We start from the raw sequence: 144,179 nt of genomic DNA on the forward strand, positions 1-144,179 counted from the left end.
AAGGGCTATTCTTACTAGTGGTGGTATATTGTACACTTAGTGACCCCTAAGTAAAGGGTTTAGAGAACATGCCTCTGTGCAAAGCCCTAGAGATCCTAATGGATTAGCAAATACAGTCCCCGATTAAAGGGATCAGGGAGCATCCGTATGTATGCAAAGTTCCAGTCAAGTACCTCCTAAATAAAGGAATCAGATTGTGTCCTCCAGTTACAAGGCCTCCAGTTGGGATCCAGTTGAGTAACGAACGATAGCCCCCGAATAAAGGGATCAGGATAAATCCATTTCTATCAAGAGATTCAATTGGATATCTAATGACAGCTCCCTAATAAAGGGTTTATGGGACATCCTTCTATACGAGGCCTCAGAGATCTGGTCGGGTATTAAAAGACAGCTCAGTATAAAGAGATCAGGCAACATACATCTAAAGCCAGAGATCCAATAGGGTATCTAATGGCAGCCCCCGAATAATTGGTCAGGGAACATCCACCTATACCTTGGGGTCAATGGCAGACAGGGAAATTCCATATGTACAAGACCCCAGGGGTGCAATGGGGTATGTAACGGCAGCCCCTGTATAAAGGGATCAGGGGAAGTCCATATGTACAAGACCCCAGGGGTGCACGAGAAATGTAACCGCAGCCCCTTTATAAAACATTGCTGTTTCACTCACAAACAAAGTAAAGTTTGAGCAGATAAGAGAGATGTATTGCAATTAAAATGTAACCTACATTGTACCGCTCTCTCTCTCTCTCCGAGCCTCTCCATATGTTGGATAAAAATATCTCATGAGAAAATAAACCTGTTGTGAAAGGGAAAGATCACGAGATTTATAAAAAAACAGCGGGCCAATCACGCGGCCTGTCATTTTTCTCTTTGTGTTGGAAGAGCAGCTGCTTCTCAGGCTGCATTTGCATCTCATTTGCATAAAAAATTATATAGAACAAAATCTTCATTTACTTTGATCATATCTGGGTGGGGATTTTTATGTTATGGCCAATCTGTGGCCCTCCAGCTGCTCTGCAATGGCTGCTAATCTCTGTCAGTTTGGCGACACCCGCAGAATAGCATGGTGCCTTTTCCTGCACCCCAAATCCCTTCTACACCCACCCGTCCAAACCCCAAGATTTTCCTCCTATAGTGGGGTGTGGAACCAATGAAATAAAATTGCCATCCTCTTTTATGGCAGTGCCTTTACATCTTTGGGTCCATCTCTGCCAAAGGGCTGAGTACAATTTATTACATTTAATTGCCCAGGCAAAAAAAACACCGGAGTTGGTTGCTATGGTCCCACCAACCCCAAACAACCAGGCTAAAGTTTGATAAGGACAAGGGGGCCTGAATAAAAGGAGAAGTAATACATACTGATGAAAACAATAAAAATCTAGTGATGGAGGCAGAGACTCTATGGCACTCTCACAGTGCCTCATTCCAAATACAGTAGAACCCCAATTTTAAGTTTTTCAGGGGACCAGAAAAAAAATGGTGTAAAATTCAGGAAAATGTAAAATCAGGGAAATGTATTACGCATCATATATAGGTGGGACCACAAAACAACATTGTAAAATACGGGAAAACTTAAAATCAGGGGATGTAAAATTGAGGTTCTACTGTATATACTCCTGGTTGCTAGGCATGAATAACCCCGGCAACCAGAAATGATCAGTCTGTATTATATTAAATAACCACACACTTTAAATTCAATGGAGTGCCTGTCATAACGGTTGAAGCTGCAGGTTCCCCACATTTCTTCTCCCCCATTTATCTTTCTGCCTGTTTCATACTCATCCTGTGCGCCCTAAATACTACTTTCCAGTTCAATCCCTGTGTACAAATACACAGGCTTTAAAAAGGCCAGTTAGAATGTGTGGCTATACAGAAGTCAGTGCAGTCTGCAGCATGCACCTATAGAATGATTGAGTAGCCACACACACACACACACACACACACACACACACACACACAGAGCAGGATATAGATTTAGAAGAGTTTAGTTATAAGGAAGTCATTAGTCATCACTAGAAGCACCCTCACATCTCTCATTCCTATTCCTAGCACCTTAAATTCCCTCACATTCCCCCCTGCACGGCAATTGCCCTTCCTCGGCCCCTACATGTTCTCCCCCCGCTGCTGAGAATAGTCGCATCCTTCCATCTCCCTCAGTCTCATCCTTCCACTCTCTCTCCAGCCCTGGTGCAACCCCCTCTCGCGCGCTCTGCGCATGCGCCTCTCAGTTCCCTTTTCATTGAGCTGCGCAGAGAGATGCACAGTTAGGAGCTTCCAGCTGATTTCTCTACTCACAGCCCGGGCTGCTGCCGCTGTTACACACAGTTTGGACTTGATGCCTCTCTAGCTGCACGGACACACACACACACTGCCATTGTGCTGCATTGCTATTGGCTGTACAGGAGCCCCACACGGCGCTAGTTTATATTCAGAGCCTTATCGCTTAGCCCGTGTCACCCAGGAACATGCCCGACCTCATCACAGTCAGCGAGTTCCTCTCGGAGACCCTGGAGGACCACAGCTCCCCCACCACTTCTTCTTTCAACAAGAGAATGGGAAGCTGCAGGAACGCCGTGGCGGGCATCGAGGAGGTACCTGGGCTGTCCCATTTACTTTTGGAGGGGGGGGGAATCATAAAAGAATGTGCTACTGTGGGGCAGTTTCTCCTCTCTATTGTCCCCTCCTCAGGTAGTCGCTTTCTGGCTGCAGTAATGGCAGGATTCGTGTTGACAAACAAGTGTATGATGTGGGGGAGTGTCAGCATGACCTTCTATTAATGGTCAGCAAGGGGTTAAGCATTTGTTTGTCAACAAAAAGGCTGCACTATAGACAGGTGAGGCTTGTGTTGGCAACTAAAGGGTTAGCCTTGGGATGCAGATGTGTGTGGTGCCTGTGCTGACAGCACTAGTGGCACATTTGGGGGGACAGTTTTATAATCGGCTGTTCCAGACTCCTAAGGGCTCTTACACACGGGCGGTTTTACCTGCGCTCCCCCCGTTCAGCCGCAGGAGTAGACGCACTCAGTTATTGTGAAGGGGGCTGTACTCACACAGACGCATGTAAGCGGCAAACGCAGGTGGGACGCAGCATGTTGCATTTCATCTGCATTCGGCGCATACACGCATCTGTGTGAGTACAGCCCCCTTCACAATAATTGAGTGCGTCTACTCCTGCGGCTGAACGGAAGAAAGCGCAACGCAGGGGAGCGCAGGTAAAACCGCCCGTGTGTAAGAGCTGATCCGAGTGGCGGTTATGATGGCTTACACCTCGACTGCAGGCTACGATTAGGGTTGCCAACTGGCCAGTATTTTACCCGTCTGACCTGTGAAAATGATGCCCGACTCCAATGTTATTAATAGGGAAAAAAATCTAAATATACATTATACATAGTATTTTTTTTTCCCAAAAAAGTGGCAACACTAGTTACAATGCAGATGTGCTGTGTGGTAACTTTAGGGGTTAAAGCTGTGCCCACACTGGCAACTAAAGTGTTAACCCATGCAGTGCAAATTGCATCGCCGGCGTGCTGTGATTGTGCTGGCAACTAAGGGGTGCATCCAGAGGGCAGTTTTGCTATGGGCATTCTGGTAACAAATCCCTGCGGTGCATGTGTTGTGTGCTTACTTTGGTATGTAAGGGGTTAACCATGAGGTGCAGGTGGGAGTGCAGAAGATTCTGTGCTGACTTAATCCCTTAGGTGCCAACACCTTGTGCTGCTGGTGTGATGCTCCTCGCTAGGGTTAATCTAATTTCTGGTTTCCGAAGATATTTGCATTGTGAGTGAATTTGGGGCATAAAGACTGGGCAAATGCTTCATGTGCCATTGGGAAGGAGCGTGACAGGGCAGTAGCCATTGCTAAAGTTGTTGCTGGGGCAAGTACATGGCGCTGCGGGGGTTAAAAAGCTGTAGTTTAAGCTGATGGACAGAGGTACCAGCACAGTCCTTACCCGGGGCGTATTCATATATAAAAGAAGAGCCATGTAAGATCCAGCGTATTGGTATGTCTGTGTTTAGGCACAGGGTGTAGAACCCACACTATTCCTTTGCTGCCTGAATTAGCCATGGACTCCAGTGGGTTCCGCCAGACCATAGTGATTAATGTCGCATTACAGGACTGCTAGTGTTTTGTCTCCCCCGGGGAAATTGCATCCACAAAGTGAATGGGAATCACCTCTATGCGCCAGGGTATATGAAGTGCCAACCTCATGACAATGCAGGACCTTCAGGCGTCTGTCACTAGGCAGGACCTGGCGCATAGCACTTAGACTGGGGGGCAATTTCAAGAATTTTATCCCTACAGAGCAAAAAATGCTGGGACACCAAAATGCTTTTATTTGTATATTATTACACTTTTTTTTAATATATATCATTAATCACACCTTGAAAAAGAGATCAATTACCACCCTGGACAGTGGGCCCTGACAGTGACAGGGGGTAATTCCTGTTTTGGGGGGCAGGGGGGCCTGATTGTAAATTTTACTACCAGGCCCGGGCCATGAGTTTTCTATTTTAGCTTCTGAAACCTTCCACTGTAGCCCAGACAATTCCAGCCGCATTGGGGCTAGCCGACATCTCAGGTGATTGAAATGAATTCGCTTTGATATCTGTTATTTAGGGAAGTGAGTGCAGGTGGAGTGACTGACATTTAAAGGGGTTGTTCACCTTTGAGTTACATTTAGTATGATGTAGAGAGCGATATTCTGAGACAATTTGCAATTGGTTTTCATTTTTTTACATTTGTGGTTTTTGCGTCATTTATTCAGCAGCTCTCCACTTTGCAATTTTACCAATCTGGTTGCTAAGGTCCAAAGACACTAGCAAACATGCATTGATTTGAATAAGAGACTGGAATATGAATAGGAGAGGGACTGAATAGAAAGATGAGTAATACAAAGTAGCAATAATAATGCATGTGTAGTTTTATAGAGCATTTGTTTTTTAGATGGGGTCAGTGACCCCCCCATTTGAAGAGTCATAAGAAGAAGGCAAATGATTTAAAAACTATATATACATTTTTTTAAAAAGAAGTTAATGTAGAGGTGAACCACCCCTTTAACCTGTGCATGGCCACTGATACACCTTCCCTTTGCTTGCATTTTGTGCGCTGCAGTAGAATTAGGTTTGCAGGGAATGATGATTGGTTCATGGTGCCCACCAATCAGCAGAGTCGCTGAGACAGAACTGGTGCACAAAGAGGACATATGTAGTGCAAGAGGGCCGTGTAAAAGTGGCTGCCTGTGTTTTGTATGTCATTTAACCCATAACAGACTGGCTTTTGGAACTAGTAGCCCTCAACTGAGGCACTGCACACCATGGCAATATATTTTGTAGCCAAGTTTACAGGTGATCAAGTTTCACCCACCACAACTTCTTACTCTGTTGTGAATGTAATTATTACTTATTTTTATAATTATTATTATTATTATTACTTATACTGCCAGTGAGTGAGTCTGAAGATCTACGGCACATCTCTGCCAGCTACAAAATGCTAGTGGAGAATGTGCCCCATAGGCTTTGGCAATGGAGCAGGCATACTGCTGACAAAATCTTCATTTGCTTTTGCTCTCTTCCCCTTTTTATTAAGCATGGGGATTTCCTTGCTCTGGTGCATGCAGGGTTCCTGTGCACATTACTAATAAAATATGTACAGTGCCACTTGTTTATAGGTACGGGACCTGTTATCCGCAATGCTCGGCACCTGGGGTTTTCCACATAATGGATCCACATAATGGATCTCTTACTTGGATCTTCATACCTTAAAGGGGTTGTTCACCTTTAAATTAACTTTTAGTATGATGTAAAGAGTGCTATTCAGAGACAATTTGCAGTTGGTTTTCATTTTTTATTATTTCTGGTTTATGAGTTATTTAGCTTTTCATTCAACAGCTCTCCAGATTGCAATTTCAGTAACCTGGTTGCTAGGGTCCAAATTAACCTAGCAACCTTGCATTGATTTGAATAAGAGACTAGAATATGAATAGGAGAGGCCGACATAAGTAATAAAAAGTAGCAATAACAATACATCTGTAGCCTTACGGAGCTTTTGTTTTTTATATGGGGTCAGTGACCCCCATTTGAAAGCTTGAAAGAGTTGGAAGAAGAAGACAAACAATTCAAAAACTATACAAATGGGAGAAGGCCTTCCCATAATTTCTGGTTAACGGGGTTCTGGATAACGGATCGCATACCTGTAGACAGTCCTGTACTTCTCCACAATATAATAACCCAAACGTGGCAATAAATATAAATACACACAGCTACAAAGGAGGAGAGAGGCCCCGGGTCAATAGAGTTTACAATCTGAATGAGTGGGTAATGAGGGGGTTTATGGGTTTGGTAATCCCTGTATTTCTATTTATTCAGCTTGCTGTGTATGTGGAGCCTGTTATTGGGGCAAGTAAGGAAAATCCAAAGCAACTAGCTGTGCGAGGAAGTACCTAGGTATTCCCACTGCCTCCCCCTCCCCATTCAGGCCTGAACTATTAATATTCCTATTGATGCGCATCATGTGCAGCCTTTCCTCCAACCATAATAAGAAATAAAAATGCAGCAGAGTGTAACAAACTGGTGTCAGGCATCTCAGGCAATCTCACCATCTCTGGGGGCCGGAGTCGGACTGGGCCGTCGGGGAAAAAATCTGCCCGCTGGGACCCTGGCCACAGGGGACTCTTGTGATAAAAGATTACAGTGGTTCCCATTATGCCCCTAATTCCCAGCCCAAACTGTCCTGTAGCAGTGAGAAAACCTTGATCTTGATTTAATACATGTATTTATCCTGCATTTTGTAGAGTGTAGAACTAAGGTGCACCCACAGCTGCGTGCGTCACATTTTGATCCCTGATTCACGGCATCTGCATACTTACTGCAGCCCCAGCCAGGTAACTAGGGTTGCTCCCATAGACATTGATCCTCTTAAAAAAAAATATCTAAAAGCCCCCCCCCCTAACTATGTGCTCGGAAAGGGAAGCAAATGTTTTCTCTGAAAAAAAAAAACCCTCACATTTATGGCACACGCAGCACTTTGTACATCTGCAGTGCCGCTCTCTTTCCATATTCTCAGTCTTGGGAGTTTATGGGAAATAGCAATCATAATCCCTGTTGAGTGTTAATCACTCTGAGTGACGCTCCATTAAATATGCTGAGGCAGAATAAACAGTCAGGCAGCGGGACAGACATCAGCGTTACTCACATTCAAATGGAAAACTGAGAGCAAACTGAGCCGGTAAATCTCTTTACTCCAATCAGGAATCAGGGCCTCTTTGTACCTGCTCCCACAGTCCCTACTGCACCATCTCTCCCTACTATACCTGCTATCCCACAGTCACACTCCCTTCCCAGAGACTATTATCCCACTGTTACTATAGGCACCATCTCTCCCTACTATACCTGCTATCCCACAGTCCCTTCCCAGAGACTATTATCCCCACTGTTACTATAGGCACCATCTCTCCCTACTATACCTGCTATCCCACAGTCACAGTCCCTTCCCAGAGACTATTATCCCACTGTTACTATAGGCACCATCTCTCCCTACTATACCTGCTATCCCACAGTCACAGTCCCTTCCCAGAGACTATTATCCCACTGTTACTATATGCACCATCTCTCCCTACTAAATCTGCTATCCCACAGCCACAGTCCCTTCCCAGAGACTATTATCCCACTGCTACTATAGGCACCATCTCTCCCTACTATACCTGCTTTCCCACAGTCACAGTCCCTTCCCAGAGACTATTATCCCACTGTTACTATAGGCATCATCTCTCTCTACTATACCTGCTATCCCACAGCCACAGTCCCTTCCCAGAGACTATTATCCCACTGTTACTATAGGCACCATCTCTCCCTACTATACCTGCTATCCCACAGTCACAGTCCCTTCCCAGAGACTATTATCCCACTGTTACTATATGCACCATCTCTCCCTACTAAATCTGCTATCCCACAGCCACAGTCCCTTCCCAGAGACTATTATCCCACTGCTACTATAGGCACCATCTCTCCCTACTATACCTGCTTTCCCACAGTCACAGTCCCTTCCCAGAGACTATTATCCCACTGTTACTATAGGCATCATCTCTCTCTACTATACCTGCTATCCCACAGCCACAGTCCCTTCCCAGAGACTATTATCCCACTGTTACTATAGGCACCATCTCTCCCTACTATACCTGCTATCCCACAGTCACAGTCCCTTCCCAGAGACTATTATCCCACTGTGACTATAGGCACCATCTCTCCCTACTATACCTGCTATCCCACAGTCACAGTCCCTTCCCAGAGACTATTATCCCACTGTGACTATAGGCACCATCTCTCCCTACTATACCTGCTATCCCACAGTCACAGTCCCTTCCCAGAGACTATTATCCCACTGTGACTATAGGCACCATCTCTCCCTACTATACCTGCTATCCCACAGTCACACTCCCTTCCCAGAGACTATTATCCCACTGTTACTATAGGCACCATCTCTCCCTACTATACCTGCTATCCCACAGTCACAGTCCCTTCCCAGAGACTATTATCCCACTGTTACTATATGCACCATCTCTCCCTACTAAATCTGCTATCCCACAGCCACAGTCCCTTCCCAGAGACTATTATCCCACTGCTACTATAGGCACCATCTCTCCCTACTATACCTGCTTTCCCACAGTCACAGTCCCTTCCCAGAGACTATTATCCCACTGTTACTATAGGCATCATCTCTCTCTACTATACCTGCTATCCCACAGCCACAGTCCCTTCCCAGAGACTATTATCCCACTGTTACTATAGGCACCATCTCTCCCTACTATACCTGCTATCCCACAGTCACAGTCCCTTCCCAGAGACTATTATCCCACTGTGACTATAGGCACCATCTCTCCCTACTATACCTGCTATCCCACAGTCACAGTCCCTTCCCAGAGACTATTATCCCACTGTGACTATAGGCACCATCTCTCCCTACTATACCTGCTATCCCACAGTCACAGTCCCTTCCCAGAGACTATTATCCCACTGTGACTATAGGCACCATCTCTCCCTACTATACCTGCTATCCCACAGTCCCTTCCCAGAGACTATTATACCCACAGGAATTTCCTCCTACAACTGCCTCTCTGTGAGGCACAGGGCGTTGCTATTGGTTGGACCCCAGTAAGGGCAGATAATCAGAATGGATTCATTCCCAGGACTGAAGGCACAGTCTGTCCTTTCTGTGTAAAGCAAACACTTAGTCATCTTTCAGTTTTCATGGAGTGTTCCCAGTAGATATGAAATGACATCTTACAGGATATGATATATTGTAACGAGAGATGCACGCATGAGTATTTAATGTGTATAAATGAATGAACCAAGAATGTCTGGATCGCATTGTAAACATCTGCCGAGCTATTCCATCGTTGGACTCCAAACACGTTTTCATGGCCTGCTGTCTTCCAGATGTTGAATTTCAGATCTCAGCACCAACGACAGCTGAAGGATGAGGTTATTGATTATTTTGTTGACAGTTACATTTCTACACTGTATTTGTTGGGATCTGGTATCTTATTTACCAGGTACAGTACAGTATGATCTTTTTAATGCTCAGATCATATAATAGTTACTGCCATATTGTAGATATACAGTATATAGACAGTACAGCAGGTATAGCATATTTTATACACAGAATATCTGTCTCTGTCCTATGTATACATACAGGTTTATTCTCTGTATAAGCACCAATAGACAGCGTGAGTCTGGCCCACCGGTGGGCAGCTGGCGGGAGGTGGTCACTGGCAGTGAGTGTGGTCGGTGGGATCCTGGATGTCAGGTGCTGTGATGGGCCTTTGACTGTGGGGGTTAGGGCACTGTACCTACTACATTTTTACAAGCATTAAAGGTGATGTGGGGGCTACTGATTTATATGGAAAGGATTTGCCTCCAGCAACAGTAAAAATGTATTACTACAAGTGCCCTAGGGATGTAAGCTTTGATCTGAGAACCAAATTAAATTGGCAGTTGCAACAATTGTGACTTCCTCTTTATTAACTGAACAGCACACTGGATTTGCATGGTGTTTGGGATAGAATGCGAGTGGAATTATTCTGCTATAGGGTGATGCTCTGCTGTTAACTCTGCCCATATATGGGGTTTTCATGATAAATAACCTTTGCAATTATATTTTTTTGTTTCTTGTGTAACCCGTTTCCTTATTTCAGCACTTCCCTTTTAAAGTGCCAGCACCAAGGAAGCGTCGTCGGTCAGTGTGAGGAAACCGACGTTGTGACACTTCTCAGCAGTTGTTCGAATTTGCCTGCTAAAAACACATCTCCAGAAAAGAACCCTTTAAGTTAACTTTAAGTGTGCTATAAAATGGCCTGTTCTTGGCATCTTTTCAATTGGTCATCATGTTTTAGAATTAATATTTGGCTTTCGCTACCTCTGTATAGTTTAGAGGTCACTGACCACCGGTAGCCAAAACACTTATTGCTCTGTAAGGCTGTTGTTATTTTGTATGTTTCTGTTCAGGCCCTCTCCTATTCATTTTATAGCCTCTCATGCAAACCACTGTCTGGTTGCTAGCGTTCATTGTACTCTAGCAACCAGAAAGCTGCTAAAAATCTGAACTGAGGAGCTGCTAAATAAGGGTTGTGTTGTTCTGAGCCTTTCCCTATACTTTTAGATTTGGTCTGGGAGATGAGTACAGAGATTTTTTTTTACAGGGACCTTATCATCCCCCAAAACAATTATAAGTTGACCGCTTTTACCAAGTGCTGCACTGCGTTTTCATCTGACAGTTGGATCAATGTAGTTGTTTACGTGCGATTCTCCTTCACTTTCGTTTTCACTTAACCATCCGACACGTCGCATGCATATAGTCTCATTGCGACGTGTCGAGTCAAAACGCATCCTGCCCTGATGCACCACGCTCCAGTGATGTCAGGTAATCGGGGTATTTGTGGGATAAAAATGGTGATTGGGTGGTTATGACACACAAGTGATGTCACCAGAAGGGTCTGGCCATAGGACAAATTAGATTGACGCACAGTTAAGGCCCCCATAGATGCATAGATTTTTCTTTGATGAACGACCGATTTTAGTGCAATTCAACCAATCCGTCAAATTATCGTGAGGTTAGTGGCAATCGAACGATTGTGCATCTAACGATTTTTCGTCTGACATCGGTCAGAAAATTGATCGGGCAGGTTAGAAAATTTTCATCGGTCACAGTGAAATCTATCTATTGTCCAATTTTTTGCAGGACCAACCAGGCAGCTACCCTGAGTTTTTCTGGCTTTAACTAGACAACATCGCTTGAAATGGTCTTTTTAGTTGATCATACATATAAACGATAGTTTCAAGATAACATCTATGGCTAGCTTTTGGGTCAGGGCTCAGGCTCAGATTCGGGGAGATTAGTCGCCAGCTATAAATCTCCTCTTCTTCGGGGTGACTAAAATCCCCGAACTGCCTTCCCGCCGGCTATAATGTAAATCACTGGCAGGATGGCACTCGGAGCTCTTTGTTGTCCGAAGTCGCCCGAAGTTTCCTCGTGAGGCAGCTTCGGGCGACTTCAGAAAACAAGTGCTCCGAGTGCCATCCCGTTGGCGATTTACATTCTAGCTGGCAGGAGGCAGTTCGGGGAGATTAGTTGCCCTGAAGAAGAGGAGATTTGTCTCCGGCGACGAATCTCCCTGAATCTGAGCGTGTGCCCTGACCCTTTGACAGCCCTATACCCTGCAGGTTATGGACTGGCCTGTGCACCTCCGTTTAAAACCCCCTTCCTCAAGATTTAGTGACTTAGGTTAGAACTGATAATTCCTAATTATCTGCTATAAATACATGTGCACAATGTGCAGGCTCTATTTACTTCACCAGTGCTAATCCTGAGTGGCATTTTTGTTTTTTTTTTGTTGTCACCCCACTGAGGCGCTGGGATGCTTATACTCTTCCAAAAATAGCCAACAAACAGACGTTTGATTTCCAGCAATAATGCCACTAGCACCACTAAATTTGGGCTCCATCTGGTCTGTATTTACAGGTTTATCCAGTAGAAAATATGCATGATGCCCTGGTCGGGGATAGTGGTAGGCAGCAGAGGCAAGTGCCTAAAGTGGAGGGGGATGCAATCATTGAGCATGGGACGGGCATCAGGAACGCCATATAGAACAAGTGACGGTATTGTATTGATATTGTGTGCGGCTGCACAGCAGATAGGGTGGGCGGAGTCTTACCGTGCAGAGCAAGTGAGGTTTTTGGGCTGTCAAGTAGTGCACTGAGCCAAGTAGTTTTGCATTGGGATGGCAGTACTACTTGGCCCGGCTCTGCTTGATGCCAGTGTCTTTTAAGGGGTGGTTCACCTTTATTAGTATGTTATAGAATGGCCAATTCTAAGCCAGTTTTCAATTGGTCTTCATTTTTTAATTATTATCGTTTTTGAATTAATTGCCTTCTTCTTCTGACTCTTCTTCTCCAGCTTTCAAATGGGGTTCACCGACCTCATTTAAGCAACAAATAAATTGTTGCTCCCACTTTTTATTCCTCATCTTTTTATTCTGGTTCTTTTCTATTCATATTCCATATTTAAATGAATGCGTGGTTGCTAGGATTTTTTGGATCCTAGCAACCAAACCAATTGCAAATTGTCTCAGAATATCACTCTCTACCTCATACTAAACGTTCATTTAAAGGTGAACAACCCCTTTAATCGGGAAGAACTGAGGAATGATTCTCCAGAAAAGATGGGACTCCTACTGTGTATAAATACACAATGGAAGCCAGTTTGAGTATACAGTATATTTTAATACATTTTCTTTGCCATGGCTTAATGATTCATTCTGGGGATTGGACACCATGGGGTATATTTAACAAAGAGTGAAGAGATCACCACATTCATTTCTATGGGATTTTGAAAGGCATATTTTTCAAAGGATGAACTTTCATTTTCACCCATTAATAAATACTCTTAGAAATCCCATAGAAATGAATGAAGAGAGGCGGAATTTCATTCTGTGGTGATCTCTAACTTCACTCTTTGATAAATATACCCCCAAATTGTTTTCTTCTCTTGCCCACTCCTATACCTCCGCTCCCTGAGTCTGACTTCAGTTAGTATCATTTTAACGTGAAGCACTGCACTCTGGGGCTTATTTAGACACAGGTCAAATAAATTTAGAGGGATAAGGTAAGAAATAACACATTTCAGCATTGTAAATACCAGGGCAACATCACGTTCAGCCATGGGAAGCGACACTGGGAATAGAGCATGTGATACTTTGTTACTAAAAATGCATTGTGTTCATTCCAGAACTAGAGTTGCAAGGATAACCAAACCCACAAGAATACAAAGGATACACTGAAATGATTGTGTTTAGCTTACACTCACATTTATGGCCATTTTCAGGGAGAGGCCCATGTTGGGAGAAATGTGTGCTACATCTTTTTTCCAGTCTTTCTTTTCTCAGCCATAAAGCATGACAGGACTGCTGCTTACAATTGGTATCAAATAGGATCTGTGTCACTGTGACAGAATGCTCTGTTATAAAGATAACTAGAATCTCAGCCATAAAGCAGGACAGGACTGCTGCTTACAATGGGTATCAGATAGGATCTGTGTCACTGTGACAGAATGCTCTGTTATAAAGATAGCATTATATAGATAGGTATGCACACTCAAAAGAAGGCAAGTATGGTATATTTAAAATAAAGTTTTACTTGTTTATGCAAATAATACACACAAAGCCACAATAGTAGGCCTGTATAATACAATACATAAGCTTACATGGTATATACCTAACGTTTAAACATAGCCACAATTACATAACAGTAAACAGTAAGTATTACAATTATACAGCAAGGAGCAGATACACCTACCACCAGTATGAGAATGGCCCCAACGTTTCGGCGTAAGCCTTTGTCAAGGGGATTCAGATGTTTGCACCTCTTGCACTGTTTACCTACAGCATTTGCTGAATTGGTGTGCCCTCCACCCATTACTAAATTTTATAAAGATAGCATCTCAGCCATAAAGCAGGACAGGACTGTTGCTTACAATAGGGATAACATAATATCTGTGATATGGATTTTCCAGAGGAGGGCTGTTCCCCATCTCTTTTGTAGTCAGGGCAGATTTTGGCATGTAATGCAAAATGTGAAATGCATCTGCCTGCACCCTCAGCATCTCGGCATGCGGTTTTCCACAGGTCGAGATCCGCAATCATCTGGCCCTAGCCTTACGATATAGAATCTCAGCCATCAAGCAGGGTGGGACTTCTGCTTACAATGGGCCATTTAATGTTGAAGGGTTTTTAGTAGGCGTAAGGTATTTGGTCCCAAGCACTCCAGATAATAGATTCCCATTCCTGCCTATACATATAAAGCCATGACAGGTAACAGGAGAGTGCACACTGATGCAAGTGAAATAAAAGGCTCCATGTATATTTACAGAACACAGAAAACATCATGTCTCCCTTAACAAGACATCGCTAAAGAGCCACTGGGGATTAACCTGCTGCTGATTCTCAGTACAACAGTGATGTAAATGCTGTGCTGCCAAGGCTGAATCTCCACTCACTGCTGTCATGTGAAGAAGCAGAAAGCATCGGATATTGCAGTTATGTGCCCCAGAGACTGTGCTGTGTCACTACCTTGCCACATGGCAGCGCCGTGACGGGGGTCACATGGTCTGTGTTTAAGAAGAGGGCACATTCTACTTTATATAGACATCCGAGGAATACTGTAGGGACAACTGTATTTGCCACTCTCAGGACACTGGAAAGCAATTATAAGTGCTGGGGTGTTTGATTAGCTGTTTGGGCACATACAGTTATTCTGCTTGTCAGACATTGTAGCAGCAGTGTAGCATTGTAAGCAGATCTTCAATTGCTTCTGAAATTGTCTTCTCACGTATTTACTTCCTTTGCTTCTTGTTTTTTACTTGCCTTCTTTCATCAGTATCCATTAAATCAGCAATACCGTCATTCAATACCATCCCCATCAACACTTTTGTTAACATTGGGGATCTTTCACTTTTCAGAGAGCTGTGGCACCAGATCTAGGTAGAACGGAGCAAGACTCAACAATGGCTCAAGCCTCAACAATGGTGCCTTTAGTTGCAGTGGGATAATAGCCTCTGGGAAGGGATTGTGACTGTGGGATAGCAGGTATAGTAGGGAGAGATGGTGCCTATAGTAACAGTGGGATAATAGTCTCTGGGAAGGGATTGTGACTGTGGGATAGCAGGTATAGTAGGGAGAGATGGTGCCTATAGTAACAGTGGGATAATAGTCTCTGGGAAGGGACTGTGGCTGTGAGATAGCAGGTATAGTAGGGAGAGGTGGTGCCTATAGTAACAGTGGGATAATAGTCTCTGGGAAGGGAGTGTGACTGTGGGATAGCAGGTATAGTAGGGAGAGATGGTGCCTATAGTAACAGTGGGATAATAGTCTCTGGGAAGGGACTGTGGTATAGTAGGGAGAGATGGTGCCTATTTTAACAGTGGGATAATTGTCTCTGGGAAGGGAGTGTGACTGTGGGATATTGGGTATAGTAGGGAGAGATGGTGCCTATAGTAGTAGTAGGTATAATAGCCTATGGGAAGGGAGTGTGACTGTGGGATAGCAGGTATAGTAGGGAGAGATGGTGCCTATAGTTACAGTGGGATAATATTCTCTGGAAAGGGGCTGTGGCATATATGGAATAGTAGGGAGAGATGGTGCCTATAGTAACAGTGGGGATAATAGTCTCTGGAAAGGGACTGTGGCTGTGGGATAGCAGGTATAGTAGGGAGAGATGGTGCCTATAGTAACAGTGGGATAATAGTCTCTGGGAAGGGACTGTGGCTGTGAGATAGCAGGTATAGTAGGGGGAGATGGTGCCTATAGTAACAGTGGGATAATAGTCTCTGGGAAGGGACTGTGACTATGGGATAGCAGGTATAGTAGGGAGAGATGGTGTCTATAGTAACAGTGGGATAATAGTCTCTGGGAAGGGACTGTGACTGTGGGATAGCAGGTATAGTAGGGAGAGATGGTGTCTATAGTAACAGTGGGATAATAGTCTCTGGGAGGGAGTGTGACTGTGGGATAGCAGGTATAGTAGGGAGAGATGGTGCCTTTAGTAACAGTGGGATATTAGTCTCTGGGAAGGGACTGTGACTGTGGGATAGCAGGTATAGTAGGGAGAGATGGTGCCTATAGTAACATTGGGATAATAGTCTCTGGGAAGGGACAGGGCCGGATTTACATAGTGTGCCACTAAGCCCACTGCCATTCGTCGCCCCTGTCCCCTCCCCTTTATTCATGCAAATTTTCATCATCAATGGGGAAATTTAAAAAATTATTGTATTTGCAGCGCATCCCCAATGTTTTTGAACCAATGTGGGTGTGGTTGGTCAGCATGCCCCCCCCTAAAATCCTGCCGCCCTAGGCCCTGGCCTAGGTGGCCTTTCCACAAATCCGGGCCTGGGAAGGGAGTGTGACTGTGGGATAGCAGGTATAGTAGGGAGAGATTGTGCCTATAGTAACAGTGGGATAATAGTCTCTGGGAAGGGAGTGTGACTGTGGGATAGCAGGTATAGTAGGGAGAGATGGTGTCTATAGTAACAGTGGGATAATAGTCTCTGGGAAGGGACTGTGACTGTGGGATAGCAGGTATAGTAGGGAGAGATGGTGCCTATAGTAACAGTGGGATAATAGTCTCTGGGAAGGGACTGTGACTGTGGGATAGCAGGTATAGTAGGGAGAGATGGTGCCTATAGTAACAGTGGGATAATAGTCTCTGGGAAGGGACTGTGACTGTGGGATAGCAGGTATAGTAGGGAGAGATGGTGCCTATAGTAACAGTGGGATAATAGTCTCTGGGAAGGGACTGTGACTGTGGGATAGCAGGTATAGTAGGGAGAGATGGTGCCTATAGTAACAGTGGGATAATAGTCTCTGGGAAGGGAGTGTGACTGTGGGATAGCAGGTATAGTAGGGAGAGATGGTGCCTATAGTAGCAGGGGGGTAATTGATGATTTTGGCTCATATAATGTTCCAGATCCCAGCTGTGTCCTGCTGCTGTCCTATTACGAGTAACTAATACTGCATATTGGGTTTTATTGTATAGTCATACGTAATGTGATGTGTAACCAGGTTGAGATAAAATCTGCTGTAGGAGTACATTCGAGAAATTTCTTTTCTATATGGAGAAGGCAGACAGCTAAAGACAAGGAGGAGGATAAGTTTACTAGTAGTCAAGTCCTTCATAGAGGTGGGTTGGTCTTTATTATTGGGATATGAAGCAAAAGTGGAATGAGAGCTTGCGATCTATGAAAGACATAAAGTTGCGGCTGTGTTATGTGTTAAAAATAATGTCAAATTGAAGAGACACGTGTACACAGCAACAACTATATATTTTTAATGGTCGTCAAACTCTCATTCCACTTAATCCGTGGAACCTATGGGCACATCCATCTTATAAAATATCCACAAAAATGAGTGCCCAATTAAAAAGGTAAACCGAGCTTCATAGGAATGTGTACGTATTACTTTGCAGTTTATCTATATCTTCTGGGTGCAATTTGCAGTTCTTCTCTGTTCATGGCGCATAGGACATAATGGCCTTGATTCAGTTCATGATAAAAACTTATCTCATGGTTTATTTTGTTACAACTTAATAGGAATCTGTGGGGGAATTTGGAATTGAGTTACTAGATAAGTTTTTCTCCTGCTGGTGCTTTGTCAGCTCACAGAGAAATGCTCAAATCTGGCACATGATTTAGTTTTAATGGAAACCAGTGACAGGTGGATTGGCTTAAAGACCTGTCTGTTGTGCTCTGTGGAGCTAGACCATTAATATTCCTCATTTTCCCCCAAACACTTACTCAAAATTAACATCAGATATCAGGTATCATATTTTCTACAGCAATGCATAATATTCAAAAGTTCCTGTATTTTTAATTTCCTGGTGTGACGTGGCTCCTTTATTACATTTCATGTTTAAGAGAAGTGGTGAAAATCAGATCATTATTAAAAACGCTCAGCCTGCAGGTTTGTGCCTTTATATGGTCACATAATGTCTTAGTTACTTCTAAAATCCTTATAATTTAAGTAGGGGGTACAATATGCCTTATAATACATGAGTGATACTAAGAGTTCCCTGTATAACTCAGCCTACAGCCTTGTGCCTTTATATGATCTCATAATTCCTCAGTGACTTCTAATATCCTTATAATTTACAGTAGGGGGTACATTATTCCTTATAATACATGAGTGATACTCAGAGTTCCCTGTATAACTTAGCCTGCAGCCTTGTGCCTTGTTTATATGGTCACAGAATTCCTCAGTGACTTCTAATATCCTTATAATTTACAGTAGGGGGTACATTATCCCTTGTAATACATGAGTGATACTTAGAGTTCCCTGTATAACTCAGCCTGCAGCCTTGTGTCTTTATATGGTCACAGAACTCCTCAGGGACTTCTGATATCCTTAACATTTACAGTAGGGGGTACATTATACCTTGTAATACATGAGTGATACTTGGGGGCACATTTACTAAGGGTCGAATATCGAGGGTTAATTAACCCTCGATATTCGACTGTCAAAGTTAAATCCTTCGACTTTGAATATCGAAGACGAAGGATATAGCGCTATTCGTTCGATCGAACGATCTAAGGAATAATCGTTCGATCGAACGATTAAATCCTTCGAATCGAACGATTCAAAGGATTTTAATCCATCGATCGAGCGATTTTCCTTCAATCACAAATTGGCTAGAAAGCCTATGGGGACCTTCCCCATAGGCTAACATTGAAATTCAGTAGGTTTTAGGTGGAAAAGTAGGGGGTCGAAGTTTTTTTTAAAGAGACAGTACTTCGACTATCGAATGGTCGAATAGTCAAACGATTTTTAGTTCGATTCGTGGTCGAAGCAGCCAATTCGATGGTCGAAGTAGCCAAAAAAACCATTCGAAATTCTAAGTATTTTTTATTCTATTCCTTCACTCAAGCTAAGTAAATGTGCCGCTTGGAGTTCCCTGTATAACTCAGCCTGCAGCCTTGTATGTTTAAATGGTTACAGTACCCCTTAGTACATAATCTGTTTAATAATTAAGCAATATCTCACATCAGAACAGTGAACATAATAATGTAATAGCTGCATTATTAAACTTCTGCTATGACTGTAAACGCGTTTCCATCTTAGAAGGAAAGCTTCTCCTTTAAATCCTTTTTACTGTTCCATAATTACCGGCAATTATAGCAGAAGCAGATGTATGATTTATTCCTAAGCTCAGAGAACACTCCTGTAATCGCTTCTTCTCTCTGAATCATTGATGTCCGTTACAGAAGCCAAAGCCAGAGGAGACAATCCAGCCAAAAACTGAAGCCAATCTTTGTGTAAAATCAAGTGCTGCGCTTTAGCCGAGATATTTTCATTTCAGTCATTTACAGTATTTACCCCCAAACAGGGAGACGGAGCTGTTGCTGAATTGAAATCTGGAGCAAAGGTCGAGTTTTAAGAGCTTACAATCTGTTAATGGACACAATGCATTTTATTGCTGTATCCATGCATCTACAGCAATACAGCAACTACAGTAGTGGTCAATGCTGGGGCAAAAGCTTGTATCCTCCCTTGTTAGATTTTATTTAATGGAAAGAGCAACAGAGCCCTGGCTAATGCAGACAGAGGGGTGACAAGCAGACCCCCTGTCAAAAGGCCATAGACCTCATAGGCATCAGAACTGGGGGGTGTTGGAATTGTGAGACAAGGGACAGGCTGGAGGACACAGTGCCCCCCTCTGCCCAAAACTATCATCCGTAGTGCCTTATAGACATTATAACCCCCAGATAATAGAGTCATTAAGAGTGTAGTGTACCTGTGAGGTCTGCATCTGTCCCTTGCACTGGATGTGCCGTTACTGGTGCAGCTGGAACAAGCCATATCTATCATGCTGATCAACCTCAATTTCTGTCTTTAAAGGATAAGCAAACCTTTAAAATAAGTGAATGCAAAAGTGCTTAGAATAGCATCCTCATCAATTTTGCAATGTACATTCATTATTTATTTTTAATTCCAAGATATTAAAGGATACACTGTTATTATACTATGAATTCGTTTTGTTACAACAGCGCCACCTGCTGGTCATTTTCCTACCAGTCTGACCCCCAAGTAGTCAAGGAAATTGTCAGGAGAAAGAAAAAGGCCTGGTCTGATGTTCTTCTAGTTAGAAAAAAAATTAGAAACCTTTTTCAAATTGTTCCTAAGCAGAAGAACATCAGAGGAGCCTCTTTCTTTCTCCTGACAACTTCTTTGACTACTTGGTGGTCAGAAACTGAAAAGCAGGTGGCGCTGTTGCAAAAGTTCTTAGACTAGCCCCTTCATCAATTTTACATTCACTTATTTTAAAGGTTTACTTATCCTTTAAAGGAGAATGAACCCCTTTAGCAAAAAAACCCGTACCTCCACCCCACGTAGCCCCCCTCCCTCTTTCCCCCAGCCTAACTGCCCCCTGGAGAAATGGCCCTAACTTTTTACTTACCCCTCGGTGCAGATTCAGGGATCGCAGTTCACGGCAGCCATCTTCCGGGTCTTCTTCCGGCACTTCAGCAATTTACGCCCATTTCGGCACATGCGCAGTTGGCACAAACCGGTAAATTGCTCCAACTGCGCATGTGCATGCCGGTCCCCGTCTCAGCTTACCGAAGACCCAGAAGATGGTCGCGTGGAACTCCGATGCCTGAATCTGCACTGAGGGGTAAGTAAAAAGTTACGGGAATTTCCCCGGGTGGCATTTAGGCTGGGGGGAGGAGGGGGGTCTACGTGGGGTGGCAGGTATGGGTTTTTTTGCTAAAGGGTTGAATTCTCCTTTAAGGCTAAGGCACATGGATCGTTGGCTCAGTTGCTCTCAGGCTGGGGTTTTATTTTTGCAGGCTGAGAGAAGCAGATCTACAGCTTCACATTGGCCTTAAAATGCCTGCTTTCTCATTTTTAGGGCCATTCTCCTGTTCCGGGTACCCGCCCTCAAGTGAAAGCTGAACTTTTCAGTGCAGATATGGAAGGGAGTGGATCTGCTTCTCTCAGCCTGCAGAAATAATGCACCCGATCTAATGCTCTGTGTGCTCTCAGCCTTAGGGTGCATACACTGGTCAGGTTCCATGAGACTTCCCAGGGGCTGGTGGGAAATTACAGGAACTGGGAAACTGCTCTCCAATCACTTTTGCTGCAGTAAAACGAGAACTTATCTCAAGGGATTTGAATTGACATCCAAAAGCTAACCCCAGATTTCAAGCTCAAAATCTTGTCATTGACTCAGTATCCCTTATTGACTTTGTTGGCACCCAGGCACTGCACCCTTTAAATCTCTTCACACAAGTGGATAATAGGGCTGCTTTGAGTCCCCACTCAGAGTAATGGGATAGTAGAGGGTATGTAATCTGCTTTGTATTAAGATCTAAAGTAGAGATCCGTTCAGACAGATGAAACGTTTAATTTTGATGGCTATTCTTCCCCTTTCCGCAGCTTAGAGTAATGGGGTGAAAGAGAAGGAGTAACCTATATCATGAGCGAGATCAGCAAGAAGACAAGACTTTATGGGAAGTTCTGTTCAGAAAAAGCAATTTAGCGGATCTTCTGATGGAACATTTCTATCGGCATCAGTCAGTGCTGGCACTAAACGGCATTGATTTAAATCCATCTCTTTGTTTCATGGTGGAATACATTGATTTTAATGCAGCAGAAAAGAGACTGAGTGTTAAACCAGAAGACAAGTGCTTCGAGGGACTTTGATTGGTCATTACCCTGGCCTGTCACATTATCAGATCATCTCGTTGTAATTAGAGGAGCAGACAGTTTATTACAGCCCTGTGGGATAATTGATTTTTATTTTAACCATTGTTTTCAATACTTAGAAGCTTGAAATGATGTCCCTTGTTATCAGCTCCTGTGCTGTTCTCCTCGCATAAGCAACTGCAGTCTGTCCAGATTTTGTTCAACTACAGCTGCAGATGTTGGAGGGTCACATGTTGCAGTGCAAGTGTATTTTAATAAAGGATTTTGTATTAGGAAAGTCACTAAATCAGTGGGGTTTTCACCTCTGAAGGCACAGCAGACAACATGGTGGAGAGTAAATCTAATAAATGGAAAGCAATTCAACAAAAGGAAGTGAGGGGTTAATATCCTTTCCTGGACCACAGAATGGCTCACGCATGGTTAAACCCATTGCAAAGAAATGGGTTACATTGATAACCTTACTATAAGGTGCTTGCAGTTGGATGGTGGGTGTGGGTTTTTTTTAACTTCTTGATTGTGTTTTCCACTTCCTTTTAGCTTTGACAGTGCTTCTGTCATCCTTCTCTTTTCCCTTTATGTTACCTGTTGGTGTATTGGACGTGCAGTATTTCAGACCCACATTCAATTAAATCTTGAGAGTTGGATAAGCATACCTGTACTAAAACTGTCAGGACCCCAACCTGTGCACTTCTAAGCCCCCCAGCAGCATGGTCTGTCGGCTCTGTTTAGCCCCTGAACCCCTTTTTATTTTCTTGTCTCTTACCCTAATGGTGATGGCAAGTGTAGTTGTTATCCTCCCCCATCAGAATAAAAGCATTGGCATGCCACAAGCTGTTGAGTACGGCTGTGCTGCAGGCAATGCCATGTGATTAATTATGCTTTCTATGAATTATATACAAATATGCTTACTATTTGTATGGTATCTTTAAACGGGCCCCCCGAGATTTGCTGTTGCTTCTCCAGCAGCCCCTGGATATTCTCTATTCCCCCACCACAGTTCGGTTGTGCTTAGTTTATTAGATAATTAATGTATGTGATATTATATATATATATATATATATATATATATATATATATATATATATATATATAGCTAATTGCCTGGGTGCCACAATAAAAAAACAATATAACATCATCTAAAACTGCACTCACCGGTCTCGCAAAGTAAAAAAAAAAAAAAGGGTCATTTATTAACCGACATATTGGTTATATATATATATATAACTACTACAAGAAGGTCCACACTCTCAGGACTTATAAAATCATAATATTTATTATAAATGACTAACGTTTCGGCTGGGTCCCTAGCCTTTCTCAAAGGACCCAGCCGAAACGTTATGATATGAAATATTATGATTTTTATAAGTCCTGAGAGTACTTTCTTGTAGTAGTTATGGATAATTTATGGATAACAGGCAAATTTAAGTAACTTTATCGAGAGTGCTGGCAACCCTTGGACTTATATATTATATATATAATGAATGAAAGAGACCGCACTCACAGGACTTTCACAAGAAAACAAGCCCCAAAGGGCTGTGACGTTTATTCCTCAACGTTTCGACTACCAAACTCTAGCCGTCCTCAGGAGGTGATATATATTTATTCACAGGTTCATTTCCAACGTTTCGGTCCTCTCTGGGACCTTTTTCAAGGATAAATGACATGTGCACAGGTGAATGTTTAAATACAGTTCAAAATTGGCGCCAAGTGTGATGTCATGACTTAGAAAAAAACCTTTTCAAGCAGTTAAAAACATTTATACAGATGTGAATGTAATTGAAATACATACTATACTAAATACATATACTACATAGTATGTATTTCAAACGAGTGCGGGTCCATTTACTGGATTGTATTATCAAACTTTGACCAACGCACCACCATCGACAGAAATATATCCGGGAGGAGTGCTTTCACTGTACCGACATAATATATATATATATACACCTTTGAGACCATCAATCATTCTCAAGCCTTGCATGACACTCGCCGCCATATCGGGGCCCCCCTCCCTGGGCGAAATCTCCCCCTTTACAGCAGAGGTCAGGAGCGGAGGAGTTCAGGCTCTGTGTAGCGGGTCTGGGCAAGCGCTGCATCGCGTCACGCCAGGATGACGGGTTCAGGTTATGTGTGAGCTGACGCAGCACAGGCCAGAGTTCACTGTCAGCATCCACTTTCAGGTCCGCTCCGCTCTCAATACAGACTTGTTGGGCAGCCACAGATGTTTCGGGGTGTTGCATTGCTCCTGCAAGCACCACACTTAGCAAGAGTAGAGTGATGCAGGCGGGAGGGCCGATTGGGTGGCGAGTGGGCCCATTGGTACTGAGCAGCTAGGTCCTCTGGCACATAACACTAATCATGCAACTAGAGGGCCTAGGGCCCCCCAGGTTTGCTTCCGGTTCCCCGGCAGGCCAGTCCGGCCCTGGGTGGAAATAGTTATTGATACAATATTTGAAGAGTCAGCTCTAGTTCTTTATCCTTCCAGAGGAAATGACGAGATTTGGCCAGGTCAGAGCTGGCAAGGTCGTAGTGGATGACACAGGGGCAACTTTATTATTGATCGAACTGGGGAATCCAGAAGGATCTATTTTGCTATTTATGGTAACTTTTTATTTTTTTCTAGTAAACTTTTTAATAAATCAACACAATTATCAAAGCTGATACCTGGGTCAGTATATAAAAGTATGGTCACGCCATTTTGCTGTATGAGTTGGCAGAGCCTAATGCTCAGCAGAGACATCCCGGGGCTTATCGCCAGCCCACCAACCATGCAGCAGATTTCTATTATGGTTTCTCGCCAGGGATAGTGTGAAATCGGGACACCAGAATTACAAGCCATTGGGAAGGGGGGGGGTGTGGAAAGGCAATTATCTTTTCATCAGAGTGCTTGCCAAGGATTAATGTGTGGTTTTTTCTGCAATTAGGCTTTCCTGAGAAAGTTCAAGCGAGGTGTCCATTAATAACCAAAAGGTACAATCAATTGTAGGAGAGACACTTCCATGATTTATTGCTTAGTGGAGAGAACATTGCTGTAATCACCGCTCTGCTTTGACTCGGTGATATAGTGTAGCTGACTCAAGCCAAAACCAGAGAGAACTGAGCCAAAGGCAACTCATGGTCACATTTTGGGGCAGAAGTATTATGTGGTGTAAAACAACGGTGGAGTAATTTGCCATACATCGCCAGGCATTGCCGTGTAGAAAACAGCTTAAAAATGGTGTACATTTTATACATGCTTTTTCTTTGAGCAACTTACATGAAAAGCAATATAAAACAGCAGCAAATCTGGCATTCGTATGTTGTAAAGTAACACACGTGAATAAATTTGCCATTTATTTTACATACCTTTTTACACCGTTTTTTCAGCGACTTTTGTTTTACACAGCATAATAAATAGGCTCTTTAGTCTATGACTTATTCTAAGTGTACACAGCAGGTTTAGTTGATGGCTGGGGATTTTGGGAGTTGTTTTCCCAGCGGAAGTGTCAGTGTTTGGTTATTCCCTCCATCACTGAGGCACCATTCTAGGATGGCACATAGCAAACTCATTTAAAATGGTTCACTATTATGCATATATTGTTATGTTCTTCACATACTGTATATCACCATGGATACAGAGGGAATCCCTTGTGCATACCATACATAAAGCGCACTAATGGGGGAATGTAATAAAAGTCAGTAACGGAAAAAATATTTGCAATGCGAAAAGTTATGCGTCTGTGTGAAATTTTATTTCCTTTGCGTGAATTTAATATAGCTTTTGCGAACCCGGAAACTGTATAGAGACCACTTCCGACAGTGGAAGAAGGTTTGCGAATTTTATAGTTTGCGCCAGTGCGCAAGTGACAGTAATAAAGCTTCTTACTGAAAAAGTTGTTACGTTTGCTCCAAAAGACACCTTCAAGCACTTCATAAAAGTGGGCAATGCGCAATTCAAATTCGTAGTGCGAATTCGCAATGTTTAAAGGATTCGCAAAAGTTAAAGGAAGAATATTACATTGCGAAAGGCAAAGTTTTATTCTTATCTGTGCAAATTGTTTTGCTCTTTGCCACTTTTATTACATTCCCCCATAACTGCACTAAGCACAGAGGAGTAATATATTAGAGCAGAACTGAGTTATTGCCCTCCTCATTCTTCTGCCACGCTCCCTTGTAAACAATCACATATCTAAACTGTCAGCACCCCTTATGGTATATCACTTCACCCTCTGAGTGAAAACTCCAACCCCTTCCTCAGTTCTTCTCTCCATGGCTCATATAATGGAAGAGAAACTCCCATCACACATTGTTGGTGCATCTGGAATATTGCTTATATTGGCTTTTGCATCAAATACAATTGTGGAAATGGCACCATGACCACAACTATAAGTATATATATGGTAACCTATAGAAAGCTGGGGCTTTATTTTCATATGGCCATCCATAGAAAGTGTATGTCCTTGTATTACCGGCAACAAACATACTGTGTAGGCCACCCCTACTATTTCCCAGTGGCATAGACACTGGCATTGCCAGCTATGGGACTGAGGAAGTGGCAAAGAGAATGCTACAGTTGGTATTCAGACCCAATGTTGGATGTTGGTTCTGGTTCTGGAAGAGCCAGCTGGTGATGGCGAGAGCAGTGTTTTGCATGAATGCTTGGTGTTGTGATTGGTTCAGGTATGTTTTGTAATTGGCTCAATGTCTAACCATAATTAACAGTGTAGATTAAATACAGGTATGGGACCTGTTGTCCAAAACTCTTGGGACCTGGGGTTTTCCAGATAATGGATCTTTCCGTAATTTGGATCTTCATACCTTGAGTCTACTAGAAAATCATGTAAACGGTAAATAAATCCAATAGGCTGCTTTTGCTTCCAATAAGGATTATTTATATCTCAGTTTGGATCAAGTACAAGGTACTGTTTTATTATTAGAGAGAAAAGGGAAATAATTTTTAAAAATTCGGATTATTTGAATAAAATGGAGTCTATGGGGCAAATTCACTAAGGCGCGAAGTGCCGAACGCTAGCGTTAATTCGCTAGTGTTTGGCATTTTCGCTACTGCGCAAATTCACTAACGAACGCTGGCGTAGTTTCGCTAGTGTTACTTCGCAACCTTACGCCAGGCGAATCGATGAAACGACGCAAATTCACTAACTTGCGCAGTGTAGCGAACGCTACCTTTTACGGTAGACTTCCTTCGCCACCTCAGACCTGGCGAAGCGCAATAGAGTAGATAGGGATTGTTTCAAAAAAAGTCAAAATTTTTTCTAAGTCCCAAAAAACGCTGGCGTGTTTTCTACATGATGGCTGATAGGCTGAAAAAGATCGAAATTTTTTTGGGGCTCCCCTTCCTCCCCCCTACATTTCCTGACTCATGGCAACTTACCTAGACAGGGGGCACATGTGTAGGGCAAAATAAAAATTTTATTTGCAGATTTGAAGGTTTTCTAGGCATTTGTAGTGCAGATACGTGTTCCTCCATTGAAATTTGAATTTCGCGCCGTATGCAAATTAGCCTTCGCTAGCACAACTTCACTTTATACAGTGAAACAACGCTAGCGCAACTCCGCAACCTTACGCTACCCCTGTGCACAACTTCGGATTTTAGTGAATTTGCGGAGCGCTGGCGAAACTACGCCTGGCGAAGTGCGGCGAAGTTGCGCCTGGCGCAACTTTGCATCTTAGTGAATTTGCCCCCATGGGAGATGGCCTTTCAGTAATTTGGAGCTTTCTAGATTATGGGTTTGTGAATAACTGATCCCATTCCTGTAAAGCAGATTCTGTTGATACATAGCCATGTCTAAAGAAAACATTTCAGGCCTTGGAGCCATTTTCTATGTAACCTGTTCTTCATGAGTTCTTACCCCTAGTGTCTCCTACAAGGTTATAGTTCAGCCACAGAAGGGTAGACTGAATTGTTTTAATTAAACTCCACTGGTTACATTCCCCTTATAAAGAATTCACAGGTCTGTATCCTTAAGGTGGCCATAGACGCAAAGATCCTATCGTACAAATTCGTACGATTTTCGGACCGTGTGTGGAGAGTCACAACATTTTTCGTCTGGTCGATCGGACAGGTTTGATTTTGTCACGACCATCCCGCCGGAGCCCATTTCACTCTCATCATCATCCGATCGTTCGGCCATAGTGCCATATTACCCCTGTTATAGCCATGCCCGTTAGTGGCATATCGGGGAAAGCACGGCTCGTTTGGCGATGTCGCCAAACGAGCAGATCTTTGTGTCTATTGCTTTTGGGTGTTTTCCCTTCAGTAATTGCTTTTCATCTTAGCCCCACAGCCACAAAGGCGGACTCCTAGTTTGTCCCTAGGGAGTTTTGGGTGCTATTAGCAGTGTGACTGAGAAGTAGGTGGGAAATTCTGTGAGACAACAGAGGATCGATCCATCAGAAATGGTCAAGAATGCTCAACACAAGATAATTCCACTGCCCATTGCTGAAAATGTTCTGGTAATTACTTCTGTAGCACTCCAGTTCCATTTCAAAACATCAAATTGCTTACAGTAGAAGAAGAAGCAGGAAGGTTATAGTTGCTGAGAACATCATTCCTCTTGTCCGAGGTTTTCTTTGTTCCTTAATAGGTAGTATTCGAAGAAAGGACTTGGGACCTAGTGTCTCCGAATTGACTTTCTGGCTCTTCACTAACCCAAGATGTGTTCTTCTCTTTTTTTGTTCTTGTCATTTGCAGTAGGCATGTTCTGTATTTTTGGGAAGACTCATTGGCGCAACCTAAGGCTACTAGACCCCAAAACATAATATTACCCACTCACTCACCTAAAAATTGTAGAAGATGGCCTGTCTTGCACAGATATTGCGTATCACTCTTGACTGGATTTAAGGAGTTTCCCTGTAGGAAACCTTTTAATTATATACCAATATTTTTTGTTCATTTTTTACTGAAAGTTCATTTTTTTTCCTGTTGGCCACTTTATACAGATAACCACAGTGTTCTGCTTTGTATGTTTTCACACCATTCTGCCTCTAATCTCCAAAATGAAAGCTGCTATTTCATGCAGCGGCGAGTGTTAATCAAGCCGTCTCTCGGGGACACCAACTGTTTGGAATGCAAAGCTCTGAACAATGTTGTGTCATGGGTGAGGCTGGCAGCAGAGCTGGGAATCTTGGAGGTGCCTAAATATCACTTATACATAAAATAAGATGACCCATAGCCATTTTATAATAAGCATTGACGTATCCTTTAATTTCCTGTAAATATTCAGCATATGAGCATTATCATCACACCCCTTATTTGTAGAGGATATTATAGTATCAATGTAACAAGCATGCCATTATTTAGGAGTATAATAAACACCCTGTACCTGGATCTGTTTGCAAAAGGAAGTTATTTCTTAAAGGTAAGCACACCTTTAGCCTCATATATCACATATGGGGCCATATGTCATGTGGCTGGCATTAAAAGTGTAATTCACCTACTTTCAGTATGAGGAATAATGTACATCAATATATTGAGACCATTTGCTATTGGTCTTTATTACTTTTTTTTAATAGATTGTGTTGATTTTGTTCAGCAACTCTCTAGTTTGGGATTTTAGCAGATATCTGGGTCCGATATAATCCAGAAGACTAGCACGGATCTCAGTGGGAGACTGAAAGATGTATTTGGTGAGGTTGCTGAACAAGTAGATCTCTCGCTGAATTGACTGTCCTCACGAAAGGCCAAACTTGGCTGACTTGATTGTTGTTCTTTACCCACAGGATTTCCATAGAATATCTGGATGATTTTCGGCAAGATATTGGTTAGGCAAGTCAGTCTGTGGACCTCATACATGGGCCTTTTAGCTGCTGACTTGAACTGGAGGGTCAAAATTGGATTCCTGATTTGTTTTGATTGTGCTCGGAAGAACAGGAAGTAGAATGTGACTTTCAGATTTTGCCTTGGTTGGTGCAAGAAATATCAAAACAAACATATTTCCTAATTTATTTTTTTTGGATTGATCTTGTATCTAGAATATTTGTATTTCTATTGTATCTGCATACAGATACCAGCCTAGGTGTGATGGTGGGGGAAGGGGTGCAGTGATGACGCATGGACTGGGAATGGGTAGATTGGAGATGGGGAATGGACAGTTCTGCAGAAAATCTAGGAATTGTAGATGGTGGAAACAGGATCTGAAGGCTTAAAAGGCTAGGCCAGAGGGATGCACGGGGACATAGGCAGTTATTTGTCATACTGGTCCTAGCTTGTGATTTACCAGCTTGTTGGCAACCCTATATCCTCAATAATGTGCCTGTCCTTGACAAAGTACTTTTTTTCTAGAAAAGTAAAACACTGGCCAGGTTGCAACCCTTCCGGTGAGATATCAGGTTTTCAATCATCTATAATAACAGGAATGTTTTTAAAAACATAAATGTACCACTGTACTTTGTAATGTCCTAAAACCTATAAAATGCAGAGAGATCCTAACTACAGCAAATCATGGCAGCCTTATATATTTGTGAATCAGGGCTTTATAAGGAACAGTACCAGCATGAAGGTTACTCTAGGTAGCTTGAATTTCTCCACGTGATATGTTCATTTAGGATTGCAGGTAGCAAAATGGAAATCCATTACGATTGTACAAAATGCATGCTTAAATTACAAATTAAAGGAGATTTTTATTCAATGGCTCTTTAATAATTAACAAAGCATAGCCAGGCCTTTCCCTCTTACTATAGCAAGACTTTGTGGAGGCCACAAAACAGTCCTTTGTGGGGAATCAGTGGTGAACAATGCAAATGAATGAAGCAGAAATCTAGAGTGGGAAATCAGTGGTGAACAATGCAAATGAATGAAGCAGAAATCTAGAGTGGGGAATAATTGCTATTTACTTTCCAAGGCTCTCTCGTCATTATTCGGATCTCTGTCTCCTTGGAAACCCCTTCTGCTGGTAGCTGCCGAGTGCTTCTCAAAATGATTGACATTGTGCTTTTATGCAGGTTGGGCGTTTAAGCTGCCGATAAGCCCCGGCATGTGTCAGAGAATGGAGAACATATGCATGTAAGGATTGCGTTAAATACTGTGTGTTAATAGTGCCAGTTTAACCGCATAGCCGAGACTTGCAGGTGTTAAAGAGCCAAGATGCACCATATCTTCTTACCGTGGCTATAGAGGTTCAATCTCTGCCCTGTTCCGTATCCACTGTAGCCATTCCAGGGAAATTTGACTAATGAAATGAAGAACTTGGAAGCTTGGCATCGCCCACGCGTGGCACCGTTTCAGTCACTAAATCTTCCATATTGAGTAATTGAGCCACTCTTCATAATAGACTGATCACCATAAAATTAGAGCATGTACGACCTCAGGTGTGAGCAATGAATAATGTAATAATTTGGTTCTTTTTCTAGTGTAACAGCAGCTGTCAGGTTGGATCTGACAATTGGCAATTGGGTTTGCCAAAAATGATAATTCGCTAAATCAGGGCTGTCCAACTGGAGGCCCTCCGTAATAAAATCTCCATTGACTGGAGGAACACATTACATGGATGCTTTGGGAAAAAATTAATTCATAGCAAAATATAACCTGTCTGTTTTATAAATAGATCAATTTTTCTATTTTAGGATTGCATCAATAGGGTCCTATATAGTAATAATATATGTGTACATTTCAGAAAATTAGTATTTAGGGGCTTTTATAATTGTGCCTTCCTGCAACACTGATATAACAGGTTTTAGGACACGGGGGTACCTAAGATCTCAATTGCCCCAGGAGATATACCTTAGATATGGCCAAATGGACTCTTTATTAGTGTTCTGGAGCTTTCTGTTTGGCACCATTGGCTTCATGTACAGTAGTTTATGGCTCATAAACCCTATAAAACCAGGTTATTCACAGGTTGGCATACCGCATAGCTTTACAGACTCTACTCTTCTTCTCAAAGCAGGTTGTCAGGGAAAAAAAGTTTACAGGAGAAATGTCCTGCACTGTGCTTTATTATAAGTTTATATAGTGGAATAATTGTGTGATATCCCTATATATAGGCTATGAGCAGATATGGGGGCTATTCCTGCTGACTTCGTACAGGCAGGGCTGTATTTAGATAAATTTGCCAAACACAGAAGGCTAGTGTAGCGGGGAAATCCCCTGCACATTTATTTTGTCATATGATGTAACGTTTTGGGGGTGTGCCCCTTCTTCAGACATGCAGAAGCTCTCACAGTTAGTGTATAAAAACCCATAGAGATTTGCATAATTGATACGATCAACCAGTATTTAAGTGAAAAGTACTTAGATTAAACAAATACATACTAAGCAATAAATAGAAAAACTAAATACCCTTATTAAAATCCCTAAAACCATATCAAAGCCTCATAAAAAAAGCTTCATAAAAAATTTGAAAAACTTGAACAGTGCTAGTCCCAATTTCAAAATTTGCTGTGTGAATCCAATTTTGTATGAAGAAAGTTCCATAGTGTGCAAAATATTCCAATGTATGTTAAAAGTTTCTCAATATTAAGTCAGTAAGTTCAAATATATAAGCTCCATAAACCTAGTGGATAAGGAAAAAAAAACAAGTGCAATTGTATATGCCAAAAAGGCTTTTATTTTTTATAATATTAATAAATATATATATTAATAAGGGCTGTATTTAGGACATGTGCTGTCCTTGCCACCGCATCTCGGCCTGCCTCCTACTCCTGGCACTTGTCACAAGCACAGCCAATCGCAGCAAGGGTAAGTGCCCCCCCTCAGCTCTGCCGCCATATTTAGCAGAATGTATCGGATAAGGGTCAACTAGGGGGTCCCTCACTGCAGCAGAAAAGCTTCTGAAAAGATAAAGTTGTGGCGAAAGATATTTAGACTTGGGCAAGACCAAACTCTTGTAGCCTTAGATACCTTCTTCATCAACTAGGATGACCCTCACAGCAGCAGGAGAACTTTTGAGACAGGTTGTTGCCAAAGAGTATGAGAATATAGGGTTTTAGGTGTGACCAAAACTCTAATCGGAGTAAATGATATCATATCTTTATAAAAGGTAGAGAATACAAGGGACGGAAGCAACAGGTTGAAGGTTGTTGCTTACAGGAGACAATTCTTTTTTACATTTAGTCCTGTAGCAGACTGCAGAGTGCTTTAGCTAAACTCCCCATAGGCCTATAAATGTTTTCTGAATTTACAGTTTGTTACTTTTATCGATCACATTAACGTATAGGTTCAGCTCTGGTTGGGATAAAGCAGGGGACACACTGGGGTTTATTTATGAACCAAGCGGTTCCATTTTGCTGTCTGCCATTAGAATATTTATCAGTGATTTCTCTTTGATTCATCTGTGATTATATTCAACTGCAAAAAATGAAGTGTTGAGAAACAAGTGGCAGATGGCTGGCAGCTTGACGGAGCTCAGCTCTCTGTGTAGTGAGGGAGAATGGAATGTGTTCCAGTGACATTTTGCTGTTATTTGTGGAAAGGGGAGAGAGTATCAAAAGGAGCAGCACATTCTATGCATTCAGTGCATTCAGACTTCTGATCTTTGTAGAATTTTACTGTTTTAAAGTAGAACTGAACTCTAAAAACGGATATGCCTAAAAATGCCATATTCTATATATAGTGAATAAAGTACCCCCTTTTGTAAAATATAAGGATATTATAAGTTACCGAGGAGTTTCATGACCATATAAAAACACGAGGCCGAAGGCCGAGTGTTTTTATACAGGTCAGGAAACTCCGAGGTAACTTCTAATATCCTCATATTTTGCAACTGGGGGTACTTTATTTATTATAATACACAAGTTTCGGTGAGTCATGTGACAGAAATGACATCAGAACTCACCGTTTATAACTGATGACATCAGAACTCACCGTTTATAAGGATATAATTTACAGGATATTCATGGCTTTTGTGTATTATACAGAACTTATTGCACCAGCCTAAAGTTTCAGCTTCTCAGTAGCAGCAATGATCCAGGACTTCAAACTTGTCACAGGGGGTCACCATCTTGGAAAGTGTCTGTGACACTCACATGCTCAGTGGGCTCTGAGCAGCTGTTGAGAAGCTAAGCTTAGGGGGTTTCATAAAATATCAAGCAAAAAATGAGGTTGGCCTGTAATATAAGCTGATGCTGCAAGACTATTAAATTCTGATGCTAGTTGCACTGGTTTCTGTGCTGCCATGTAGTAATTATTTGTATTAATTAATAATCAGACTTAAATTGTGACATTTCTATTCTTTATTTACTGTATATTTTGAGTCTGTCCCTAAGCTCATTAAGTGACAGCAGCACGTGCAGTGAATTAGCAGAAAAGAAGATGGGGAGCTACTGGGGCATCTTTGGAGACACAGATCTTTACTTCTAAAGGGCTGTGGTTGCCTTGGGCTGGTACAGAAGCCCAAAACATAATGTACAACATTTCTAGCTTCTTTATTTAGGCTTTAGTTCTTCTTTGAGTCACACAAGTGAAACATTGCCATTGGTCTGGGGGGGCAGATGATTGGATCATGCAGCAACACTTCAATGCTGTCCTCCCTCCACAGAATTTTCAAACCTTGCCAATGCATATCTGACTACAAATAAGATATCTATCATAGACCTTCCCCAGGGCCTCATACATTGACTAATAAACTGTTGATCCAGTCTAGAGGTGCAGGTAGCTACCCTTGCTGTGATTGGTCGCTAGAGGAGATTAATCACGGGACTAATTTCCTAGTCTGTCTTCACCCTAGGTCTCATCACTTAGATATTAGATATTTGCCAAGATGTGCATTTTTTCTTTCCTCTACCCGATTATACAGCAGTAAGCAGTAGAGTCAGAATAATGAAAGAAAGCACCTGATTAGTTGTTTTTGGGAGGATCAATGAGTTGCTGGCAATACCATACACTATGGGTAGTAATTGCTTCAATGCAAATTGCTTGTCCTAATGACGCTGCATTTTGTGTTTCAGGAGCTGGATGCTGACCGAATTGTGCTCACCAAGATGAAAAAGTCATCAAAGTCCCAGCACAGCACAGGAGAAGGTAGGTTACTGATCTCTAAACCGCAGGCGGTTATTTATAAACACTGGGCAAATTTGAAGCTGTGCAGTAACCCATGGCAACCAATCAAATGATTGCTTTCAGTGTTCAACCTACAGCTGGCTGAAAAAAGCTAATCACCGATTGGTTGCTGTGGGTTACTGCCCAGGTGCATATTTGCCCAGTGTTTATAAATGAGGTCCTGTGAGTCCAGTACAGTGCTTTCATTGGGCTTGGATCCTTGAATAATGCAATATATCTCCTGGCTTCAAAAATCATCAATAGTTTGTCAGTTATGAGTATGAATTAATGAGGATGTAAGCTACTTCTCAATAGTACTCTAGCCACTCCTGAATCAGCTCCCCTTTGTGATTTTGCAAGCTGCATTGCCACATTTAAAGGGCATGTTAAGGCAAAAAAATAAAATCCAATTTTTACTTTCTTTAATGAAAAAGAAACCTATCTGCAATATACTTTAATTAAAACATGTGTACCATTTTTATAAGAAACCTGACTGTATGCAGTGAAATTCTCCCTTAATTTACTGCTATGGATAGGAATTGTCAGACGGTCCCCAACTGCTCTGCAGGGAAACAATCATACTTATGAACAGCAGGGGGAGCCCCCGTCTTACTTCCCAGCTGTGCAGAACTCAAGCAGCTTTGTTTGTTTCCCTGTAGAGTCAGCGACTGTGTAGAATTAGTTTCCAACTCCAGCTGCAGGGACAAAGATCACGGAGCCAGATTTAAACAGATAAACTGGGATTCTTTTTGGAGCATTATTTTTCTGCAGCCACTGGTTCTGCAGAATTGTAGAATTTTCTATTAAACAATACAAAAACTATAAAATCCACATTAGAGTAAATGACAACACAGAACCCAGTGCAGTCTGCCTATTCTGATCTGCTGTGTCGGTTTCTGGCAGATATTATTTAACTTGTGCTGTTTTGATAATTTATGACAATCCCTAAGCCACACTGAGCATGTGCACAGTCTTGGTCTTGCAAAGATGTTTAACTAAGTTATAAGATGGTGTGATGGTGTTATGGCCAACTTTGAAAGCATATATCAAAGTTTTATAATATGGTATGATGGTGTTGTGGCCAACTTTGAAAGCATAAATCATGTGTTTAATTACGCTTCTGGTGCAGTAAGTTCATGTTTATGTTTAGTATACAAAATACAGCATTTCTAGCCTTATTCTATTTTAGACTTTACTTCCCCTTTAATTGAATTTAACCCTGTGCTCACACCTGCCCATCATCTATGGATATTTATCATCCACCATTACCCTGTGCCTGCGCAGTAGGAAGAGAGGGCCCACCTTCATCCCTCCAGCAGTTGGTTGGATCCCCTGTTGGTATAGTCATTAGTACTTCATCTTGGGTTAGCCACTGACCAGGAAATTATTATGTTTGGAGCACATGGAGGCAGGTCTGGACTGAGAATCAAAATAGGCCCTGGCATTCTAGGTATACAGAGGCACAAACAGCCCAATAAATAGTGACTAGTGTCTATGACATCTTACAGCAGCCCCTTTGGCATGTACCAAAACCCACAGATTGCCAGTTCCGGCCCTGCATGGAGGAAACACACACAGACACAGTGGGTTTCCTTCATGTGCTCCAATTGTGTCCCAGACTCACATAAAAACAATACAAGCAGGTTTATTGGATCCCAATGAAGCTGAGTCTAGTGCAGGTGCCTGTGATAGGGAAATTCAATTGTAAGCTCAGGTGGGCCAAGGACAAATGTGAATGATTACATATTCTCTGCAAACTGATTCATAGGTTTGCATTACTCAACGATTATAATAATATCTAATAATAAGTGCAGCTCAGACCTGAATAAAAGGTTGTGGCGAGAATTCAAATAATAAGGAATCCCCTCCACCCTCATATTCCCAGTATTTCAATAATTGATTTGCCTAAACCCTTCTGGAATGAAACAAGGACACGGGACAGAAACAGGTGTCATGTCCCTTTATGTGCTGGGAAGGAGTAGCAGCAGACAACCCGTGACAGTCCTGATGTAAAGATTAGAGTCTCAGTTCGCCCCCTGCTGTCACATCAGGACGGCACCACATTCTGCCTGTGCTTACCAAGTGCAAGATCTTGATAAGGTGACATGTATTTATATAATTCGCAGCATGATCCGCAGAAAATTGTGCTGTAAGGTCGGGTTGCTCTAATGCTTTTTTTTGGGTCATTTCAGAGCCAGCAGCTGGGTCCCCTCCTCTGACTGTGCTGAAGGCTTTAATGTCTCTAGGTTACTGTCAAATATAATTACTATGTAGATGTTCTGTGGTGTCCTACATTTGCAGGCTGATAAACAAGTGCGAGACCTCTGTAAAAAGCAGGAAATGGCTTGTCTTTATATGTGTATATTAAGTATACAGAAGGCACCATAGCCTGCTATAGACATTCCTTCCCCAGTTAGTCTGGACGGCTGAGGTATCCAGCTTAAAGGGGACCCGTCACCCAAAAAAAAGATTCATAATCCTATGTTATCACATCAGTCAAGCAAAATGAACTTTAATTACATTACATAAAGTATTTGAATCTTGTTTCCTCCAGTCTAGGAACTCATTATTACAGCAAGCAGGCAGCTTGTTATTAAGACAAGCCTTGCATCATCTCAGAATCTTGTTTGTGCACCAGAATGGGGGACCTGATGTCCATCCCCATGCCCTGGCTACACAATTAAACGGTGAAGAGAACGGGAGAATGTGGGGAGAGTAGCGATTTCTAGGAAGTGCTGAATGGAAACTGAAAGTACTTGTCTGCCCCGTCTTTATGCCCAGGGCATAGAGGAGGGGCAGACAATATTTGATTGACAGCCGAGATGTTTAAATGAGCTTACAGCAGCTATGAACACTTTAATAAAAAATAGAAATTGGATTTCATGTTTAATTTGAAAAGGACTTTTGTTATACAGCTTTTTGTGTCTGGGTGACATGTCCCCTTTAAGCTGGCCATAGATGCAAAGATCCGATCGTTCGAATCCTCGAACGATCGAACTTCCCAGATCAGCCGATGTTCTGCCCCTGACAGCAATTGTATGAAAGTTATGTCCGAGAAAGCTAGTGACATGTCTCCCTCTGAAAATCGTACGGTCGGCAATACATGCAGAGAAATTATCGGCAGCCGACAGAAATCTTTTAACCTGTCCGATCTCGGCCGGACGAAAAATGTTGGGACAAAAAATGTTGGGACAAAAAATGTCACAAAGAATATGTAGAAAAAGCAGGGCAGACCGGCACTCAAACGGATCCACAGGACCAGAATAATTCAATTAAAAAATTATTTGATTTATATAAAGTTAAAAATGTATATCTGCATCTCCATCCACCCTACGCATTTCACACCCATCCAGGGTGCTTAGTCATGGTCTCTGTCAGGGTGAAAAATGTCGTGACTCTCCACACACGGTCCGAGGATTCGTACGATCGGATCTTTGTGTCTATGGCCAGCTTTAGACGACAGGACCTACCTTAACTGGTTTTGTGCAACTCCCAGCCTTGCATCTTCTGTCACTCCCTGGCAGTTAATGTTCAGCTGTGGGGGGACTCATAGGTAGGTAGGAACTCTAGACATGTACCTCGAAAAGCAGAAAATAATTTTCCCACCAGAGCTGCCGGCTAATAAAGTTTACTCTCCAGTTGGGGAAACAATACCATTTTGTGGAAAAAATATACAGCCAGCACCAGGAGGGAACTCCTGGAAGGCCATGTTTAATCTAGGGATGCACCGAATATAGGATTCGGTTGGGGATTTGGGCAGGATTCGGGCGATTTTCAGCAGGATTCGGATTCGCCCGAATCCTTCTCCCCGGCCGAACCGAATCCTAATTTGCATATGCAAATATACAAATTAGGGGCGGGGAGGGAAATTGCATGACTTTTTGTCACAAAACAAGTAAGTAAAAAATGTTTTCCCCTCTCCACCCCTAATTTGCATATGCTAATTCGGATTCAGTATTCGGCCGAATCTTTCGCAAAGGATTCGGGGTTCGGCCGAATCCAAAATAGTGGATTCGGTGCATCCTTAGTTTAATCACAGAAATGCAAATAATGAGCAAGCTGGGTCACATACAAGGTTGGACTGGTGCATTGGGTGCCAACCAGGACTGCGAAACCAAGGGTCCTCTTAGAAGTCCGGTGGGCCACCTCCCAACTTGCAAACTACCGCCCAACCCAGGTGCATGTGCAAATTCCAGTGCCCCATGCGCATGCGTGAACACTGCCCGCACATTTCACCACATAATTTTTTTTCTTTAGGGGGAGGCTGCCGATTGGTGAGCGGGTCTGGGCCAGGACCGACCGGATTCTTTCCCAGTGTCCTGCCAGCCCAGTCCGACCCTGGTCATATAAGCATCATTTGCATACTGGTACCCCAACATGGGCCACAGCACAAATAGTATTTTTTTTTCTTTAAGCCCACACTTCGAATATAGGGAAACAATTCTGTATGAAACAGATGCCCTTTAACCACCTGGGCACTGGAAGGCTGTTGTGATTTCCACTACCTGCATTACATTCCTAGAGGCTAAACCACATCCCTCAGCCTTATTATAACATTTACAATATATACTATAATATATTCAGTCACTGCATGCTCCTATTCTTCCTATTTTTTTTTGTAGAATGATTTGGTTGATCTTCTTCTGGCCAGTGTTCTCTGTTGACATGCACAATAGAGCATAATGCCAGCAAAATGTCATCTTTTTGCTCTTCTGCCTGTGCACACCCAGCCTGGGGCCGTCCATGAAAGGGAAGAACATTGTGATGTGATGCTCCTACAATACAGCCCAGGGTTAGCGTTGTGTTCAGTGAACAGGAGCCCCGACCCAGGGTCTTACTTAATTGGTTATAATCGCCCCCCAGTGATTTTGCCTTTCCTTCCCTTTCCCTTTATATCTTGGTTATTTTCTGATGTCAGGCTCAAGGAGACATTAAATGCCATGAGTTTAAATATACCGAGGATTCAGGTTCATGCTGCTGACTCCTCCACCCTCCCACTCAAGCCGTGTTACTGACATGTTCCCACAGTGACTCATTGTCTCGTGCAGATGGAGGATTAATTGCTTTGAATTAAAGGAAAAGTATATCCTAGTTATAATTATGGTGGATTTTTCATTTAGTCTCTCCATGATCTATGGCACGTGCAGCATTTTTAGCTAGACATAGCTCTCGGTATGGATTCAGGCACCCATACCTGTCTGCAGCCACTTCCCATACGTATAGGTAAGGATGGCTTCTGTGCTGTCAGCGAGGGTTTCTTGAGAGTTCTCGATTGCATTGATTTAACAGTGAAGCTCATCTTTAAGTTAACTTTTAGTATGTTATAGAATGACTAATTCTAAGCACCTTTTCAACTGGCCTTTTATAGTTTTTGAATGATTTGCCTTTTTCTTCTCTTCCAGCTTTCAAATGGGGGTCACTGACCCCGTCTAAAAAGCGAATGCTCTGTAAGGCTACAAGTTTATTGTTATTGCTACTTTTTATTACTCATTTTGTATCCAGGCCTCTCCTATCCATATTCCAGTCTTTTATTTAAATCAATGCATGGTTGCTATTAGGATTGCTGAAATTGCTCAAAAACCGTAAATAATAAACCATGAAAACCAATTGCAAATTATCTCAGAATATCACTCTCTACATCAAAGTGCCATAAGCCACTGAGAAAGTAAAGGAAAAAGAATATTTACATACAGTAAAGCTGATTGTTTGGCCAGAACATTCCTCCTATATACATTTGTACTTATACATATGAGTGGGACATGCTATATTGTATTATATTGTATTATATTGTATTGTATGCTATATTGCATACCTCCCAACATTTTGGAAATAAAGAGGGACAAAAAAGTTGCGCGCATTTTTTTGACCACGCCCAATTTTGTGGCCACACCATGTTCATTTTACAAAATTTCACAGGTTATAATAGTTTCAACATATTTCTGTGTTTTTTTCAGTTATTATACAATTTTGCTAATGAAGGTGAATTGCCCTTTAAGCTGTGAGTTTAACTTTTCCCAAGGGACCTGTTATGTTATATTGTTACAGTTACTTATTTGCTTATCTAGATACATTTGAATTGTTACAAATGTATCTTATTTTCTGTTGTGGCTTTTCTGGGCTCTCTGCCAAAAGCCAATTAAGTTAGAAACTTTTTCTTTTTCTGGCTGTTCAGTACAGAGAAAAATGGGACTTTCTAGTACAAATGAGGGACTGCAGGTTGAGCTGTCAAAAGAGGGGCTGTCTCTCAAAAAACAGGACAGTTGGGAGGTATGATTTTGTTCACTTACATTCCATCAATTTGTATTTATGCATAGCTTGTTTTTTTTTCTATCTTTCTAGAACACATCACACACCTGGAAGTTTACATCACAACGTTGGAGAAGCTGTCGTCAAACTGTAGGGACAATGGCGAGGAAGCCCTAAGCATGGCGTTTAGTGCATTCGCTGAACTATCTAAGGAGCTCTTGACACCAATGAAAAACGTGGTATGTCGCGGCCAGAGTTCAGTGTTATAGAAGCATGAGACAGTGAGTGAGGCCTCAGCCTATCAACTTCAGAACAATCAAAATACCTGGCCATTATTTTAGTATAGTGGGTAATAGAGCTGCCTACAGGGAGACAGACCTGTTGGGGGTATATACAAAGATGTGCAGAGAAGAGGTAAAAATCTACAAAGCAATTTTTTTATCTAGGGGACACAGTGACTGGCATGGCTGCCTTTTGTCTCTGGATTCTGGGTTAAATTCCCAGATAGATAGATGGACCCTAGTTGTGAGTGAAATTAGATTGTGAGCTCCATTGAGGCAGGGACCCTGTAAAATGCTGTGTAATATTTCAGTGCTATCTAATTGCAGAATAATGATTATGTGTCATGTTTAGTCCTATTTACACTCCGACCCCTTGTGTTTGCATGGTAGAACTCCTAAGTGTTTTTATTGATTTTTTTTTTTTTTTACAGTTGCAGAGCTTCAACCACAACATTAATTACTTTCTCAACTCTTTAGTGAAAGGAGACCTGAAGGAAGTCAAAGGGGTGAGTTGCTGACAGGGTGGGATGTATCTGCATGAGTTCCAGAATACCAGTGGGTCGTACAGGTCTGGCACAATACCAGTGGATCTCCAAATGGGCCCCAGTCAAGGCCAATCTTTTGTTTGTACCATACAATAGTTAGCACTAATTAAACCCAATTGTTGTGAGACTGGTGGTTCACAGATTTAAGGATTTTTAATTGGACATTAGGAGGCCCCGTCCATCCCTGGTTACTCAATTGAAGGGAATTTCATCTCTAGACATCACAGTTCATTATCGTTACAGACAGAAGCCATTACATTTTTCTTTTCAAAAGACAGGGTCAGTAACATGTTCTGTGCCTGAATTCATAGCCTTTATTTTAGGCCCGAACTGGCAATCTGTGGCTGAGGGGCTGCTGTAAGATGCCATAGACAGTCACTATTTATTGGGCTGGTGTGGGCATTTTGGGCCTCTGTGTTCTTGAAAAGCTAGGGCCTATTTTGATTCTCAGTCCAGACTTGCTTTATTTCTGCTTATTTGGTAACAAGGATTCCACTTTATTGTGATCTACTTCCTTCCTTTAGGGCACATATACCCCTATATATTGTGAGCATGCTTTGCTGTTTACATAAATTCATTTTTTGATTCTGATATTGTAGTTCTTCACTGTTAAATATCATGGCTGTTCAACGGGACCTCCTACTGCTGTTGTGTCCAGTTGAGAAACTCGCCTCAGGTGACACGCCGGAGAGGTTTCCAGGGCTGGCAAAAAGCCACTCCTGGTACCTTTTAAGAGCTGAATTTCCGTTTTTTAAAGCGGAAAATCGGCTTTACTAATGCGAGAGAGCGCAATTGCCCTCTCCGCATTATTGTTCCTGCCTCCCCTCCTGACAGGTAAGCCGAAGAGAGGGGGCGGCATTGCAGGAGCCGCCTTAGGTGGCACTTTACTTAGAATCGACGCTGCCAGACGGCAGCTTCATTTGCTGGTGCAGTCCCTCGCACATATCTGTTCACTTCACTAAGCAATAGAACTTAAAGGAGAACTAAAGCCTTACTAAACAAGTAGCTAGAAATCGTGTACATTATATATTGGGTTTCTGTACCAGCCCAAGGCAACCACAGCCCTTTGGCAGTAAAGATCTGTGTCTCCAAAGATGCCCCAGTAGCTCCCCATGTTCTTTTCTGCTGATTCACTGCACATGCTCTGGCTGCTGTCACTTACTGAGCTTAGGACCCACTCACATATACAGTACACATTGAATAAAAATGTGTAGCATCAGCTTATATTACAGGCCAAACTCATTTTTTGCTTGATAATTTGCGACGACCCCTAAGCTTAGCTTCTCAACAGCTGCTCAGAGCCCACTGATCATGTGAGTGTCACAGACTCTTTCCAAGATGGTGACTCCCTGTGACAAGTTAGGTTGGATATAAACAAACAGGATTAAAGAAGGAATACGACATTTGTTTTCCCGGCGTTTATGTGAGATGACTGTTTCCATGTTGCAGGATTTGAAGAAACCTTTTGAGAAAGCCTGGAAGGATTACGAGAACAAATTGTAAGTCTGAATCCAGACAGTCTCTCTTGTCCCTTGTAAATCCCCTGAAGGGAAATTGATTTTGCTAGGATGATGCAAAAGCAAATGTAAGATGATGCGCTTCTGCAGATACGCTGTAAAACGTAGCATAGAACGTGACCCTGAAACATTCTGCATCCATTGAATTTAGAGTGCAAGCCCTTTGGGGCAGTATATTACATTAGCTTATTGAGATGGTGGGTGCAGTTTGGGGTGCCTGAACCCACAGAGTAGCAGCCAGAAAAATGTGGGGTAATAAGTATATTGGGCCAAGATGGGCACAGATTTCACCTTTCCAAATCCTTGTTCCATATATATATTGCATGCAGACATTTATTATCTGTGCTGGAACAATCAGTACAGTTCAGTAAAACTGATACATTGGCCCCATACCTTAAATGGGTGGTTCATTTTTAAATTAAATTTTAGTATGTTATAGAATAACTAATAGCTACTTCTAAGCAACTTTTCATTTGGTCTTCATTTTTCTTTTTTTAGAAAGTTTTTGAATTATTTGCCCTCTTCTTCTGACTCTGTAAACCTACACATTTATTGTTATTGATACTTTTTATTACTCATCTTACTATTCAGGCCCTCTCCTATTCATATTCCAGTCTCTTATTCAAATCAATGCATGGTTGCTAGGGTAATTTGGACCCTAGCAATCAGATTGCTAAAATTGCAACCTTAAGAGCTGCTGAATAAAAAGCTAAATAACTCAAAAACCAAAAATAATAATAAAAAATAAAATTATTTAATTATTAGGTTATTTGGTAGCCCCTATGTGGACTTGCAGCCAACAGGAGACATTGTTTGGCAGTATACATGTTTTTTATACAACTAAAGCTTACCTTTAAGCCAGGAATTCAAAAAGAAGCACCTGCTTGGAGGCTACTGGGAGCAACATCCAAGGGGTCGAAAAGTGACATTTTGCTCACGAGCTACTGTTTAGGGATCACTGCTCTACATCATATTAAAAGTTGATTTAAAGGTGAACAACCACTTTAAGTATTATACAGCCTGTAGCCCTTGATGATAACCTCCAAAAACTCACATCAGGCTGTCACGGTTCCTGAGAGTTATTAACAATAGGCGAAGCCTATTCCCTGCCGTAGTTAAAGCCGGTATTGTTGCCCAAGCTAATTAGTAGGCTGAGTATGTTTCTGCTTCTCCCAGCACTAAAATCGAGAAAGAGAAGAGGGAGCTGGCCAAGCAGTACGGGATGGTGCGTAATGAAGTGGCCGGGGGTGAGATTGCAGAAGAGATGGAGAAGGAGAGAAGAATGTTCCAGTTACAGATGTGTGAAGTAAGAGGCTTTTTGACTCAAATGTGCCCCCCATTTACGTTGACTGGGGATCACCTATAGGTACTTGGTGCAGTCAAGTGACATGGAAAGACAGCACTGAGCAATAAGAAGCATCTTCACGTGGCTACACCATGCGTCTGCAGTCCATTCCCATTTTGGGTTAATGGGGATAATTCTGAATGAATGAAGCTTCAAAATAGTCAGGCATTTCAGGGCATCCCGACAATTGTCTTTATGTACAATAATGTATAAAAAACAATAAATGGTGAGCGCATAGTTTCCAGCAGTGCAAAAGCATCACACATGATATTTTATAAATAGGAAAAGGTACATTATAGCAATTTAAGGTAATGGCATTTATTCCCACCTGTTATTCACGGATGGAAACTGCTTCTCAATGCTGGTCTGAAGCAGTCAACAGCCCAAAATGACTAATTACATTTCAGGTCTCCAATTTCCATGCTGAAAATATATTTAAAAAGAATTTACCTAAAAGAATAGAAAGAATATTTAAAAGCAAACCTAACATTGGGACCTTTCCATGATTGAATTGTGTTTGTTGTTCCTCTATCATTAGAGGTGCAGTTGTACAACACCGCTATACGGATTCTTTTCTTCTTAAATGTATTTTAACTTTACTTTGGGGGGGGGGAGCTCCGGGTAAACATTCCCTTAAATTATACTGGGTAACTATATGAATGTTGCACCTCTAGCTGCAGCTTTGGGATATTTTTTTTTTTCTCGTGTTGAAAATACACCAGCAAAGAAACATCACATGTGCCATAGGCCTTACAGGCTTGCCAGGGATTACTTTTCAACCCGTAAGAAATCCAGCGCTTAATGATGAGCGGTTGTTAGCGCAATGCTTATCTTACACGTTCTGTATTTCAGTATCTGATCAAAGTGAACGAGATTAAAAGCAAGAAAGGCGTTGATCTCCTCCAGAATCTAATCAAGCACTATAACTCCCAGTGCAAGTAAGTAGATTTCTGACGTGCTGCAATAAGAGAGATTAAACTTGTGCCTGGAAACAGTGGGTCATGGGTTAGAGCTAGTTTCACAAAATTATTTATTTACGTTTTCAAAAAGGTTATAGTGAATTTTTGACTGCATAGGAGCGTTTCAGGGTCACAGACACAAGTGTCCCATAGTATTTAACCATGGGAAACTTACCCCCCTTTTGGGTACAAAGTTCTGTACTTAAAGAAAATAAGTGCAGTGCTCTCTTGTGCCCATTGGTGCTCCATAGGTTGCATGCCTAAATGATGCACAAGCTAACGGCAACCAAATGTGCAGCCCTTTGTTTATAAATACAATGCTACCAAAAGCAATTAGCTCTGTATTTATAGGACGGTAGCTCCTTGTGATACATTCTGTGAGTGCAAACCATGGAGCAGGGAGCAAAAAACATAAATCATTGCACTAATCATGTGCTCTTTGCAAAGTAAGGGTGCTCCTCTGTCTAACAGATGTTTTTGCTAAAAGCTGTTATTCCGTAACATGTCTGGTTTTTTCCAATCATCTGGTGACTATATACTGTTTGATCAAAGGTTTTATATATGGCATTAACCCTTTGCATGCACCCACTTGAACTGGTGATTTGACTGCAGAATAATGACTTGTTTGTAGCTTTCTACAGGAATGTTTGCAAGCCACTGAGAAGCTGAAATCGTACATTGACAATCTGACTTCTGAGCTCCAGACTGTAAGTACTGTCCTCCCAGCAAGTGTCATTGTGTGAACAGAGAGTCATTTGTCCCTCTTACACCGGAAGGAAGTGATTTTGTATTTCTTCCCCCTGTTTTTGACTGCAGATATTATCTGTAACAAATACTACACGTGACATGTGTGATTATTCAGTTTAACTTTCAAATGCAAAGTAAAAATGTATCCACATCTGTTATTTATCCACATATCTGTTATGTACCCCCAATTGTTAATTATAAGGATACTAGAAGTCACTGAGCGGTTCTGCGACCATATAAAGGCACAAGGCTGCAGGCTGAGTTATACAGGGAACTCTGAGTATCACTCATGTATTATAAGGGATAATGTACCCCCTACTGTAAATTATAAGGATATTAGAAGTCACTGAGGGGTTGTTCTGTGACCATATAAAGGCACAAGGCTGCAGGCTGAGTTATACAGGGAACTCTGAGTATCACTTGTGTATTATAAGGGATAATGTACCCCCTACTGTAAATTATAAGGATATTAGAAGTCACTGAGGGGTTGTTCTGTGACCATATAAAGACACAAGGCTGCAGGCTGAGTTATACAGGGAACTCTGAGTATCACTTGTGTATTATAAGGGATAATGTAGACACGGAGAAGTTCTATGATTATATTCAGGCATACAACTACAGGTCATGAACACAGGGCCGGAGCCTTCTAGCTTTGGAAGTTAAAGGAACAGTAACCCCAAAAAATGTAAGTGTTTTAAAGTAATGAAAATATCATGTGCTGTTGCCCTGCACTGGTAAAACTGATCTTTTTGCTACTATAGTTCATATAAACAAGCTGCTGTTTAGCAATGGCGGAAATTGGAAAAAGCTATATGGCACTGGTTAAATAGTGGATAACAGATAACACTATTAGACAGACAGAGCTTATCTGCTATCTGCTGTGCAACTTGAGCTTTTTCTCCTTGGAATGGCTGCCCCCATTGCTACACAGCAGCTTATTTATATAAACAATAGTAGCGTTTCTTAAAGGAGAAGGAAAGCTATGGAGGGATTTTATTGCCAATAGATTAGCTGCAATAGTGCAAGCTAGAATGCTATATTTATTCTGTAGAATGTTTTACCATACCTGAGTAAAAAGCTCTAGAAACTCTCTTTTTGTTTAGGATAGGAGCTGCAGTATTAATGTGGTGTGACATCACTTCCTGCCTGAGTCTCTCCCTGCTCTGGGCTCAGATTACAGTAGAGAAGGGAGGGGAGGGGGAAGAGGAGCAAACTGAGCATGCTCTTGCCCAGGGCAATGAGGTTTAAGCTGAAGGCAGGAAGTCTGATACAGAAGCCCATCTGTACACAATAGAAATGCAGTGTTTCTTTTGACAGGGGACTCAGAGCAACATTACTTTGGGGGTTTACTGGTATATTTAGATGGACCTTTCTGATAAGGCTTAACTTAGTTTTAACCTTTCCTTCTCCTTTAAGCAAACACACCAGTTTTACCAGTGCAGGGCAACACTGCATTATATTATCTTTACTTTAAAACACTTTTATTTTTTGACATTACTGTTCCTTTAAGGTTCCACATAAGCTGCTGCAGGCTGCCAATATCTAACATTTATCCCCAGACTTAGAAATGTTATTTGTAATTTTATAGAATAAATGTTTCTTACATAAGAGAAAAAAAATCACATTCATACCTTTAGCCTAAGAGGCAGATTCTGACAGATTCTTTAATTGTATTTTACAATGGCTTCAGGCTCGCTAGAAGCTTGTGCCTCAGGCCTGGAGCGGGACTCCGTATTTCCGTGTAGAGAGGTCAGACGCTGCCCTTACACAGTGGAGCTTAGTGGGAAACTGGTGTTTAAGAAAGGAATGAGTGGGTTGAGAGAAGGAAGATTAAAAGACAACAAACAGCTCACCCGGACTCCTTTCTCATCTCATGCTCTACAGATCAAGAGCCAGCAGGAGGAGGAGAAGAAGAAGTTATGTTCTCTGCGGGACCTGCTCAAACCTACCCTTGGTGAACCCAAAGAGGTAAAGATTTTGCATTATCCTGTGGCTTCTCTCTGTTCTTCTATAGATTAGACTTCACCTCTGGTGGCTCCCTGTAAACTATCATTTCATTTGCTGGTCTCCTTTTCTGCAGTGAAATATCCACCTTGCAGCGCTTGGGTTGTAGAAGCTTCAGATTTATATTCAGATTCATATTATCCCACTGTTACTATAGACACCATCTCTCCCTACTATACCTGCTATCCCACAGTCACAGCCCCTTCCCAGAGACTATTATCCCACTGTTACTATAGACACCATCTCTCCCTACTATACCTGCTATCCCACAGTCACACTCCCTTCCCAGAGACTATTATCCCACTGTTACTATAGGCACCATCTCTCCCTACTATACCTGCTATCCCACAGCCACAGTCCCTTCCCAGAGACTATTATCCCACTGTTACTATAGACACCATCTCTCCCTACTATACCTGCTATCCCACAGTCACAGTCCCTTCCCAGAGACTATTATCCCACTGTTACTATAGGCATCATCTCTCCCTACTATACCTGCTATCCCACAGTCACAGTCCCTTCCCAGAGACTATTATCCCCACTGTTACTATAGACACCATCTCTCCCTACTATACCTGCTATCCCACAGTCACAGTCCCTTCCCAGAGACTATTATCCCACTGTTACTATAGACACCATCTCTCCCTACTATACCTGCTATCCCACAGTCACAGTCCCTTCCCAGAAGCTATTAAAACACTGCTGTTGCTCTGCTGTTTCTTAGTCTGGGTCAAAGTTGTCCTTTTTGTGGGTTAAAATAGGCTATTCATGCTAATTTGATAGAAGCTGCCATATTGCTTGACAGATTTTCAGGAAATAAAATGGTATGAACAGTGTTTTGCTTGAGGAAGGTTTGAGGCAAGTATCGCAGGGTACTGATGTATTAATGCTGCACTGTGTTTGCTGGCTGCTGACTCCTCTAATCCCCTTCTTTCTGCCCATTTCTTTGCTCCTCGCTTCCCAAAGCTCAGAAGAGTAAGTTCATTGATTTTATTCTATTTTACAACTTTCATTTTGCCTGTTGCTAGAGCTTTTCATTTTGTAAATATCAAAGCACAGCCTTTTTCTTTTAGACAGCTCTGCGGGGCTGGCACAAGAACCAAAGTCAATAATCCTTTCAATCATCTGACATTCTGTCTTTTTGTGATGCCTCTCATGTCTGTGCCAGCGGGGTACTATCATTCTGTCAGTTTGTCAGCTACTGGGAATCAACTACCCTTTAGCCTCCCACTCCCAATTATGTGTTGCTGACACAATGGAGATGTAGGAGAGTATCATTGTGGCTGGGCAGCACTAACTGACTTGAAATTAGAAATAGAAATGCTAAATTCAAATACATTATTTTATGGATGGCTTCCATTTAACCCTTAGTAAGCAAGGTTTATTCTCTGGGGCAGATTCTGATTTATAGCTTTGATTTCTGCAGGAATCAATCAGCAAACCGCCCCTCTACCATATGCATCAGTTACAGGGAAACATGCAGTACGGCACAGAGAAACATGGCAGCCTGTACAAGAAGAGCGATGGGTATGTCCCTCTTTGCACCTTTAAATACCAGTTGTAATTCCTATATATTTGTCTGTGTAACCTATAACTGCAGCCACTACTGAGTAACAACTGGTACTGTCCCAGCTGTTGTTCCACTCCCTGGATCCGTAGCAACACTGAGTATGCAAACATGTGTCTTATGTACAAACACTAGGCAATATGATAACTGTGCCTTTATTCCATTACAGGCTCCGAAGGGTCTGGCAGAAGAGAAAATGCTCTGTAAAGAATTGTTATCTGACTATCGCCCATGGAACGGTAATTGAGGCTTATACCCTCCGTGTATCCATTCTGCCCCTTTGCTTCTGCTCTTGGTTCCATTGACTGAACTGGCACTTAATACACTGGCAGTTCCATCATGTCTTGAGCGGCCCCAACATCTCATAACTGGTGTAACGTCACCCATCTTATACTATAGGGCTTTTTTATTAACACATGTTCAAAACCACACGTAAATATCAACTTTTTTTAAACCAACAATAGTCTTCTCCCCAGAATTTCATTTTAATAACCTCTCAGACAACACGTGTAACACAAAAATTGGGTACAGGTGCAAATTCATACCCACATTGGTTAATTAAGTTCGTCTTTTTTTTTTAATATTAAATAAATGCAATTCAAGGCAGTTGTTTTTTAATATTAAATAAATGCAATTCAAGGCAGTTGTTTTTTAATATTAAATAAATGCAATTCAAGGCAGTTGTTTGTGTGCATGTGGCATGAACGCTGATCTTAATAATACCACTTGTACCCCTTTATGGAACTCCATGACATTTATCTGTAGAAATAAGTCAAATCAACTGGACTCCTTTGCGAAAGATTCAGCTGAATACCGAATCCTAATTTGCATATGCAAATTAGAAGTGGAAAGGGGAAAACATTTTTTACTTCCTTGTTTTGTGACAAAAAGCCACGCGATTTCCCTCCCCTAATTTGCATATGCAAAATAGGACTTGGATACAGTTCGCCCGTGCAGAAGGATTCAGCCGAATCCTGCTGAAAAAGGCCAAATCCTGGCTGAATCCTGAACCGGATCCTGGATTCGGTGCATCTCTATTCTACAGACATACCATGAACTAGATGAATGAAAATCTTCACAATCCATGACATTTAATAATGTGTCTGTGTGTCCCTGCAGGCAAACCGTCCACCAGCCAAACTGAACCTTCTCACATGTCAAGTGAAGCCAAACATGGAGGATAAGAAATGTTTTGACCTCATCACACGTACGTTTCTAATTTATAAACCCATTGTATTTGTTAATGAGCTTGGGGCTTGAGTCCTACTTGTTGCAACGTCTTGGCAGATAGAGGTCATACCTTGAGCTATAGTTGCTTTGTGTGACCAAACACCAGCTGATATTTGCTGCCTGGCATATGTATGGGAGAGTATTGATGCTGTGGGCCAAATATCAGGCAGATTTGTATCAGATAGGTTTGAGAGAGACACATTAACAGGCCTGTACAGTCCTCATCAGATCTGGCCAATAGAAATCTGGACAGTTTGGCCCATGTGGAAAAAAGGCGTTTGCGAGGGGACATGATTACACTTTACAAGTACATTAGAGGACATTATAGACAAATAGCAGGGGACCTTTTTACCCATAAAGTGGATCACCGTACCAGAGGCCTCCCCTTCAGACTAGAAGAAAAGAACTTTCATTTGAAGCAACGTAGGGGGTTCTTCACAGTCAGGACAGTGAGGTTGTGGAATGCACTGCCGGGTGATGTTGTGATGCTGATTCAGTTAATGCCTTTAAGAATGGCTTGGATGAATTCTTGGACAGACATAATATCAAAGGCTATTGTGATACTAAACTCTATAGTTAGTATAGATATGGGTATATAGAATTTGTGTGAAAGTAGGGAGGGGTGTGTGTATGGATCCTGGGTTTTCATTTGGAGGGATTGGACTTGATGGACTTTGTCTTCTTTCAACCCAATTTAACTATGTGTGGGTTAGATCCAGTCTTATACCTTAATCTGTAATATTCTAATTCAGGTGGCGCATGTAGCTAAAATGCTTATCACCTATAAATGCAGGATCTATCGGGTGACAAGGCAACAAAACAATATCAATGTCTGAAATGTGTTTGTTTTCCTTATTTGAAAAGCATTTTTATTTTATTTCAGATAACCGCACATACCATTTCTTGGCAGACGATGAACAAGAATGCACAGCGTAAGTGAAAAGTCTGGTACAGGTATGGGATCCGAAATCCGGAAAACCCGTTATCCAGAAAGCTCCGAATTACGGAATGCCTGTCTCCTATAGACTCCATATAATGAAATAATAATTTCCTTTTCCTCTGTAATAATAAAACAGTAGCTTGTACTTGATCTCAACCAAGATATAATGAATCCTTATTGGAAGCAAAACCAGCCTATTGGGTTTATGTAATGTTTACATGATTTTCTAGTAGACTTAAAGGAGAAGGAAAGTTTAGCACTTGGGGGTGCCAAATGTTAGGTACCCCAAGTGAATGTATTTCAGGTTTCAGGTAAGCCTAACATTTGGCACCCCCAAGTGCTAAGTGACTTTCCTTCTCCTTTAAGAAAAGAAGGTTGGAAGACATAAAAATTGAGAAAGAGGTAGAGGGTTGAAGACTTAAGGTATGAAGATCCAAATTACGGAAAGATCCATTATCCGGAAAACCCCAGTTACCGAGCATTCTGGATAAGTCCCATACCTCTACCACGAGTAGCCATAAATAGGATGCTATAATCAAGCCACAACATTTAGATATATCAGCTGGAGCTGCAGATAAAAGTGCAGATCACAATATCACATTCAGCAGTAGAGGAATATGGGTGCACAGCATGAATGGATTATGGGATAGGAGCAAAGTTCAGGGTCCATGGGCCTCTATTCTACCTCTGGGTGAAACCCTTTATGTCCCACTTTGTGCATTGTAGGTGGATATCTGTGCTGACAAACAGCAAGCAGGAAGCGCTGAACATGGCTTTCCATGAGAAACGTCCTAGTGAAGAGAACAGTATAGAAGATCTCACGAAGGCCATCATAGAAGACATTCACCGCATGCCTGGGAATTGTGTGTGCTGTGACTGTGGATCTCCAGGTAAGTAGACTAGTCCCACAACAGCTCGGTTACTCCATGAATTGTAATACCTACGGGTACCTAGTGTATCTCAATAAATCCCCAATTATATCTTCTAGTATCTGTTCTAGTATCTGTACTGCTGTTAAAGTAAGGTTGCCAGAGGTATTATAATAGATGCAAGTGGCAGGGCTGCACCGAAAAATAGATTTAAATTCCCCCGATGCTCTGTAGGGTACAGTAATGCAGGTCAACTTGTGATTCACTCTCAGTTACCCTTACAATCCACTTTGTTGCAATGGGCCAAAAGTGGGATGATTGGCTGGAGATCTGTTATAGTATCATGTTAAAGGATTACATTGTTTTAATGTGTTTTTAAACAGTTCTAATGCTTACTGTCTTATATTTTCTGTTATGTTTCCACTTGATTTTAGATCCCATGTGGTTATCCATTAATCTGGGAATCCTGACCTGCATTGAATGTTCTGGGGTTCACAGAGAATTGGGTGTGCATCACTCCCGTATCCAGTCTCTTTCTCTGGACAAACTTGGAACCTCAGAGCTCTTAGTAAGTTTTTTTAGATCTCACTGATTTTTGCTGTGGTTTAAAAGGAAACCTGGACTCAAACATTAGAATTGATGGAACCAGATGCAGCTAAACCTTAACGTCATGTTTAAGGCTCTGGAGGCAACCAATCAAATTGCTGCACTGATTGTTTTACTTGCAGCTGGCTTTAAAAAGCTAATCACTGATAGGTTGCTATAGGTAACTACCCATGGGCAAATTTGATAAATGAGCCCCAGTCTTTCCTAGGCCCAAAGTGTACTAATGTCAGTGACATGTTTAAGGGCTTATTTGCATAATTCTAAAAACTGATTTACATGCATTTCATTTAAGTGCAAATCACCCTGTTCATATCCCAGTCACTGTTGTCTCATTTCTGCTCTGAGAATTTAAGCTGCTCATTTGAATTTGTCCTGCTTAAATTGCTACATTTTCTAACATGTTCTACAATGTTTATTTTCCAGCTAGCAAGAAATGTTGGTAATTCTGGATTTAATGACATAGTAGAAGCCAGTCTGCCGTCCCCAGCCATCAAGCCCACGATGGATAGTGCTATGTGAGTTAAGGGAAACTACATTCTATCCAAAGTTAACAGTGTCATTGCTAAAGAAAGCAGTATCTATCTGGCTGTTTATATTCCCTGCACTGCTAGGTCTGACTCCTGAAAGTTCCAGTAAACAGGTCTTTAGGTGTGCTGACTTCAGCTGCATGACAGACCTGCAAGTAAAGGAAACAGTAGGTTGGACTTTTGGCTAATGAGGGTTCTTCTTGTGATTTTGCAGGCCTGTGAGGAAAGACTTTATTCATGCTAAATATGTGCAGTGGGCTTACACCAAGAGGGGCTGCACTAATGCTCTCACGCGCCTCTATGATCTGCAGGAGGCCGTTAGATTTAAGGACATCTATACCTTAATTCAGGCCTATGCTGAGAAGGTGGATCTGACTGAGCCACTGCCTCATCCAGCACAGGTAGGTACCTCTGTATGTGTAGGACACTGTCTGTAGCCTATGCCATATATAGTGTGGGACATCCAGTGCCGGACCAGACCATGGGCCCACTTTCCAACAATTTCTCTTCTTCCTTTCCTCACTCAACCTCTATTCTCCAATTCTCTTCTTTTTAGTCAAAATCTATAATTGTATCTATGTAGCCTCTTTGTTCCCATACAGAAGTAGGCAATGACAATGAAACAGGCCAAATGGTTAGAAGCAGGAGGGCCCACTGACACTAGGGCCCACTGGGAGTATATATACCTGTATTAAGGGGTGTGGACATGTTTCCAACTTTAAGGATTTGTTGCTAATCATCTGTCAAGTGTTGGCTTAGAGCTTTGGCATATGTTGCTACTGGGGGAGATTAGTCGCCCAGAGACAAATCACCTCTTCTTCGGTCGACTAATCTACCCTAAATGCCTTCCCGCCGTCCAGAATGTAAGTTTCCGGTGGGATGGCACTCGGATCGCTTCGGCTTTCCAAAGTCGCCCAAAGTTTCCTTGTGAGGCGACTACCGAAAACGAAGCACTCTGTGCCATCCCGCCGGTGATTTACATTCTAGCCGGCGGGAAGGCATTTACCGGAGATTAGTCAGCCGAAGAAGAGGCGATTAGTTGCTGGGTGAGTAATCTCCCCCAGTAGCAGCAAGTGCCACTGCCCTGCACCCCAAGCTTCATGTCACTCAAAAGGCCACTTTGCTTGAAGCTGTGTCAGTGACTGACCTAGGGTAGTTACTTGGGGCTGGGGGAGTGATTGGTGCTGGGTTGGTATTTATAAACATAGGGACACATTCCTGTTACAGCCTATAAGGTGTCAGTATCCCTTTAGGTTAACAAACTCCACCCGATGAAGTCTGTATATACAGTCATAGTTATCCTTATGTGCTTATTGAAAGTGGACATTTACCAAAGCTTCTCTGGCCTGAAACATATTGTTATTTGTATTTATTTTAAGCATAAGCTAAGAATGGGGCTCATCCTCTTTCTTTTATGGGTACCTCTCACCTTGCCTGTCACTAATGAACAATCTGCTTTGCTCAGGAGCCGGGTGAGACGGTGCTGCACTTGGCGGTGCTGTTATGTGACCGAACTTCGCTGCATATAGTGGACTTTCTGGTGCATAACAGGTAGGACGTTATGTGTGTTCTGTACTTAGTATTTCCTTTCTAGCCCCTGTCAGAGGTGAAAGAACTGAAGCTGCGTTTGAATATATAAAATATGTACATTTAAATGTCTTGCGCGTTTTTGTTAATGTAAAACCCATGTACACCTCCCCTTATACTCTGCTAGTGCTGTTCAAAACATACACAGTTCATGACTCCTCTCTGTTGTCACACAGTGCTGTACAACAGTGTTATCATCCCCTATAAATATTAACATACAACTCCAGTTACCGAGCTGTATAAATCCACCCATACAAGGTTACTGCTGTGGCATTAAATGTAACACGTCGAGTAGAAACACAGTGTATAACATACACATGAGGAGCAGGAGGTGTGTGAGTGTTGGGAGGGGGGTTCCATATTTGGTGCCACAGGTAATTACAGAGCTGCTGAGTTGGTAGGGAGAGAGGACCCTTTTCAAGAAGTCAGTGAATACAATATTTTAGGGGGCTCTTCATCACTTAAGATGGCAGCCCCCATACCACTATCCTCACCTGCCTCGCTGTGGGAACAACACAACAAATTTCCTTTGTGTTTCCAGCAGATGTCAGCACTAGACAACTATTATATCTTAGGGCAGGGATCCCCAACCTTTTGAACCCGTGAGCAACATTCAGAAGTAAAAGGCGTTGGGGAGCAACACAAGCATGAAAAATATTCTTGGGGTGCCAAATAAGTGCTGTGATTGGCCATTTGGTAGCCCCTATTTGGATTGTTGACCTACATTGAGGTTCTGTTGGGCAGTACACCTGTTTTTTATGAAACCAAAACTTGCCTCCAAGCCTGGAATTCAAAAATAAGCTCCTGCTTTGAGGCCATTGGGAGCAACATCCAAGGGGTTGGAGAGCAACATGTTGCTCACGAGCTACTGGTTGGGGATCACTGTCTTAGGGAATGGGGCAAAAACCATGGAAAACAATCGCTTCTAGTGTTAGATAAAGATGAACCATACTAATAGTCTTGCCTTTGTCTTCTAATGATCTTTCTTTGCATTTATATTTGATCCTCAGTGGAAATCTGGTGAAACAGACTGTCAGAGGGAACACGGCACTTCATTACTGTTGTCTGTACAACAAGACGGAGAGCATCAAACTCTTCCTGCGAGCAAAAGTCAACCTGAAAATAAGTAAGTTCCTGATATTTAGTGCGGAGGGGTGGAATAGACGTATAGGGAGTGAAGTTAGAGATCACCGCAGTCCACTAGAGTGAAATTCCGCCACTCTCCATTCATTTCTTTGGGATTTTTAAAGGCATATTTATCAAAGGGTCAATTTTCACTTTCACCCATTGATAAATACTCAAACATCCCATAGAAATAAATGGAGAGTGGCGGAATTTCACTCTAGCTTCACTCCTTGATAAATATGCCCCATGGACTCTCGTTAATAGAGGGAACTTGAGACAGGCACAAGGAACTTCCAATCAGCTGCCGCCATTTGAGCCCATAATAAAATAAAGCAAACTCTGGCCCATTGAATACTCTGGTGCTATGGCCAGTACCTCTGTATGTATCCGTAGCATTATTATCGTGGGCGCTTTTCATGTGCTTCTATGTGTTTTGTGATAAAAAAAACTAGGATTTTTGATGAATAACTTTGTGAAAATGCAATTCTTGTACATTTTTTGTTTTCTTTTGGAAAACAGAAAATGAAGCTGGTGAGACTGCGCTGGATATTGCCAAAAGGCTCAAACACTCTCTGTGCGAAGAACTGGTAAGAAATCAGAAGGTGGAGAAGGTTTCCTTAATGCTGCAAAGTTCAGTAGCACACTTTACTCGCTGATCAAGCCATGTTACACACCATAAGTAACATTAAGCATATTAAAGGGAAACTATACCCCCCAAAATGAAAAACAGATGGTTTACATCATATTAAGTGGCATATTAAAGAATCTTATCAAACTGGTATATATATTTGAGTAAATATTGCCATTTTACATCTCTTGCCTTGAACCACCATTTGTGATGGTCTCTGTGCTAACTCAGAGATCACCTGACCAGAAATACTACAACTCTAACTGTAACAGGAAGAAGTGTGGAAGCAAAAGACACAACTCTGTCTGTTAATTGGCTCATGTGACCTAACAAGGTTTGTTTGGTATGTTTGTGTGCACCGTGAATTGTAGGATCACAGGGGGCTGGGGGGGCTGCCCTTATTTTTTTTAAAATGTCAGTTTTCTATTTAATATTACCCAATGGCACATACTTCTAAAAAGTACATTGTGAAGTTGCTCATAATGACACTAGCAGTGCCCCGTAGGACACGGTGCTTGTCTTCAGCACAATGGAAGGCAGCAAGGGACAACTAGAAAAAATCCGATGGCACACAGGACTGCAGGAAATCTTCCAATTTTTATTTCAAAGCGTTTTGGAGAATAAAACCCCTTTGTCAAGCATGCTGAACCTGTAAGGAGAAGTAAAGAGTTAGGAGCATTTACGCAGGGTAACACCTAGGCTGGGGAGCAGGGAGGGGGTCTATGTAGGGTAGGGGATTTCACTAAAAAGGGTTTGGTTTTCCTTTAAATGGGTTTGATTCTCCCCATTTTAGTAGGATTTTATAAGGGGTGAGGTTTGCCAATAATAAGCATTGATTATTTACACATGCTTTTGCTCTTAAGCTGCCCCTTCTAATCTATGTCCATCTTTTTAGTTGGTCCAGGCTCAGAGCAATCAGTTTAACATGCGTGTCCATGTGGAATACGAGTGGCGGCTGCGGGAGGATGACATGTATGAAAGCGATGATGATCTTGATGAAAAGGTTGGTCTGCTCTCCAGGGGAAAACCATTTTACTGTCATTGAATGACCACAGATGCTAATATTCTGGGCTAATAATGCCAACAGGAACATGGAGGTTATTAATCTGTAATGCACAATGTAGAGTTTTTTGTAAATCAAAGATATCATTTGTAGCATCAAGTTAGTTCATACCAGTGATGCATGGGATGGGAATTTAGCTTCAGAACTCCTGAGATTGAATGGATCAAAATCCATAAAGTGACAGGTCTGAAGTTAAATCTTGTACATGAGCAGCATGTCCTTCTTTATTTTAAGTATTTTGCTCTATTTTGCAGCTGGGCCCAGTCAAGAAGGAGAGGTCTCTGCGTCCCTACAGCTGCTTCCAGTCTCCCAATGCTCTCTTGGTGGACAGAGTTGCCTCCAGCAGCATGTTTTTAAGGCGAGCATCTCAGGACCAGCGATATGAATCAAGCCATGGGGCAGAGAATGCAGTTACTCCCACCTCCACTTTCACTCCTCCCCTGCCACCGCGGAACCCAATCAGAGGTACACGTGTAATTATTTCTTTATAATACACAAAAGCCATGAATATCCTGTAAATTATATCCTTATAAACGGTGAGTAGTGATGTCATCAGTTATAAACGGTGAGTAGTGATGTCATTTCTGTCACATGACTCACTAAAATGTGTGTATTATAATAAATAAAGTACCCCCAGTTGTAAAATATGAGGATATTAGAAGTTACCTCGGAGTTCCATGACCTGTATAAAAACACTCGGCCTTCGGCCTCGTGTTTTTATATGGTCATGAAACTCCTCGGTAACTTATAATATCCTTATATTTTACAAGAGGGGGTACTTTATTCACTATATAATACACAAAAGCCATGAATATCTTGTAAATGATATCCTTATAAACGGTGAGTTCTGATGTCATCAGTTATAAACGGTGAGTTCTGATGTCATTTCTGTCACATGACTCACTGAAATTTGTGTATTATAATAAATAAAGTACCCCCAGTTGCAAAATATGAGGATATTAGTAGGGATGCACCGAATCCAGGATTTGGTTCGGGATTCGGCCAGGACTCGGCCTTTTTCAGCAGGATTCGGCCGAATCCTTCTGCTCAGCCGAACCGAATCCGAATTTGCATATGCAAATTTGGGGGGGGAAATCGCATGACTTTTTTTCAGAAAACAAGGAAGTAAAGAATGTTTTCCCCTTCCAACCCCTAATTTGCATATGCAAATTATGATTTGGTTCGGTATTCGGCCGAATCTTTCGCAAAGGGGTTTGGCCGAATCCAAACTAGTGGATTCAGTGCATCCCTAGATATTAGAAGTTACCTCTGAGTTCCATGACCTGTATAAAAACACTAGGCCTTGTGTTTTTATATGGTCATCAAACTCCTCGGTAACTAATCCTTGGTAACTATCCTTATATTTTACAACAGGGGGCACTTTATTCACTATATAAAGCTCAGAACCAATTTCCAGTCCTTGGAATAGTGACAGCGTTGTTCATAGATAGAAAACATGTAACCTTCCAGATGTTGGTCAACCAAACTTTCCAGTAGTGAATAAATTTGCGAACATTTTTCTGCAACGAAAATTAGCCGGTGAAAAATATGGGCACGCATCAGAATAGTCCTGTGCATAAAAATTGATGTGCGTCAAAATTATTCGGTCACCCTTTAACTTTAATGCATTTGGACAATATTCGCGAATTTTCCACCGTTTCGCAAATTTCACGGGAAATTCACGGGGCAAATTCGCCAGTCACTACCCACCAACAGTATCTCTGTATCTTCAGGGTGACAGGATGCCAAAGTTTACTGTAGGCTATGAACTGTAATATTAATCAGGGAAGGAAAGTTATAATCACTGAATGTTAGCCCCCCCTCCCCCCAGTGATTATAATCACTTACCTGACAGCAGAAAACGACAGTAGCCGGCAGTAATGTGAAAGCACAAAGGAGTGATCTTTTGTTCTTCTTTCTTTGCACTGGGTACAGTAGAGTGAAAAGCAGAACTTTCAGCAAAAAGCTGACTTTTAGCACTGCATGCATTGGTCCATGGAAGGTGGTGGGTATTTCTGTGTAAGCTCTGCTGTGCTCAATCAGAAGTTCCCAGGCTGGTGCAGTTTTCTGTTAATACTACCTCTGGCCTGGGCTATCCACTTAGCCATTATAATCACTGTTTTAAAGGTTAGTGAGCTTGGTGAAGTCAAAATAAACATTGTACTGCATTCCTGCTTCTTTAGTAGTAAGAATCCCATTTCTACTAAGCAGAGTAGTCATTCTGTGAGAATGTTTTTGAAAGTGTCATTAAGGAAAATCTCCTCCTTCTAATCTCTTCTCTTCTAATTCAGTTTCCCCCGTGTCTTGTATTCAAAAGGTGCGAGCTTGTTCTCTAATGAGACCCCATGGGATTTTTTCCGTCAGTGGCTGGTGCTTACACTCAGGGTGATGCCTGAACCTGGGCTATTACTGGTTTCTAGAGTTACCCCCCTGCCCTGGACACTTCTACTGGTGTCCGTAATATTTGCTGCCAAGCAAACACCCAACATCTGTGGGGACCCAATCTCTGGCCAGGCAGAGAGTCTCCAGAGGGGGAACTATCTATTATTTTACCAGTGCAGTAACATCTGTTGGGAACCCTCAGGGAAAATATGCCAACCCTTTAGGAGATCTTGGGAGTTGTAGTTCATTTTAAGCAGGGTATGGGCTTCAGGTCAGAAGTCAAGGATTTCTGTTGGACACAGGACTTTGCTCCTTGAAACTGCTTCACGTTGTAGGTCTTATCATTTGGAAGGCTATTCCTCTGTGCTGTTGTCCTTCTCGAGTGCATTGCCCAGTTATAACCATGTTGTTTCCTGTGGTTATTATTTTTTGGGCTATTTGAAACACAATTAAAGTGTGGAACCAGGAGGGAGGTAGAAGAGGAAGTTTTCTTGCTATAATCATGTCCTGCTCCCTGGTCTAAAGAGCTTAACCCCGCAGCCTAGGCCTTTCTCAAACAAGAGACCATCGGCAGTAAATTAGTACATAGCTAAAGGCTTTCCTATGATTTATTGGTAGCCTCCCCAAAAAAATGTCACCCTTCCCTACCTAGTTGTTTATGTGTCTACCAAGTAACTTCAGTGTGACATGTCCCCAGTGGACACTGGTTTAGATGGGTCTTGCCTTCATATGAATGATCTAGAAACTAAGTTTAAGCTTTATTAACACGCTCTTTATTTTAAGCCTCAACTGCTATGTTAGTATTTCACATAGAGGATCAGTCCATATGATCTATCCATGAGCAATGATGATTTTTATATTGTCAACAAACATAGGATGAGGGAGTCGTTGAGGTGGTAATCTGTAAGGATTTTTTCTGTCATAGTTATAAGAGGTTTGAGGAATATTTCTATGGTGCTGTCCTTCAGGGCTGATTTTGAATGTTTACATTTGTGCTTTATAAATACACTATTATTTAAACTATTTTAAAGAAGCCTTAAAATTGGTGGAATTGTGGGTTTGGGATTGAGGCTGGGACCCCTATGGCTGTAGCCAACTGAGGGAGTGTCACCAGAGACGCTCATCTTTGAATGCTCCAGGTTTTGTTTCCCTGGCAACACTCGCTTGTTACTGGAAAGTGAAAAGCAAATTTCATTGTGACCATAGGTCCACCGTGGACAACAGCTTCTTCAGCGTCTGATGTAGCCTATTACACCTGGCCTAGTCAGATCATGAGCATGGACATACCAAGGGTTCACCTCCTTCTACTCCAACCCCTGAACAGTGCCAAGTTGTGCTTCAGTGTGACTTGCTCCTCAAGCTTGAGGGACGAATCTGTCTCATAAGACCATGTTGGTTAGCTTTGTCACTTCTGTGGCCCTGTCCTTCACCTTAAAGCAGATGTTATCTCATTTTTCAGTACCCAATGTGCCGCCGCCTCCACCACCAGCCAGCCCCTCTGCTTCTGTCAAGAAAACACCACCTACTCCTCCTTTGACGACAAAGCACAAGAGAGCCCTGTCAGAGCCTGTACCCATAATTCCACACAGTCCTTCCAGTCAGGCCAGTCAACACTTCGGTAAGGTATCTGGCAAATCAACAAGCCGACTAGATAGCCACCAGTCTATGTACTTGGTTATAATGTTGTGGTATTCACAGATACATGTCGTCATGTTCTTTAATCACCACCATCAGCTGAGTCCCAACTGCTTAAAGGGATTCCCCACCCAAACACTCTTTATAAATGTGAATGTGATTGCAGTTCAATGCAGTGTTTGTTTTAAGAGTGAAACCCAGAGAACAGTAAGGGATAAAAAAATGTATTCAGGAGTCCGGTCACCTCTCGGTCTCAATTGCAACATTGATTCATGAGTCAGAGCCAGGATTGCAGAGACATTTTTCTTCCCCTTTAAATATTAATGAACAACAAGTCAGAGGTTTAACTAACTAGTACACTGAGCTTCATGCTACTAACAGGCCTGCTTTAACTTTATTTTCTCCTTGTGTTTGAATAATGCAAATTTTAATAGCATATCATAATTTCCCCCTCTTGCTTTGTATTCCTGGGCCCTGTGAAGGAGTCGCTGACTCATTCAAACTCCCGAAGTTGGTTCATCGACTGTACAGAGAGATACCATAAAACGATGCCAATATATGTACAGTGTATATCCCTGTACTAAGCAAAGTCAAGTAGGAACACTTCTCTGAGATACAATAAAAATGGTAGAAATCTGCGCAGAAGGTCAGCGCACATCATATTAAACAGGCTAGAGGAGTTAAAGCAACAGATAGTGACGAGACTGAGGAGATGGAGTTGTACCCGCAGGGCTTCCAGCTGGAAAGCTATACATGTAGAATGACTGGTGTTAGAGCTCAGTGGCACAACTAACCTACAGCAGACCCTGCAGGGGGCACAGGGAACAAGTGGCTCAGACAAGCACATGTTCTTCTGTATGGTTCCCCTACTCTGCATTTGTACATGTCTCCCACATTTGGGGATGCACTTGGCTGGATCACAGGTACTGCCCAAATGCTAAATATACAATTGCCACACTCAGATGTCTGTGGAAATACTTGAACAGTGTTTCAAGTGTGGGTTTGTACAAATACATCACAACTATAAATGTACAGTATAACCCAAATGGTTATGAGCCTTCAGTAACATCTGCAGCCCCCAAGTTCAGCCTCCTCCACCACAAAGATGTGCCCAGTATATACCATAACTACAGCTGGTCTATGTATACAGCCAAAACAATGGCCTTCCCAAATTTATATTTGGCCAGGGATTGACCACCAGAACACTATCTTGGACCCCCCTCTCCTGATAGATCTCTATAGGCCCCTGCCATTATCGGATGGTCGTTTGCCTTACCCAGACACCCACATCAGGCTGATCTAGTCAAAGATCCACTGGTTTGGTGACCTGAGAGAGAGAATCTTTCTGTCTATGGGCAGCTTTAGACTGAGCTGCAAGGAAATAACTGGCCTTACCAATATGTTTGTTTATTAGTATATTAGTGAGAATTTCCTGTGCTGTTATAAAGGCTACAGCCCTGGGGGTCCTGTAAACTGGAGACCTTAAAGGAGAATTCAACCCTACATAGTCCCTGCTCCCTCCCCGCATAGGTGATAACGCCTATAAGTGCAGAGTAACGCTGAGGAGATCATGGGTGTCATCTTCCGGCTCTTTGGATTTCTTTGGGAAGTGAGTTGGAGCAGTGTTCCGGTTAGTAGCAACTGCGCATGCGCCAAAAGTGTCGAGAATTGCCGAAGGGAAGTAAGAGGACCCAAAGAATACTAAAAAGCCGGAAGATGTCGCCCATGAGCTCCACTGCGCTTACTCTGCACTTAAAGGTGAGTAAAGGATATGGGGCACTAGGTGTTATCAGCAATGGGGGGGTGTGCAGGGAGGGGGGATTATGTAGGGTATTGGGTAGGGGTATTTATTAGTTGGGGGTTGAGTTCTCCTTTAAAGGGATCATTTAAAGAAACTTTTAGTATTAAGTACAGCTGTACACAGTGAACTAATAGGAATATTGCAGTTGGTCTTCAATTGGTATTTTCTTGTATTTTTTTTTTCCGTTATATAACTTTTAGTGTATATAAACAGTGCTTAGGAAGTGCTCACTAAGCATGGCTGCCATTTTGGTGCCCTGGGGTGCAATTATATACAGGAAGTAACCTACTCGTATCCACGGCAACATTTAATGTTGATTGGATGGAAAATTGTGTTTTAATCACATATGCCATAGGTATTTCAGGCGCCGTGTGTAAGAGTGCTTTAATTCTACCTGTAAAAATCAGGCTGTGCGATAACAATCAGTTTGTTCTTTGGTTGCAATGCTGAACAACCCATCCCCAACTCAATGGTCTTTTAAATTGCATAGCTTGAGTGTGGGAGGAAAATGGACAACCTAGAGGAAACCCACACACAGACATGGAGAGACCATACTCCTCACAAATATTGTTCTGGCCAGAACTGAACATAGGACCAGAGTACTGCGGTGGAACAATCTGATTGGCCAGCCAGCCTCATTGCAGACAAGAAAGTCACGTTATTTCTGTGTTACAGATTACAGTTCCTGCTGCACGTCACCATCAAAGTTTCTCCAGTCGGAAGCTGTATCTAGAAGACCAAGGTAAATGTTTATATTCTGCATTCCATTTCTCCCACTCTAGTAACCCATAGCTACCAGTGTTTGCTTTCAAAGAACCAACCAGTAAATTCTCCCTGCTAACTGGTTGATGTGGGTTTCTAGACCTGAACCGTTGGCTTTATTTGTTGCAGCACACTCTGTTTCAGTTGCCCGATTTGCAAATATGCATAATTTGCTATTGTGAAGGGTTCTAGGGCCCCACCAAGCCAAACACTGCTCTAATTATTTATTCTTGTGATTCTCTCTACAGTATTGGCTCCCCCAAGCTCAGCAGCCTCCATGAAGTCCCAGAAGTCCCACCAAAAGGTACTTGCAGGAAACATAGTCCTTGTTTCATAGGAGGAGACAATTGTAATGTCAAAACATGCATAGTCTCTCCCATGGCGACCAATTCATAAAGAGCATTCATGGCTCTGCTGTTTGAAAACAAATATCCTATTGGTGGAGCTATCTTTCTACCGGTCTTGTCCCATGAAGCTAATTACTATTGGGACGTTCACCTTCATAGAAATCTATCAAGTTCTACTATAGAGACTCCTGATTCCTCAATCCCGTTAGCTGTATTACAGCTATAGAGCTCAACAGCTCTAAAAGACATAATTGAATACTCTGGTAGGTTAAGGCAAAGTCCATTCTCTAAGTACTACTCCTTGGTACATTACTTGGGGGGGGGGGAGTTCCAACGGGTTTTCACACACACAATGACTGCCCATTATGCAGATTAATTATAATTTTGGAGTGACTTCATTGTGCAGACATGTGACCCACTGGAAGTTTGAGTCAAAGCTCAAAGTAAAGTATAAAAGTAAGCATTTTTAGGTATTTTGCATTGCCAGTTAGTCCTGAAATACATGTGATTAAGCATCTGGTTTTGAGCAGATCACAGGACAGAAGGATATCCAAAGTCTGGAAACCAAAGGTCTCCACGTGGGAACAGCACCTCTCCGGCATTATCCATTCAAGAGCTTTACCACGTCACGCCAACCAACCAAGAGCCACCGATGCCAATGCCACGGCGAATGAGTTTGGTAAGAATCAGAACAAAACGCTTGTGGCATCAATACTAGCACTTCTGCTATACACCTACTATTTTTCCACTTTGTTGATGTGTATTTTCTCTACCTTCCCTTCCTCCCTTTTGTCCTTTGCTGGTGGAAAGAGTAAGTCCAAAATGCGGCGGGTGAAGGCTCTGTTTGATTGTAAGGCAGACCGTGATGACGAGCTGACATTTAATACAGGAGAGACCATTGTAGTTACTGATGAAGAGGATCAGAACTGGTGGGTAAGTCACTAATTCCTCGACACGAGATACAGGTGCCTCTGCGGAGGATGGAGTGTCTTCAATATCTGGATCTTTTCCAGACAATCTTCTGAGATGGTTTCAATAATCTTAACAGGAACAAGGCATTTTGTATCTAAAGGGGACGGCTTATTTGTCTTCTTTTTCAACTGTAACCAAAGCTGGGACAGCCAAGGTCCAAATATTGTAGAGCTATATATCCCAGCATCCCACCAAAAGCCAAATGGGAGTTGTATCTCCATAACATCCATCTGGTGCCATTTGCTCGTCACTGTTTTATCAAGTTCCCTATGTCACAAACATCGAGCAAGTCAGAGGTGTGACGTTCTCTGCTTTCCATCTAATCCACATGTTTGTCTTCTTTAATTTCAGAATGGTTACATTGAAGGGCAACTACACAGAAGAGGTGTTTTCCCATCGTCCTTTGTGCACATATTGACTGATTAACAAGCAAGTAACACGGACTACAAGGATGGGCAGCTCACCCCCCATCTGTGGTACAGTTGTATATAACACAAAGACAAGGTATCATCTCTACGGAGAATATTCTTTGGCTGTATATCTCGCCACAGAGGAGATAATGGTATTATACGTCTGCCTTTATCTACCCAGTCGTTGCTCTCCTCCGCTAACGGACCGCTACAGTAGCTTTTATCATACGCCTTCAAGTCTAGAAATGCCATTTACAGCTGATACAGTAGGGCCGGGAAAGGACGTGGATTATATCTGGGCTTCAGCCAGGAAGCAAAAATGCCAAAAGACACCCCATAAGAATTCTAGGAGCAATTATTATGCACAAATGACTCTGGCGTCTTCAAAGGTCTTTGTTAGAGCACATCTCTGGTTTTTCTGACTTCTAACTTTATATATGTATCTCCTTCCCGAAACTGATAAATTTGTAGCTACAGTTCTCATGGTTTAATCAGGGGCTTATCCTAAGCACAATGACCTGTGAATTATGCCCCTGACCAGGACCAATATTAAGCACTGGTTCCAGTATGAAAAGAAGTAAAACACCACTCTATCCTTTTGTACTTGTTCTGTGAGTCGCTTTAGTTTTGAAAAGTAAAAGCCTGATGCCTACTGTCATTATGCAGCTGGGTCGGTGACTAGTCTGGGGCTACATTTACAACCCTTGAATGTGCCCTAGAAAAACTTGATTGGTTGGATAGGGCCTCAAGTTAATGGGTGTGGGCAGTTGTTCTGGCTGGCAGTAAGACCCCTTTGCACTGCAGTTACTTACTCCTTGACCTGAATCTGGTATCTGTCAGGAACACTGACTGTCTCTTCAGCGGCACCTAGTGGGTCTGCAAATCAAGCCCCGTGCCAATGAATGCCTCAGCTTCACATTGAAGTACAGCAGCATTGCCAGTTTCCTTTTAAACCCAGGAGTAATGTCCTTCACACAGTGACCTTCTCTGTGGGTCTGTTGGTCAAGTATTCATAACTAGTGGGAAAGGGCCGTATTAATCACAACAACATGGACATATGAGGCAAAGTGCTTTGTTTTTAGCAGACTACATTATTATTAACACTATTACTACATTGACAACAGAACCCCTACCCATCTCTCACCCATCAGTACGAAGGCCACACAAGACAAGCGTTAAAACATTAAATGCCCCCCCTACAAGTTACAAAAAAAGAACTTAAGTGCCCCTACAAGTTTTGGTGGTTAGGGCCCCCTACCAGTAGGGTTGCCACCTTTTGAAAAAAATTACCGGCCAGTGGTGGGGGCGGGAATTAAGGGGCGGACCGTGACGCAAAAAGGGGCAGAGCCATCGGGCCGCCACATCATCCGAAGCCGAAGAAAATGTACGTTTTCACTGGCGGGCAAGGGCTTTTGTAAATGGTATTACAAATTACCGGCAGCTACATTGCCGGTAAATTTGTAATCCCGGCCCTGGCAGGCGTTTTACCGGCTAGGGTGGCAACCCTACCTACAAGTTATTAAAAAAAACATTGATGCCAGGGCCCCTACAAGTTACTTAAAAAAAAAAAACATGTGGCCTGGGCCGGCGGGACACCGGGAAAAAACCTGGTGGGCCCCGGCGCAGACCCACTCCCTGGTCGCACTTTGATTAGGTCACACGTGCGGGGCATGTGAACGCGGGGAGGGCGGGTACGAGAGGGCTTTGTACTATGGCGGGGGGTCGGAGGGCGGCCCGAGATAGCAGCCCGGTGGGCCCCAGGCCCCCCAGTTCGACCCTGGGCCTGGCTATACAAGTAAGTGCAGCAAGGCCGGCCCCCCAACCATTTGGGCTTGGGAAAGCAGTACCCACTTCCCCCCTGATGGCAGCCCTGCCTGTATCACTGCAAATGGCGTATTTTATCCCCTTGTTGTACAGAGCTCTGGAATAAGTTGGTGCTTTATAACAGAAGAGAAGTGCAGTCAGTGGCCTCGGATTGGTTGATATGAAACACTGTTTCAGTTTGGCTTCATATCCATAGTCTACAAAGGCTAAATTAAGCTCCATGGGCTGTGTCATATGGAGCATTTCAGTTTGTACCTAGTTAGTGGCAGTCTAAACACCACATTGGCACCTTCTTATGTCCCTGGTCCAGGGTTTTAATGAATTTTTATTTATGATTTTTAGCCCACAGTCTCACTGTATAATCACTTTTTAACTGCATCGACTTTTTGGGGTTTTTAGTGATCTTATTCTTACTGATCACGTTTGCAAAATCATAACATTCACTTTATTTCATACAACCTTGTTTCCGTTCAGCAAATGTTGCATTCATCAGACATTCCTCCATATCCAGACGTTCCAGTTTTGCTCCTCCCAGAGGTACCACTGGCTTTTTTTATTATAGTGAAGCTCTTCCCACAACGGTTGAGATCTGCTGATTGAGCCAAACAGTCCACCAGAGAATTGTGCCCCTTGTTCCTTCCCCAATTTGTTGACGAAATCCTTTTAATTTACTACAACTGAACATGAATTTATATTCTGCTTTCTCCCTTGTCCCCTCTGTTCCCCTCAAGGAATGCTCTGCCTTCTACTCCCAGTCACTCCCGAGAATAGGTCTGCTTCTATATTATTATTATTAACAATGAGGCCAGATGGATATATGCCCAGTAGCCCATGTGTGTTTCCTAACATCTTTATTTTGGTTGGTGGGCTGTTAGTTAGTTGGCAGTCTGTAAGGGAAAACTGGTAGAGATAAACATTAAAAAAAAGGGCAAGGAAAGCTGATTTGACTTGGCTATGGCAATAGGTGACACTATTTTAGAAATATCCCATGGCAGGGCCTTTTTTCTGTTGGGGCTTGTAATTGAACTCACTGTGAATTCAGCATTCTCTGGCCTAAAAATTCATTTAAAGGAAAACTTTCCCACAAAAATGAATACATAAGCAACTGATTTTTTTTTTATCATGTATATCATATTAAGTGGCATATTAAAGAATCTTACCAAACTGGTCTATATATATTTAGTAAATTGACCTTTTACATCCCTTACCATGAGCCACCATTGTGTGATGGTCTGTGTGCTGCCTCAGAGATCACCTGACCAGAAATAATGCAGCTTTAACTGTAATAGGAAGAAGTGTGGGAGCAAAAGACAGAATTGTGTTCATTAATTGGCTCATGTGACCTAACATGTATGGTTTGTTTGGCTTATTTGTGTGCACTGTAAATCCTAGCATCCAAGGGGCGGCCTTTAGTTCTGAAAATGGCAATTTTCTATTTAGGATTACCCAATGGCACATACTACTAAAAAGGTATATTATTAGGAAAATGGTTTATATATGTGAAGCAGGGTTTTACACATGAGCTGTTTCATGCAATATATTTTTATAGAGACCTACATTGTTTGGGGGGTATAGTTTATCTTTAAGATTCTTTATAGAAACCAAATCAGTGTTTGTCTTAAAATTAACATTTAGTATGATGTTGAGAGTGATATTCTAAGACAATTTGCAATTGGTTTTTATTATTTGTAGTTTTTGAGCTATTTCACTTTTTATCCAGCAGCTCTCCAGTTTGCCTTTTCAGCAATCTGGTTGCTAGGGTACTAATTATCCTAGCAACCATGCACTGAATTGAATTATAGACTGGAAAATGAATAGGAGATGGCTTGAATAGAAAGACAAGTATTTAAAAGTGGCAATAACATTAAATTTGTAGCCTTACGGATTGTTATTAGAAGGGGTCAGTGACCCCCCCATTTGAAAGCTGGAAAGCGTCAGAAGAAAGACAAATAATTAGAAAAATGATAAATATAAGTAATGAAGACCAATTGAAAAGTTGCTTGGAATGGGCCAGTCTATAACATACTAAAAGTTAACAGAAAGATGAACCACCCCGTTTAAATTAAAACAACTTTCATAATTGTTATAAAGGTCCTCCTATAAAAGAATACGCCGTCACCCAAACTGTACATTTTATCATGTGACTTATACTGAATAGAATAAAGTTCTAAAGTAAGTTCTGTATTGCTTGCTGACTGGGTGCCATAGTGCTTATTATTCCAAGCGCAAAGGAGAATTCTGTTCTACTGGTTGCTATAAATAAAGGGGTAATATATTCGTTGTATGAAATGTATTTATTATGTCCGTAATGGGAACCAGTGCATTATTCCTTCCCCGGGAGTTTTTCATAAACTAAATTGAGTGCAGCAGAGAAATCAGCAGCAACATAAATAACCAGACTCATCAGAAGGCAAAACAATTGTCATTGGTGGGTCTAGATGGGCCTTTTGGTTTGATTGGTTTGGTTATTTATATTGTGTGGCCTTAATCCCCTCCCCACTCTACTGTCAGTGTTCCTCGCTATGTATCTATTTATCCCTCCACTAATACAATAATAGATCAGGTATTATAAATATTATATATACATATAGATTTCTTTATTTATGCAAACATGTTTAGCTTGTCAAGAGATCAATAAAAAGCTAATGATTGTACCAGTTTTCTCCTTCTTTGTTGGAGCGATACACTGGGGGTGGCGCCATTCCAGAGTGATGGGAGCAGAATCTCCATGTCCCTAGGGAATGGGTTCAGCACAAGTGTTGGATTGGACAATGGGCCTGCAAACTCCGTGCAGATAAGAGAGCCAATTAATCGTGTGACCCGCTTTTGAGAATATTTTTGTCACTAAACTTTTTGTTAAAGTTTTATATATGGAATTAACCCTTCATGTGTACTCATTTAAACTGGTGATTGAACCACAAAATAATGACTTGTTTGTAGCTTTCTACAGGAATGTTTGCGAGCCATTGAGAAGCTGAAAACAGACTGCTGAGCTCCAGACTAAGTTCTGTCCTCTCAACTAGGGTTGCCACCTTTTTAAAATGTTTTACCGGCTGCTGGGGGGCGGGGACACAAAGGGGGGGGCCGTGATGTTAAAAGGGGCGGGGCCGCGCCACGGACGATTGAAGAAGTGAAAGAAAAGGTAAGTTCCAGGGGATTGGGGGCAGGCCAAGGGCTCCTTATAATCGTATTACAAATTTACCGGCAGCTACATTGCCGGTAAATTTGTAATACCGGCCCCGGCCTTGGCAGGTATTTTACCGGCTAGGCCTACTCTCAACAAGTGTCATTGTGTGTGAACAGAGAGTCTTGTGTACCTCTTAAGCTGGCCATAGATGTAAAGATCTTTTTATTATCGTGAGACCAAGATTATCTCAAAACTATCGATAAAATGTACGATTTGATCAACTGAGGGGAGCTGAGGAAAAACAGGGGAGCTGCTTGGCCCTGCAAACATAGATAGATTGCACTGGGACCGATAACATTTTTTTAACCTGGCCGATCAACTTTCTGACAGATGTCGGCCGAAAAATCATAAGATGTGCGACCGTTCGATTCCCACTAACTTCAAGATAATTTGAGGGATTGGTCGGATTTCGCTAAAATCGGTCTATGGGGACCTTTACACTAGAAGGGAGTGGTTTTGTATTATCACCACTGCTACTATAGGCACCATTCTCCTAAACTGATGATTTTCCAGAAAAAAACTTGCATTTTGGCTTTTACAATTACTAAAATGATTTACAACAAATCACTAATACAGTAGTCACAATTGCACTCTCCTACACAAAAAGAGCAGAATCTCACTACACTTCCCCTACTTTTGTTAGATTTAAGAGAGTGTAACAGATCATGATGCCTGTGAAGGGCAAACTGTGTGACATGTGAATCTTTGCAGCCTATATTTAACTCTATATCATGTGTATATCACGAGTTGAGGGGCAGAAACATTGAATAAAATAATTTTTTTTATGTTGCACAAGTCCTGTAAATGCGATACTACAAAACCAAACTGCACTTATGGGACGTGTGTGTGTATTGTAGATGAAACATTGCATTGCTCCTTGAGCATCATTTCAGCTGATTCAGAAAGAAAAAAAATATATATATATATATATTTATATTACTCAAAAGCCATGAATATCTTGTAAATTATAAACGGTGAGTTCTGATGTCATTTCTGTCACATGATTTACTGAAACTTGTGTATTATAATAAATAAAGTACCCCCAGTTGCAAAATATTAGGATATTAGAAGTTACCTCAACCCCAACCTTGACAGTCTACCCTCATAATTTGTCTTCCATCCCTCTAACCAGTTTAGTTGCACTTAGTCTCTGCACTCTCTCCAGCTCATTTATATCCCTCTTAAGGACTGGAGTCCAAAACTGCACTGCATACTCCAGATGAGGCCTCACCAGGGACCTATAAAGAGGCATAATTATGTTTTCATCCCTTGAGTTAATGCCCTTTTTTATGCAAGACAGAACTTTATTTGCTTTAGAAGCCACAGAATGACACTGCCCAGAATTAGACAACTTGTTATCTACAAAGACCCCAAGATCCTTCTCATTTAAGGAAACTCCCAACACACTGCCATTTAGTGTATAACTTGCATTTATATTATTTTTGCCAAAGTGCATAACCTGCATTTATCAACATTGAACCTCATTTTCCAGTTTGCTGCCCAGTTTTCCAGTTTAGACAAATCACTCTGCAAAGTGGCAGCATCCTGCATGGAACCTATAGTTCTGCACAATTTAGTATCATCTGCAAAAATAGAAACAGTACTTTCAATGCCCACCTCCAGGTCGTTAATGAACAAGTTGAAAAGCAAGGGACCTAGTACAGAGCCCTGCGGTACTCCACTAACAACACTGGTCCAATTAGAAAATGTTCCATTTACCACCACTCTTTGTTGTCTATCTTTTAGCCAGTTCTCTATCCAGGTACAAATACTATGTTCCAGGCCAACATTCCTTAATTTAACCAGTAACCTTTTGTGTGGCACTGTATCAAATGCTTTAGCAAAGTCTAAGTAAATCACATCCACTGCCATCCCAGAATCGAGGTCTCTACTTACCTTCTCATAAAAAGAAATTAAGTTAGTCTGGCAAGATCTATTACGCATAAAACCATGCTGGCACAAACTCACAGTATTATGATTTGCTATGAAGTCCAGTATCTTATCCTTTATTAAGCTTTCCTACCACCCACATACCTACCTAGACGTCAGACTAAATATATATATAGATATATATATATATATATATATATATAAAGTCAATTGTGGTGAGCGCACTCTTACCGGATTTCTTAGATGATGGGTGCGTTGGTCAAGTTTTTTGCATATGTAGTAAAGAATGGACCCGCACTCCAATGTTCTTAGTGAAAAAAATTTTGTGTTTTATTCACAATGCATATCCAACGTTTCGGTCCACGTTGGGACCTTTCTCAAGGATAAATGGCATTTTCACAAACAGTGCTTAAATCCCTTTAGAATTGGCGCCAAGTATGACGTCATAGGATGGAAAAACCCCAAGTTAAACATTCAGAACATTCGTATTGTGGAAAATACAAAAAGTGTAATACATACAATTCACCACTGGGTGTCACCGTAGTGTCGATGGTGGTAGTGTTCAATTGAAACAAAAGTGTCCATTAAAAAGTGTCCATTCATAAAGTATTCATGAACAATCTGTAAAATTATACAAATGTATTACTTTGTTGTTTGTTTCAGGCAAATGCAAAAAAGACATTATATGTATCAACTCATATTTAATCATATTCAATAAAGTATTTTATGCAACATAAATCAGCTACAAAGTGCTTTCATGTATTTTCTATATATATAAATTGCCTTATGTTTTGCTTGCCTATGCACGATGGTAACAGGGGATACCTATCTATTCGAGGAAACAGTTAAGCAACAATTGCCCATTAAGGCCTTTTGGTGTCACGCATTCGAGTTCATGTATCCAAAAGGCTTCTCTTTGCAGGAGTACCTTATTGCTATCACCCCCTCTTGTCCTAGCCGGTACATGTTCGATTGGCATGCATCTGAATGCTGCAGGGCTGTGTTTTGCCTCTGCCCAGTGTCGGGCTACTAGCTGCTGGGCAATATCCTGTTTTTTACCCATTGCTTTAATTTCCCTTTCAGGGTCTAGTGCGGCCCTAATGCTTGCTCTATGCATGCCAATTCTTTCTTTGAGCATTCTAACTGTCTTCCCACAGTAGATTAGCCCACAGGGACATTTGATTATGTACACCACTAGTGTGGTTGTGCATGTCATCCTATGTCTGATGCTGTATCTTTTCCCTGTGCGTGGGTGCAAAAATTCATTACCCAAGATAAGGCTACTGCACATGACACATCCTGAGCACTTATATACACCTGGTCGAGGTGAGAGGAAATGTTGTGTGCTAGGGCTGGTATACTTATCCAACGGATCTGAGGGGCTTAAAATCTCTTTTAGAGAACTCCCTCTCCGGTAACTGAATTTGGGTCTATGTGGTAATTTTTTGCCCAACATATCCTCACTTTTGACCAGTTCCCAATGCTTTAGCACACATTCACGCGTAAATCTGGAACTTTCACCATATTGACACACATAATACATGTCATTTTCAACGCTCTGTCTGTTAGTAGTACTGGTCTGTCGTAGAACTTCATCTCGATCTAGGCTCAATGCCCACTCTTTTGTGCTCTCAATCAGAGTATTAGGATAACCCCTTAGCAGGAATTTTTTGCACATTTTATCTATATCCTCCACCCTCTTGTCCTCCTCACTGTCGATCCGTATTACCCTCAGTAGCTGGGATTTTGGCAATGAATCTAACAGGTGCCTGGGGTGGTTACTCTGGTAATGCACCAGAGTGTTCCTGTCTGTGGGTTTTACATATATGCTAGTTTGCAAGGTGTTATTAACCTTATATATTTTTACATCCAAAAACTCTATATGATCATTATTGTGATTTAAGGTCAACTTAACTGGGTTAGTCAGATTATTCAAATATGCAACCCAGCTTTCAAGTAGTTCCACGGAACCCGTCCATACAAAGAATATATCGTCGATATAGCGCCTGTAAAAGGCGCCATATCTCCTGAATAGCTCATGACCTAAGACACATTCATTCTCATACACATGCATGAACGCATTAGCATACGCAGGTGCCACTTTTGATCCCATTGCTGTCCCTGTGCGCTGCAGAAAAAACTGCTTCTCAAACCTAAAGTAGTTTTTATACAGGATGAACCGCAACAGGGATAGGATAAACTCACATGGGGGTCCAGTATAGTGCTCATTATCTGTAATCAGTCTGCGTACTGACTCAATTCCCTGTTCATGTGGTATGCACGTGTATAAGCTTTGTACATCCATTGTAACTAGGGTTAGCTCTGATGTGGGTAAATCTATACTCCTCACAACCTTCAGAAAATCATTTGTATCTTTCAGATAGCTGCCTATCTGCTGTACACACGGCTGGAGGTGATAGTCTACAAATTCAGCTATTTTTCGTTAAGCGAGCCATTGGAAGATATTATAGGTCTTCCCGGAGGTGCAACTAAATTTTTGTGTACTTTTGGCAAAGTGTAAATAACCGGTCTGACAGGAAATCTCGGCAAAAAATAATCAAACATGGCTTTTAGAAATATATCCTTCATTAAGTCCAGTTTCCAAGATATTTTTCAATTCATCATGAAATGTATTAGTGGGATCATGAGTCAATTTTTCGTAATTCATTTCATCAGTAAGCTGTGACATCAATTCATCTTTGTAATACTTGTAGTCAAGCACTACTATCCCACCACCTTTGTCAGCCTTTCTAATGATTATTTCTTTATTCATTTTTAGGGATTTCAATGCATTTCTATGCTCAAATGATAGGTTTCCTCTGCTCACTTTTTTTGTTTTATACCAAGCCGACATTTCCATATCCAGCATACGGTTAAAAGTCTTAATTGAGGGATTGGTGCTAATGGGGTCAAAGTCACTTTTAAGTTTGAAGCGCCTAGCAGTCTCATTGTTCACATACATGGTAGGTAATGCCCCTTTAGTAGTCATATTATCAGTCAGTTCTATCCGCTCCTCGTGTTGTAGGGAGTTACAGTTCAACTCCCTTAGCCCCTTGTCCTGCTCAAAACAACGTGAATAAAACACAAAATTTTTTTCACTAAGAACATTGGAGTGCGGGTCCATTCTTTACTATATATATATATATATATATATATATATATATAGATATATAGAGAGATATATATATAGAGATATATATAGAGAGAGAGAGAGATACACAGTAGATACTTTCTGGATAAGCTGAAATGATGCTCAAGGAGCAATGCAATGTTTCATCTACAACTCAGGTACTTCCTATGTGGTGCCTACCAGGTCACTATTTATAGCGTGTACACATTGATACTCTGGGTCACCATTTAATTGTGTAGCCAGGACATGGGGATGGACATCAGGTCCCCCATTCTGGTGCACAAACAAGATTCTGAGATGATACAAGGCTTGTCTTAATTACAGTGTCCACAAAATGTCTGCTGCCTGCTTGTTATAATTATGAATTCCCAGACTGGAGTAAAGAAGATTAAAATAAGATATATAGTGTAATTAAAGTTCATTCTGCTTGACTAATGTGATAAAATTGGATTTGGGATCATTTTTTAGGATGACGGGTCCCCTTTAAAGGAGCATATTGTACCTCTACATACAGGATGTTACAGGATACACCTGTTAACAGCTCCACCACATATCTAGAAGACTAAAGAGTCAGAAGTCAAATAATTCAAAAACTATAACAAAGAAAAACTAAAGGCCAACTGAAAGGTTGCTTAGAAGTAGCCATTCTATAACATAGTATGGTAACTATTTTAAAGGGGTAGTTAGCCTTTAAGTTAACTTTTACTATCATCTTTATTGCTCCAAATTGTCTGCTATCGGACATAGCATTATTTAGTCCCTTTCTTTAGATTTTACCCTACTTCAAGAGGTCAGTTCTTTTCCCCGATATTGTATTGGATAACCCCTTGCCAAAAACTGATCTTTAAGATCACAAGCCTTTGAGACAAAATATGAAGTCTGCGTGACAGTTGTACCTCATCCTACACAACTGACCTATGGGTACTCCCCAAAACGCATGTTCAGGGTGGCATGAATCCACACGTAATCAAGAATAGTCTGCACATTTTTTGGGATATACAGTTGTGCTTACTTTAATTTGATCATTCCAAGCCTAGAAATGTGATAGAAATGGGTTTGTTTTTTGTTTTTTTTTTAGTGCCCGTAAAGTTTGCATTTAAATCATTATCATTCAGCATCTTAATGAATTGCATAAAGTTCTCCCCTTCACCATTCCACAAAAAAATTATTTCACCAGTCTCTACAATATAGTGTTCTCCCAGCAACCCATATAAAGGTGGGTGTATGTGGCCGTGAATTTCGCATCCATTGAGCTTCCACATGGCTGAAGGTAATAAGCAGAATCAAATTTAAAACTGATTTAGTTCATCTACAGGAGAATCACACACACACACATATATATATATATATATTTATAATAATACCCTGTAAATTATATCCTTATAAACGGTACTTAGTGATGTCATTGGTTATAATAGGAGCTTAGTGATGTCATTTCTGTCACAACGCCCTGAATCTTGTGTATTATAATAAATAAAGTACCCCCTGTTGCAAAATACAAGGATATTAGAAGTCACCTCGGAGTTCCACGACCTTTGTAACTCGTGTTTTTATATGGTCACGGAACTTCTCGATAACTTATAATATCCTTATATTTTACAAGAGGGGGTACTTTATTCACTATATATTTTCATGAAACTCCTTGGTGACTTATAATATCCTTATGTTTTACTATACCTCCTAACTGTCCCGTTTTTAGAGGGGCAGTCCCTCTTTTGACAGCTCAACCCGCAGTCCCTCATTTGTACTGGAAAGTCCTGTTTTTCTCTGTAATGAACAGCCATGAAAAAGAAACAACGTTTCTAACGTAATTGGCTTTTGGCAGAGAGCCCAGAACAGCTACAGCAGCAGATAAGATACTTTTGTAACAACTTCCCAGATAAGCAAATAAGTAATTGTAATAATATAAGATAACAGGTCCCTTGGGAAAAGTGAGACTCACAGCTTAAAGGGCAATTCACCTTCATTAGCAAAACTGTAATAACTGAAAAGAAATATGTTCAAACTTTCATAACCTGCCAAATTTTGTAAAATGAACATGGTAATTAGGGGGTGTGGCCACAAAAATGGGCATGGTAAAAAAAAATTCCCAGCGCTACGTGCGCCAACTTATTTTGTCCCTCTTTTTATTTCCAAAATGTTGGGAGGTATGGTTTTACAATAGGGGGTACACAATTCCCTATGGTTAATACGTGATTTATATTGACAGAAGCACTGGGATAGTTTAGAGCATATTCAGCTCTTCTCTCTGCATGAGATTTTTAATAACGTGGAGAGAAGTGGATCTGCTCTGATCAACACCTTCCTATAATGACAGGCACAGCTTCAGCCTGAGTGTGGCTACTCGTAGCCGAGAAAAACACAAAAGCAGACATTTTTCTGCTCTGGTCCGTGTAGCTGTACTCAGGCCGAAGCTGCTGACCCGAGTGGATCCACTTCTCTCCAATTGGCAAACAGAAGAGCTTCCAATCAATGGGGAGAATGAGAAGAGACTTTATGGGCAGAGATATGTACAGAGGAGGTTGAAGTAGGATTTGTCAATTAAATTCACACACACAGTGCAGGACTGGGGTTCCCACCAGAAAAACTCAGGCCACAGGCCCACTCTCCTATTTCTCTTCTCTTACCTCACTTTCTTTGTATTCTTAATTACTTCTCTTTACGTCTGACATCCATTCTTCCCTCCATATGTTCCCATATAGAAATGGGGGAATGGCCATGGTATAAACATACAAGGCAAATGGTTGGGGGGGGCAGTGGGAATTTTCCTGGCATACTGGAGGGCCAGTCCAACACTGGACACTCACATGTATAAGGAAAAGACAGCCAGCAGTACTATCAGGAGAGAAGCAGAGACTCAGCAGCTGTTGAACACCTATAAACTGGTAGTTATACCTTATTCCAGCTGTTCCCTGGGCACAACTCGGTTACACTGTGACCCTCTTTCTCAGCTGGGCCCTTACAAAGCACTGGAGGAGAGGTTGTGTTGAACTGCAAAGCTCAACTGCTTTGTCAAATGTCTGAGTGCCAGTGATTCTTCACCAGATAAAAGACAGTAGCAAAGATACTGCCTGAGTACAAATGTTTATGGCATAATTTTACACTATAATATGAATGAATATCTTGTAAATGATATCCTTATAAACGGTGAGTACTGATGTCATCAGTTATAAACGGTGAGTAGTGATGTCATTTCTGTCACATGACTCACTGAAACTTGTGTATTATAATAAATAAAGTAGCCCCTGTTATGAGGGATATTAGAAGTTACCTCGGAGTTCCATTTTTATATGGTCATGAATCTCCTCAGTAATTTATAATGTCCTTATCATTTACAAGAGGGGGTACTTTATTCACTATATACACCCCACTGTCACATTGGGTATTTCACCATAGTGTACCAGAATGTCTCAAAGGGTGTTCCAAGAGTTTGCAATAAGATTTTTTTAACCGCGACACTTCAATCACTGGGTCCCTGACCTCCAAGGAGGCTGGTCTCCTAAGAGCTTACACTTTATACAGAGGCTGAATTCTCCAGGTTCCCCCTTATCCTGGAGTGATGTCCAAAGAGGAAGAGCCATGTGTTCCCTCCTATAAATGCTCCATGACAGGCACTACAATCAAAAGATCCCTGGCCAATTTGGGAAACCTCCCTTCCACAGGTAACAGAGCCAGTAGTGAAATTACCTGCTTAAAATTCAGGGGGCCACACAACCCCTCATCCCTCAATTCCAGGCTTGTGAATTATTTCACAAGCTTCAGCAACAATGCCAACTCTCCAGCAGGAGCTGCTACAGATCACTAGGGGGCCCCCTGACTCTTTTCCACTTAGTGAAAATCAAGGAAGCTACTAAACCAAACTTCAGCAAAACAAAAGAAGAAGCCGGGTACTGGCACAAGGAAGGGTTAACAGGTAAGCAGTGTGGGTACGGACACAGGAAGGGTTAACAGGTAAGCAGTGTGGGTACGGACACAGGAAGGGTTAACAGGTAAGCAGTGTGGGTACGGACACAGGAAGGGTTAACAGGTAAGCAGTGTGGGTACGGACACAGGCAAGACAAGCATGGCAAAGGCAAAGCAGGCATGGGTTCCACAGGCAGAAAATAAGCAACAGAAGAATCATCACAAAGGATTTAGGAGCATTTGATTGGCTACTTGTAATAGCACTGAGAGTATACTCAGGGGTCCGGGGTCTTTGTAAATGATCACCGGATTGCTTTTAGATTTATATAACACAAGCCAACTCAACCGTCACTACACTTGAGTAATGCATGTGCCCAAAATACAGCCAGACACAACTATAGAGCTAAAGCTATGAGCCCCCCACTCCCTAAAGGGGTTGTTCACCTTTAAGTTAACCTTTAGTATAACATAGTCATTGATACTCTTTTTTTTTTTTTTTGTTACAGTTTTTCATTTTTGTTCAGCAGCTTTTCAGTTTGGAATATCAACAACTATCTAGTTGCTATGGTCACATTTACCCTAGTAACCAGGTAGTGTTATGAAGGAGAGGCAGGAAAAGGAACGGGAGACTGACTGAATAGAAAGATAAGGAATGAAAAGTAGCAATAACAATAAAATCATAGCCTCAGTGAACAGATGCAGAAGAGGAATGCAAATAATTAAAATGCAACCATAAGCAATAATGAAATAATGAAGACCAATTGCAAAGTTGCTAGGAATAGGACATTATAGAACAAATACTAAAACTAAAAGTTAACCTAAAGGTGAACCACCCTTTTAACAGAAACCTAGTTCCTATACAGCTATTTCCCAAAGCCACCGTTCCCTCTAAAAAAAACACTCTCTCTGCTACAAACTCACTTGCTTCTCTCTCCTTGATGCACATTCTGTATGATATAGACTGGCCTCCAAAACTGACCTCACCTGAAGCTTGAGCCCCAAACAACTGCAGCCCTGGCACGTGGCTCAGACGATACGTCTCCAAGGTGCTCACTCTACTCACTGCACCGCTCCCACTGTACTACTCACTGCTCCGCTCCTACTGTACTACTCACTGCTCCGCTCCTACTGTACTACTCACTGCTCCACTCCCACTGTACTACCCACTGCTCCGCTCCTACTGTACTACTCACTGCTCCGCTCCTACTGTACTACTCACTGCTCTGCTCCTACTGTACTACTCACTGCTCCACTCCCACTGTACTACCCACTGCTCCGCTCCTACTGTACTACTCACTGCTCCGCTCCTACTGTACTACTCACTGCTCTGCTCCTACTGTACTACTCACTGCTCCACTCCCACTGTACTACCCACTGCTCCGCTCCCACTGTACTACCCACTGCTCCGCTCCTACTGTACTACTCACTGCTCCACTCCCACTGTACTACCCAATGCCCCGCTGCCAGTCCACTGTACTACTCACTGGCCCGCTCCCACTGTTCTGCTCAACTCCCACTGTTCTACACACTGCTTGCTCCCACTGTTCTACCCACTGCACTGTTCTGCTCCCACTGTTCTACTCACTGCTCCGCTCCCACTGTACCACTCACTGCTCCGCTCCCGCTGTTCTGCTCTGCACCCACAGTACAACTCACTGCTCTACTCCCACTGTTCTACTCAATGCACTTCTCCCACTGTTCTACTCACTGCTCCGCTCCCACTGTTCCACTCACTGCTCCGCTCCCACTCACTGCTCCGCTCCCACTCACTGCTCCGCTCCCACTCACTGCACTGCTCTGCTTCCGCTGTTCTACTCACTGCTCCGCTCCTACTGTACTACTCACTGCTCCCCTCCCACTGTACCACTCACTTTTCCGCTCCCGCTGTTCTGCTCTGCACCCACAGTACAACTCACTGCTCCGCTCCCACTGTTCTACTCACTGCACTGCTCTGCTCCCACTGTTCTACTCACTGCTCCGCTCCCACTGCCACTCACTGCTCTGCTCCCACTGTGCCACTCACTGCTCCGCTCCCACTGTTCTACTCACTGCTCCGCTCCCACTGTTCTACTCACTGCTCCGCTCCCACTGTTCCACTCACTGCTCCCACTGTTTCACTCACTGCTCCGCTCCCACTCTACCACTCACTGCTCTGCTCCCACTCACTGCTCCGCTCCCACTCTACCACTCACTGCACTGCTCTGCTTCCGTTGTTCTACTCACTGCTCCGCGCCCACTGTTCTACTCACTGCTCTGCTCCTACTGTACTACTCACTGCTCCCCTCCCACTGTACCACTCACTTTTCCGCTCCCGCTGTTCTGCACCCACAGTACTGCTTACTGCTCCACTCCCACTGTTCTACTCACTGCTCTGCTCCCACTGTTCCACTCACTGCTCCGCTCCCACTGTTCCACTCACTGCTCCCACTGTTCCACTCACTGCTCCGCTCCCACTCACTGCTCCGCTCCCACTCACTGCTCCGCTCCCACTCACTGCACTGCTCTGCTTCCGCTGTTCTACTCACTGCTCCGCTCCTACTGTACTACTCACTGCTCCCCTCCCACTGTACCACTCACTTTTCCGCTCCCGCTGTTCTGCTCTGCACCCACAGTACAACTCACTGCTCCGCTCCCACTGTGCCACTCACTGCTCTGCTCCCACTGTGCCACTCACTGCTCCGCTTCCACTGTTCTACTCACTGCTCCACTCCCACTGTTCCACTCACTGTTCCCACTGTTTCACTCACTGCTCCGCTCCCACTCTACCACTCACTGCTCTGCTCCCACTCACTGCTCCGCTCCCACTCTACCACTCACTGCACTGCTCTGCTTCCGTTGTTCTACTCACTGCTCCGCGCCCACTGTACTACTCACTGCTCCCCTCCCACTGTACCACTCACTTTTCCGCTCCCGCTGTTCTGCTCTGCACCCACAGTACTACTCACTGCTCCGCTCCCACTGTTCTACTCACTGCTCCGCTCCCACTGTTTCACTCACTGCTCCACTCCCACTGTTCCACTGACTGATAAAAAAGATAAATATATAGGAAGGCCGGTATTTTTTTCCAGAAAAGGTGGCAAAAGTGAGGATGGTAGATCAGCAAGCAGACTGTCCACCTGAGGGGGGGGGTGATCAGATGGGGGTAGGTGGGGTACCAGTACAATTAGGTGCATATTTACATATATTCTAGAGTGTATAATGCCAGAGGTGCCAGACCCAGTAACTTCGACAGGATCACTAGTCACTATACAGATGCCCACCCTGCTTTGCACAAGAATGTGTCTGTTAATAAAAGGAAATGAAACAGAAGCGACTGCATTAAAAGAACAGTAACACAAAAAATAAAAGTGATCAAACGGGTGTGTGTGCTTCAGAAAGACAATTATAGTTTATATAAATAAGCTGCTGTGTAGCCGTGGGGGCAGCCATTCAAAGCTGAAATACGGCTACGGCTATGGGCACACAGGCTGTTATCAGTGGCTGTTGTCAGTCTGTTTTTTTTCAGGCTGAAAGAAGCAGATCTGCTCAGTGTCCCTGCTCTATTGATTTCAATTAGACACAGCACAGCACTGTCAGCAGGGGAAGCTAGTGTAGGGGGACTAGTGTGTATATTGAGTCCTGTCACACTATATGCACATATTAGGTGAAATTCGTCAGGAGCCGATTAACCTGCCTGTAGCTTGTGGGTGAAGAAACTGCAACACCCAGAGGGAATCTCCTCAGAGAGTTCAGAATCGGAATCAAACCCAGAAACTCAATTGTGCAAGCTCTCAATTGTATCCAGCTCACCACCATGCACTCATTCCCACTGCCTGCCTAGTCATTATTTCAAGTGTCATGAACAAAAGAGCACCTGGTGTCATTCACAGACGCATGTGAGAAAGTGCTGCGAGGCTTCAATTCAGCCAAATCACTTTCATACTGTTCCTTCCTGCTGCTCCCCCCACCCCACCCTGGGTCATCAGCAACTTCCTAAATCAGAAACTGAAAAGAACTGAAAAAGAGGAAACGATAGTCGTAGCAGCAAAACTACCAGGGTTTCACCTACTTCTTTCTACTGTGCACAAATAAGCACTAAATCTCACCCTAACTGGCCTTCAGGCTGGGCCCCCTTAGCTCATAACAAGGTTACAGATATAATGAAACATTGGGGTAACAGTCACCCTGCTATAGTTCCAGGGGTACCCAGGGCACAAATAAGCACTCACCCCAAATCTCACCCTAACTGGCCTTCAGGCTGGGCCCCCTTAGCTCATAACAAGGTTACAGATATATAGAAACATTGGGGTAACAGTCAACCTGCTATAGTTCCAGGGGTACCCAGGGCACAAATAAGCACTTACTCCAAATCTCACCCATATATATAATTTTTTCCTGGAGTGCTTGATCAATATTTGTGATATAGGTGATAGAGGATCCGCACTCTCATTTTCAAAGTATAACAACTTTTATTTATCACATTACATCACATCACATAACAACGTCGGATTGTAATGTGATAAATAAAAGTTGTTATACTTTGAAAATGAGAGTACGGATCCTCTATCACACTGCCATTCGTCGCCCCTGTCCCCTCCCCATTCGTGCAAATTTTCATCATCTGGACTGGAACAATGGGGATTGGCGCACAGAAAATTTAAAAAATGATTGTATCTCCAGCGCATCCCCAGTGTTTTTGAACCAATGTGGGTGTGGTTGGGCATCATGCCGCCCCCCTAAAATCCTGCGCCCTAAGCCTGGGCCTAGGTGGCCTTTCCACAAATGCAGGCCTGTATAAAAGGCGCGTTCTGACGTCAGAACATGACGCTGCACGTCCGAATATGACGAAGCGGCGACCAGAATTTCGACTCCGACCCCCCCACAAAATGTAGATTATAATGCATAATGTACACCCTACTAGAAATTTATAAAGATATCAGAAGTCACCTCGGAGTTATGTGACCTGTATAAAAGCACTCGGCCTGCGGTCTCGTGCTTTTATATGGTCACATAACTCCTCAGTGACTTATATCTTTATAAATTACAGTAGGGGGTACATTTTCCACTATATATATATATATATATATATATATATATATATATATATATATATATATATATATATATATATATATATATATATATATATATATATATATATATATATATATATATATATATGTGTGTATAGTTTTTCTGGCCTCTGTGAAACTCACCAGTTGTGAGAGGAGATCCAGGTGCACCGCCCTGAACCTTCATCTTAGGGGAGCGGACCACCGCGTAGAAAAAAGAGCAGGCTCTTCCAAAGACCAATCCTCCAGGCAGACTTGTCAAATCATGGGTCATTTTATTTCGGTATACAAGGATACAGCCTTATGCGTTTCATATCATTTAGATACTTAATCATTCAGATACTTTGACAAGTCTGCCTGCAGGATTGGTTCTTGGAAGTGCCTGCTCTTTTTCTACAAAGTTTATTTTTCATTGTGTTTAGAGGTTGGCATGTATGAAAGGCATGAGGGCTGCAGTGAGACTGACGAGAGTGGCATTTACAAAAACTGTGATGTTTTATTTGGGCCTAAAGCTGTACAGGGACAGGATTCTGAGGGCTGAAAATCACAAGTTCATTAACCCCCTGAATGCTGTGAAGAAAAACACCACCCCGTGTTAGCAGCACACTAATAATATTTCCTGCCTGTAAGGGTGGGGGTGGCTGTAGAGAGGATGTGTTCTGGAACACCCCACACTTGCACACAATTCACTATACAACTCAACTCTCAACAGGTTCTGTCTGCAAGATATACACACCTCCAGCGAGCCAGTCAGGTAAGGACCACTATGGGCTGATGGGAGTTGTTTAGAAGAAGGATTATACAAATTAAATTTTTGCACGGCAGGATTATCTCCAAGGTTGCTTTCTTATGTATTTATGATTTGGTCCAGCTGTTACCAACATAAGCAAGACTTGTGTGCAGCACTGTGTATACATGCAGTGCTATGGAAATAGAACTACACAAACCTACAGACAGATATATATCTATACATACTGTATGTACTGCTAGAGCCACACCAGTGCCCTAACAACGGAGGCAGCAGATCAGCGACTGCTGAGTGTCCCATGACTATGAAGGGCTCTGAGAGGCACAACTGGAAAACACAGATGCAAAACAGACAGCCTGGTTTTTCCTATTAACAAAAAAAAAAGTCATTAAAATACAAAGCAAGAATGAGAATCTAGCCACATGTAACTTTAGTAGTAACAAAAACAGCCTATAATGAAACCCCTCTCACTTGAGCTGCACTGCTACAGGCAGAGATCAGATCCCATCGGTGCCAGAGGCATCAGGGGGATTCCTATTATATCCAATACAAGGTGGTACAGCTGGGGTTCACCACGTGTGCCATGAGACTTAAATAGGCAATGTTAAAAAAAAAGACTCGTATCCATCAAGTTCAGCCTTGTTTGTCCATTACAGCTAGATTGAAACTAGAATTTTATTGACTTGCTCTCCTATAAATGTTCAGTTTCAACAAAATTAAATAAAAAGTCCTAGAGTCGGTTATGTATGTTAAAGGAGAACTAAAGCCTAGCTAATAGAAATGTTGTACATTATGTTTTGGGCTTCTGTACCAGCCCAAGGCAACCATAGCCCTTTAGCATTAAACATCTGTGTCTCTGAAGATACCCCAGTAGCTTCTCATCTTTTCTGCTGATTCACTACACATGCTCTGTGCTGCTGTCACTTACTGAGCTTAGGGACCCACTCACAATATACTATAAATACAGAATAGAAATGTCACAATATAAGGTTGATTAGTGCTTAATACAGATAATTACTATGTCAGCTCAGAAACCAGTACAATTGTCACCTGAATAACAGACAAACTAAATTTTCTGCTTGTAAATTTGTGACGACCCCTAAGCTTAGCTTCTCAACAGCTGTTCAGAGCCCACTGAGCATGTGAGTGTCACAGACACTTTCCAAGATGGTGACCCCCTGTGACAAGTTTTGAAGTCCTGGATCATTGCTGCTATTGACAAGCTGAAACTTTAGGCTGGTGCAATAAGTTCAGTATATAAAATATGGCATTTTTAATCATATACATTTTTAGAGTTTAGTTCTCTTTTAAACTAGAAATAGGGGTAGGCAGGCACTTATATTCATTGCAGTTTGTTAAGGGCACAGTTGGAGTGAGAGAGGGGTCAGGAGCAGGGGGTGAGAAGTTAACTGTGGGGGGCTTTATGGTGGACCATGCAGTGGTGGTTGGGGTTTGCGGGTTTGGTGTGTGGACCAAGCAGAGGGGGTGAGAAATTGCTGGAGGTGCTGTGCAGGGTGCCAGTCCAAAAAGTATTACCTTGGATTCCAATATTACCTGGCCCTGCTTTAATGTATGGCACCATTAGATGTCCAGGTACAACTCAAGTACTCAATGCAAGTTATATACTAAATGGCAGTGTGTTGGGAGTTTCCTTAAATGAGAAGGATCTAGGGGTCTTTGTAGATAACAAGTTGTCTAATTCTGGGCAGTGTCATTCTGTGGCTACTAAAGCAAATAAAGTTCTGTCTTGCATAAAAAAAGGGCATTAACTCAAGGGATGAAAACATAATTATGCCTCTTTATAGGTCCCTGGTGAGGCCTCATCTGGAGTATGCAGTGCAGTTTTGGACTCCAGTCCTTAAGAGGGATATAAATGAGCTGGAGAGAGTGCAGAGACTAAGTGCAACTAAACTGGTTAGAGGGATGGAAGACTTAAATTATGAGGGTAGACTGTCACGGTTGGGGTTGTTTTCTCTGGAAAAAAGTCTCGTGCGAGGAGACATGATTACACTTTACAAGTACATTAGAGGACATTATAGACAAATAGCAGGGGACCTTTTTACCCATAAAGTGGATCACCGTACCAGAGGCCTCCCCTTTAGACTAGAAGAAAAGAACTTTCATTTGAAGCAACGTAGGGGGTTCTTCACAGTCAGGACAGTGAGGTTGTGGAATGCACTGCCGGGTGATGTTGTGATGGCTGATTCAGTTAATGCCTTTAAGAATGGCTTGGATGATTTCTTGGACAGACATAATATCAAAGGCTATTGTGATACTAAACTCTATAGTTAGTATAGGTATGGGTATATAGAATTTATGTGAAAGTAGAGAGGGGTATGTGTATGGATGCTGGGTTTTCATTTGGAGGGGTTGAACTTGATGGACTTTGTCTTTTTTCAACCCAATTTAACTATGTAACTAACTATGGAATTCTTTCACTTAGAAATGTGGAGTTTGGGGTCCTTGTAGTGGGATTCTTAGCCACTGAAGCATTAAAGAAGTAATCATCTCTAGGGCAGCGGTTCCCAAACTATGAGGCTGCTTCCAGTATTGTACCTAGATGTTCCTAGGCTATAATTCAAAGTAGGGCCCCAAAACATAATTAAGTTGACCTATTCTACCAAGATTGCTTAATTACTGGTCCCTCTACACTCCTGCAAGCCTCGGGGACACCTTAACGTCACCCCCCACGCAGGGCAGGGTGTGCATCAGGCACCAAAGTAATTTGGCCCAGGAGCAGGAAAAAGAAGAATCCAATTTCAGCTTCACTTTTCTTTATGGTTCAGAAAATAGTATCCCATAACACCACGTAAAAAAAGACAAACATTTATTGACATTATTATGACATAAGTGGTGTTATGGGGTACTTTTTTGATATATGGTGTGCCTTTTGATTCTGGGGGGCGATAACCCATTAATTCTGGCTCCTGGCACGGCACAGGAGTACTGTACAGTACACAGTAGATAAAGGATTTATACAAAACAACTAGTGTATGGAAATAAAAGCACATTAGCTGAAACACTGCTAATGGCCCCTGTTTATTAAATCAGCCTATCTTTGTTCATTTGGTCGGACTGATTCAATTATTGGCCAATGTGCCTGAGGGAATATTTAAACTTGTCCAATAGATACCTGACTGATTTCAAAGCTCTTTTTAGCTTTCCTTGCCATTTACTTTTATTTTTTTAAAATAGCTTGAAATTCTAATTTTTTGAATTCGAAAATTCACCTCGACCCTTGATAAATCTTAGGGGCAGATTTATCAAGGGTTGAATTCGAATTAAAAAAACATTGAAATTCGAATCAAGAAGACCAACCGAAATTAAGTCAAAGTTTTTTGTTTTTTTGGTCGAATAGGTCCGTATTAGTCCGAATTCGAATCGTAGGAATAGCACATTCGAGCGAATACGATTTGAAATTTTTCCCAAAAAAAACTTTGATTTTTCAAAGTCCACCAATTGACTCTAGGAGGTCCCCCATAAGCTAAAACAGCAATTCAGCAGGTTTTAGATGGCAAATGGTCGAAGTCGAATTTTTAAAGAGATGGTACATGATAAATTTCGATTTTCGAATTTTTGAATTTTTTTCCCGACTTGGTTTGGAGGAACAACTTTCATCTGCCTATTTATGGCAGACTTTATGCTCTCTTTCTGTATATTTTACAGTTGCATATGGATAACGAATAATTCAGGGCTGGGCTGGTTGACATACAATGTTACAGTCTGTGAGGCCCCAGGCCATGGGCTTCCTCTAAGGGTGGGAAAATAGTATTTGGTTATAGCTTTATTTATTCCCCACCTCAGCCCAGGAAGTTATTGGGTCACACTCAGTTTCACAGATACATCGACACTGAACTCCTGGCTCACCCAGCAGCCACTGGGTCTGCTCTGCCCTTTTCTAAACACTAGTATATAGTACAGACATGCTAGCTGCCTCTTTAGCGACTGTTCCCCTAGCAGCAGCTGTTAGGGTCACCAGACATGGCTGCAAATAAAGCCACATACTCTGCTTTGTACAGATCTAGAACCATCTTAAAGAGACAAGAGCATCCCTAAGCACTATGTCGCACATCCACATGACATCTGGATATTTCAGCATAAAGCAACAAATATAGGCTGAACTACTAGCAATAAACTCTCTATAGCAGTCAATGTTGGACTGGCCCACCGGGATACCAGGAAAACCCAGGTGTCAGTGGGCTCTTTTGCTTCTAACTATGTGGCCAATTTCATGGTCATTCCTTGTTTCTTTATGGGAAAAATACTTAATAATGGAAGAATAGACTAAGTAAATATAAAAGACTAGGAGAATAAAGAGATTGAGTGAGGAAAAGAAGAATAATAGTTTGGAAAGGGGGGTCCACGGTCTAAGGTTTTCTGGTGGGCCCCTGGCACCCCAGTCCGGCACTGATAGCAGTGGCATAACTATAGGTGGAGCAACCCCGAGGCTCTTGAAGTTACACCCAGCACTGTAGGCTGTCAGTAGTATCTGTTACTCTGCAATCAAATCGTTAACGATGTTTGTCAAAATATATTGCCGCTATATTATGAAATTAAAGTTAAACAAATCATTTCCAACTTGAACATCCTCTGGGCTCCCACCGCGGTGACACAATCCTAAGGTTTGTTGACCAATGCAACATTTATTGCTCTCCACGCAAGATAGTGCTGCTAGCAGCCAATCACAACAGCAGGTCCTGTACAAACTGCCAATGAAGCGCATATATGGAACAATGGTTAGCTGCACAGTTCCCGGGACTGAATGCTATGGCTTTGTTTCTAGTCAATGGGTTAAAAACAACTGTGTATATTATACTGCCCCAGTACAAAATTTCTCCTCGTTGTCCCAATTTCCTTTGTTTTAAAGCTCCCCCTGGCTTTTTTGATATGAAGGGTTAAGCTGCCTTATAGCATTTGTGGGGGGAAAGAAAGAGGAGCAAGAAGGTACAGAGTCAGCGGGAATGTAGGATTGGACAGCCCTCAATTACACATCAAGGGATCCTCTTGCTCATCGTCTCAGCACTATTATTATAAACACGGCTTGTTCTGCACGGGGCCCAAATTCTAAAGAAACATTTTGTTGGCAGGGAAACTTTCCAGCCAATTCCAGGAAAGACATAATAAATTGCCATCTCATACCAGAAGTGCAACCACGCCTCCTACACTGTACCACTATCAACCTAGTCCTACTGAGAAAAACCATTCTGCTTTTTAACTCCAAAGATAAAGTTAAAGTTTCCCGAAAACCCAGCTTCAGCCCGGTCGGTTTCCTATCCATCTACTTGCCTGACTCTTTAGAAACCTAACATCAGCCAGGCTCATTTCCTTACGTTTTTTCTGCTTGAGACTAGGGATTCACCGAAAACTGGATTCTGCCTTTTTCAGCAGGATTCGGATTCGGCCGAATCCTTCTGCCCGGCCAAACCGAATCCGAATCCTAATTTTCATTTGCAAATTAGGGACAGTGAGGAAAATGCCATGACCTTTAGTCACAAAACTAGGAAGTAAAAAATGTTTTGCCCTTCCCACCCCTAATTTGCATATACAAATTAAGATCCGGTTCGGTATTCAGCCGAATCTTTGAGAAGGATTGGGGGGTTCGGCCGAATCCAAAATAGTGGATTCGGTGCATCCCTACTTGAGACCCCTGAAGCAAAGCTCAGGAACCAAACCCTTAATTATAAAAAAAAACACTACCCCCTACCCTACATAGACCCCCCCTCCCTGCTCCCCCCCAGACTAGGTGTTACAGTTGGTGAATGCCCCTAACTCTTTACTTACCTCTCTTTGCAGATTCAGCGCAGCAGAGCTCATGGGCGCCATCTTCCGGCTCTTCTTCTGTAATATCCATACATTTCGGCACATGTGCAGTTGTCAAATATACTTGAATGCATGAGCCGATATGGCACTTACTTCCGAAGAAGATCGAAGAGAAGAAGATGGCGCCCGTGAGCTCCGCTGAGATCAATCTGCAAAGAGAGGTAAGTAAAGGGTTAGGGGCATTTACCGAAGGTAACAGCTAGACTGGTGCGGAGCAAGGAGGGGGGTCTATGTAGGGTAGGGGTTTTTATAATTAAGGGTTTGGTTCTCCTTTAAAGATACAAAGGAGAGGATAGGGTGGGGTCAAGTCCATGTTATACTGTGTAAAAAGTATACACAGCCGCACAACCTAAAAAAGGTGCATGTGAGGCATTTTGTATTGAGCTCATGGGCTGGTTACTCCCCAGAATCAGCTTTTTCATGGCTCGTATTTGGAACAAGTACAGTAAAATGTTCTAGTTTCAATTTTACCTTGAATCGCTTGGGACTGTGCAGGTTGGTTCCTCATTAGGGGACGGCATTCTGTGTATATATAACATGCTTTTTACCCACTGCTCCTTTACGTTTAAAGGGATCCTCTCATCAGAAAACATGTTTTTTTCAAAACACATCAGTTAATAGTGCTACTCCAGCAGAATTCTGCACTGAAATCCATCAATCCATCCTTGATATCACTCCAACTTGCAGTACAGCAGTAAAAAGTGATTGAAGTTTATCAGAGCACAAGTCACATGACTTGGGGCAGCTGAGAAATTCACAATATGTCTAGCCCCATGTCAAATTTCAAAATTGAGTATAAAAAAATCAGTTTGCTCTTTTGAGAAATGGATTTCAGTGCAGAATTCTGCTGGAGCAGCACTATTAACTGATGCGTTTTGAAAAAAAATATTTTCCCATGACAGTATCCCTTAATGTCCGCCCTTTGTTTCTGGGCCTCCCGGAGGAGCTGCTAATAGCTGCTAGAGTAATGATGAGACAAGCAAGTCACGGGCCATCAATAACATCGTTGCTTTCTAATGCAGCCAGCTATTGACTCTCAGCACTCTTCCCAATTACTTCTGGCTGATTTTGTGCTTCCAAAGCAACCGCAGTATGATTCAGCTAATGTGCCTTGTTCTGCCCATACCGGCCATCATCCAGAAAGAAAAACAGCACTGGGGACAGACATTTCAGCATAATCATAATTATCCAATTCTGGCACATTTTTAGCTCTGTTCAGTCAGCTGTTCAGCTGGTACAACAACAAAAGCAGACATCTGATTGGTTGCTATGGGATACTGCCCTATTGCCCATTGTTAGTAGATGAGCTCCTGTGGTGATAGTTTCCAAGCACAGGATAGAAATTGCACCTCTGGGGTTACCTATAGCAACTACTTAGCAGTTAGTTTGAACACATCTACTGCAAGGTAAAAAATAAAAGGAACATTGTGATTGGTTGCTGCAAGTAACTGCACTGATGCAGATTAGCATTTAATCAAAAGTGTCAAGTTTGGTGCAGTAATCCATAGCAACCAATCAGAAGGTGAGCTGCGAGTCGGGTGCATTTTCATATTGGGGTTTCCAGCTAGCGTTGCCACCTTTTCTGGAAAAAAACATCAGCCTTCCTATATATTTATCTTTTTTCCCTATTAATAACATTGGGATCAACCATCATTTTTACCGGTCAGGTGGCAACCCTATTTCCAGCATGTGGAATTAAAGCATACCTCCCAACATTTTGGAAGTAAAAAGAGGGACAAAAATTTTTTCCCCACGTAGCGCAGCAAAATGTTTTTTTACCACCCCCCTTTCTGTGGCCACACCCCCTAATTACCATGTTCATTTTACAAAATGTGACAGGATATGAAAGTCTGAAAATATTCCTCCTTATCTAAACTGTTTATTTGTGTCTCAAAATTGTTACAAAGTATCTTATTTGCACCTGTTAGCTGTTCTGGGCTCTCTGCTAAAAGCCAATTAAGTGAGAAACTTTGTTTCTTTTTCTGGCTGTTCAGTGCATAGAAAAGGACTTTCCAGTACAAATGACGGACTGCGGGTTGAGCTGTCAAAAGAGGGACTGTCCCTCTGAAAAAGGGACAGTTGGGAGGTATGTTAAAGTGTGATTCTTATGGAGCACATACTGATAGAAACCCTGGAGCTACTTCAGTTCATAAATAAGTCATTATATCCTCTATAGAGTGGGATTGTTTCCCCCTCACTTTAAAAGGGTGGTTAACTTTTAATCTGTTATAGAATATGGCTAATTCTAAGCAACTTTTCAATTGGCCTTTACAGTTTTTGAATTATTTGCCTTCTTCTTCTGACCCTTTTTAGCTTGCAGATGGGGGTCACTGACCACCATCTAAAAACAAATGCCCTTTAAGGCTACAAACATATTGTGTTATTACACATCTTTCTATCTAGGCCCTATTTATAATACAGTCTCTCGTTCAAATCAGTGCATGGTTGCTAGGATAATTTTTACCCCAGCAACCAGATGAAACTGCAAACTGAAGAGCTGCTGAATAAAAAGCTAAATAACGCAAAAACCACCAATAAAACAATTGCAAATTGTCTCAGAATATTCTCTAGACCATACTAAAAGTTAATTTAAAGGTGAACAACCCCTTTACTATACAGTAATATCTAAGCCTCTCATTAACCTTGTAGTTCACCATAAAATAACATTTGTTGAATTTTAATTGCCCCTTGTTTTTGCCGGTTTTTAATACAAGGCAATCCTCTCCCGTTCAGACTGCTAAGTGGTTGCTAGGCTTGCTGACCCTAGCAACATAATCTTTCTTTAAAAAGTGCTCCCTGATTATACATTTGGGGTCCAGTGTAGATTGCACACTGCTGTGGACTATTTGGTGCACTTGTAGGTGCAATGAGACGTGATGCAGAACATATGTCCCTATCGGCTGGGCTGACATTTACTCACAGTGATTTTATTGCGGGGATAGAGGCTTCACAGGAAGAGAAAAGCCCTGAGGATATGAGGGCATTTGCTTGTCTGTGCTGACTTGGATTTAATCTCCACATGGAGGTGAGTAAATGATTAACAATGTCCATGCGATAGGAATAAAGCTGCATTTATAAGCCAAAGGCCAAGCAGAATTTTATCTGCAGTGAGATAAAATATAGCACTGCCCATATATACAATTGCCACATAATATAACAAACTAAATCCATTGCAATAAATGGTATTTTCTGCCCACAGTACATATTGCCCAGGTGCTCTGTTTAAGGGACTAGGGTAACTGGCTTTCCTTTATTTTTTGTTCCCTAATAGTAACATTGGCACCAAGCATCTGTAAGCTCAGTGTACGTCACCACTTATTGTACAGCGCCATGGAATATGCTGGCATTTTAGCATACCGAGCTAATAATTAGAATCAGGTTATTATAGAACAATGTCGTTTCTAAATGATTTTGTTGCGGGCCACTTACCCTCTAGCTACCCCACTACATGGGAAATCTAAGCACTGGGCAAGGTGGCATCAGTAACACTACTGGGGTTATAGGGCAGGTGGCACATACAGGGCTCCATTGTGACCGGTGTCTGTGCAATTGAATGACATGCAAGTCAAGGGAAAGAAATGGGGGTTATGGCTAGTGTAGGTCCCTGCACTCCATTTTGGAACCCAGGCCTCAGAAGCAAATCTCCTACATAGAGGGCAGGACACAAAGCACCCTTTTTTCATGGACACGGCACCCTGCCCTGAACTTAGCAAATGACCCCTTTTATTACAGTTCTGACAGTCAAACCCTTTATGAGAGAGAGAGAGAGAGAGAGAGAGAGAGAGAGAGAGAGAGAGAGAGAGAGAGAGAGAGAGAGAGAGAGAGAGAGAGAGAGAGAGATATTTTATTACGAAGGATCAGCACACACTGTTCTGTAGTGAAGTAATGGTGTTTATTCTCAAACAAAACACATTTTTTTTCCGACGTTTCGGTCCCACCTGGGGACCTTTTTCAAGGATATATATAATTTGTCACATAGAATTTTTTAGTGAATCAAATCACCTTTATTAGCATGTGTGTCCAATGTTTCGGCCCCCCTTGGGGCCTTCTTCAAGGATGAAAAAGGCCCCAATTAAGTAAATGATTTTGGACCTGCAACCACAAATATACATTAAATCCGGATTAGAGTGCAGCTGCCTGCGAATATATAGTTAGGAAAGAAAATGTATTGTCAACATTTCGGACAACGATGATAATACATTTTCTTTCCTAACTGCATTATGAAGTCCTGGAGTGCGTCAATCTTGGGGGACTAATATATATATATATATATATATATATATATATATATATATATATATATATATATATATATATATACACAGTATATATAAATAAAAACAAGATATAGTGTACATTACATTGTATCTTGTTTTAATTTCTAGCTCAGATTGAATGTCTTAACTAGGATTTTATAAAAATTCTGAATATGTAGAAGTAGTATGCTATGGATGCATTGTTTGTATTTTACCTTTAACCTGTAGGGGAGTCGCTTAATAATGATGATATCAACTACTCAGAGACACGTCAGCTGTCTTCTCGTCAATCTATGTATTTAAGGCAGGTTTAACTCTAACTAGGTACAATGAAACAGTTTATAAAGTAATAAATATATATATATATCATACCTGCAGCAGAAGGGAAAGATGTGGGGAATTCCTGTATGTGCTCATGGAGGGGGTTATGTCCATCAGACCTGGCTGTGCAACAGCTCATTAATCACATCTCCCAGCACAGGTGAGTTCATCAGTAGAACAGGTGCCTCCAACAGTTTCTCTTTACCTGAGAGAAGAGGCAGTTTCAGCTTGGAGTCATTATACAGGATATTTTGGTACATAGTGTTATGTGTATTACTTTCATATTAAGGACCCTTATACATCCTTCAGTACTCATCAGATTATATATCAGATTGTATTCTTTTCTTGTCTGCACAAACCAAAAATCTAACTAGGAATAACAAAAGCAATAGGGTTGAAAACGATGGAGGTGGGTGTTTTGTCAGTCCCAGCTACTGTGTTACACCCCAGCAAGGAAGTGTATTAGTTGGAAAGGACTGGGTTCCCCTTATCTGCTGTAGTTATATACCGGGCTGGAACTAGGGGTAGGCAGCAGAGGCATGTGCTGAAGCTTGGGGTGATGTTGGTGTGTGATTTACGCCCCATGGCCTGGCTCTATGCAGTGCTGTTTCTCCCAAGTACATTCTGTATAAAAATATTCTTAATACACCTCAAGTTACTTACTAGTCATCTATGCCAAGGATGTGGGGCAATGAAGTCAGGCGGTGGACTGGTTACATTGGAGGTGGAGCTGTGATGTAAGTAGGGTTGCCACCTGGCCGGTATTTTACAGGCCTGGCTGGTAAAAATTATGGTTGATCCCAATGTTATTAGTTAAATATATACGTGGCAACCCTAGATGTAAGGGGCAGGCAGGTGACATTTGGTGGTGTGCTGGTTACAGAAGTAGGTACAAATTGCTTGTGGATCCTAAAATAATATTGTGCAATTAAGGGTTTAGTGCGGGTAGAGTTGCCACCTGGCCAATATTTTACCGGCCTGGCAGGTAAAAATGTTGCGTCATGCCAATGTTATTTATAGGAATATAACACAAAAATATAGGAAGGCCGGTATTTTTTTCCAGAAAAGGTGGCAACCCTAGGTGCGGGTTAAGGTATTTGGGTGGTCAGGTTTTTGTTGAGTTTTTTCCTGACCTGCACTTCACTACTGGACAGCCTTTTGAAAAACCAGGCAGGAGACAACCGTATTCCATATAGATTTTCAACAAGGCATACAATCAGGAAGGGATGTTTTTCCTGTGGGACTGTTGGTTCCCCAGATGTTGTTGGACTACAACCCCCAGCATGCTAATCCTTGATCATATGTTGAAAATGGGTGCGAGAGAACCCAAGGTTAAGAAACAAAACCCTGAATATCCTTATACAAGCCCCCCATGAACAGCTGCATGTCTTTTTACCACCCAGTTACTATATACCACGACCAGTTACTAAATTACCCTGCTGCAGCACAATCGGGAAATGTATTAGGAAATGGGTTCAGCATTTGATCAAGAAGGGAAGTTTGCCTTTAGCTGTGAAAAGCCAATCATTCTCAAGTACAAGTCCCAGGCAGGAGCACTTTGTATTAAGCCCTTCCCCTCTGCCAGCCTCCAAGAGCTCCTTATCTGGCAGCAGAAGTCCCCAGTTACACTCAGTTTCCCTGCTGTGATCAGGTTTCTGGTGCCTCCAGGGCGACTCATTCCATACAAGGCAAGACCGAGCATTTACTGGGATTGTCCTGCCTGGGTGCTGCTGACCACTCCCTTCCCTGGAGAGCTGGCAGTTGCACTGGGAGTACCTCCCTGCATGTGCATTGGACACTTTGCCTGCACTAAGGGACAGGGGACTGAGCTCTGGAGGAACACGATGAGAAAGGATGCTCAGCAAGGCAGAGGCTATATCCTAACACAGGTGAGTTGGTATTTAAACTGCTAACTTCCCCTTTTAATTAGCTGCTTCCATATGCAGACTGTGCTGCAATCTATGCAGCTGTGCATGAGTTTGCATATGCAGCTTTTTTTTTTTTTTTTTTAAACTTAAAAGTCCGTGCTGGGAGTTGTAGTTCAAAATTATCTGACCATTCCGCCTACTCATTTCCAGCATCTCTTCTGTTGCTGTGTAAGGGGGCCTGCACTCTCCCAACACTGCACAGTAATCTTCTGCAGATTCAGTTACTCCTGCTCTGTGCAAGCAGCATTAATAATGTAGCTGACACTGGTTTTTAAAGGGTAAATAATACCTTGGAATAGGAAAGCATGGTAGAAATGTCATTTAGGTGCCCGTATTGTACTTTTCTTCTTTGTAAATTATGAATTTATTTTAAAACGAAATATTAAATTCAGTCTGCTATGCCTAAAACTGCAGGGGGTGTATACTGTGTCTTAACACTTGCCCTATGTTCAGCAAAATTTAGACTTATAGCTGTCTTATGTGCACTGCACTAATATAGGTGTAATTGTTTATTATGGGACATGCCACACACATTACATGTAGCACAGGCTGCACCTTTGTTATGATTGTGTGGGTTTCCACTGGGTCATATAGGCTAAACCAGATTGGCAAATTGCATTTAGTCCATAGCTCTGCTCTGAATCAAAAAACATTGCATATTAGCATCCAACTAGGTTCCCTGCACAGAAGGGTAGCTGCGAGCCTTACTGTAAATAGGAAACCCTCTGTGCCTGCTTAGTTCATGGGTATATGTCCTCCGCTGGCAGGAGACACCAAGTCTGGGAAAGCTCTAAGGGGTTTAATTGATTTGTATAATGCCTGCAGGTTGCTGTACCGCTAAATAACACCCAGGGAGGAGGAGGAGGATGCCGGTAATAAAAGTAGAATCAAAGGCAAAGTTGGCAAAGTCGCAGTCTGTCTGGGAAATAATCAGTGAGGGGGTCAGATTTGTTTTAATAAGAAGCTGGAGAGGGTTTGGAGCTCAAGTTATTTTAATCTTGTAACTCTTAGTACTATTTTTCTTCCTCTCCTCACTCAACCTCTATTCTCCTAGTCTCTTTTCTTTACATACTATAATACTATAATCTATTTTTCCATCTATTTAGCCTCTTCTCATAGAAATAGGGAATGGCCATGAAATAGGCCAAATGTTTAGCAGCATGAGGGCTCAATGACACCTTGGCCCACCGGGACTTTTCCTGGTATCCCTGTGGCCCAGTCCGACGTTGCCTGTGTATGGCCACCTTTAGTACTGTAAAGTTGGTTGGAGTTGTGCTTTGTATTTATACATAGGTAAGAGAAGTGGTGTAACTAGATGTCACTGAGCCCCACAGCCATTTCAATGTAGGGCTCTAAAATATTGGTAATATGACCTATTCTAACAAGATTTAAATTGTTTATTATTTAGGGCCTTTCTGGGCCAAAACACTGTATCCAAAAAATGATGTGAGGATCTCCAATAATAAAGAAACAAATATATAAAAAGTAGAAACATTTATTAGGACATGAGACCTTTCTGGGCCCCCTTCATTCCTTGGTCCCATGCAACTGCAGCACAGGGTCTGCTTCCTCTGTAGTTGTACCTTTGGATAAGAGGCAGTATGGTCCCTCAACAACAAAACCATTTAAATCACAGAAAAATATAAAGGTATTTGTGGGTGCTTATTGCTATGCCAGCTTCCTTACAGATACTAGAGTGACATTTGATTCCTTGCTTTTGGTGCTGCCTGTCTCTAGCTTTTGGATAAGGAGGATTTAAGTGGGAATGTGCGGGACTCTGCTATGAAGAATGAAGGAGGTGGGTCGAGTTACAAATTCAATTTTTTTGGCTATTCTATTCTGGATAGATTAGTCCAACAAATAACATAAACTAACATAGCCTTTAAATACTATACAGAATGCAGTTCTATTGCATACCCAGTTGATGGTATGGTTATAGATAAACACAGGGTTTTATTGACTCCTTTAACAGTGACGAGTCTCTTCCAGGAAAAAACCATCCCCCCTCTTGTATATAAGTCATTAAAGCATGAATATAGTGCTTAAACAGCAAGATATGTAATCCATTTTGAAGGCATTAAGGTAATCTGTCAACAGAAAATCTCACTGGCAGAGCGTCCCATAATCTCACTGATCTCACCATGAACAACACCTTAGGTGCTGAAGGTGAACACGTTTCCTCTAATCTAAACTGATGCTTGTGCTTTCTCTGCACATTCCTGTGAGTAAATATCTCTTTTCAATGTTTTTTCCCACCATTAACCTATATAAAAAAAAAAAAAAAAGATCAGCAATATCGGAATTTAATTTAAGTGTATATGTACAATAACACTTTTGGCTACTAAAACTATAAAATTCCCGGGGTTGCTGGTCTTTTTTTATAGATGTATTTTTTTCTTACTTTGCACTTATATAATATAATGTAGTATAATAATTATAACATAGTATAATAATGTAATATATAGTATATATAGTGCATATTGCATACCTTCCTACTGTCCCGCTTTTAGAGGGACAGTCCCTCTTTTGGCAGCTCAACCCACAGTCCCTCCTTTGTACTGGAAAGTCCATTTTTTCTCTGCACTGTTTCTAACTTAATTGGCTTTTGGCAGAGGTCAGTTATGCATTTTAAATGCTCATTGTTATAGCTCTGCAATGAAGGACATTGTCCTTTTTTTATTTTTTTTAATTTGGGATTTTTTTTTATTGGTTTTGCAGAGTAACAACAGGTCAGACATTGTTTAGAGTTTCATATACAGGTAAGAATGACATTGTCTTGTTAGGAAAATTATTGATTTTCTTCCCTTTGTTTTTTTTTTAGGAAAATACTGCAAGACCAGGTGATCATGTCTGTACAAATGTGTTCTAAACAAAGAAGGAAGTAAAGGTTCTTCTGGATGTCTCATAAGGATAAGAATAAAATCATAATTATTATGTGCCAATTGAATTGAGCCCCAAGTAGAAGACAAGAGTACAAATTTGTACATGTGGTAACAAAGCAAAATAAAGTAAGAATCCCAACAAGGTTGACCTGAAAGCCCAAGAAATTTCTCCTCTGCATCGAAGCTCGGGAAAATCCTTCCATCTTTGTCTTATTTAGCCTTAGGCACCTTTGGGTCAAGAAGTATCAAAGAGGAGCTGCTAAATTTCTCTATTTTGGACAAAACCATATTGGTTATTTTGAACTGTATTAAACTGCTTAGTGATGTCATGGAAATAATGAAGAGCAAGGAATCCAGGCTGTGAAAAATGTAATTACCTTTCTGTTGGACAAGGTCAACCAAGGACGTAGCTAAGCATGTATTGTGTCCGTTTATGTTGCCGAGTTCTCCACCACCAAAAGATCACTTGGGTTCCACCTGTGTTGTGTTTAGTGGTCTTCCTGATTTATCTCTCCTTCTCCATGGAATATTCCAGCCCTGTTGAGAGGGTGGAGACAATTAACAGCCAGGGTTGCATGTGTGGCCACTGTAGGCAAGAGAAGCGGAAGAGGACTGAATTTTTTGAAAGTCGTTTTAATGGCACAGTAGAGCCCTTACTTCTGGGAAAGTATCAATACATGCCTGATCATGTAAAGAAATGGTGGCTGGTAAGGCAACTGGTGGTCTTAGATAAGTACATATAATAGCTCCCTGTTGACCTGTTTGCCCAGGCCTGCAATTGCTAATGTGTGTTTATGTGACACCATGCAGTAAGTGGATCTTTTGTGTGTGAAATGAAAAGAGTCTTGGTCAAGGTGCCCGTTACATGGAGCGATTCTGGGTCCTGTTTTTCATTCCCTCCCTATCCCAATCAATATCTGACTGGGGTTGAGTAAACCTTATTTGTCCAAGTAAAGATCTGAGAACCTAGCAACAGTGGGTATTATGTGCACGACTATTCTTCTGTTCATTCTTAAATTTCATCTAAGAAATAATGACCCACTCTGTTTTCAGTGATCTCAGGTGGGTGAACCCTAGTTCTCAGAAAATCATTAAAGGGAAAATATACCCCTTTTTTGACATGACCACAATCAGTTGTGATGTTTTGTATTTTTAGATAGACATAGGTAATTTCATTAAACAAACCCACAATACTTGCACAAGTTTGCCAACCTTTAGGCTCACAGTGTAATGCATGCTCCTCCCTCACCTTGTCTAATTGTGAAGCGATGGGGTCTGGACCTTGAAGTACCTCTGCTTTCCATAGTGGGTAGTGAAAAGCAGAGGAACTTCAAGTTCTTGACTCCCATCACTTTACAATAAAATAAGATTAGGTTGAGGTTGCACGACACTGTGACCCTTAAACACCTGTGAGCATGACACTATGAGGAACTGGTCCCAAAGAGCACAGGCAGGCTATCAAAGTTTTCTTTAATTCTGTGGAATTGGGTGTTTGTGACAAAAAACAAAACTGCCAGTTCAGATATAACCCAGCTAAATACTGTAAGATCATGCCCAAAAGGGAATATATTTTCCCTTTAAATAACATAAATGTTAATTCTTCATACATCCTAAAAGAGGGCATTTATTGTTACTATATAACTATATATATATATATATATATATATATATATATATATATATATATATATATATTCTTATAGTAGTAGTACGCTAAGAGAAATAAAGCAAGCATTTCCCAGGCTGGCTTATTAAATCTGTATATATGTGACAACATAATGGCAAGAGAGAGTAAATTTGCTTACCGGGCAGTGCTGGATTATGGCTTGGCTCTCACTATCAGTTCTGCTGGGCCCTGGGAAATTACAGTGTGTGAGAAAAAACATATTTATATATGGGACACTTAATCATGGTGGCCTAGAATACTGCGTTAAGTGCAAGTATAGAACAGAATGGCTTAGAGCTAAGCACTATGTACAAATCTCAAGAAGTGAACGAATGAATTTTTTTATTATTGAAATATACTCCTGACCTCTCTTTCCATTGCAATCAGCTATTGCTTACATGTAAAACTATTTTTGTTATTTAGTTGAGATCTGAAAATCCAAATTAGACTTCAGATTTGGTTCAGTATTCAGGAAATACAAACATTATTCATTCTGCATGCACAGGACCTGTTTTGTATGGCAAGAAAACCAGTACCATATTTCCACTTTATTCCAAAAATTGCTTTCCATCAGTTCCTTATAAAGATGCAGGGAATTACATCTTCAGGCTTAATTTGAGCCTGTCACACTAGATAACAAGGTGACTAATAGGGATCTATTTCAGAGTAAGTGCATTTGGTGAATAACGGCTGAAGGTATCCACTCATGCCAAGCTAGCATTAAGTATAGCATTCATCCAGTAACATAACTAGGTGGGGGAGGGCCCTGGTGCGGGCCATGCAGCCGGGCCCCCCCTACACGTCTATTTTCTTTGTGGCTACAGTGGGATGCGATCTGCCGGTGGGGCCTCTGCGGGGGTGCGGGCCCTGGTCCAATTGCACCCCTGCTCCCCTGGTAGTTATGCCACTGCATTCACCAGCAGACAGGTCGGGGCATGATCAAAAATGCCATCCTCCTGGAGGCAAATTCCAGACTTTTGGGGACAAGGCACAACCCAGACACACCTGGTTAACATACCTCCCAACATTTTGGAAGTGAAAAGAGGGACAAAAAAAATTACGCACGTAGCGCAGCAAAAATTTTTGGACCTCGCCCTTTCTGTGGCCACACCCCCTAATTACCATGTTAATTTTACAAAATTTGGCAGGTTTTTTTTTGTCTCAAAATTGTTACAAAGTATCTTATTTGCACCTTTTAGCTGTACTGTGCTCTCTGCTAACAGCCAATTAAGTGAGAAACTTTGTTTCTTTTTTTGGCTGTTCAGAGCAGAGAAAATCGGGACTTTCCAGTACAAATGAGGGACTGCAGGTTGAGCTGTCAAAAGAGGGACTGTCCCTCCAAAAAAGGGACAGTTGGGAGGTATGATAAGCTCCGACCACATCCTTAGCTTCAGCACAGCTGGGGAATGTGTTGAGAGAGTTGTATGATAACAAAGCGAGAAGCCAGCACATATGGGAACACATAGAAGGGAAAGGAAGAAGCAGAGGAAACAACAACAAGGGAGGGAGTAAAGAAACCATCTAGTGTTGGAAAAGAGTTTCCGGATCCATTCAGTCACTGACTTCACTACTACCTGACCCCTGTCGCAACAATTCAGAAACAAGTGAGCTCAACCCGTTAACCCAATCGGTTCTGTCCCTAAATGACCGGCCCTCTAAATTCAGACCCTGGGTTCTTACTCTAGTCTTTTTACAAGACCTTTCAAACACAAATCCAAACAATACAGGATTTCATGGCTGATTGTGGCTCTGTGATAGTTCAGACTGTGGTTCCAGTTGGTTAGAAATATAAAGAATTGGAATATAAGTTATTAATAAAGAATAAAAGTTGCAACATACAAAAAGATTTATGGTAAACACCCCTTATAAACCGGTAAAATTATATTTTATGGGCTAGCCCACATTTGTTTGTGACCAACGGACCATGTTTGTCTTTGCCAGAAGCCCTAAGTGACCTAGTAAAATTACATTAGTACAACATGATTATTAAATTGTTATATTGCCTCTTGCTGCTCTTCGTTAACTTTGCTCAGTCATTCCTTGCTTGCTGGTGAATAGGATGGCTTACATTACATATTTGGCTGCTTTATGCAAGAAAGATTCTACTAAATTAATGAATAATGAACAAAATGTTTTATATGGAAGATCAACATGTTATTTTGTCTGGCTTTATCCATAGTGTGTTGCTCAAGCAGTCCAAAGGGTGTTCCGGGGTCCTTGTTGCCTCCACCCCCTCACACATGGCACTTACCTTTCCAAGCACCAGAGCGGGCCACATTGCTAGTGCGGAGACAGTAATTGCACTCTGCAGTAGCAGAGACGAAATTCTAATTTAAAAATTGGAATTTCAGCTCTTAAAGTTACCAGAAGGGTCTTTTTGCTGCCCCAAGTAACTTTGCGGTATGCTGGCGAGTTTCTCAACTCACCTCATGGCAGTAGCGCCCCTGGCAGTCCCCCAAAAATGTTTTCAAATGTTGGAATAAGGTATCATTTATAGCAATTTGTTTGGGCAGGTTGCTAAGTAGTGGGCAATCTGAATGTCCCTGGGCCAATACTCTGCTTACACGTGGGGACTCTGCACCCCTCTCAATCCTACAGGACAAAAAAAGCTAACATGGCTGGGGGCCAGATTGGTTGTCACCCCCATTGAGCACAATTACTAACCATTTACCCTGGTGCAACTCTTCTGCTTACTTCTAACCAAGAATGTTACCCACAGTCTGGTTTCTATGGCCAGTTACCCAATCCAAAACGACAGGAACTTGATTTGGTAGGCAGCCCCAGTGTGGAAAATTGCTAAAGTTCCCTGGGCAGGGCTACCAGGATTTTCCACCCAACCTGATCCATGTGAATCATTTAGGCCTGAAGATAGGACAAGTAGGTTGCCTAATGGCTAAAGAGAGGCCATTTGACAGCAGCCACCATTATTGTGGACAACATTATACCATTATAGGAGAATATTCTTACTGGTTTGCTAGATTGTACGACATATTGAGCTAGACATCAACAATTTTAAAACATTTTACTAGCATAGGTGTTCCAAACGGATAAGTGAGCTCCAGTTTGCTCCATCTGTTTGCATCCTTTACCAAGCCAACCCTACAAATGTGCCCTACATACCACATGGAAATGACAGTGGACACTTGCTCTTGCTTTTTAGAGGCTCCAAGGGAGGAACAATGCCAGTGACATACAGAAGGTGCTCGAGCAGACATTCAAGGTAGTTCCTACAGAAAACCTGTACCTTGAACAGGACAACCGGCCTTGCAGGCGATGTGCCGTTGTTGGGAATTCTGGCAACCTGAAAGGATCCCGATACGGGAAAAAGATAGATTCCCACAGATTCATTTTCAGGTAACTGAGAATGTGCCTCTATGCAACTCCCCAAACAAACAAGACTTTTGTTTTCACTTAATTACTGGGAGTTATAATTAGTTTGTTTTCTTGCTCTGCGGTGAGTCTGAATGAGGAGCCAATGTGGCCCCAGGCTTTCATAAAAATAACCTTCCATGTGTTCTAATAATATTTAAGGGAAAATATAACCCTTTTATGAATACAGTTAGTGATGCATTTTTTTCACTTTAGACTGTAAGCATAGTATTCCCACACCTTACTGGATTTATATCTGTCGGTAGGAGCCGCTGTATTGCTTGCTCCAGCAATGGAGTCCATATGGAGTTTTTTGTAGTCCTGTACTTGCCCTTTAATTTTCTACTTACTAATATTACCATATTTCTTGTCTTTCATCTCCCATTTCAGAATGAATGGAGCGCGTACCTACGGCTTTGAAAATGACGTGGGTTCCAGGACAACCCATCACTTTATGTATCCAGAGAGCGCTGTCCACCTCCAGCCTGGTGTCCACTTGGTGTTGATCCCGTTCAAGCTCCAAGACCTCAAATGGATTACCAGTGCGCTAACAACTGGAGAGGTCACCTAGTAAGTATTGGCCTTTACTGAGGCTGGGGTACCAGTGGTCAGAGTCAATTGGGGGGCCTAGGTGGCAGGTCAGGAGGCAAATATGTGTCAAAGTAGCCACAAATGTCTTAAAGGGGTGCAAGCAAGAATAAGGGCCTCGGGGGCCCCTAAAGTAGATTTTATATGCAACGGGGAAGGAATATGTATTTCTAAATAGAATTAAGACAATGCCTTGTTATGGACAGTATTACTTGTTCTGCCCTAACAGTCTCCATGCTCCCCTCCCATGTCCAAGCTCCAGCCATCTCTCTGATAGCCATAAGAATGATTGCAGGAATGCGTGGGGGTGTTCCCAGCACTGGATGTTTATACATTCTGGACAGTTTTTAAAGATAAAAACCTTATGTTTTATTTTGTGAAAGCTCCCTCTCCTTACCCCTGTCATTTACCCTTTCGTGGGAGCCTGTAATCACAAAAAAAAGAAATATGGCAATGGAGTGATCTGATACCCATTAAAGCCGCGAGTGTGTAAAACACCACTCCAACTACAGCAGGTCTCCACATACGCTGCCAACACCGGGTGCCAGAATGCTCCTCTGCCTAGCGGGTTTTATAAAGAATGCAGGCACAGGCTTTGATGAAAAGAATATTATTGGGATCATACAGGACAGCACCATATACAGTAGGTTGGAAGTGTAATACACTAACTGTGAGTCTTTCCTTTTCAGCACTTACAAGCGAGTGAAGAAATTTATCCAGGCTGATAAAGATAAGGTGAGTGCTATGTTTTTTTTATAGGCAGTATTATGAAAGCACGTGGAGAGAACATAACATATGTCCCCAAATGACTTGCACAAATAATTATAATATAGCACAATGGTTTTTGAGTTTTTGGCCCACAGTGCAATGCAGTATTTGGTCAGGTGTCTCACAGATATACAGTATAAAAGCATGCTTGTGGCAGTCACTTGAAGTAACATGAATGTCTCCAAGACTGTCAATAAGCATTTACCTGTTAATATCACACAAACTACCAACCTTGCAGCGGAGCGGGAGAGCAGCCCCAAAGTTACGGAGCCACCAGTATGCCCAGGGCTGCAGAACAAAGTTCACCTCTACAGCACCTGTAACCAAACAAAAGTAATTTAATTTCTGGAATTGCTTTTACTCCCACTTTCCAGTGCTAGGAGTTCTAGGAAAACATGCAGGAGGGACAGTAGAGGGAGACTACAGAACACAGCCTTAGCTCAAAACCTCTTTATGTGCACTAGTAGTTTTGAATATTCACTGGTGTTCATTTTCCTAAATTTCTTTTTCTTTAGGTCTTGATATTTAACCCCTCTTTTTTTAAATATGTCCATGACAACTGGACTAACCATCATGGGAAATATCCATCTACTGGAATGTTGGCCCTGGTCTTTGCGTTACATATCTGTGATGAGGTGAGGATAGACTATCATGCCATTAAACATATCTATGCCAAGTGAAGTGGAATGTCTTACCTGTGCCATTAAATATATCTGTATCTTATGAGTTATTTTAGCTATCCCATCAAACATATTTATTCTCTATGGACTGTCTTAGCTCTGCCCTCAAAAATATCTATATACTATGGACTGTCTTAGTTCTGCCCTCAAACATATCTATACACTATGGACTGTCTTAGCTTTACCATCAGACAAACATTCCTATTCACTATGGACTGTCTTTACCATCAAGCATTCCATGTGAACTGTTTTAGCTCTACCATTAATGATATGTGTCCAGTGAGCTCTTTCATCTATCCCATCAAAAATATCTATTCCCTCTGGACTATCTTGGTTCTACCATCAAACATTCCTATACACTATGGACTGTCTTAGCTCTACCATCAAGCATTCCATATGAACTTTTTTAGCTCTACCATTAATGATATGTGTCCAATGAGCTCTTTCAGCTATCCCATCAAACATATATATTCCCTCTGTACTGTCTTGGCTCTACCATCAAACATATCTGTTCCAAATGAACTGTGTTTGCTCTACTTTGAATACATCTGTGTATCATGAGCTCTTTAAACTATTCCATCAAACGCATCTATTCCCTATGGACTGTCTTGGCTCTACCCTCAAATATATCTACTGTATATACCAGTGATCCCCAACCAGTAGCTCCTGAGCAACATGTTGCTCTCCAACCGCTTGGATGTTGCTCTCAGTGTCCTCAAAGCAGGTGCTTATTTTTGAATTCAAGGCTTGGAAGAAATTTTTAATTGCATAAAAACTAAGTATGGTGCCAAGTACAGTCTCCTGTAGGCTGGGAATCCATATAGGGGCTACCAAATAGGCAATCACAGTCCGTATTTGGCACTCCAAGCGACTTTTTCATGCTTGTGTTGCTCCCCAACTCTTTTTACATATGAATCTGGCTCACGGGTGAAAAAGGTTGGGGACCCCTGGTATATACTATGGACTGTCTTAGTTCTACCATCAAACACCTCTATACCATATGAACTTTTTAACATTAAATATCTTGTGTGTTATGAGCTTTATTTTTAGCTATCCCAGCAGGGTTGTCTTAGCTCTACCGTAATATCATTCTTTATGAACTGTGCTAGCTTTACCTTCAAACATATCATTATCCTATAGATTGTTTTAACTGTGCTTTCAAACTTCTATATATTCTATAGTCTTAGATCTAGGTTACCTGTATCGTCAAACATATCTGTATCCTATGGGCTATGATATCTTATTCTGCCATATGAAATGTCTTAGCTTTATTATGAAAAATACCTATGCATTATGCATTAGCATAGCTTTCCAAAAACCACTGAAGTTTGAACTGAATAAAAATATTTGACCCTGCGATTGAAAGTTGTGCACAAAAGTAAAATGATAGCTTTCATGTTGCAATTTCTCTAGATATCTGTGTTTGGCTTTGGCGCTGATCAACACGGCAACTGGCACCACTACTGGGAAAGGAACAGATTTGCAGGAGCATTTCGCTGGACAGGAGTACACAATGCAGAGTTTGAGTCTGAGCTCATAACAGAATTAGTGGAAGAAGGAAGGCTAAAACTTTACAAATAAACCTAAATGTTCACAGAAACAAGAAACAGAAAGAATGTAATATTTTGGTATTATTTTGTACTTTGTTAATAAATACAGAAATAGAACTTTCATTTTGGTGCTGTTCTTTGTACAAAATTCTTTTCAATTTTGTGGAGCAGACAATGGTATTGGACAATGCTGGAAATCGTCCCTGTGTGAGCAAACCAACGAGTCTGAGGGGGGTACCATTTTTAAGAGACTTGCAGGTAGTGGGGGACAAGGGGTAGGCATTCCGGCTGGGCCACCTTAGCTCATAACAAGGTTACAGATAAATAGAAACATTGGGGCAACAGTCATCCTGCTATAGTTCCAGGGGTACCCAGGCACAAATAAGCACTCACCCCAAATCTCACCCTAACTGGCCTTCAGGCTGGGCCCCCTTAGCTCATAACAAGGTTACAGATATATAGAAACATTGGGGTAACAGTCACCCTGCTATAGTTCCAGGGGTACCCAGGGCACAAATAAGCACTTACTCCAAATCTCACCCTAACTGACCTTCAGGCTGGGTCACCTTAGCTCATAACAAGGTGACAATATTGGACAATGCTGGAAATCCTCCCTGTGTATGAGCAAACCAACGAGTCTGAGGGGGGTACCATTTTTAAGAGACTTGCAGGTAGTGGGGGACAAGGGGTAGGCATTCCGGCTGGGCCACCTTAGTTCATAACAAGGTTACAGATAAATAGAAACATTGGGGCAACAGTCATCCTGCTATAGTTCCAGGGGTACCCAGGCCAATTAAACTCACCCCAAATCTCACCCTAACTGACCTTCAGGCTGGGCCCCCTTAGCTCATAACAAGGTGACAGATATATAGAAACATTGGAGTAACAGTCACCCTGCTATAGTTCCAGGGGTACCCAGGGCACAAATAAGCACTTACTCCAAATCTCACCCTAACTGACCTTCAGGCTGGGCCACCTTAGCTCATAACAAGGTGACAGATATATAGAAACATTGGAGTAACAGTCACCCTGCTATAGTTCCAGGGGTACCCAGGGCACAAATAAGCACTTACTCCAAATCTCACCCTAACTGGCCTTCAGACTGGGCCCCCTTAGCTCATAACAAGGTTACAGATATATAGAAACATTGGGGTAACAGTCACCCTGCTATAGTTCCAGGGGTACCCAGGGCACAAATAAGCACTCACCCTAAATCTCATTCTAACAGGCCTTTCGGCTGGGCCCCCTTAGCTCATAACAAGGTTACAGGTATGTAGAAACATTGGGGCAGGGTCGGACTGGCCCGGCGGGAAACCGGGAAAAAACCCGGTGGGCCCCGACCCGTCATGGGCCCCCGCCGGGCCAGACCCCAATCGTGTTATGTAAAATAAATAAAAAAACCGGAGCGCCGCGCCGTCTGCGCATGCGCGCCAGCACCGCACCGTCTGCGCATGCGCGCCAGCATCGCACCGTCTGCGCATGCGCACTGCACAGAAGGAAGGGAGCGCACTGCAGGGTAAGGTGCGGCGCAGCAAGGGGGGCCCTGGACAGAAGTCCCGGTGGGCCCCGGGCCCCCCAGTCCGACACTGCATTGGGGTAACAGTCACCCTGCTATAGTTCCACGGGTACCCAGGGCACAAATAAGCACTCACCCCAAATTATTGTTGTAGCAGTCACTACTTTAGATGACATACAGATGACATTCCGGGATGTCCATCTAGTAGAGCAACACAGGCACAGGATTTCGATTGATTGAATAACTATTTAGACATTGATCATTACAATACAATAGCAGGAACATTACACAAAAGCTGTTTGAGTAATGATTGCTTCAGCTTAAACCTTATCAGCAGAAAAAGTAATTACAATTTAAATGAAATATCAGATACTTGTATAGCACTATAAATACACAAACTTTTTAAAACGTTGCTATAATAATCTAGATCACCAAGGTTGGTTGTTACTTTTTCAGTGCGGTGGATCCCTGACATTAGAATCTATGTTCCCAAGTTTGTGTTTAATCTATGCTGCACTAAGCACGTGAGACTGCAATAGGGAGCTTTCCATCCTTTAAAGCAAGGAGCACATGGAAATAAGCATGGAATAGCACTGGCCAGTTAGAGGCTGGGTACCAGTTCTCCGATCCACAGCTCCCAGCCATAGTGTCTGTTCCCAGTTAGTGACAGAGAGGAAAAAAAAAAAAAATTTTCCACCTTAACTGATTGATGAGACAACCAATATCCGAGTGTTTTGTCTATAACAGTTGTCTCGTCTCCCGCCATACATGAGCCGAATATCGTGTGTGTGTGTGTGGCCAAGAACTAAAGCCTAACTTAAAGGAACAGTAACACCAAAAAATGTAAGTGTTTTAAAGTAATGAAAATATCATGTACTGTTGCCCTGCACTGGTAAAACTGATCTGTTTGCTTCAGAAACACTACTATAGTTCATATACACAAGCTGGTGTGGAGCAATGGCGGAAAGCTATATGGCACAGGTTAACTAATGTATAACAGATAACACCATTAGACAGACAGAGCTTATCTGCTATCTGCTGTGTAATCTCCTTTGAATGGCTGCCCCCATTGCTACACAGCAGCTTATTTATATAAACAATAGTAGTGTTTCTTAAGCAAACACAGCAGTTTTACCAGTGCAGGGCAACACTGCATTATATTTTCATTACTTTAAAACACTTTTATTTTTTGACATTGCTGTTCCTTTGGATACTGTCATGGGACACATGACCAAGGGCAGCTGGGAAATTGACAAAATGTCTAGCCCCATGTCAGATTTCAAAATTGAATATAAAAAAATCTGTTTGCTCTTTTGAGAAATGGATTTCAGTGCAGAATTCTGCTGGAGTCGCACGATTAACTGATGCGTTTTGAAAAAAACATGTTTTCTGATGACAGGATCCCTTTAAGAAGGAGGCTTTGGGCTTCTGTACCGGCCCAAGGCAACCACAGCCCTTTATTAGGGAAGATTTGTGTCTCCAAAGATGCCCCAGTAGCTCCCCATCGTCTTTTCTGCTGGTTCACTGCACATGCTCTGTGCTGCTGTTACTTACTGAGCTTAGGGACCCACTCACAATATACAGTACACATAGAATAGAAATGTCACAATATAAGGCTGATTAGTAATTAATACAGATAATTACTACATGGCAGTACAGAAACCAGTGCAATTCACATCAGAATTGAATAATTAACACTGTAGCATCAGCTTATATTACAGGTCAACCTTATTTTCATCTTGATAATTTGTGACGACCCCTAAACTTAGCTTCTCTACAGCTGCTCAGAGCCCATATGAGTGTAACAGACACTTTCCAAGATGGTGACCCCCTGTGACAAGTTTGAAGTCCTGGATCATTGCTGCTATTGGGTAGCTGAAACTTTAAGCTGGTGCAATAAGGTCATTATATAAAACAAGGCATTTTTAGCCATATTAATTTTTAGGGTTTAGTTCTCCTTTAAAGGGGCAGGTGTTAGAGTGAGCCAACCTCATGGATGTTTGGCTTTCCTTCCTGCAGAATAGCTCTGCTAAAATACAAAAATACAAAGAGGAATGGAAGTGGATTAACCAATGTACAATATCTAGTCCCCTGTTTCATAAGTACTTAAGTATTGGTGCAAGTGCATCATATTTTCAGAATCAGGGGATTTTAGGTACAAGTTTATGGTCACAGATTTACCAAGTCACCATTTACCAAGTCACCCACATTAAGGTAAATAACCCCATAAAACAGGAGAATAGAATAATATATGGGGAGAGAAAGGCACAAGGAAAAGAAATCTGGGAGGGCTGCTAAATAATGAGGATCAAAGAAAGGTCTAAGTGAAAAAGTGCTTAAAAACCTCTTTTCTATAGGGTGTTATGTGATAATGTGAATTTATACAGTATTGGGAGCTGGGTTTATAGGCATCTCTTCTGCGCTGTGATGGATCCTCTGTCGAGATATAACTCACACTCTACTGCCATCTTCTGGATCAATGGACTGGCTCTTGTTTCTTGACACATTCCCCAAGAAGTTCTATGTCAGGCTTTACTTCAACCACCCACTTGCTCTTGCATTTAAAAGTACCAAGTACACCACCAAGATCTTTAGCCATACAACAGCCGCCGCCATTGCTGGAAACAAGATTTAGGTCAATTGTCTGACATCAGAGATTGGCCACAAACAGATAATTCCCACTACAGCAAGTCCTATCTGTGCCATGGCCCTCATTTGTGAAAATGCTCCATAGTCCAGTGATTAGATCATTAGGCGACATTAGGTTGCTTTTATTAACAAAAAGATCCCCACCATGAGCCAGAAATCATGATGACTGATTATACAGTCATATGAAAAATTTTGGGAACCCCTCTTAATTCTTTGGAGTTTTGTTTATTATTGGCTGAGCTTTCAAAGTAGCACCTTCCTTTAAATATATAATATGCCTTATGGAAACTGTAGTATTTCAGCAGTGACAAAGTTTATTGGATTAACAGAAAATATGTATCATAACAAAATTAAACAGGTGCATAAATGTAACAGCCTCTAGACGCCTCCTATAGCCTTTGATGAGTGTCTGGATTCTGGATGGTGGTATTTTTGACCTTTCATCCATACAAAATTTCTCCAGTTCAGTTAAATTTGATGGCTGCCGAGCATGGATAGTCTGCTTCAAATCATCCCGTAGATTTTACATGATATTCAAGTCGGTGGACTGTGACGGCCATTCCAGAATATTGTACTTGTCCCTCTGCATAAATGCCTTTGTAGATTTCCAAGTGTGTTTAGGGTCATTGTCTTGTTGGAATATCCAACCCCTGTGTAACTTCAACTTTGTGACTGATGCTTGAACATTATCCTGAAGAATTTGTTGATATTGGGTTGAATTCATCCGACCCTCAACTTTAACAAGGGCCTCAGTCCCTGAACTAGTCACACAGCCCCACAGCATGATGGAACCTCCAGCAAATCTGACAGTAGGTAGCAGGTGTTTTTCTTGGAATGCGGTGTTCTTCTTCTGCCATGCAAATGCAAATAACTCAATTTTTATCTCATCAGTCCAAAGCACTTTGTTCCAAAATGACTGTGGCTTGTCTAAATAAGCTTGTAGCGTGAGTGCAGAAAGGGCTTCTTTCTCATCACCCTGCCATACAGATGTTCTTTGTGCAAATTGCACTGAATTGTAGAACGATGTACAGATACACCATCTGCAGCCAGATGTTCTTGCAGGTCTTTGGAGGTGACCTTTGGGTTGTCTGTAACCATTCTCACAATCCTCCGCATATACTGCTCCTGTATTTTTCTAGGCCTGCCAGACCTGGATTTTACAGCAACTGTGCCTGTGGCCTTCCATTTCCTGATAACATTCCTTACAGTTGAAACTGACAGTTTAAACCTCTGAGATAGCTTTTTGTGGCCTTCTCCTAAACCATGACAATGAACAATCTTTGTTTTCAGATTTTTTGAGAGTTGCTTTGAGGATCCCATGCTGTCACTCTTCAGAGGAGAGTCAAACAGAAGCACAACTTGCAATTGGCCACCTTAAAGGAACAGTAACAACAAAAAATAAAATTGTAATGCAAATATAATACAGTGTTGCTCTGGACTGGTAAAACTGGTGTGTTTGCTTCAGAAACACTACTATTGTTTATATAAATAAGCTGCTGTGTAGCCATGAGGCCGTTATTCAAAGGAGAAAAGGCTCAGGTTACACAGCCGATAGCAGATAAGCTCTGTAGAACATAATGTTATCTGTTATCTACTATTTAACCTGTGCCATATAGCCTTTTACAAACGACCGCCATTGTTATTTAGCAGCTTGTTAATATAAACTATAGTAGTGTTGCTGAAGCAAACAGATCAGTTTTACCAGTGCAGGGCAACTGGTCCGGACTGAGAGTCAAAATAGGCCCTGGCATTTCAGGTACACAGATGCCCAATCAGCCCACACAGAGGCCCAAACAGCCCCCACCAGCCCACTAAATACTCACTTTCTATGGCACCTTATAGCAGCCCCTCTGGCATTTGCCAGAACCCACAGATGATACATGATATTTTCATTACTTTAAAACACTTTCATTTTTTTTACTGTTACTGTTCCTTTAAATACCCTTTCCCATGATTTTACATACCTGCCTATGAAGTTTAAGGCTTAATGAGCTAATCCAACCAATTTGGTGTTGCCAGTAACCAGTATTGAGCAGTTACATGCATTCAATTTAGCAAAATTACAAGGGTACCCAAATTTTTGCACAGCCAGTTTTTCACATTTGATTTAATTTCATACAACTGAATGCTGCTTCACTAAAAATCTTTGTTCAGAAAACACCCCAGTACTCAGATGTTCCTAGGAAATGAAAGACATACCACCGTTACCTTTTTTTGTTGAAAGGGGAGTAAATTATTATGCAGGCTGAGAGGGGTTCCCAAAATTTTGACTGTATGTATCGCGTCAGCAAATAGATAATAGCTATATCGAATCTATCCCCCTACTTGTAAAATGTCACAACCAACTAAATAATATCTTGATCATTTTGACTTACACTGAGTAACTTCAAGAGGCAAAGGTTCAGTTCATAGAGATTATCTGCAATGCAGGACACAGTGTACAAAGTTTTAAAAAGGCAGGTGTAATAATGCGCCCGCCGCCTCCCAGGTATTATTATTATTTTGCACTTTGCAACCTGCATTGTGTAAGTAGCTGGAGGTCTCTGTACTTCTCTTTGGAATGCAGAGATTGCAGTTCCGATACAGATACAGAAATGATTGTTTTATGAGCATGGGAGCAAGGCCAGGTGACTGATGCACTAAATTAAGAACAAAAGAACAATCTATCGATGACATAACTGCAATAAAAAAAAACGAATTAGAGCACCTGACAATGGATATCACAACCGCATTTCCACATAATATTCATGGACTGTATGACACTCCTTCCAACCATAGTCAGAGGGTGTTTGTGTTTGGGGAAGCTCATTAAAAGTGATTGTCGACGCATATTAATTTATATTATGCCAGGGCCAGTTCCTTGCATACCCTAAAACACACGACAAGATAAAAGCAGTGGCATTGGGGGTGCCTAACATTTGGCACCCCAAGTAAATAGAGCCTGTCCTTCTCCTTTTATAAGCTACTATTCGACAAAAAAGTTGCATGAGTTTTGTTGCCGTTTTTTTTTTCCCTTTGACTGCGAACATTAGTAAATAGGACTCTGAAAATACTCTGCAAGTATTTGTTAATGTAAGGGAGCTGCCATATTAATCTTTCTGTCACTCTGGAATATACAGAGACCCGGTTGCCCAGTCCCGAGTCTGTTGCTTATACAAAGCAAGGTAAACCTTTGCCATATATTAGGCAAATGCTCACCCATATATACTGATGACCCAGGTGCTATGTCCCAAGTCCTGTGCCCCGAGCCCCATGGTACAGCTTTTGGGCACTTTTTTGCACACAATTTGCTTTTTGATTTGGACTATAGAACAAGTTTCTATAAGATGTGCCAGAACTACTAACAGAATCCACTGCCAAACTAGAGTTTGGGAGGTCCCCCTGCAGACAAACATGGGGGCCTCCTCCCCCTCGGAGAACTAATAAAGCACATGTTAGCCAGCACACCCCCCAACATTATGGAAACAGAAAGAGGGAGAAAAAGATTTGGCGCATGCAGTGCGGTGAAATTTTTCTTGACCACGCCCATTTTTGTGGCCAGCAGGGAATAGACACAAAACAGCAAAACAGAAACCTTCCCTCATCATCCAGATGAAACATTTTCCATAGATTACATGACAGGAGACAAAAATACTCCCCACAACCCATAAATCAACTTCTCATTATTATTTTTTTGGTCTGTTATTAGTGTAGGGGTTGTGGACGGCATTGAGTCAATGCGGATACTGATAAATTAAGTATTGGAATACATTACTGATTCTTCCTTAACCCTAACATACCTTCTAACTACAGTCCTCAGTCCAAAAGAAGAAACATTAGATCTACATGATCTACTTCACGCCATTTTTTTTAATCATTAGCTTTCCTAACTGTTGTTTTAATCTTAATTAATATTACTCAAAATAGTCAAAAACTATTTGAGATTTATCTATCGGCCAAAGTGATTATTCCATTCATGTACCTACCGTATATACTCGAGTATAAGCCGAGTTTTTCAGCCCCCAAAATATGCTGAAAAACTCTACCTCGGCTTATACTCGGATCAAGCGCAAAAACGCGCCTTAGAATAGTAGCCGGCGCCTAAGAATATTCGCCGGCGCCTTAGAATAGTAACCGGCACCTAAGAATATTCGCCGGCGCCTTAGAATAGTAGCCGGCGCCTAAGAATATTCGCCGGTGCCTTAGAATAGTAGCCGGTGCCTAAGAATATTCGCCGGCGCCTTAGAATAGTAGCCGGCGCCTAAGAATAGTCATCCAAAAACGAGATTGAAACTTACCAGAAGCTGCTGCATTTCTCACCCTCGGCTTATACTCGAGTCAATAAGCTTTCCCAGTTTTTGGAGGTAAAATTAGGTACCTCGGCTTATACTCGGGACGGCTTATACTCGAGTATATACGGTAATGGCCTTTTGGTGCTTCAGAGTTTATAGAAAACTTTACAAACACAAGTGTAAATCATATTTAAATCAGTAAAAGCCCCACTATGGGTCATATAATGACAGAAACCCTTATTAACTGTGTATATCTGAAGCAAAAATACATGGTGATGGCCAACCCCTCTGGGCAACTTTGCATTTCTGGCATTAATATGGGGGAACCAGGACCCCTTTTGTGAGTCTTGTGGAGCAGCTGGGGAGAGTGGCCTGTGGTATACAACGTCATGTGTGGCTCAGCACTACACACCACAGTGCACAGAATCTCTCATACATGTGCTGTGGCTGGGCTCCCCATGACTTTCCTTGCCATTGATGAAATCACGTCCCCCAGTGCAGCCCCCCAACAGCACCTCTGACAATAGCTAAGGAGGATCGGGCCTTAAAGTCCCTTCTCATACTCGGCCTGTGTTGGCCTGGATTGTAAAGGGATGGGCTATGTGTGTCTGAAAATTGCAGATCTGTGCATCAGGAATCTTTCTTTGTGATATTTCTATGAGAATAAAGGCTAAATATATGGATTAATAGATTATAGTATGTAAAGAAAAGAGACTAGGAGAATAGAGGTTGGGTGAGGAGAGGAAGAATATTAGTACTAAGTGGGCATCTGGTCTAATGTTTTTTCGTGGTTCCCTGGTCTAAGAATTTTGGGTGGGCCCCTGGTGTCCCAGTCCGACACTGGATGGTGCAGTGCAACTGCAGTGGAAGGAGTTGTGCCTGTGCAGCACTGTTTGCGCTACTGCATACATGAGGGGCACCCTATGGGTGGGATCTAACCATCTCCTCACACTCCTTCCACGCAACAAGGTAGTTTTATTGGATCATTCAACATAATTTTGGCCCCATGTAGTTTTTTTTTTTTTAAATTTATCCAAGGGTACACTGGAAAAGGGGCACACAGGGGCATGAAACATATATAGTATAATCCAGCATAAGCACCTAGCTGCAAATATATCTGCTTATGTGTGCTATTTTATATTGTGACTGTAAGATATCAGGTTAGTACAGCCTGTCAGGGGTTAATGCATATAGCGTCTAGTGCCAGTGGAATAACTACCGGGGGTGCAATTGCAGGGCAGGAGGGTTGAAGAATTTGAGCGCAAGTGTGTGCACAGCACGAGGGACACAGAAAAAGGGGCACAAATTCAATGGGAGGGGGCCTGGCTGGGGGCCCGGGCTTCTTAGTTACGCCACTGCCTAAGAGGGTGCTCCTTCTCACTTTTGAGATTTTTGTTGCAATGTTTTATGAAATGTCCTCCCCCCGGGTATCTTTTGCTGTAGAGGAATGACCAGGCATTCGAGATGCATCGCTGCTCCTCACGATCAACTTAAACAAAGGACTAGACAAGTTCCAGATGTGTCTGAATGGGACAATTGAAATAGTACTTTCATGTATTTTCTCTATTTTTATATTTAAGCCGAGGTAGGGGTTATTTGAGATATATATATTTGAGCACCATTGTAAACCCAAGGGGAAAAATAAGCAGTCATCCACTATTGAATGCAACTATCTATACGGGTAGGGGACAGAAATTTTAGTCCCAGGCAGTCCCCTGTGTGGTACTTAGTATAGATGGGAAGCTGTTTCCTTATCCAGTGTTAAACTAGCAGGTCAGTAAGTGGCCAGTAGATGCCATTATCTGTAACAAAGGAAGCACGCAGCCTCTTTAGATTCCCCGCTTGTAGGATGAGGTGTAGTGTACTCCACAGGGCCTGGAATGGAGGAAGGTCCCAGAATAGGTGAAGTAAGTTCAAGGCTAGGTCTGTAAGAGTCACTTAGGCAGGATCAGGGTAGTTAGTAAAGCAGTCAGAGACTTGAATGAGGAGGCCAGGAAGCGTTAGTACCCTGCTGTGTTAATGCTGCTAGTATAGGGACTCAATATCATCAAAAACTGTTTTTTTTAAAGAGACTCACCACATATATGAGGAGGCTCGGGTGCTCTGTCCCAAGCATTGAGCATGAGGGAGTGGATATCACAGGCTGTAATCCATGTCGGTACTTCAATAAATACTTTTTGAACTATAACTGCATGGAGGATTTCTCTTTGAGTGTCTACCCTTCAAACAATACGGTAGTATAGGGAATTGGTTAGGCTCAAGGAGATTCTTGGAGTGGGGACCACTGTGAGTTGTTACATATGTTTTGTGGCTAAAGAACAATGGGATCTGCATAGTAAATACGCAGCTACTGGCATCTTTTATTCATTCAACACTGACATTCTTTCAAAAGCGTTGCCCCTCTCTTCTATTTTCCAAATAATAAACTTAGTTCCTCTTTTCCGCATCACACATCCAAATCACTATGTAAGCACTGGATCTGTTATCCAGAAAACGTATCTAGAAAGCTCCAAATTATGGAATGCCCTTCTCCCATAGACTCAATTTTATCCAAATAATCCACATGATTAAAAATGATTTCTTTTTTCTCTGTAATAATAAAACAGTAGCTTGTACTTGATCCAAACTAAGATGTAATTAATCCTTATTGGAAGCAAAACCAACCTATTGGGTTTATTTAATGTTTACATGATTTTCAAGTAGATTTAAGGTATGAAGATCCAAATTACAGGAAAGATCCATAATCTGGAAAACCCCAGGTCTTTTGCATTCTGGATAACAGGTCCCATACCTTTATTGAGGAATGTGATAGCTTAAAATTTTTACAAGATTTCATCAAGTTTCCCAACTTTATTTCTTCCTGTGTTCTTCACATTACTAACAACAGTCTGAGGTACAAACCTAGGGTAATAGGATGCCTGTGCCTTGACCTGGCCCTCACATATGCTGGAATATGCTCTCCTGTTTACAGAATGGCAGAGTTGGAACTAGGGGTAGGCAGAAGGTCAACAAAGAAGCATCCAGAATGAATGACTTTACAGGGAATAAGGATGAGACTTCTAGTGCTGACTCTTCTAGAAAAACAACTTCTAGCACAGACACAACTAACAGTCCTCATTTCAAAAGAAGAAACATCACATCTGCAGGATCTACTTTATTTTACTTCTAATTTCTTCTATTAATTTTAAGTCTATTTCTCAACTCTGATTTAATCCTTAATAACTTTGATCTAACACTCTTAAAGGGATCCTGTCATTGGAAAACATGTTTTTTTTTCAAAACGCATCAGTTAATAGTGCTGCTCCAGCAGAATTCTGCACTGAAATCCATTTCTCAAAAGAGCAAACAGATTTTTTTATATTCAGTTTTGAAATCTGACATGATGCTAGACATTTTGTCAATTTCCCAGCTGCCCTTGGTCATGTGACTTGTGCCTGCACTTTAGGAGAGAAATGCTTTCTGGCAGGCTGCTGTTTTTCCTTCTCAATGTAACTGAATGTGTCTCAGTGAGACATGGGTTTTTACTATTGAGTGTTGTTCTTAGATCTACCAGGCAGCTGTTATCTTGTGTTAGGGAGCTGTTATCTGGTTACCTTCCCATTGTTCTTTTGTTTGGCTACTGGGGGGGGGAAAAGGGAGGGGGTGATATCACTCTAACTTGCAGTACAGCAGTAAAGAGTGATTGAAGTTTATCAGAGCACAAGTCACATGACTTGGGGCAGCTGGGAAATTGACTAGTCCCATGTCAGATCAAAATTGAATATAAAAAAATCTGTTTGCTCTTTTGAGAAATGGATTTCAGCGCAAAATTCTGCTGGTGCAGCACTATTAACTGATTCATTTTGAAAAAAAAGTTTTTTCCCATGACAGAATCCCTTTAAGTGACTGTGCAATTTGTGTAGCTATCGCTCTATTTGACCTTCTGACTTTGAAGCATTATTTATGAACACAAGTGCAAATCTCAACATTTTGTGCTATACACAAAGGACCCTGCATTTGATCGCAACTCGGTTATTGATCTTGCGCTACAAGGCCAGCTGCTTCCACTTTGCTTCAACATGCAAATTACAGGAGTATGGAGACAGTGAGCATTGCAATTACACATGTCTGAAGGAGTTGTTCCTGAAGTTTTTATTCTAGCTATATAGTTGTAAAGCTCTTATCTCTAATAGCATCCCTCCTACGATTCCCTCCCATTGGTATATCACTTATCCTGAGTTTGGAATTGACACAAAGTACAGAACATCCACCCACACTGCAAAGGAACATTACCCCAGTATATCCCCAGGATATATATAGCATATCTCTTCTCCAATTTAATTTTTAACTAGTCTTAATCGGCAAAGGCATCATAGGGTTGGCCCATGGGCTCGGGTGGTAGGGGGTTCTTTAGGGCTGGGTACGGGTCACAGTTTTTGAGATCCACACATCACTATGCTTCACTAAAACTAGACACTGCTTATGGGAGTACTGACACATTTAAGTGACCCGTGTAGTTTCCAAAAAGTATTTTACTATGTTAGTAAATAAAACTATATTTTAATTTAAAAAAATGTAGGATACCTGGCTGTAAGGTAAAGTAAAATCACTGGGTTGTGCCAAATATTAAACAACCCCCTGTGATTATAACTCCACATCTAAGACCACAGGTCAGTGCTCTGGTGCCGAGAACTGCATAGTTCTGGGGTACCACTATAGAAGCAGCATGCCAAAATCTTCTACTGATCTTTGCAGAGGCCCCAGTTCAGGTGTTCATACACTATAGAGCAAAAAGACAGCTTTTTACTTATAAGTTTGGTTTTCACTCTAGAATACATAGGCACCTGGACCGACTTTAAACAGGCAATTGCAATGTGGTGCTCCTACAGTTGTACCCCAGGCTGGTGGGGTTTTTAGTCATCATCATTTCATTAAATAGTGCCAACAAGTTAAGCAGTGCTTTACATTAATTTAAAACAAAGAAGGGTTTTACAATCATTCAACAAACAAGGGTTACAGAGTAAAAATAGGATCAGAGGGCCCTACTTTCAAGAGCTTACAATCTAAAGGGTTGGGATACATTTGACACCTATAAAGAATATAGAAATAATTGGTGACTTATCACAAGTTAACATCTGATCAATCAACATACATGGAATAAGCTTCCCTAAAGAGGTGGGTCTTCAGCGAGTGTTTGCAGAGAAGGGAATAGCTTGAGGCAGAGATATGAAGGGATATGCATATGGGAGCAGCTGATGTGAAGCAGTGAGATAAGTGAATAAATCTAGCAGCAACATTTATACTGAATGGAGTTGTGAAATTTGATATGCTGGAGCACCTGGAAGGAGTAGGTTTGAGGTGGGACTGTGACCAGGGTTGCCACCTGGCTGGTATTTTACAGGCCTAGCTGGTAAAAATGATGGTTGACCCCAATGTTATTAATAGGGAAAAAAGATAAATATATAGGAAGGACAGTATTTTTTTCCAGAAAAGGTGGCAGCCCTAACTTTTACACCCAGGAAGAGATAGCAGAAAGACAGTCTGTTGGGAAGGAGCAGGAGGAGACAATTTGTTGTTATTCATATTTTGTTATGGGTAACGTTCCAAGTTTAGGTAAAACATTTGTGCAAAAAAACAAAAAAAAAACAAAGCTCCATGTTGAGTTGCAACATCTGTCTTTGTGCTCAGTACAGCTTGTACCTGGGAGAATAAATAAAAAGAGGTGTCACCTGGCTAGGATGCTCCAGGAGACACAAGGGAGGTGTAAAGTAAATGTTACATGTATCTTGTGCCAGGTTCAGCATTAAAGGGTTAACCAGCAGAGATGCGTCTCACCACCACAAGTGCAAAGGGTACTGAGCACTAATGCAGGCAGTTTTGTGTCATTGATAAATAAACCCTATAGAATCTTCCTATTTTATTTCTAAAATAAAATCCCACTTAAACAGTTTACCACACTAAATCCAAACTGTCAGTCCAACTGACTACAGTGGAAAGTGATAGCATCGGCACCCCCTGTTTGTGAGCAGACTGCCACATATTTTATCAAACAGACAGATGAATTATATTATGGATATCAGTGGATAGATGCAATCTGTATGTGCCAGTTTCCGGTAATTCTGCACAAGGACTATGCACCTAGAATGCGATGTGCCATACATTGAAATGATAAGTAAATTGTAAAAAACAGAATGTAAAATTTCTCAGGTTTCTTTTCTAAATATTACGTCAATTATTTTTTCAGTTTCAGAGCTATTTACATTTTTATTAACTGTCAATATAATGAATTACTTAACAATGGTGCCACCTGTTGGTTAGTTCCTTTAACTGTACAGTCAACGCAATATAATTTTGGAAGGAAAACAGAGACATGTTCTAATGTTGTCCCTGCTCAGGAAGGAGGAAGGAAATGGGAAAGAGCATCTGAGACTTCTGATCTTTCCTGAGCAGAGCAACATCAGAACATGTCTCTGTTTTCCTTCTGAAGGTGTTGTTTTTGTTACAAAGTTCATTATACAGGCAGTTAAAAACTGCCAATATAAAAAAAGCCCTAAAACTCAAAAAGTAACCAATTAATGTAAACTGCAAAAGTGCTCACCCTGAGCAACTACTTTACATTACAGTTTTTTAACGTTTACTTGCCCTTGAACAGCCTTAAATGATTTCTAGCTCTTCTTCCCAAATATCAATTTATGACAATTGCTGTCAGTACAGCTGCAGGCTGTATAGTGTTTCAGGTAATATGGCCCTGGTAATTTGCGGAGCCTGTAAATACTACTGGGCTTAGAAAATCATTTAAAGGAAATATCACCAGAACCTGAAAGAAAGAAATGTTTTCTAAGCAACTTTTAAATATACATTTATTGCACATTCTTTGTACAGGGGTGGGATTCATTAACCAGAAAGCTCTGAATTATGGAAAGGCCATCTCCATTTCAATAAAATCATTTAAAATTTGTATTAATGATTTCCTTTTTCATCTGTAATAATAAAACAGTAACTGCGTTATAATTCATCCCTATTGAAGCCTATTGACCAAATTATGCAGAAAACCCCATGTTGCAAGCATTTTGGATAAAAAGTCAAATACCCGTATTCGCTTTTGAAAGGATATCTGTCTGTTTATATTTAGTGCAGATTTTGACCCCTGCAACTATGTAGCAGAAGGCAGCTGATTATAAAATACATGGAGGACAATTGACTTCTGCTACACTGTCCAGAGCAAGGGTCCCCAACCTTTTTTTACCTGTGAGCCACATTCAAATATAAATAAGGTGGGGAGCAACACAAGCATGAACAAAAGTCCCAGTGGGTTCCAAATGAGGGCTTTGAGCAGCCCCTATGTGGACTGGCAGCCTACAGAAGATTCTGTTTGTCAGTACATCTGGTTTTATGCAGCCAAAACTTGCCTCCAAGACAGGAATTCAAAAATTAAGCACCTGCTTTGAGGCCACTTGAAGCAAAAGCCAATGAGTTGGGGAGCAACATGTTGCTCATGAGCCACTGGTTGGGGATCACTGGTCTAGAGAGTCAGAACCAAAGAACAGAAAAAACAGAAAGGGATTCATACATACTGCTTTCAGTTGCAATTATTATATGCAAATAACTTTAGAAGCGTTGAAAACACTATGCATATTGAAAAAAAAAAAAAAGGAAAAAAAAGGTTTTGGGTAAAATTAAAGCAAGGAAAATGTTTAGCAAACAGTGCCACAGCGGATACAAAAAATTTGGATTTATTAAAGAAAAACCCTGTATGACAAGAGCTGCTGTTCACATATTGTTACTCTTTACAGTTTGCTGGAATCTTGAATTAGGTGGTTTGGTTCATGTTATATGAGACCATTTCTTTCCCTGTTATACACAACAGCTGGGTACACAGAGCACACACAGGCAATACAGTATGAGCTCAGACCAGCCACTGTGTAGCACTGCACAATAACTGAATATGGGCGGCTTTATGCACTGAAAATCAACATCCAGCATTTGAGAATCAATTCAATACTGAAAAGAATCATCATGGCTATAAAAAATGCAATGCTGTGTTTTTACCTGTTGCATTAAGGTACATATCATCATGGGGCAAATTCACTAAGATCCGAAGTTGCGCCGACGACAGCTTCGTCACACTCCGCTGCACTTCGCCAGGTGTAGTTTTGCCAGCGCTACGCAAATTCACTAAAATGCGAAGTTGCGCTAGCGTTAATTCGTCAAGCAAAGCGAAGTTACGCTAGTGATGCCTAATTTGCATACAGTGCCAAGTTAAAGTACAATGGACGTATATGTAGCAGCAAATACATTACACTACACAAGCCTGGGAAAGCTTCATAAAATAAAATAGAGTTGTTATTTTGCCCTATACGTGTGCCCACTGTATAGTTTAGGCGCCATATGTTAGGAAATGTAGGGGGGGAAGGAGGGTACCCCCAAAAAAATGTACAATCTTTTTCAGCCAATCACCCTTAAAAAAGGAAAATACGCCAGCGTTTTTTGGGACTTAGAAAAAATTTCAACTTTTTTTGAAGCAAGCCCTATCTACTCTATTGCACTTCGCCTGGTCTCAGTTGGCGAAGGCAAGTCTGGCGCAAGAGGTAACGTTCATGAAAATCCGCAAGTTAGTGAATTAGCGTAGTTACGTCCCTTCGCCATAGCGCAACTTCGCCTGGCGTAAGGGTGTGAAGTAGCGCTAGAGTAGGTCCACTTCGCTAGCGAATTTACGCCAGCGCCCATTAGTAAATCGGTGAAGTAACGAAATGACGTCACGCTGGCGAATTTGCCACTTCGCGCTTTAGTGACTTTGCCCCTGTGTGTCTATTAGCTGGTGTTACACCTGCTCTTGTAAAGTGCTCTACCTACCAACACTGTTATATCTGTCACCCACCAGATTTAGTGTTGGTCAACCCTGTCCTAGCTAAACGGAAAAATATTCCTCATCCAGAAGCAAACAATATGAGACTGAAAGGGTCATAGAATGCTGAGCTGGACACAGAGATGAAGCAGCCAGCAGAGTGTCCTGGGAGTTGTAATTCTGCACTAATCTTCTTTCACAGTGCATGAAGATGTCTCTGGGCTAGTTATCAAGTGGCTTTGCCGATGTGCTGTTAGTGCCAACTTGCCTATAAAACTCTTCCCGCATTCACAGCACACTTGTGTATCCCCTGTGTGGGTTTTCCTGTGTACAACAAGGTAGGATTTGCGGGTGTATTTTTTCCCGCAGTCTTCGCATACAAAAGGCCTCTCTCCCGTATGGACCCTCTTGTGCAGCACGAGCTGTAGCTTGCGGCTGAAGCACCTCCCGCATTCACTGCACACAAAAGGCTTGCTTGCATTGTGCGTCTTTAGGTGGCTGGCATACGTTATCCGGTTGCTCAGGCTTTTGCCGCACTGATTGCAGATGAAGATGGTGTTTTCAGCATGAAGTCTCTTGTGCGTGGCCAGATAGGACTTGCTGCTGAAACTTTTCCCACATTCCACACAGGAGTATGGCCTTTCGCCTGTGTGCGTCCGTTTGTGAATGACGTAGTGTGCGCTGTTACTGAAGCATTTACCACACTCTGCACACTCATACGGCCTGTCACCAGTGTGAGTCCTTTGGTGTAGGACAAGATGGGAACTTTGAATAAAGCACTTACCACACTCTGCACACCCATACGGTCTCTCTCCGGTGTGAATCCTTTGGTGTGTGGATAGAGTCGAACTACGCGTGAAACGCTTCCCACAGTTGGTGCAGCCATATGGTTTCTCTCCGGTGTGTGTCCTCTGATGTGTAGCAAGTGTAGAACTGTGAGTGAAAATCTTTCCACAGTCCAGACACACATATTCTTTAGGCCCATGACGAGATCTATACTTTCGCCCATCTGTCACTTTGTCCCCAGCCTGACATTTCAAAAGTTCTAGGTTTTCTGCTACATGGGTGTCCCAGTCCAGGCTGGACTCATAAACAGAAGGCACTGGCTGAGACACAGAGTCTTCTCTGGAATCATACAGATTGTTATCGGTAAGACGGGGCCCCACACAGTAAGACTGCTCCGCTAGAGGCTTCTGAACACAGTCACTATGGTCACTGCATGATGTTTCTTTGCCAAGGGATTGATCAGAAAGTTTATCCTCCATTTCTTCCATTGGCCAAAACTCAGTTATTCGACTTAAAGGAAAGAAGAATAAATTACAAGGAGATAAAGGAACATTTAGAACAAAAAAATTGTCATGAAAGGGATACTGTCATAAGAAAATGTTTTTTAAACGCATCAGTCAATAGTGCTGCTCCAGCAGAATTCTGCACAGAGATCCATTTCTCAAAAGAGCGAACTGATTTTTTTATATTTAATTTTGAAATCTGACATGGGGCTAGACATATTGTCAGTTTCCCACCTGCCCCCAGTCATGTGACTTGTGTGCTGATGAATTTCAGTCACTCTTTACTGCTGTACTGCAAGATGGAGTGATATCACCCCCTCCCTTTCCCCCCAGCAGCCTAACAACAGAACAATGGGAAGGTAACCAGATAGCAGCTCCCTAACACAAGATAACAGCTCCCTGGTAGATATAAGAACAGCACTCAATAGTAAAATCCAGGTCCCACTGAGACACATTCAATTACATTGAGTAGGAGAAACAACAGCCTGCCAGAAAGCAGTTCCATCCTAAAGTGCTGGCCCTTTCTGAAAGCACATGACCAGGCAAATATTACAACTAAAAAAAATTACACTTACTGGTTGAGGAATGAAATTTTATATTGTAGAGTGTATTATTTACAGTGTAAACAGTGTAATTTAGAAATAAAAACTACATTACAAAAATCAGAATCCCTTTAAATTTACACTGCAAAAAAGTGCAAACCATGAAAAAGGTGAGTCTGGTTACATTATCTCTTTCCAGACCCTCTACTTATTTTCCATTCTGCTGCCTGGTTGCTATGGTACATAAACCCTAGCAACCCGATCATATTTGAAATTCCAATCATGAGAGCTGCAAAATAAAGAATGTGAATTTAAAAAAATTTAAAAATGACTAAATGGATATTGCGTTAGTTACTTAATGTTAAAGTGCACCTATCTCTGCAATACTGTTATCGCCACTGAAGCTGCAAATGGACGGAGCGCACACTCCTATGGGGTACCAATAACAGGCGACCAGTTAATGCAACCTGCTGGTTGCTATGGGTAACTAGACCAGGGCAAAGTGCACACCTTTATTACTTTACCCCTTTTCAGTTGTATGAATACAGTTATTCATTGGCAGGTCATTGATGTGCGGGTAAATGAAGTGCCTTGTTGTTCAGCAATAAAAGAAACTGTAGATGATCTGAGCCTTCCCTGTGTACTGAATCAATTAAATAAATAATAGAAGCAGCTCCTACAAAGCACTTTCGGCTACTCTACATTAAAGCCATTTGGCTGTCTGTCTCTCTGGCTCTGTGCAGTGCAGAACATCCCAACCAGGCAGCAAACACACACAGACAATTAGCTCCAGTCCCCTCAGAACTGGCCTACCTGGATGCAGAGCAGCTGTTCAGTCAGACGCTCTCTGCAGTAATTGGTTACTTCCTGCCATGTGATCTGTTCCTTTCAGGGCACGGGATGCTGGGATTTGTTGTTTCAGCACAAGCACAGACCAGCCATAAGCGGCAGCTGGAAACTACAAGTCCCAAACATTCTGAATAGACAGACTGTATGTTATTGGGGCAAATGAAGGGAAGGTTATGTGACAGGCAGGTGCTGAGGGATGGGGTTTTAGTCCCTATCTGGTCCCTTAACTGGCATACGCAGGGGAAAGCCATGCAGACAAAGAAATAAATATAAATGTATGTATGTAACGCTAACTTGGGCTATACAGACCAAAAGGAGTCAAGGTCCAGCTAGTGATAAGAGCATGGGTTACATGTGACTCGACACTTCAGGATAGGGCCTTCGCTAAGTGGAAGATTTCAGGAAGGATGTAGTGCAACTGCAACTCTCAGGCTACTGTGCAATAAAAATAGGAAAAGATGGAGATTCTTATGATAAAACAAAAGAGCATCAGTTTATTTGTACAAGACAGATGTCCTCAGGTTTATTACAGTCACAAGAGGCATAGGCAAATGTAAAATCAGAGGCTAGAACAGGTGGATGACACATTGTAGTCAAGCAGCAATAGGAATCCCTGGCAGATATACCTTGAAGTGGTCTAGATCCCACCCAGTCAGGGAGAAGGGGTCTGAAGCCTGATCCCTATCCACTGTGGTCCCTTCACAAACTAGGAGCCTTGGAAAGCTGTCACTGCTACAGATCCTTGATGGAGCACAAAGCTGCTCTTGCTATCTGAACGCTCTATCTTACTCTCCTAGAGAGTCTATAACACATATAAGCTGATTCTAGCTACCCTCGTTCATGGGGTTCCCTGGTACCCAACTTAGACACTATAGGTGCTGGTCCCTTTAGGGCAATGGTTTACTAGGCCTTGGTGTACCCAGGCTCAATGAGCACATCCAGATGGTTAGGACACCAGCAGCCAAAGATGAAGACCCCTTTTCCAGCACTATATTGAAGTGTGTTAGGAAGTGGTCATTACACCTCTTGGGCAATAACTGGATACGTGAATACTTAAACTAGATACATGGGCTTTTGCCTAGTAACTAGGGAAAAGGAGGAAGGGTAGGGATTTAAACCCATAGGGGCATATTAAACCTATGGGTCCCTGTATGTATGTATGTATGTATGTATGTATGTGTATATATATATATATATATATATATATATATATATATATATATATATATATATATATACATATATATATATATATATATATATATACAGTATATATACATACATGTAATAAATGACTTATATAAGTTATATTAAGAGGCTTATTGGGATAGTGTAGAAGCAGGGTAAGAACTGCCAATTAGTGTGGAGACTGACTCACAGGGTTTCCAGGTCTAATTTTCAAAACCAGCCAAAATCAGCCCAAAACTAGCCAAGAGGCACTTCAAAAGTAGCCAAAAAGTAGCACAATATGTGCAGTGAAAAAAAGTATTCAAATTAATGAATAAATGTGAAAATACACCTTAGGGGCCCCTAACAAAAATTTTCAAATGCTGAAAAAACCCAGAACAAATACCAGGCTTATGTTCCACAGGCAAAGCAGGGCACACACAGGCAGAGTATGGCACACCCATGGTCGGACTGGGCCGACGGGACACTGGGAAAAACCCAGTGGGGCCCCCCGGCTCTAGTGGGCTCTGCCGGCCCAGATCCGCACCCTGATTTTCTTACTGCCGCTTCCAGTCGCAGCAAAAAAAGCAGAGCAAGTGCTGACAAGCATGCGCGATTGGGGATGGGGGGTTGATGAAGGGGAGACCTGGAGGCAGCAGCCACCAGGGTCCGGAGGCACACACAGTGAGCATACAGCATGCAAAGTATGACACACGGAGCATAGAGCAGGTAAAATATGGTACGCACACAGAGGGAGCATAGGACAGGCAAAATATGGCACACACAGGGAGAAAAGGACAGGCAGAGTATGGCACACACAGGGAGCATAAGGCAGGCAGAGTATGGCACACACAGGGAGCATAGGGCAGGCAGAGTATGACACACACAGGGAGCATAGGGCAGGCAGAGTATGGTACACACAGGGAGCATAGGGCAGGCAGAACAGAGCAGGAGACAGGGAAACCTATCAGGACCACTCTAAGATGGGCTACATACAATGACACAGTGCAGGTGCCCCTTTAGAAGTTTGTCTGAGTGTGAACAATGTGGGCAGTTTCAGTCTGGGTCTCACGGTTTTAGGGTGTGAACAATAGAGGAGTTCCATGTGTGAAGAATGTGTGGAGATTATAGTCTGAATTTGAAGTTTAAACAATGCAGGGGCCATTTAACCTCTGTAGTGATACCTTTTAAATCTTACATATGATAACAAGACACAGCAGGCAGACTTTCATGCAGGCCACCAGCTAGAAAGTCCTGAGTACATGCATGGTCAGTATAGAATATCCAGAGAGTTGTCCTTTACTCTGAGAATTTGTTTTTTTGTGTTTAACTAGGAGCCAACATTGAATAGCCTGCTGAAGAGGAGGTGGAAGAAGAGATTTATAGAGGGAATAGAATCCTTATTTAATGCACCCTACCTATATCCAATCCCAGATGTTATTAGCCCTTGCTGTCACTGACTAGCTCTAAGACTATGAGAGAGTGAACGAGTCTGTATCACTATCTTCCTGCCTCTTGGCCATTGCTGCTTTCAAATTGGGGTCACTGTCCCCAGCACCTAAAAAAAAACATGGCTCTAGACATCTTCCATGCTCTCATTCAAACCATTGCCTAGTAAACCATGTCCCATCAACCAGATTAAAAGCTAAAAGCATTCTAAAGTAAAAAATGAAGATTGACTGCAAATTGTCTCAGAATATATCAAAGTGAACTACTTTTTTGACCTAAGTGTATTTCTGCATGTATCTATTTTCTATGATTGTATTGATCCCCATCTATTTTATTATTGTATTGATTTAATGTAGAATGCTACATACATAAATTATGTTAGACAATAGAAAAATATTAACCAGGTCATAATGAATTTGCCACATACCATGGTCATCCAGTAACTGCAAAGGTGAGAAATAGTATTTTATAGTATAGTAAAAAATAAAAAGTTTTTTCAAACTAAAAAAAACCTGAAATTTAATTAGGTGCCATGGGTAACAGCCCAGGTACAAATCTACCAAACTTTTCTAAATGAGCCCCAGTAGAGAGCATTTTCAGGAAGGTGTGGAAGCCTTTTCAAGTTTCATTTACTCACTAGTAAAGTAATCTGTAGAACTAATCAAAATGTATTTTTTTTTTATCTTATTTTTTTTTACATTTGGGGTCAGTTTTATTGAGGTCAATCTCTGTACATTATGACTACAGTCACGTGTAACTCAAAGTCATAGTACAGTAAATACTTTTATACCATTGGCTCTGCTCTAAATGGGATAGAAAGCACATTGGTCTGAACCTACGGAATGGCATCTAATTGACAGCTCAGCGGAGAGGTAACATGGCCAAATCCATTACTGTAGATTTTCATAGAACATTACTATTGTATTGGCTTTGCATTGGGTTCATCTTGCTTGTAACTAAGGTTAAAGCTGGTTCAACAGACTGTACTGAATGCGATTAAGAATTCTACAAAAGGGGGTCATTGGACTTAATAAAAGGTGCATACAGACATTGCTTGCAGCTTTTGTACCATGAGGTGCTTAAAAATATGGACAGGGCACAATAAACACAGGTCCTATACACTTAGGGCAGGGGCATACGGGCAGATTCGGGGAGTTTTAGTCGACTGGCGACTAATCGTCTCTTCTGCAGGCGAAAATCTCCCCGAACTGCCTTGCCCCTGCTATAATGAGAAAACGCCAGCGCCAAAGCTCTTGCGGCGCTTCGATTTCCGAAGTTTTCTCGTGAGGCAATTTCGGAAGTCGAAGTGCTGCGAGTGTATTGGCGCTGTCGTTTTCTCATTATAGTAGGCGTAAGGCAGTTTGTCACCATGCAGAAGAGGCGATTAGTCGCCAGGCGACTAAATCTCCCCGTGCCTGATTTTACATACATTTGTATGTGTATATATAGATAGATCTATCTATCTATCTCCTTCTCCCGAATCAAATTTATCTCTCTGAACATTCTTTGTTTTCTTATTTTTTCTCTAAAACTCAAGATTTCTAAAGTGTACACCCCACAAAAACCTCTAATACAAATCTGTGGCAAGCAAAAGCATTTGAGTAGAGGTGTTCATATTTTTTAGTACATACTTTAGAGGGTTTTTTTTCTGTATTCTGATATTTTTTTAATAAATTGCATGGTATTTGTGGTTTTAGAGAAAATGAGTTTTAAAAATGAGAATCTTTATAAATGGACCTCCCCAACTTGGTGGATCAGACCCAGGAAAAATAAACAAGATGTACTCATACTTCAGGAAAAAAAACATCATAACTTAGTTATAATGTAACTGCTCAGGTCCAAAGGAATCATTAACACCTCCAAAAGCTGGATTTGTACCATTGTAGGCATGCTCAATTTCTCATTGGCCAGATCTACTTCTCACAGAATCCTACCAGCTGCTGAAGGTTGACATGGCCAGGGCTGGGAACAGTTCTTCTGCACTCTTGCTCTATGTTTTTAAGGGCAGGAGGATGTATGAAGTGGAGTTTCAGAACTAGCAGCAAAATAATTTATTATTTCTTACATTAAGAACAATTCCACTCCACAGCCCTGATTAACATATAACTTCTTCCTCAATGTGTGTGTGTTTGGGTCTGATGCTTTGGTACCTTCTCTGAATGTGATTAAGTGTCCATTACTGGAGGGTATGAATGTCCTCCTTGGCATCAGCTCCATGTCTTCCATCTTGCTGCAGCAGTAACCCACTGTGATGTTGGTGAATCTCCAAAGGCATTATGGGCAGGCAGTGAAAACTGCATAAGTTGGAAGGTTCTCATTATAATGGTGTCCCACCCTCCACCATCATCATTTACATTTGCTAGCCCCCATCCCTTAAGGGAAATGTAAACTGGAAAACAAACATAACTCAGAGGACACAGCCACTCAAGATTTCCAAAATGACAGTTGCACATTATATGGTTACAATTTCCTTGGGAGATACTGAAGGTTCCCCTCATGTGTCTCTCCGCTTCCTGTCTTAGTGTCCAGTCCCTATTCAGAAAGGTGTCAGCATGTGGACGGCCGCACACACATTCTTCCCTGACATTTATAATATCCCCGTTCCCAATTTTCGCTGAGAAACCAGTCTCTCGTCCGTTTGAAGGTGCAGTTGTTGTTTTTGTTTTCTTTAAGTGGCTTTTCCCAGCTCAATTTTCTTTTGGATGGCACGTGTGGAATAATAAATTAGGGAGTCGATGAGACCTGCAACTGTAGGCACGGGAAAAAAAAAAAAAAGTTGTCATGTGCCACCATTAATTTAGAAGTGTCAGTATCACATAACATAACTGAAAGCACCAGTAGTAAAACTAGATGGCACTGGGCCCCATAGCAAATCCATTTTAGGGCCCAAAACATTGGTGAGTTAACCTAAAGTTACTAAAATATATTGGAATTTTTCATTTGGCTCCGTCCCCTGCGCATTATGTGCTCACGGTTGTACTGAGGGAAACAGTTTATATGTGACAGGTTATCTTAAAATCAGCTTTTTCTGCTAAATCGTTTTAGGAGTCATAGTCTTCCCATGAATTCAAGAGGAAAATATACCCTGGTTATAAATATGATTATCCTGCATATTTGTATAAATGAGTGTGAGCTGCCAATACCGATTGCCTATTCAAGCTACAAAATCATTCATACTAGTCATAAGAAACACCCAAAAGGAGAGAAAAAAAAAATATGGCAACTTTGAGTTTATTGAAAAATAAAAAAACCCAACTAAACGGGCAATAACAGAATATTTTTATAATAGGGATAAAGCAATGAAATATCTGTCAGAACCACACACACAATTTACCTGTAAACACTCCTCCTATAATGGCACATACTCCAGTTAGAAAATGTGTAAACGACCTAGAAGAACAAATAAAACAAAAATGCAATTATAAAGATGTCCTACAACAAGAAATCTGGTTAAGGAGATGCCCCTAAGTGTTTCTTTAACAAGACTCACCTATGCTTCTCTGTAAATTTTACCATCATTGGTGAGAGCTCATACAGCACAAAAACCCCTGGTAGTCCCTGATCACCTATTAGACCGTTGGTCATCTTTTCATGCCTGGTAACCGAAAACTGATTGGTCCGTAGAACCTACAAAAAATAAACAAAGAAGACAATTCCCTGAATGAACTGGAAAAGCTCAGCTCAATGTTAACTTTTCTGAAAGTGTAAACAGAAGAATTCTGAGACAGTTAGGGTATAATTTTTAATAATTGTTTTTGTGTTTTTTAAATCAAATTGAGAAATATCAAAAGATTCCCTGAATATTTTTACCTATCTATCAATGATCATCTAAAACGGTCTTGAACATTAAAATGCTCTTAAATTGACATATTTATCAAATTTGATATCTGTGTCATCAGAATCTGGTTTTAACGGGATAGTAGTGCCGTGCACTATTACCAATTTAAAATATTGCTCCCTTATACAATGCAAAGAGAAGATGACCAAAAGAGCAAATAAGCAACTAAAACCAAGAGGAACCATAAAAATTTGTTTCACAGTCAATCATTATTTTTGATGCCAGGGTCAGTGACCCCGACAGCCAAACACCAATTACAGTTGCAGGCTAGAAAGAGCAGAATAGAAATGCTAATCATTTAAATCTATTAAAAGTTAACATATTTTAAAAATGGTTTTGAAAATAGCAACAGGTTGTAGACTGTTAAACATATATTTAAACCCCTCCGATTGCAAGACTCCAGAATAAGCAAGTTAGATGAGAAATGTTAGGCAGGAAAAAATCTCCTCCAGTGCTTAAAGGACAAGTAACAATAAAAAATCCATTTCTCCCCCTCCAATTTTACTGCTATCCTGGACAAAGTTAACTCTCCAGTAACTTCCAGTTTACGAAAGAAGCTTGCTAGCAGGACATTGGAGCGCGCACGTAAGTGCAGGTCGACACATCGCCTTTTTACAACAAACCGGAAGTGACATTTTGCTGCACTTTTTATGTGTTAAATATCAAAGAGAGTTAACTTTGTCCAGGATAGCATTATCACTGGAGGGGGGAGGAATGGATTTTTTACTTTAAAATGTTTAGGGGTTACTTGTCGTTTAACTGCATCACAAGGAGAAAACGGCACTTACCTCTCCATCGACTTTAACATAAACGGTCGGCACAATTTTCACAAAGTACTGGAACATCATAGAGGCTGCAGGAAAGAAGGACAACAGTCAGAACATGTCTCCCTATAGGAAAGCTTATGTATTAGGCTATGCTTACACACAATTTATTTGTCAGATAGTTTGCTTATTTTTGACAGACCAACAATCACGCTGCATGCAAACTGCTCACAAGCAATAGCTCCACATGCAAACTGCTCACAAGCAATAGCTCCAAAAGCCCATTAGAAATCCTTGGACATTATAGACTGCTGGGAAGCCATAGAAGCATTGGCAAAAAAATACAAGCTTGTTTTTAGTTGTGCCTCAACTAGTACTGAAATGTAATGCTGCTAACTTAAATTTTAGGCTCCCATACCAGCCCTAGTGACCTAGGAAGATCCGTGCCTCAGAAGAAGCTCCTGGTTGCTGTCAGATGCCTCAGCTTACTGACCGATTCACAGTATGCAGCATATACAGTATAACATACAAAGTTAGTCATTCTAAATCATTAAATGGCAGTTCGGAAACGAGTGTGTTCTGCATCATTATTTAATAATTAAATAATTCAGACACTGTTTATCTGTGACAGATGAACCCCACTTTATGAGGTGACCCTAAATTAAACTCTTCAGCTGTCCAGAACATACTTAGCAGACTTGTACAGTGTCACGGACAATTTACAGATGGGCTAAGAAGATCCAATATAGTGAGCTCTTGTGGAAAAATTTGAAGGCCTGTATCATCAATGTTATAGGGCTGGGACAGTAAGTTAAGTTTATAAAATTCAGCATTTCTTTTCATATTTCTAAGGTGTTTTCCTTTAAAGTGACAGTCCAAATTCTAACAGGAATGTGTCACTGCACCTAGACACGCAGCCTTTTTTAACGTAGGTGGCCCCTCTCCCCAGCCCAATGCTGACTAACCCGTGTCAGTCTCAAACATATCTTAGACAGCAGCTTTGTGATTATTATTCTTGGAGACCAGGCAAAATTTTGAGGAGCTAAAGGGCAAATGTAAACAGTACCCCATAACATTGCCCCATCCCGAAGAATGTCACTAACGAATAGACATTACTAGACAGTGGCAGGTCGGAGTCAAAGGGGCACCTACATTAGAAAAGGTTAGCAATACCAGGGTTTATATAGATATGTTCAAACTAGAACATAATCAATAAATGAGCAGCCATTTAGGGCTTGTAAAATGGACATTAAAGGACATTTTGCCCTGCACAATGCATGTTGTAATGCAAATGACAAAGAAATGGTTAATGAAACAGGGATCAGCTTTAACTTTAAAGAAGGTCGAACAACAGATGTCCACTGGGAGATTTGGGATCGTTAATGAAATTGTATTTACATTGCATTGCTACTATGCTGGTCCCATCAAGAGGGTTTACCAGACCGGGATAATCCTTTCCAAACGAGAGATGTTTGATTTCATGAGTCATATTTATCTGAAAGAAAAAGGGACATATTAACATAATCTCTCGGGATAACAAAAATCACTAACTAGGGTCTTAAGAGGTGCGGCATATCTATACTTACATTGTCAAGCCCAAAGCTCTGGAGATCATGTACTATAAAGAGAAAGGGTTTCCGTTAAGATTTCTGATCCACATAATCACAGCGCTTTGTTGGTGTTTGAAAGGGGAAACTGATAAATCAACATGCTATGCATTCTGCATTCCACAAGTCCCTTTAAATACATAGTGTCTTTACTAGACCAACTCAGCTTCCTGTATTTATCATTTCAAAATGCGAGGCAGTCTCTACAATCAGGATTAACGTCTACTAAATAAAACACGGTCACGTTCCAGTGGATATTTTTCTGAATTTAATTGAGTGCTTAAGTTGACAAAATAGTGGCTAAAAATTGTAACTTTAATTGGGGGCACAAGGTGACAAAATAGTGGGCAAAAACGGTGGCCAAGCTTTATGTTCCTACATAGCAGAACAGGTAGAAAAAAGGTTGAGGGAGTGAGAAAAGCCAGACAATTTGACATACGACTACAGCAGAGATGATCAACCCACATTCAAAAATTTCCCAGAAGCCCCTTACAGCTGAAGACCATCAGAGGCTGCTGGGAAGTACAGTTTTTACAGCAAATAATGGGCAGCAAATTGGACATCCTTGTGCTAGATGCTACACAAACAAAACACTAATAAGTTTAAGTAGCAACATGGTGGACAGTTTCTCCTACTATAGCAGCCAATCAGCAGCTAGCGTCTACAGGTCTAGCAGTTAGGATTAAAGCAAGAATCTGATTTGTTGTCAGTTTTATAGAAAGGAGCATCATCGGTCCATGTTACTACAGATTAATTTACTGTTTAAAAGAAAGGGATACCAAAAGCTAAAATAGGCACTGATTTAATTGTATTGTACATATAATAGGGTAGTTCTAGTTTTGTATCAGTGATAAAGGTGCTCTGTATAGGGTGTTCCACATATTTAGGCACATTTTGCCATTGAAGATGAAACACTGCCTTTGGCAAAATTAACACATTCCCATTGATAAGCCAAAGTTTAATCAGTGTCAATTTGGGTTCAAGCTGGTTTTAGTGTTGGTGATCCTTTTCGGTTTAAACATTTTCAGCACATACAAGGAGAAAAAAAATGCTATGCTTGGAAAACAAAAAGCACAGGATTTCACTTACTCTCAACCGCATGCACTGCGCAGGAGCAGGAGGAGGAGAATGAGGCAAGGAAAAAACAGACAGAGACAAGGTCTTAATTAATGAGAAGAGAACGGAAGCTGCAATGACCCATTTCAATGTTTCAAGGCAAAGCAAAGCTCTTGGGCAGTGAGTAAGTCAGATGAACAAGGACATTTTGTGATAATAAGCATATGGATTGGGAATGTCAAGACGGTAGACACAATTTCCAGCAGCTATAATCCAACAACTGGAGAACCACAGCTTTATCAGCCATTATTAAAGGTATGGGATATGTTATCCAGAATGGGATCTGGGGTTTTTCAGATAAGAGGTTTTTCTGTAATTTGAATCGCTCATCTGCTAAAAAAAAACCAAAAAAAAAAACCAACAGGATTGCTTTGCCTCCGATAAGGTTTACTTATATCTTAATTGGCAATAAGTTCAAGTTCCTGTTTTATTATTACAAAGAAAACAGAAATGATTTTTAAAGGGGAAGTATCACAAAAATGAAAATGTCAAGCTTTAGCAAACTGAAATATGAAACTTTCTAAATACAATCAATTAAAAAATCTGGACGGTTTCTGAAATAATCAAGTTTTTCTTCACTGTTCCTCTCTCAGCATCTGTTTCTTCTCATTCTGTTTTCATTCAGGAGTTGGGTGTTAGGTGAAAGATCCAATATATCTTATAGGGGGGGGGCTCCTTTTGCCTAGAAGATGTATTAAAGCTCACTCTATTTAAATCACCAGACATCATGTCTCTCTACATGCAGGATTTGTGCAACAGGCAGTTATTTTGTTAGATTTTGTTTGTACTGGAATCAGTTATTTGAGTGAGCTCGAATACATCTGTTAGGAAAGGGAGCCCCCCCATAAGATATATTGGATCAATCATCTGACACCCAACTGCTGCATGAAGACAGAATAAAGAGAAAGAGATGCTGAGAGAGGAATAGTGAAGATAAACCTGATTATTTCAGAAACAATGTAGTATGAGGAAGCTTATATTAAATTTTTATTTTCGTGATAGTACCCCTTTAAAAATGATTTCCTTTTCTCTGTAATAATAAAACAAGAACTTATACTTATTGCCAAAATATAATTAAACCTTATAGGAGGCAAAACAATCCTGTTGGGGGTTATTTAAAGTTTAAATTAAAAAAAAAAATTAGCAAATGTGAGATATTACATTTTTATTTTTGCGATAGTTCCCCTTTAAATATGTAAGTTATTTGATTAAAATGCAGTCTATGGAAGATGGACTTTCCATAATTAAATACTTTCTGGATAAAGGATCCCATACCTGTATAGGTCATTCAGTCCTCAGCATACTCCGTACAAATGTATCTCATCGTCTGAGACTGGTAGAACAAGCCAAAGAGGTGCTATAGAACTTGCTGGCCTTCAACTTTGCTTTACCCATTGAGCTGAACAGATACTTTTAGAGTGTAATTCTGTAAAGCAATGCTGCTTAACAGAGGCACATGGGAGAGATGCGGAATTGTTATTGCTCCCAGTCTGAGGGTCAACAGATGTCAGTATTGTAGTAAAAATAATCTGGCCCTTAAACATTCAGTATAGTAGATTACTGGGCAGCAAAATTCAGAACCATGATTTTCTAGTGAGCCTTGTGCTTCAGGCTTATGAACATGTTCCTATAGAGCAGACAGAAACCAGACAAGCAGAAGACAGAAAGAATGCATCTCATTTACAAATAGACAGCTAACAGCTAAGGAGCAGTCTGGAGGACAGCAGGCAAACAGTGGGGATGCACCGAATCCAGGATTCGGCCGAATCCTTCTGCCCGGCTGAACCCTAATTTGCATATGCAAATTAGGGGTGGGGAGGGAAATCGTGTGACTTTTCGTCACAAAACAAGGAAGCAAAAAATGTTTTCCCCTTCCCACCCCTAATTTGCATATTTGCATATGCAAATTAGGGTTCGGATTCGGTTCGTTATTCGGCCGAATCTTTCACAAAGTATTCGGGGGTTCGGCCGAATCCAAAATAGTGGATTCGGTGCATCCCTAGCAAACAGTGAGGAAGAAAAGCACACAGCCAATTAAAAAAAGGCATACTACAGTTATTTTGGGAATGTAGCCTTGTACCTTATTCTAATGCCAATACTGCAATAGCAATGTTAATCGCTCTTTGATCATGAACCCATAAAAGTGCTTTTAAAGGGGACCTGTCACTTTAAGAAATAATTGCAGATTTTATCATATTAGTCACGCAAAATAAACTTTACTTACACTATATAAAATTGTTTCCTTCAGTCTAGGAATTCATAATTATAGCAAGCAGGCAGTCGCCATTTTGCAGGCACGGTTATCAAGGCAAGCCTTGCATCATCTCAAGATCTTGTTTGTGCACCAGAATAGTGGCCCATGCATTGGCTACACAATTAAATGATAAGGAGAGTGGGGGAATGTGGGGAAGGCAGTGACATCTAGGAAGTGCTGATTGGAAAGTGAAAGTAACTGACTTCCCTGCCTCTATGCCTAAGGAGGAGTAGGCAATATATGACTGACAGCTGAGATTTTTAAATGAGTTTACAACAGGTACAGATGCTTCAACAAAACATGATGGATTTCATGTTTAATTTGCCTGGGTGAAAGGTCCACTTTAATGACTCATTCAGCCCACCCCATTGTTTCCACTTACCCTTCTGGGCAAAAATCAACATTGGTCTGGGAATATGAAGCTTTTGCCTTACACCTGCCATTCTCATGGCTATGCTGAAAAATCCGTTCCCATTCCATACCCAAGTCATTTGCTTAATAACAATCAAGCTTTTAATGAGAGTACTTGTACTTCAAAACCTTCCTTGTGACATACCCATCACAATTATGGCTTTGCAAATAATTAGAAAGGAAAATCCGATGTTTAATAATTTTATTAAATATAAGTAAACCCGGCCTAAAACAGATATATTTGTGGCCTCCTAGCTTTACGAAGTGTGTAACTTCAATACAGATGAATGTGAATGCTCCTTTGAGAGCCCTGCCTTTCTACAATGTTTGTGTTTTGCAGTTATCTAATACAGGGAGATTATGGTACAGTGTAATTAAGCATCAGAGGGGCAAATGCAGTGCTGTTGGGAGACTAGAATGAGAAACTACATATTAATGCCTGCAGCAATACTCATTTAAAATGAACACAGAGTCAAGTACAAAGAGAGCAGGCAGGACTCTCTTAGAAGGATCAACTTTCATTAATTGGGCAGTTGGCCCAATTGTTGATATAGTAACGTAAGAACACTGTGTACATACATTGTTCATAAGGTTAAAAGATAGAAAAATCTGTCTCTGCTTTTTTGCCATTACCAATATCATTAAGCATGCTGTTACTGGAGTCTAGATGATGTCTCTACATGGTAAGGCAATATAGCAGTTCTACACATTACCTTCAATGCATATGTGCAGAAAAGGAATGTTTATTTTTATATCGCACACACACTGCTATAAGAAAGAGAACAAACATGATATTCAGTAACTAGAGAGAGGATGCACAGCGCTTAGTAGCTGTAAGACACATGGAGTTCACAGACAAGACCACCTAATAGACACATTGGCAACACTTCACCTATTCAGAATATGCTGGATGCATGGAGCTACTTACCGTGAACATGAGATTGCTGGAAGCTTTTTCCAGGGGCAAAGTGAAAGTTCCCGGCCACCTGTATAAAGGATGCATGTTCTTTTTAAAGCCCAGACACATACTTCAGTATAGTTCTTATGTTACCAAAGAAAATGAAAGGAGCCAAGGATGTGACAAGAACAAGACCCTGACAAATCAGTATGTGGCCAATGGAACGGTAATCTTACAAGCCAGTGAAAAATGGCTTCATAAACAGATTCTGGCTAAACTAAAAATTAATATAGCTAAAATACTACATCTTCTATACCAAACTTTCTGTATCAGCAGCCATGTACCAGTATGGATACATGCCT

At 41.6% G+C, this 144,179-nt stretch overlaps 4 protein-coding genes across 13 annotated transcripts in view; 2 read left to right on the plus strand and 2 right to left on the minus strand.

Moving 5' to 3' along the window:
- The first annotated feature begins 2,177 nt into the window (after nt 1-2,177).
- LOC108701073 (arf-GAP with SH3 domain, ANK repeat and PH domain-containing protein 1) lies at nt 2,178-69,936 on the plus strand. Of its 3 annotated transcripts, XM_041575949.1 has the most exons (29): nt 2,181-2,594; nt 34,627-34,699; nt 41,057-41,202; nt 41,676-41,750; nt 43,239-43,288; nt 44,483-44,612; nt 45,504-45,589; nt 46,242-46,317; nt 48,242-48,325; nt 49,328-49,336; nt 49,788-49,888; nt 50,098-50,167; nt 51,048-51,135; nt 52,042-52,090; nt 52,825-52,988; nt 53,402-53,535; nt 53,997-54,088; nt 54,315-54,501; nt 55,566-55,651; nt 56,698-56,813; nt 57,332-57,399; nt 58,336-58,443; nt 58,758-58,968; nt 62,345-62,503; nt 64,997-65,063; nt 65,332-65,387; nt 65,961-66,109; nt 66,241-66,363; nt 66,754-69,936. In XM_041575949.1, exons 1-29 carry the CDS (start codon nt 2,469-2,471, stop codon nt 66,826-66,828), a joined length of 2,958 nt encoding a protein of 985 aa, XP_041431883.1. In that variant the 5' UTR covers nt 2,181-2,468; the 3' UTR covers nt 66,829-69,936. The 3 variants fall into 3 exon arrangements, with proteins under 3 accessions (XP_041431884.1, XP_041431883.1, XP_018090727.1); XM_041575950.1 differs by lacking the exon at nt 62,345-62,503 and having other exon boundaries at nt 2,178-2,594; XM_018235238.2 differs by lacking the exon at nt 49,328-49,336 and having other exon boundaries at nt 2,182-2,594.
- A 16,563-nt stretch (nt 69,937-86,499) lies between these two features.
- Nucleotides 86,500-110,496, plus strand: st3gal2.2.L (ST3 beta-galactoside alpha-2,3-sialyltransferase 2, gene 2 L homeolog). Of its 6 annotated transcripts, XM_041575429.1 has the most exons (8): nt 98,544-98,831; nt 100,608-100,668; nt 101,692-102,459; nt 106,579-106,772; nt 107,178-107,357; nt 108,065-108,110; nt 108,659-108,778; nt 110,237-110,496. In XM_041575429.1, exons 3-8 carry the CDS (start codon nt 102,169-102,171, stop codon nt 110,402-110,404), a joined length of 999 nt encoding a protein of 332 aa, XP_041431363.1. In that variant the 5' UTR covers nt 98,544-98,831; nt 100,608-100,668; nt 101,692-102,168; the 3' UTR covers nt 110,405-110,496. The 6 variants fall into 6 exon arrangements, with proteins under 6 accessions (NP_001104200.1, XP_018089396.1, XP_018089395.1 ...); NM_001110730.1 differs by lacking the exons at nt 98,544-98,831; nt 100,608-100,668 and adding an exon at nt 86,500-86,551; XM_018233907.2 differs by lacking the exons at nt 98,544-98,831; nt 100,608-100,668 and adding an exon at nt 95,367-95,390.
- LOC108702006 (gastrula zinc finger protein XlCGF17.1-like) lies at nt 103,557-130,667 on the minus strand. Of its 2 annotated transcripts, XR_005964044.1 has the most exons (3): nt 130,278-130,306; nt 108,375-108,460; nt 103,557-103,607 (listed from the first exon to the last, which is right to left on the minus strand). XR_005964044.1 is itself a non-coding variant. In XM_018237010.2 (2 exons), exon 2 carries the CDS (start codon nt 128,905-128,907, stop codon nt 127,819-127,821), a length of 1,089 nt encoding a protein of 362 aa, XP_018092499.1. In that variant the 5' UTR covers nt 128,908-128,929; nt 130,278-130,667; the 3' UTR covers nt 127,512-127,818. The 2 variants fall into 2 exon arrangements, 1 of the variants encoding a protein (XP_018092499.1); XM_018237010.2 differs by lacking the exons at nt 103,557-103,607; nt 108,375-108,460 and adding an exon at nt 127,512-128,929 and having other exon boundaries at nt 130,278-130,667.
- A 1,930-nt stretch (nt 130,668-132,597) lies between these two features.
- ergic3.L (ERGIC and golgi 3 L homeolog) overlaps nt 132,598-144,179 on the minus strand; it is a 16,074-nt gene continuing 4,492 nt past the window's right edge. The window contains 8 exon segments of one of the 2 annotated variants that reach the window (NM_001094122.1): nt 132,598-135,677; nt 136,264-136,319; nt 136,420-136,556; nt 137,556-137,620; nt 138,930-139,026; nt 139,118-139,149; nt 140,228-140,242; nt 143,848-143,905. In NM_001094122.1, the coding sequence (NP_001087591.1) occupies nt 135,598-135,677; nt 136,264-136,319; nt 136,420-136,556; nt 137,556-137,620; nt 138,930-139,026; nt 139,118-139,149; nt 140,228-140,242; nt 143,848-143,905 (540 nt within the window). In that variant the 3' untranslated portion in view covers nt 132,598-135,597. 2 annotated transcript variants of the gene reach the window in all.

The sequence above is a fragment of the Xenopus laevis genome, chromosome 9_10L (genome assembly GCF_017654675.1).
Source record: "Xenopus laevis strain J_2021 chromosome 9_10L, Xenopus_laevis_v10.1, whole genome shotgun sequence".
In the NCBI taxonomy this organism is placed as follows: domain Eukaryota; kingdom Metazoa; phylum Chordata; class Amphibia; order Anura; family Pipidae; genus Xenopus; species Xenopus laevis.

What these genes read in the sequence shown, in the direction of transcription:
- LOC108701073 (XM_041575949.1), top strand. Translation starts at nt 2,469, where the DNA reads ATGCCCGACCTCATCACAGTCAGCGAGTTCCTCTCGGAGACCCTGGAG. An exon ending in ATGTTTTGACCTCATCACAC is followed by an intron (nt 51,136 to 52,041) that starts GTACGTTTCTAA and finishes ATTTTATTTCAG; the next exon opens with ATAACCGCACATACCATTTC. An exon ending in ACCGCGGAACCCAATCAGAG is followed by an intron (nt 58,969 to 62,344) that starts GTACACGTGTAA and finishes CTCATTTTTCAG; the next exon opens with TACCCAATGTGCCGCCGCCT.
- st3gal2.2.L (NM_001110730.1), top strand. Translation starts at nt 102,169, where the DNA reads ATGTATTGTGTCCGTTTATGTTGCCGAGTTCTCCACCACCAAAAGATC. An exon ending in TCCCACAGATTCATTTTCAG is followed by an intron (nt 106,773 to 107,177) that starts GTAACTGAGAAT and finishes CTCCCATTTCAG; the next exon opens with AATGAATGGAGCGCGTACCT. An exon ending in CGTTACATATCTGTGATGAG is followed by an intron (nt 108,779 to 110,236) that starts GTGAGGATAGAC and finishes CAATTTCTCTAG; the next exon opens with ATATCTGTGTTTGGCTTTGG.
- LOC108702006 (XM_018237010.2), bottom strand. Translation starts at nt 128,907, where the DNA reads ATGGAAGAAATGGAGGATAAACTTTCTGATCAATCCCTTGGCAAAGAA.